The sequence below is a fragment of the Melospiza melodia genome, unplaced genomic scaffold (genome assembly GCF_035770615.1).
Source record: "Melospiza melodia melodia isolate bMelMel2 unplaced genomic scaffold, bMelMel2.pri scaffold_28, whole genome shotgun sequence".
Classification (NCBI taxonomy): domain Eukaryota; kingdom Metazoa; phylum Chordata; class Aves; order Passeriformes; family Passerellidae; genus Melospiza; species Melospiza melodia.
Window position 1 is genome coordinate 11,851,252 of NW_026948600.1, and position 144,179 is coordinate 11,995,430.

The following is a 144,179-nucleotide window of genomic DNA, read 5'->3' on the forward strand; positions in this document are numbered from 1 at the left end:
TTAATAACATCCCCAGGAATCTGACGCTGTCCATCTTGCCACTTCACCCCCAAGAACTGAATTTCTCGGGCAGGTCCCTTGACTTTGCTCTTCTTAATGGCAAATCCGGCTTCCAAGAGAATATGAATTATCTTCTCTCCTTTCTCGAACACTTCTATTGCCGTGTTCCCCCAAACAATGATACCATCAATATATTGTAAATGTTCTGGAGCCTCACCCTCTTCTAGTGCAGCCTGGATCAGTCCATGACAGATGGTAAGACTGTGTTTCCACCCCTGGGGCAGTCGGTTCCAGGTATACTGCACTCCCCTCCATGTAAAAGCAAACTGAGGCCTGCATTCTGCTGCCAGAGGGATGGAGAAAAACGCGTTAGTAATATCAATGGTCGCGTACCACTTTGCTGCCTTGGACTCCAGCTCGTACTGCAGTTCCGGTATGTCCAGTACAGCCGCACTCAGTGGTGGAGTCACTTCATTCAAGGCACGATAGTCCACAGTCAGTCTCCATTCTCCGTCAGATTTTCGCACAGGCCAGATAGGGCTGTTGAAGGGTGAGTGGGTTTTACTGACCACCCCTTGGCTCTCCAGCTCTCGGATCATTTTGTGGATGGGGATCACGGCATCTCGATTCGTCTGGTACTGCCTGCGGTGCACTGTTGAGGTGGCAATTGGCACTCGTTGTTCCTCTACCTTCAAGAGTCCTACTGCAAATGGGTTCTCTGATAGTCCAGACAAGGTATTCAATTGTTTAATACCCTCTATCTCCACTGCAGCTATTCCAAAAGCCCACCTGAATCCCTTAGGATCTTTGTAATAGCCATTCCGGAGGAAGTCTATGCCCAAAATACACGGAGCCTCTGGACCAGTCACAATCGGATGTTCCTGCCACTCCTTCCCAGTCAAGCTCACCTCAGCTTCCAACAAAGTCAACTGTTGTGATCCCCCCGTCACTCCAGCAATGGAAACAGGTTCTGTCCCCACGTGTTCCGATGGCATTAAGGTACACTGTGATCCAGTGTCAACCAATGCTTCATAGTCTTGTGGCTCTGATGTGCCAGGCCATCTGATCCACACCTTCCAGAAAACCCGGTTCTCCTGTGCCTCTTCCTGGCTGGAGGCAGGGCCCCTCTAAGCCAGGTTGTCCTTCTTTCCTTGGGCATATGCCTTAGAAGTTCCTTCAAGGGGATCGGACATGTCATCGTCATCAGCATACTTAACATCTCGGCTACGAGCGACCGGAGCTGCTATCCTTTTGGTGATACTTTCTCTTTTCTTCAAATCACGCACCCGTTGTGCCAAAGCAGCGGTGGGTTTTCTGTCCCATCTCCTCATGTCTTCTCCAGACTCACGCAGAAAAACCCATAATTCAGCCCGTGGGATGTACCTTCTCTCCCCATCAAAGGAGCGCCAGCGTTGGACACCAGGGCCTCTAATTTGTACAGCTGAGATTTGAATAAGGTCCTCCTTAATCTCTTCCCGGAGTTTCTTATGATTCTCCTCGATTTTGTCCTCTAGTTTCTGCAGTCGGGTTTCCACTGCTGCAATTCTGGCATGAGTTGGGCCATGCACAGCATCTGCATACGCTCAAAGCTTCTTTGCCATATCGAGCACAGTCTCATATGTATCATCCCGCTTCATTATTGCTAGGGCAGAAGTGTATTCAGGTGGCCCAAGTCGCACAAGTTTCCTCCACATTATAGGTGTGCATGGTACCAGGTCCGGATTCCTAGTTGTTGTATCATCTGAGAAAATGAGCTCTGCCACCGCCATCTCTCTCAGGCGTTGGATCCCCTGTTCTATGGTCTTCCACCGTGTCTGCTGCATATAGAGATCATCCGTACACAGGTATCGTTCTGCTACGCTTCTTAGGACCCGTTCCCAGAGGCTGTGAGGGTTAGCCCCCCTCATCATACCTTGATCAATGACAGGATCATGTGACAGGGATCCCAAATGCCTCGCTTCAGTACCATCCAAAATCGTAACCTCCCCTGCAGCATCCCAAAGGCGGACTAACCAACTAATTATAGATTCATCAGGTTGTCATCTGTAATCCTTTCTTAGGCCTCTGAGGTCCTTCAGAGAAAAGGAGTCAATATTAGCTCCAGATTCTGTGCCCCTTGATGTGGCCTCTGATTTTGGTGAGGGTCCTTCTCCTGCATCATCATCATCATCCTCCACCTTTCAATCAGTCTTGCCTTTACACTTTCCACCTCTTGTATTAGCTGCAACAGCCATGGTTTGGGGCCTATTGTCTGATTCAGCTGCTAGCCTGGAGCCTGGGATGTTAGCTGCAGCCTGGGTCACTGGGATAGTAACTAACTTATCTCCCTGTTCCCTTTCTGCTATCTGCTGCTCCACAGTATCTAGCAGAGTACGGTAAACAAACGCCAAGGCCCAGCTCACTGCAGTAACCCTTTCCTCCTTAGTATTACCATGGCACTTCTCCCTCAAATACTTTGCCACCTCGACTGGATCCTGAATTTGATCAGATGGAAAGTCCCAATCTATAGGATCGGAAAATTCCTTTAAAGTCTGGCCCATGTCCTCCCATTTCCCACTCCAGTCAAGATTTTTCCTGCTTTGTTTTACTCCTAAGTCAGGAGTGTCTCTAACCCCTCTAGAAATCTCAGTCTTCATTTTATACACACTCCAGACAGTATAGAAAAGGCTTAATAAATTAAATGCCAGAAAGATGGTTTCTTTCAAACTCAGGGGAAATTCAGTATTTTCTAATAGAGATGTCAACAATTTGGAGGACAAGAAGGAAGACAAAGGCTGAAAAGCCCCTTCCCCTTCTTCTCCCCAAACAAACTGAGTAAACAACCATAACAGCAATCCATACATTCCTGAAATAAAGTCCAGCATTTTTATCCGACACATCATCACACATAAGACCAGCACAATGACTATTCTGGTTAGTGCCCCCCGCTTACAAAAGCTACTTATTAGGGACAACATCAGAGCTATTTTTGGGTAAGGAAATAACCCCAGGGACCACAAAGGTATTAAAACTTCAAAAACCCCTAGGGACCAGAAATACCGGCAAGCTTCCACTCCAAATGACATTATGAATCACCAATATGCCCACAAAATAGCCAAAACCAAAATATTATTGTTATAGGTTTTTTTTCCACTGTTTTTTGGCCTCCGATTCCCGGCCAACGCACCAAAAAGTATATTGTCCTGGTTTAGGACAAATTAGGGGAAATCTCCAAAAGGGAGCCCCCCAAACAAAACAAACCTCCAACCACCCCTCCCCCAACACCAGGTTCGGGAAGGAATTTCTCGGAGGAGCAAAGTGGAAAACAAAACCTATTTATTACAAGTAACAAAAGAACACTCCCCAACACACTAAAAGGAAAGAAACAGACTGTGTGGTGAGGGCGCTGAGCTTCTCTTGCAAGCTCCAGGTGTCCTGGACGTCTCAGGTCAGGTCCGGAGCCGGTCCAGTATCTTCAGGGGAGGGTAAGAAAGAGGGAACAAAAGAAAAGAAAAAAAACAGCGCAAAAAGCAGAAAGCAAGCAAGCAAGCAAGCAAAGCGGTGATGCCGAATTTTGCCCCAAACAGGCAGAGTGACTGCCTAATCAGACTCAACTTAAGTCAATTAAGCAGGAGGTATTTTATTTGCGACGCGTCGGAGAAATCACAAAATGGATTTCTGAGTTCACATAGCAAAAGCAAGCCTTATATACAATTTTGGGTATAGGATTACATCAGATCAGGTACATAATCATGCATATTCATATGGGGCGTGGTGTAGGCGGAGCGTGGGCGGAGCGCAGGTGGAGACATCTCTTTTGGGGAATTTTCAGGTGGTCGTTCCTGTTGCCTTCATCATAGACGGGGTCTTTCCGATGAGTCTTCCTCTTTAAACTTTTGAACTCATTTCCTAATTTGGTCAATTCCCGGTGTGTTTGGCTTGGATCCCGTGGTTTGGCAAAACCCTTAGGATCGTTTCGACATTGCTGGCTCTAAACCTGCTTAGTCCATTAGTTTCTCCTATACCTATCTCTTCCCCTGTCATGATGCTCTACCCCTTATCTAATTTGTTGCTCTGTTTTCCTAGTGCTGTGCTTTCTCCGTGTGTTCTAGTGCTAGGCCCCGCTTTACAGGCCTCACATTCCATGTTTTAACCCATTACTTCTAGAAGGCTATCTGCTTTAGGGCTTCATTTCCCCCCTTTTTCTTGTAACTTACGAATTCTTTCGTCAAGTTCTGGTCCCACAGGACGTTGATAGGCTCGTACCATTGCCCAAATCATTTGGGTCCTTTTCATTATGCTCCTGAGTCTCCACCACAAACAAATGTTTATAAGAGTTAGTAACAGCAAAGCTCCAATTACTACTAGCATTGGGTGCACCAGGTAATGGAAGACCTGTGTAGCTGTTGGGGAATATCCTGTAAAGATGTCCCACCAGTGATGCTGGCCTACTTGTTCTACTTTGGTCAGGACATTTTTTATTCTCTCTGAATTGTCTTCGATCTGCCATACCATTCGTTTAGTTGTTTGATTCACCTTTTGCACCAATTTCTTTACTTCAGGGTGTGCAAGCATTGCTTTAAGAATCTTGACGTCCATCCCTATTTGTAATTTCGATATCTCTTGATATAGGTTGAAATTTGCGTTAATTAGCTGTTGGGTAGTTATTGGGACAGTGTAATGAAAATCACAACCTACGATCTTGGCAAAGTTGCATACACAAAAGTTAGTATTGTTAGTCTCTTCTTGGCAATTATCTATAGTGACGTTGTCACAAGCCGTCCTTACGCAAGCACACCCATTTCCTATATAGTAAACTTGTGATTGTGTTCTATCATGCGGAAGCATTTCTAAGGTACATACACTATTTTCAGCATCTAAACATAAATCTTCGGCTTCTACCACAGCATTTTCGCAAACATAGCCTAATTGTCCTCTAGGGATACATGCTTCTGTGCTAACCGATTGCCACCTATTTTTGGTGTAATCATAACTGGCCCAGACGTTATGGTCTATTGGCCTGACAATGGCATCTTGGTGTATTGTCCCTAGGGTGAGGATGGGAAAGATAGCTCTTTCCTCTGCCGCACTAATGGTGAGAACATAAGCTTCAATGTGTTCCTGTTGAGGCTCATAAGTGAAGTTCACTAATTGCCACCAAGCCTGATGGTCCCGCTCAAATTGTGTAGTATGATTGTCCTTTAATATTGTTTCCCTTATTTCTTGAGGTAATATACCTGACGTTCCTTCTCTCATTATTCCTGCCGCTACTGATTGTACCCATTGTTGCGTCTGAGAGCATTGGATAGCGAGTGCAATGTCTCTGCTAAGTTCCCCTGTGTAGTCAGCGAGCTTCACAAAATCCTCTGCAGTATGGTTTGCTACCATGGTTAGTAATTTCACCACTAGTGATTGTGTTTCAGCTAATGTAAGCATGGATGAACTGAGGGGCACCTTAAGCTTTCCTAAGCTTGATGTGACGGTACTTAACTTGTTTACTAATACCTCTTGATCTATTGTGTTTACTATGCCAAATCCGGTGCCAATCCACCCACTTAGATCTCTTTTTGTTCTTCTGTGATGAGACCTTGTCGCTAACCATGCATTCCATCCCTTAAGGCTTTGCTGTATAAATGGTCGGCAATCCTTTTGCAAATAAGTAATATCGGTCTGAATGTTCATTTGCACCTTTTTCAGGGAATAAGTGGGGTCTAACAACAATTTTAGTTCGTTAGATTTTCTTATCACCTGAGGCCCTATAAAGGTTAGGTTATGTACTGCTTTACATTCCACTGGTAGGATGGTTTCTTGGGTCGAGTTTACATCCGGATCTGATGGGATCACGCCCACCTCATATGCACCATTACGCTTAGGGAAGAAAGAACCCTGTCTCAGTGTCTTAGATTCTCTTTCACACGTGAACATCATTGCCTGATCTAATCTGAATGCCATCTCACACTGTGCTTTCCCTTCCTTTGGGCCACTAGATGCTACAATTTCTCCCGGAAGATGGAGAAGGGGGTGAGGGTTATAGGTTATGTTCTGGGGACGTAGTTCCCCAAGCGAATCCTCTCTATAAATTACCGAGGTCCGGGGTTGGGACCCGGGTGGATCTCCCCTGAAATCGGCCCACTGACATGAAATCGGGCCCTTATGCTGAGTCCAAATAGTGGGCTTGCCCATCTTCACTGGACTATAGGTGATTATGTCATTTTCAGAGTCTGGGTTCGAGGGTTGAATGGTTAATACTAGTCGCCTCGTTTTTCCTTCTACCGGTCCTTCTACCGGGTCAAGCTCTCGACACCCAACCTGAATCTGGTCTCCCTTGTTCGCTACCATGGAGAGCCGCTCCCATGTTTCACTTGGAAATGGCTGGTTGTTACGTAAGGCATAAACCTCGAAATAGAGTTTCCTCATTCCCAATTCTGGATGGATACACTGGTGTGCCTGAGACCATGGGTCTATTGGGGAAGGGTCTTGGGGAAGAGCTATACTTATCGAGAGTCCAATGATCAGAGTTGCAAAGGTTTGAGGTGGAGTCGGGGTCATGATGTGTGGAGTCGGGGTCATGATGTCTGGCTGTCAATTTTGTTTCTTTTGGCGCTCTCGTTGTTTGATGCGAATTTGTTCTACCCGTAAAATAACCTTTTCTAGTTCAGTGTCTAAATCTCTTTGTTTTTTAAAGGGTCCAATTTGGTCACTTGTTAGTGGATGTCGTGGGAGAGAAGAATAGCAGCGGGTCGATAAAACCTTGGAACGACTAAGTTTCAAACAATATTGTAACCAGCGGTGTACTTTCCAATGGCACCACCCTAATACAATTTGTTCGGGAGCTTCAAACAATTCCCTAGCCTCTAAAATGGGTCTGTTGGCGAATTTCTCTAAGGCCAAATAGTCGTCATTTTCCCTTGCTTCTTTGCAGCTACACTCATAACATTGGAGGTCCAGTAAACAACTTTGTACGTTCCAAAATTTTCTATCACAACCTCCACAAAGAAATCCAATTAGTCCCACACAATTTCTTTCCCCACACCCAAAACACGGCTGATCGTGAATAGGGTCCTGTGGGTCAGGTCCTTGTTGACTATATGTTTCAACCCACCCTATCCACTGTATTGGCGTGCTACGCAATGCAGCTCTAGCTTCGGCATTAAATTCTGCTATGATAGATAAAGGTTTTGGCAAAGTCAATGTTAGTTTATGTTGGATTCTCACGTGATCCTGCGGAGTCAGCTGACTCAGAAGTCTGTACATCTAGGGCAGGTTTAAGCTCTTCTTGTTTGTTTTCCGGAGCTCTCTTGACCCGTGAATAGTGGATCCACGTAGGTCGTTCCTTGATCCGAACCGCGGTGAAGGTAGTCAGCAGCACTTGGAAAGGTCCCTCCCACTTTTCTTGTAGGGGTTTTCCTAAAAGATTCTTAACATACACCCAATCACCGGGGTTAAACGGATGCAATTTACAATCAGGTTGCTTAGGTTGGTGCTCGATCATCACAGTAGCATTCTTATCAAACTGTTTCCCCACCGCAATTACATAATCGTAAATGTATTGATTACCGATCTGGTCTATGACATCCCCATTTACAACTTGCATAGCATAAGGTCTACCATACAGAATTTCAAAAGGACTTAATTTTTCCTTCGATCTTGGCTTGACTCTCAGTCTCAGCAGAGCAATAGGCAAAGCTTGATACCACTGCAAATTAGTCTCTTGGCATATTTTAGCAATTTGCTGTTTGATAAGATGATTCATCTTTTCCACTTGCCCACTGGCCTGTGGACGGTAGGGTGTGTGTAATTGCCATTTGATTTGTAATGCTTTGCTTATTGCTCTCACTACTTTTGCACAGAAATGTGTACCTCTATCCGAAGAAATGCTCTTCGGTACCCCAAACCGTGGAATAATTTCATTCAACAGTACTTTAGTTACCTCTCTTTCCTTATTTGTCCTACAGGGGAATGCTTCAGGCCACCCAGAAAATGTGTCAGTTAATACCAACAAGTACCGAAACCCCCCTTTTCTTGGGAGTTCAGAAAAATCAATTTGCCATACCTCTCCTGGGAATTTACCTCGGCTTATGGCTCCTTGGTGTACTTTGGTTCCTGTATTCGGGTTGTTCTTCAGACACCGTTCACACTGGGACGTAACGTGTTTTATAGTAGTAAATAATTTTGGTCCTGCTATTCTGGTCTGCAAATATTGGTAAAGCGAATCTAGGCCCCAATGGGCCTTCTCATGTTCTGCCTTCACAAACTGCCACATCACGTTTCCTGGTATCACTAACTGTCCTGTTTCTAATTGACCCCAACCATTTTCTAGTATTTTGCCCTTATTCCTTTGAATCCATCTATGATCTGATTCTTGGTAATCTGGCTGGATATTGATATCCAGCTCCCCTGGTATTAGGGCCGCTATTTCCGCTTCCCTATTTCTTGCGGCCGCCAATTTAGCTTCTGTATCTGCCTTCCTGTTCCCTATTTCTGAAATAGTATTGCCTTTCAAATGCCCCTTGCAATGCATTATGGCCACCTGTGTTGGGAGTTGGACCGCCTCCAGCAGTCGCAGAACCTCTTCTGCATGTTTGACTGTTTTTCCTTGTGTAGTCAGCAGTCCTCTTTCTTTCCAGATGGCTCCATGAGCATGTACGACAGAAAAGGCATATTTAGAGTCTGTCCATATATTAATTTGCATGTTCTCTGCTAATTCCAGGGCTCGGGTCAGAGCTATCAGCTCTGCCTTTTGAGCTGAAGTCCCTGCAGGCAGGGGGTTTGACTCAATTACCCTTTCTGTAGTGGTGACTGCATAGCCAGCCATTCTTACCCCTTGCTTCACGAAGCTGCTGCCATCCGAAAACCAGTTGTCCGTGCCTTCGAACGGCTCCTCTTTGAGATCTGGGCGACTGGAGTAGACGGCTTCAATTGTTTCCAGGCAGTCATGCTCGATGGGTTCTGCTGGGGCTCTTCCTTCTAAGAATGAAGCTGGGTTCACAATATTAGTTACCTGAATGGTTACATCATCTGATTCAGCCAGGATGGCCTGGTACTTTAAGAATCTGGAAGGCGACAACCAATGGTTGCCTTTCTGTTCCAGCACGGCTGACACAGTGTGGGATACTAACACAGTCACCTTTTGGCCCAGCGTGAGCTTCCTGGCCTCTTCTATGTTAATTATCACTGCGGCCACTGCCCTCAGACAGCCTGGCCATCCTTTACTTACTTCATCCAATCGCTTGGAGAAGTAGGCCACAGCTCTCTTGTGTGGTCCCAACTGCTGGGCTAGGACTCCCAGGGCCATCCCTTGCCGCTCATGGGAAAATAGCCAGAATGGTTTTGACACATCTGGGAGACCTAAGGCTGGTGCTCTCATCAGCTCCCGCTTCAGTCTCTTGAAGGCCCCTTCCGCCTCAGGAGTCCAAACTAGGACATTCTTGGTTTCCTTCAGCAAATCATATAGTGGTTTAGCGAGTATCCCATACTGATAGATCCACAGCCGACACCAACCTGTCATCCCCAGAAAGGCACGCAGGTCTCTCACCGTCTCTGGTTTGGGCATCTGGCAGATGGCCTCTTTCCTGGCTGCTCCCAGGGATCGCTGCCCTCTGGAGATTTCGTATCCCAGGTACACCACTTCCTTTTGCACCAGTTGTGCTTTCTGTTGAGAGACTCGATATCCACTTAAGCCCAGGAAATTCAAAAAGGAAATAGTCCATTCAATGCATTCTTCCTCCGTCACTGTCGCTATTAGGAGGTCGTCTACGTACTGCAGGAGGGCGCCATCTCCCGGTGGCCCTTCCCATTGTTCTAATTCTTTGGCTAACTGATTCCCAAAGATTGTGGGCGAGTTAGACCAGCCTTGGGGCAACCGTGTCCAGGTAAGTTGGGTCTTTCTCCCCCTATCTACTGATTCCCACTCAAAGGCAAAAATCTTTTGACTCTCGGGGGCTAAGGGAAGGCAGAAGAATGCGTCTTTCAAATCTAATACGGTGAACCAAGCCAGGCTATCCTTTAGCCTGGTTAAAAGTGTATATGGATTAGCAACCACCGGGTGTAATGTCTTGGTTATTTCGTTTACTGCCCTCAGATCCTGAACAAGCCTATACGTTCCATTAGGTTTCTTTACTGGCAAGATCGGTGTATTAAAATCCGATTCACATTCTACCAATAACCCCAGTTCTAAAAACCTTTTGATTATGGGCTCAATTCCCTTTCTGTCTTCTATTCTCAGAGGGTATTGTTTTCTTACCACTGGTCTTGCCCCGACCTTAAGTTCGACAACAATCGGTGTCGCTCGTTTTGATTTTCCAGGTATATCCGTGGCCCATACTAACGGATAAGTCTTGCTCAGGATTCGCTCGAAGTTGTGGTTTTCAGGCTTGGGTTCCACACAACTGATTGTTAGGCTTAGGGCTGTAATCAGTTGTTCATCGTTTACTTGAAATTCCAATCTGTCTTTATTGAATTTTATTGTGGCTCCCAAGTTCTCCAATAAATCTCTCCCTAATAGAGGCTTTGGTGAATTTGGCAAATACAGGAACTGGTGAATTCCCATTTGTTTCCCAATTTTGTATTTGATAGGTTTCAAAAAGTAAGCTTTTTCTGGTTGGCCTGTTGCTCCCATAACTTGTACAAATTCATCACTTTTAGGTACCAGTTGTTGATTTAAAACCGAAAAAGTCGCTCCCGTATCAATCAAAAAGTCCAATTCCTGTTTACCTTCCCCTAGCTCCATTTTAACCAGTGGGTCTGCTAGGGTATGGCCCACCGGTCCCCCTCATTCACTTTCTTGCCGTGTGGTGGTAGTAGTGGCCATTAGCCTTTTCTTTAACTGGGGGCATTCTTGTTTCCAGTGCCCAGTCTGTAGGCAGTATGCACATTGATCTGGCCCCACTCTAGCTGGGTGGGGTTGGAACCTCCCTCCCCCTCTCACTGGGTAGCCTCTACCCCTACCCCTGGCTCCAGGTTCCGGGTAACCTGTCTTCTGAGCTGCTACTGCCACAGCCACTACTCGGGCTATCCTCTTGTCCTCTTTTTTCTTCTCCTCAACTTCTCTATTATTATATACCTTCCATGCCTCATTCAGCAAGGCCTCCAGGTTTTTATTTTCTGGATGCTCAAGTTTTTGCAGTTTCCTCCTAATGTCTGGGTTACTCTGTCCCATCATTAATCCCAACAGGTGTCGTTTCCCTTCTTCCGTTGCTGGGTCCAGGGGTGTGTATTGTCTCATGGCTGCCCTAAGTCTATCCAAAAACTCTGACGGGGTCTCATCCTTTCCCTGCCTAATGTCATATAGCATCGACCAATTGATAGCCTTAGGGATCGCATTACGCAGGCCCATCGCGATCAGCTTTCTATACTGCACCAGTCGTCGATAGTGCTCTTCGTTGCCCGGGTCCCATTCTGGTTTACTGCTGGGGAAATTATCCTCTAGTCTCCCTGACAATACTTGGGCATGTCGTTTTCCTGTTTCCAATACGAGTTCCCTTTCTGTATCTGTCAGTTCTGACAGCATCACCTCTATATCTTCCCAGTCAATATCTAAATTCTTTGCCATTAGCTCAAACCTCTTTGCTACTCCCTCTGGATTCCTCCTGAAGTTTCTTGCTTCATCTCTCCAATTGTTCAAATCACTTGTTGAGAACGGCACCTTTACTCTAGTCTTTTCCCCTACCATTGGCATAATTTGTCGGAGAGGAGCTATCGTATGGTTCCCCTCCTCTCTTCGCTTTACCTCCCCTCGTGCCACAGATCTGGTATAATACGAGTGACTGGTTCTTGCCCCGGGGTCCTCTTCCTGTGCCTCTATGTCCAGTTCCTCATTTTCACCTCCTATCTCTATTACACAGTCCGTCCGACTCCCGTCCTGGGTCTGTCGTCCCCCTAATATCTGTCGGCTCCTATCCTGCCCCGGGCTACTACCCCTCTCGTCCTCTGCTGCTTTCCCATCTCTTTTATCCTCTATCTGTATTATTATACTCAGTCTCTGCGAGTTGTTCTCTGTCTCCTTTTCGCATGTCACATTACCACTCCCCTTACTATATTTTAATTCAGAGACGTCGCCCCCCAATGAGCCGCTCTTGTCCCCAGCCTTTGGCGTGCTGGTTTCCATCCTGCAAACTCCAGTCCTTGGTGTGCTAGTTTCTATTCTACAGTCACCCCCATTTCTGGATGTGTTACTATCCCCATATGGACTAAGCTCGGGCGGGCTGCGTGTCTCCCCCCGGCTCTCTACTCCCGACGGACTGCCTTCTTCCCTTTGAAGTTCCAGTCTGGGTGGGCTGTCAGCATAGCTCCCCGACCCCTGTGGGCTACCTGGTTCCTGAGGGCTGCCCTTTCCCTCACTAATCCCCGATTTTGATGGGCTACCCTCCTCCCAGCCGTTGTCTAGCTTCTGAGGGCTGCATCCAAACTTAGATTTCCACCACTGCTCCAATTCCTTTAATGGGCTAGGATCCCCTTGTTCCTCTTTTGGTCTGGGAAGGGGCCCTTCCCGCCCGGGAGCGAATGGATGGTATTCCCACAAGCTTATTTCGCTCTCCTTTCCACTATCTCTCCTTGTTAACTTGAGACACTGCTGTCCAATACTGCATGCATCACAGCAACGGTCCTTTGACTTCGGACCCTTCTTATCTCTTTCCAAAGCCAATACTAGGGGGTCCTGAGGGGCTACATTAATTCCACATTCCTTTTGCCACTCAGGTTTATTCCTTAAGGTGAAAAACATGTCTGCATATATTACCTCATCCCATTTATTGAGCCGCCGAAGGAAGAGCATAAGTTGTAAAATGGTATTATAGTTAGTTGTCCCCTCCGGGGGCCATTTTTCTCCGTCATCAAGACGGTACAGGGGCCACCATTGTGTGCAATACTTAAGAAGTGTCTTCTTACTTATGTTTCCCCCTGGAATCCCTCCCAGGTCCTTCCAGTGTTTTAGGATACATCCTAAAGGGGTTTTCATATTTATATCTTTACTCTGTTGGCTTCCCATGGCTATTATCTGTATTCGTGCTCTTTTCCACAAGTACTATATGCCAATATCCCTTAACACTTCACTCACACAATTTCCATTCGCTTCGTCCAGAAAATGCGGATCGAGACTCCGCTCTCGTTTCGCAGCAATGCTGCGTCTCACTCACTCCACACACACACCCGTACAGTGAAAGGCTCCTACCTTATGGTCTCATGTCAGAACAGACTGTTTTACCAGGTTTGGTCACGAGAGGTCGCCTACTGACCGCGAGATACCGGTTTGCCAGACTCATGCAATCACAACTGTAGACAGTATAACAACTGCAGGGGGTGACAAATTCCTTGCCGGACGTCTATCAACTTAGTCTTTTCTAAAAGATTACAGAGAGAGCGACAAGATATTTCCTGCAGGATTCTGCAACAGGCACATAGAACAGACACAAAAGGATCCCTGGCTGACAGACCTCTCAGAAAGCGATTCACAGTGTTATAACACAGTTCCCACACAGTAAAAACAGATCGAAGATACCAAGATAAACAAATACTCCCTCCGGCAGGACTGTAACCTGTTTTTTTTTTGTGGTTTTTTTTTTTTTTTTTTTTTTTTTTTTTTTTTTTTTTTCTCTTCAATTAATTTTAACCGAAGCTGGGATTTTTAACCCCAGCAAAACCAATGCTAGCAAAACCAATGCTAGCAAAACCAATGCTAGCAAAACCAATGCTAGCAAACCCAATGCTAGCAAACCCAATGCTAGCAAAACCAATGCTAGCAAAACCAATGCTAGCAAAACCAATGCTAGCAAAACCAATGCTAGCAAAACCTGGGATTCTTTACTGGGGCGTCCCCCAGCTTTCCCTTCGGGCGGTCACGTCTGACCCCCGTTTCCCAATAAAAGCGCTTTATTCTAAAACCAATAAAGAATTTAAATACCTCTTAATTGGAGCAGGAGATGCAGGGTACTCTTCGTCCACCGAGAGCACTGGTCCGGGGGGGGAGTCTCTTCTGACAAACGTTAGTCAGGGGCGCCCGAGGGTCCCGACCCCGGACCCGGCTCGGGGAGGACCCCTCAAGTCCTGGATCTCCTGTCTGGTGCCATACCTCCTGCCTGGCTCGCCAGAAATGATGCCGAATTTTGCCCCAAACAGGCAGAGTGACTGCCTAATCAGACTCAACTTAAGTCAATTAAGCAGGAGGTATTTTATTTGCGACGCGTCGGAGAAATCACAAAATGGATTTCTGAGTTCACATAGCAAAAGCAAGCCTTATATACAATTTTGGGTATAGGATTACATCAGATCAGGTACATAATCATGCATATTCATATGGGGCGTGGTGTAGGCGGAGCGTGGGCGGAGCGCAGGTGGAGACATCTCTTTTGGGGAATTTTCAGGTGGTCGTTCCTGTTGCCTTCATCATAGACGGGGTCTTTCCGATGAGTCTTCCTCTTTAAACTTTTGAACTCATTTCCTAATTTGGTCAATTCCCGGTGTGTTTGGCTTGGATCCCGTGGTTTGGCAAAACCCTTAGGATCGTTTCGACATTGCTGGCTCTAAACCTGCTTAGTCCATTAGTTTCTCCTATACCTATCTCTTCCCCTGTCATGATGCTCTACCCCTTATCTAATTTGTTGCTCTGTTTTCCTAGTGCTGTGCTTTCTCCGTGTGTTCTAGTGCTAGGCCCCGCTTTACAGGCCTCACATTCCATGTTTTAACCCATTACTTCTAGAAGGCTATCTGCTTTAGGGCTTCAGCGGCTAGCCAAGCCAAGCAGCAAAAAGCCAAAAGCAAAAAGGCCTGGTCAAACACTCCCCCCCTCTCTTCCCCGCCCCGCCGCAGCAAGACGGCCGGGGGTGGGGGGAAGAGAGAAAAGGCACAGCTGCCAGACACAACACACGATATTGGGATAAAGGCTGTCAACCCACAACAGAGAGCTGTTAACAGACCTGGATCATGACTGATTAGAAATTATTGAAATGCAGACTAAAGTGAGAGAAGATGTAGAAGATGGGCCCCTCCCATATGGGAGAATTTTATTTACAGATGGATCATCATGAATGGTAGCCAGTAAACAGGTCTCAGGGTATGCAACCATAGATGGGCAGAACATGCAAGTTGAGGAAATGGGAAAGCTACCCTCAAATTGGTCTGCCCAGTGCTGTGAAATCTATGCCCTGAAGAGAGGACTAGATTTACTAGAAAAAGATAAACAATCTATATTGACTCCTGGTATGCATTTGGGATTGCCCATACATTTGAAAAATATGGGAAGAACAGGGGTACCTTAATTCTTAAGGCAAAAATTTAGTACAAGAAGAGCTAAGAAAACGAGTACTAGAGTGCCTGAAAAAACCAATAGAGATAGCCAAAGTTCACATAAAAGGACATCAAAAAGGGGACACCCTGGAAATAAAGGGAAGCCAATTAGCTGATCAAGTAGTGAAAGAAGAAGCTTTGGAACAGGAAAGTCCAGTTAAAATTCTTCAGATAGAGGGAACACCTAGTAGAGAAAGAAAAGAGGAAAGACCCATCTTTGATGAGAAAGAATTAAGAGAGTTAGAAAAGATGAGAGGACAGCAAAAGAAAATGGAGAATGGTGGACCCCTGATGGACGGCAAATTTTAAATAAAGCTCATGCCCAAAAGGTGATGACAGAGTTATATGAGTTGACCCATTGGGGAATACAAGGATTATGTGACCACTTTCCAAGGGATCAAATGTGCATGGGAGTATGTACCATAGCAAAGGCAGTTACCAAGGGACATTTAACTTGCCAACAAATTAATCAGAAAATAATGAGAAGAGTAATTTCTGATCTGGGGGAAGAGAGTTGGCCTTGCGGCCGTTCCAAAGCGTGCGGGTAGACAGCACAGAAATGTCCCCTGTCCAGGGACACAGACACTTATTAGTGACCGTGGATCACCTCACCCATTGGGTAGAGGCGTTCCTGACCAAAACAGAGACAGCCCAAGCAGCCACAAAAGCAATCCTTGAAAACATCATTCCCCAATATGGGTTGATAAATAATGTTGATTCTGACCGAGGTCCACATTTTGCTGCCAAAGTCTTACAACAAATTGTTGAAGCCCTAGGAATGAAATGGAGGTTGCACAGCCCATTGGCATCCCTGGAGCTCCAGAGGAGCAGAAAGAATGAATAAAACCATCAAAAACATGTTAACTAAATTAGTTACAGAAACCCAGATGAATTGGCTTAAATGTCTACCCTTAGCACTGTTACAAATAAGAACAAGGCCTCGAACAGGTATAAGAGTCTCACCTTATGAAATGATGTTTGGACTCCCCTTCTTGACAACCCCGTATAGCACAGCAATTTATCCAGAAGGAGAGACAGCCACCCAAAAATAGGTAAAGGCCATAGGAAGGAGTTCAAAGATCTGAGGAAAAAGGTCCATCAAACCTCTCCCTTAGACACTAAGGGACATAACACCAATCCAGGGGACTGGGTGTTAGTTAAATCATGGAACTCTGCACCTTTAACCTCTAAGTTTGAAGGCCCTTTTCAGGTCCTACTCACCACCAATACAGCCATACAACCCAAGAGAGGGGGTGGACACATATAACCCAGATTAAAGGACCTGTACCACCTTCCACTGAAGAGTCAAAACCAACCACATCCCCGACTAAGTCTTCTAATGAATGGATTTGACTAATCACTCAGACAATCTAAAGCTAACCCTCCAGAGGAGACCTAAAGACTATTGGAGACTGTCTATAGTCAAAAACTTGTTAAGAACTGTTTAAATAATCAAAACTTGTTAAGAACTGTTAAAAATTGCAGTTAATGTTATTTATATTTTACTTTTGATTTTTAAAGGAGATACTTTCCTGTTGCATGTATTATTTGTTAGTGTTTATTAAATAATGAAGAATTTTTAGTTTGCGTTGGAGCCTTTGTTTGTTTTGGCGTATATTATGATTTTGTAGGATTAGCCACAAGGTGTATTATGATTTTGTAGGATTAGCATAAAATCATACTATTATTTTGTAGGGTTAGGCATAAGAGTAAATACCTTGTTATTTGTTTGGTGTGAGTATTTTATCTATCATTTTGGATACCAAAAATTCTTAAAGTCATCTGACCATTGAGTTCAAGGTTTTTAGATGAACGTTTTTGTGTTAAAAAGTTAAAATACCCCAGTTAACTCCAATCTTAGTGTATAAAGTAATCTCCTATAGAACATCCCTCAGGGCAAAAATAAATTAGTAAAGAAAAGTCAAATGTGTTGACACTGAGAGAATAAAAAACTCTGTACTAAAACCAACGAGCTCTTCTGTAGGAGAAAAGCATAACCAGGAGGCAAGGCTGGGTGAGTCTACATTCCGCCTAAACCCAGCCACTCCAATCACTGGGTGCAGCTCAGTAGTTGTAGAGTTTAGGGGAATGCCTCATACCAGACTCCTGGGAATGCTCTTACTGATCTTACTGGTTAACATCATGCTGGGAAGTCAGAAAAGCCCATGTGCTAAATGTTACTACCTCCTTTACAGAGGGGAAGAAACCGGATCTTTAATACGAGTACATACAAATTTAAACTTAAACTGTGCCAACCTCTCTCTGTTAGCAACCTGTCAAGGGCACGGGAAGACTTATTGGATTTCACAAAACATAGAATGACTGCAATGACTGCTTGGGAAGCGTCATATAGGAGATGCTTGGCTTTGCTTTGAACCTAAGTCCAATCAAAAAGGCACAGCAGACTTAATAAAAGAGAAAGAAGTAACAACATCAGTAAATGAGAAAGAAGACCTAGAAACATCTCGTGGGAAAAACTTGTTCATAGATTTAGTGGAAAAGATCAGGAAAGAGTTAAAAGTTACTAATTGCTGGATCTGTGGAAATACACAAATGGCCAAAGTCTGGCCCTGGGAAGGGATCAGCTTAAGACCAATAGAAATCTCAAAATGGACACAAACAAGACAAAAGGTATCAGCTATTGGACAAAGAGGAAAAGAATGGTGGGAATTGAAGTCTAAAATAATTGGAGAAGAGTAATGTACATCTACGAAAGGGAAAAGGCATAGAATGTATAAATTTATAAAACCCCAGTAGGAGAAATATCCTGTAAGAGATATTTAGAAATACAACATCCAGTAGCTGGGTAGGTCCCTAGAGAAGTCAATAAATACTGGAAGTATTATTTATTATTTATATATTGGATAAATAAATAATATTTATTAAATGATAAACAATACCATTTTAATCTATTAATTTTAATTTTTATCAAATAATGAATAATATTAATTATCTATTAAAATGTTGTTTATTAAATAATAAGTAATATTATTTTATAAAATACTATTTTAATATTATTATAATAATACTAAAATAATATTATTATAAATTAATGATATATATAATATTAAAATTATATATATTATAATATATATTACATTATATTATATTAGATTGTATTATATTGTATTATTATATATCATATATATCATATATATTATTATATATATATAATATATATTATATTATATATATGATAATATATAATATATATCAATATATATATTATAATTGTAAAATATATATTATGTATTATATAATATATATATTATTATATAAAAATATTAATTATATATAATATAGATAATTATTTATATATATTATATATAATATATATAATATATATTAATTAATATTATCACTATTAATTATATATTAGTTATATATAAGTTATATATAATAATATTAATTAATCAATATAGAATCTATTATATATAATATAATATAATATAATATAATATAATATAATATAATATAATATAATATAATATAATATAATATAATATAATATAATATAATATAATATAATATAATATAATATAATATAATATAATATAATATAATATATCTTATATATTTATATAATATAATAATAGTAATAGTAATAGTAATATAATAATAATAATAATAATAATAATAATAATAATAATAATAATAATAATAATAATAATAATTTAAAATAATAAATTTAACGCTGAAAATCCGTTGGAAAGAAAGAAACAATGTGTATCTACCGAGATGGATTTAAACTCCATGAGTTTACTGGAAAAGGAATAAATAAAGGATTAAATAAAGGAATAAATAAAGTAATAAATAAAGAAAGAAATAACGGAATAAAAGGAATAGACCCATTCTGGGGAGTGAGAGAAATATCCAAGTACTGGGAATTTCCAATGACTATAAGTGATGCTTCCTGGAAAGCTCCAGAAAACCTGGTTTGGATATGTGGGAATGTGGCTTACACTGAATTACCCGGGGAGTGGAGCAGCACTTGCACTATTGGAATTATTAAAGGGTCATTTTTCTTACTCCCAAAAGAGTGGATCGAACCTAGGGGTCCCAGTATGTGATTATTTCAGCTAATCTAGCTGACCAAAAAGAAACTTAATTGAAATTGGAGGAACACAGACACGGAAAAAGACAGTATGGACCCCCCAGGAAATAATTTGCACTCATGGATCGGCGACCCGGGTTCAAGATGGGTCTTGGGGACACCGGAGTCCAATTTATACGGGGTTAAATCGGATTCTGAGATTACAGGCAGTACTCGAGATGGTATCGAACCGAACCTCTCTAGCTTTAGACCACATAAATGACCAACTATCCCAGACTAGAACTGTAGTGTATCAAATCACACTAGCAGTAGATTATTTATTAGCTGATGATGGAAACATATGTGGAAAATTTAACTCCTCTGAGTGCTGCTTAGAAATAGATGACCGCAGTGAAGTCATTAGAAATATCTCAAAGGAAATCCGGAAGTTAGCTTATGTTGGAACACAAGAGTGGACCCCTACATTTGATACCAGCTGGTGGGACAATTTCTGGTCATTAAAAAACCTGGTAGGGAACAAAAACCTTTTTCATCTTATGTGAAATTGCTGGTTTGATCCTCCTACCTTGCATGCTCCCCTGTATAATTCGAGTTGTAACATCTGCTGTACAAGCAAGTGTAATGATAGCAAAAGAGCTTAACAAAAAAGAAGTAAAAGTAATCATGATAATGAATGATCAAGAACGTGAAGATGTCAAGCAAATTTACAACCAATATTAAAAATTGTACTTTCAAGAAGAAGTAATTGCTAAATGATGCAGGCTTGAGCCCAATCGAACAATTAGAGGGGGAAATTGTAGAGAATACATTGTTAAGGGAGTTGATATAAAGTTCATTGTTAAAGGAGTTAATATACAGTTCCTATGTTAATTATAGATTGTTTGTTGAATGTTGAATAGTTATGTCAAGTTCCAATGTCAGTTAAAGGATTTATAATTATGTAAATCCCCTCACTGTCAGGTGTTCCCCCCACTGCTCCTGTCAGCGTTCAGAAGCGCATAATCACGAGAATGATTCTATGCAGGTGCTTTTATTGAAGAGCTCTGGGTGTCAGGGGTACAAACCCAAATCTGTCTCCAACATGCATTCAGGAAAAACATGTTTTTATATTCAATCCTCATATAACTTTCATGTTTATTATTAAACTTATATTGTTCTATTGTATACATAGATTTCATCCAAGCATGGGCTCATCGTGACCCCCCCCTCAAACATCTAACATAGTTTCTCAGGATTCTTCTTATGATTAAACAATAATTGTATTTAATTACTAAACAATCATCACATCTAACAATTATATCTTTTATCATATACTGCTTATGCAGGTGCAATTTCACATGATCTGGCAAACACAAATTCTAACATTTTCAGAGTCTATTTTAAACATTTTCCAGGGCCCCACTAAGTCTAGCTTCTTTCTAATTCCCCAAATTTCATTATTTCAAAACCTTTTACTGTCACTCCCACTCATCTAAGATGGTGAACCACCCGACACCATAAAGAAGAGGATTATGTCATAATAACCAAATATGAAAATGCCATTAGACCTAGCAGAAAAGAATGACCTAACAAAAACCCCTAGAACAACAAGCCGCCATGCAAATGAAGAATTAAAATAACACCTCTAACCAAAGAAAACATAACCATGGTCAGAGCTTTTTGCCTTCATCACCCTAACCAGAACGGGCCAAGAGCAGTGGAGGGACCATGGACCTGAAACCAGCAGTGCCTACCCACAGACTCTTGAAAGGAGAGAAAACCCAGCCAAGCCAGGCCTTGCTCAGCATTGCAGTTCCCTGCTCAGGGCCTTGGGCTCCCTGCAATCCTGGCCTCAAGGATCTGCTCTCACCAGGCCCTGGGCAGCCCTTGGCACTCCCTGCCCTCCCTTGGGCCCAGCCATGCTCCAAGGCACTTGGAGTTTTGCTGCTGACTCCTTGAGCAGCTTCTCCATCCTTCTCTGCGTGCCTGAGGCTCCTGGAGCCAGCCCCAAATCCAGCGTGGGGCTGATTAAAATACAGAAAGTGCTCAGGAGCTCTTTGTCTCCCTTCCATTGTCATCCAGTCTCCAGGGCTTGTGCAGGGATTGCAGTCAGTTTGGAGTTCTCTTCAGGAGGGAGATTCCAAAGTGCACATCAGGATTTTTGGTTTTAGTCAAGGAAATATTTTTTTTATTTTTATTTCAGAGAAGAGGGGACAGAAGCATTCCTCAGGTGATCTTGATGCTGAATGTCTCCTTAGGAGGTCTGGGCAGGGAGAAGAATGAGCCCCTTGCAGGCTGAGCCTGTTTGGACAAGCTGTTTGTCACCCCAAACCTCACCATATCTCACATCACAAAACATAAAAAAAATTTAAGCATTTTTCCTTCTAAATAAAATGTAATTAATTAACAAAATTATATTTATATTATTCTAATTGTGATAGTATTATTCAATATTTTACTACCTAATTTTTATGTTTATATTTAAAAATCAATACTATTTTAGCAAGCAAAAAATTATTTCTCTTTAGTTCAAAGTAAACACAATACGGTTCATTAATTAATTAAGCTTTATTGGCTATTTATTTCTTCCTCTTTATGAAAACTAATAATATTTGTAGCCCTTTTGGAACCATTTTTATAAACTTTTTCTCTAAAAGGGTCAAGGGGCAGCACTTTGGGGTCCCTGGAGACATTTCTGGGGCACATTTAGCGCAGTTTTGGGTCTGGGGAGGGAATTAAGAGAGAACTTGAGGGTCTGGAGGACACTTGGGGGAGCCGGGTAGGCACATGGAGGGGCACTCAGGGATTCTGAGGGACAGTTCGGGGTCCGGGGCAGCACTTGGGGGTGCAGGGGGGCCCTTGGAGGTCAGGGAGGGGAATTTGGGGCCCTTCGGGGTCTGAGCGGGCCCTTGGGGGCCTCTGACGGGGCTCTCTGGGGCGCGGGGGGGAATGGGAGTTGTATGCGCAGGTACCATACGATTTAATAGGGTCGCGGGGCATGATGGGAGATGAAGTCCCGGCTGGAATAGCACCAGATTTTCGCCGCGGAGCATGATGGGAGCTGTAGTCCCGGAAGTGGCTCGATCACGATGTTTGGGGGTCCGGGACGGCTTTTAAGGGACACTTTTGCCTCCGAGCCGCGACTTGAAACCCTCACGGGAACTTAAAATATTCGGGAGTCCTTGTGGGGAGCTCGGGGACCTCTAACCGTGCTCTTTAGGCCGCGGGTCACGGCAGGAGTTTTAGGCGCGGGACTGTTCTGAGGGGCTCTGGGGCTGCAGGGGATGAGAGGAGATGAATTTCCACAAGTGGCTGTACCGAGCATCTGAGGGGCTGGGAGCACTCAGGGGGTCCTGGGCGCTTTCGGGGGCTCCCGAATGGGCGGTGAGGGGGCACTGAGGGATCGTGGAGGGTCTGGGAAACACTGATGGGACAGATGGGGGCGAATCCTGGGGGGAACGGGGGGGGGGGGGGGGGTGTACTGTGGAGCGCGCGGCATGACGGGCGTTGTAGTCCCGGCTCCAATGGGGCTTAAAAGGGCCGCGGGGTGTGATGGGAGTTGTATGCAAGGAGAAAATATGGCGCCTTCTAGGGCAACGCCCCTAGGCCCGGATTCCTAGTGATGATTGCTGCGAACGGTGATGGGTGGGAGCCTCGGCAAATGGGATGTGGTGGAGGCGGGACCAGCCATATCACCCTCCTACAGTCCTTCCAGGGACAGTCCAGTCCATTCCCAGTACAGACCAGTATAACCCCACTAAAGCCCATTTAATTCCAAGTAGAACCCAGTTCAACCCCAGTGCCCCTCCAATCCCTCCCAGTGCAGCCCTGTCCGTCCCAATACACCTGAGTTCATTCCCCGTCCTTCCCAGTTCCTCCCAATGTGATCCATATGATGCCCCAGTGTCCCCAGTTTTCTCCGCAATGCCCCCAGTGTCCTCAGGTTGTCCCAGTCCTTCCCAGTGTCACTCCCAGTATGTCTCAGTGTCTCCCACAGCGTTCCCAGTGTTCCCAGTATGTCCCAGTCCTCCCCAGTGTTTCCAAGGACAGTTTCATTTCTCTCGGTGGCCGTGGCAGCCCAACCCAGCAGTGGGGTCAGTGCAGTGCCCATGGCCACAGCCCCTTGCAGGGCCCAGTGCAGCTTGGACTGATGATCCACCCTCACAGCTGGCCCCGGGCAGCTCTGCAGTGCCTTTGGTGGCACCTGGGGCTGGCACACACCTGAGCAGTGTGTCTGTTTGCACGGGGAAACTCAGGAGTTTCAGATTGCTTCAAAAAACCCCAAAAATGTGAAAACCCCTCTTAGGCTGAGTGCAGCCAAATCTCCAAGCACAGCAGGGCCCAGGGCAGTGAGGACAGACAGGATGGGGCTGGGCAATGTGGAGCAAGGTTGTCCACACTGGGTCAGAGCTCCAGGCACAGCCTCTGTGAGCAGGCCAGAGCTGCTGAGGAGAGACCCTGGGCCAATATCAATCACAGAATGCTGCAATCACCTCTGCTCTAAAGAGAAATTTAATCAAAGACACCCTTTAAAATAGGAATGTATATTTTATTACTGCTCTTTGAAATCTTTCTCCATAACTGGACTAGGAAAACTTTAATGACCCTCTCAGGGCTTTGCTGTTGTTTACATCAGACTCAGTCTTTGAGAGTCAATAACACAAAGTTAAATTTAAACTCCAAATTTTCTTGAAGTTTTAATGGCTCCCACTGAGGGACACCACTGGGAAAGTGTCCCCATGTTCCAGTTAGAGCAGGACATTGCAGGCAGTGATGGCAGCTGGGGACAAGCAAGGCAAAGGTGTCTGTGGTGCGGAGCACACCTGGATGTGTGTCAGGAATGCCAAGGGCCAAGGCCTGAGCCCCAGCCCCTGGCCAGGCAGATCCTGTCCCTCCCTCCTTGCTCAGGGCTCTTCCCGGGATGGGCACTGGCATGTGGGGATGTGCAATGCCAAGGGCAGGAGCATGGGGCGGCCCCTGCCAGGCTGCTGAGCAGGGACAAGGAGGCAATGAGGCCCCAGCCCTGCAAGGGTCACTTGTCTCCTGCTCCTGCCTCAGGCCCAGGCCCAGCCGCCATGGCCAAAGTGCTGCCCAAGTTGGCTCTGGCAGGGCTGTCTGGCAGCTGCTGCCCATCCCTGTGCCCTGTGCAGCCCAGGCTGTCCCACGGTGTCCCTGCCCTGCGCCTCTGTCCCTGCAGGCTGTCGGCATCCCCCGGCTGCCCCACCTGGCTGGGCCCTTCCTTTGCTGACAGCTCTGCCTCCTGCCTGCCTCTGCCTGCCCACACAAAGCCTTGGGGCTGATACCAAAAGGGTTCATTCCATGTTTACCCTGCCTGTGAACTTTCAGCACAGGAACAAGGCATGCAGGGGCTGCTTTCCCAGCAGGAATGGGTGGAAGAGAAGATGAAGACATCTGGCTCAAGGGTGCAGGGATAGAGAAAACAAGGAATGAAACTGGGAACTTGGGTTGGGTTTTACGGAAATGGGTAAATTGTAATTCATATTTAGTGACTGTATATAAACAACACACTGGTAGAATTACATGTCCATGTGAGGTTGGGAGTTATCCCTCACCAGAGCTCTGGCTTGAATAAATGACACCCTCTGAAATGGCAAATTTATGTACAGGCACAAAGCAGCTCTGTGCTCAGTGGAGTGGAGACTGAGGACAGCAGAGGAGACCTGGGAGGGATTGAAGGGAGGTTTCAGAGATGGTGGATCCTTTTGGCACAATGCAGAACAGCCGGAGAAAGAAAGAATTAATGCAAAGGGCAGATAGGGAAAACAGACAGGACCCAAAGAGAAAGGAATTTCCTTGCCAGGGCAGGGCTGTAGTGCAGCATGTCCCCCAGCAGGAGCCTTTGTGTGGGCAGGCAGAGGCAGGCAGTCGTGTCCCTCAGTGGGAGCCATAAAATTTCAAGAAAATTTGGAGTTTAAATTTAACTTTGAGTTCTTGAGAAGTTTTTTCAAGACACTCTCAAGGACTGAGTCTGATGTAAACAACACCAAAGCCTGAGAGGGTCATTAAAGTTTTCCTAGTCCAATCATGGAGAAAGATTTCAAAGAGCAGTAATAAAATATACATTCCTGTTTTAAAGGGAGTCTTTTGTTAAATTTCTCTTTAGAGCAGAGGTGATTGCAGCATTCTGTGATTGATATTGGCCCAGGGTCTCTCCTCAGCAGCTCTGGCCTGCTCACAGAGGCTGTGCCTGGAGCTCTGACCCAGTGTGGACAACCTTGCTCCACATTGCCCAGCCCCATCCTGTCTGTCCTCACTGCCCTGGGCCCTGCTGTGCTTGGAGATTTGGCTGCACTCAGCCTAAGAGGGGTTTTCCCTTTTTGTACTTTTTGCAGCAGTCTGAAACTCCTGAGTTTCCCCGTGCAAACAGACACACTGCTCAGGTGTGTGCCAGCCCCAGGTGCCACCAAAGGCACTGCAGAGGTACCCTGGGCCAGCTGTGAGGGTGGATCATCAGCCCAAGCTGCACTGGGCCCTGCAAGGGGCTGTGGCCATGGGCACTGCACTGACCCCACTGCTGAGTTTGGCTGCCACGGCCACCGTGAGAAATGAAACTGTCCTTGGAAATACTGGGGAGGACTGGGACATACTGGGACACTGGGAATGCTGAGGGAGATACAGGGACATACTGAGAGTGACACTGGGGAGGAGGACTGGGACATACTGGGGATACTGGGACCTACTGGGAGTGACCCTCGGGGATACTGGGACATACAGTATCGGGGACAGTGGGGCCGTTGCGGAGAAGACTGGAGACACTGGGGCATCCTGTGGATGACATTGGGATGAACTGGGAACGACTGGGAATAAACTCAGCTGTATTGGGAGGGACTGGGCTGTACTGGGAGGGATTGGAGGGGCACTGGGCTCGTACGGGGTTCTACTTGGGATAAACAGGGCTGTACTGGGATTGTACTGGTCTGTACTGGGGATGAACTGGGCTGTACTGGGAGCGAATGGATAAGTTGAATGGGCTGTTCCCGCCTCCACCCGATCCCATTTGCCGAGACTCGCGCCCATCACCGCGAGCAGCCAATCAGCGCCAGAGATCAGAGACTCGGGGACGGTGCCTACGGTAGCCACAACTCCCGTCATGCCCCGCCGCCCGATTGAGCCCCATTGCAGCCGGGACTACAACGCCCGTCATGCCCCGCGCTCGAAAGAACCCCGGGATCGGCCACCCCTTTGTCCCTTAAGTGTCCCCGAGACCCTCCAGGATCCCTCAGTGCCCCCTCAGCGCCCATTCGGGACCCCCCAAAAGCGTCCCCGGACATCCTGAGTGCTCCCAACCCCACAGATGCCCGGTACAGCCGCTTCTGGAAATTCATCTCCTCTCTTCCACCGTTGCCCCAGAGCCCCTCAGAACACAGTCCCGCGCCTAAAACTCCTGCCGTGCCCCTGCCCTAAAGAGCCCGGTTTGAGCTCCCCGAGCTCCCCCCAAGCGCTCCCGAACCGTTTACGTTCCCCCGAGGATCTCAAGTCGCGGCTCGGATGCAGAGGGGTCCGCCAAGTGCCTTCCCGGACCCCCAAACAAAGCATTGGAGCCACTTCCGGGACTACGGCTCCCATCACGCTCCGCGGCGCATGTCCAGTGCTGTTCCAGGCGGAACTTTATCTCCCGTCACACCCCGCGCCCCACTGAGAGCCATTGCAGCTGCGCCTCGAACTCCTGTGATGCTCCACGGCCCCGTTAAACTGCTTTAGCCCTCTGCACCTACAACTCCCATCAGCCCCCGCGCCCCAGCGAGCCCCGTCAGAGGCCCCCAAGGGACCGCCCGGACCCCGAAAGGCCCCAAATTCCCCTCCCTGACCTCCAAGGGCCCCCTGGACCCCCAAGTGCTGCCCCGGACCCCGAACTGTCCCTCGGAATCCCTGAGTGCCCCTCCAAGTGCCCACCTGGCTCCCCCAAGTGTCCTCCAGACCCTCAAGTTCTCTCTGAATTCCCTCTCCAGACCCAAAACTGCCCCAAATATGCCCCAGAAATGTCTCCACCTACCCCAAAGTGGCCCCTTTTATCCTGTCTCTGAAAATGATAAAAAAGATAACAAAAGGATTTAAAATACGTCTGATTAGCATAAAGAAGGAAAAATCAATAGCCACACTTCTCAATGAATTAATGTTGGGGATTGTGTTACTTAGAACTAAGACCAATGAATTTTTTGCTTGCTAAAATGCTGTGGATTTTTAAATATAAATATTAAAATTTTGTATTACAAATATAGAAGAATACTATTTTAAATTAGAAAAATAGTTATAATTTTCCTAATTCCATAAATTATATTTTTAAGGGGAAATGCATAATTACTACTATGTTTTGGGATGTCAGTCTGTAAGAGACGGTCCAAGATCCCTCATCTGCCTCACAGCCGCCATCAAGGACGGAGATTGAAGGCCCCTCTAGGACTGAGACTGAGACCCTTCAAATTCTAACCCAGGGGTGCTGGCCTGACTGGAGCGGGATGTCTGCCATAGGAAGCGAGAGGTTTCCTATAGGAACCAGTCCTGAAACAATGGGCCCTGCTCACTGCTGGCACCGGTTTGTGCTGTTCCAAACTGGACTGTCTGTACCTGTTCCCAATGGATTTATTCTCCACTGTTCCCTCCATGTGCCGTCCTGTTCCCTCCCAGCGGTAGATTATAAAAGAGCCCTGAGTTAACCAAAGGCTTTGAGACTCTCCCTGACGTGACCAGATGGATCTATTGGTCAGACCATGGGGATTTCATCTCTCTGTTGGCAGCCATTCCCCCCCTCCTTTTCTCTGTCTCTCTGTCCTTTATCTCCTTTCTAATCCTTCTTTTGCATTTAGTGGGCAATCACTAAAAGGTGCATTTGTTTTGGTTAATACTGAAAGTCCCCTGCTGTGTGTCTTTGCACCCTGAGATCAGTGAAACGAACCATCGTGACCCCCCTTGTACCAGGGGATGGTGGCACGGCCTGATGGGGTTGCTGCCCACAGCATGTGAACGTGATCTTCTCGGTGGAGACTGCACTGGTTCATCTGCTCTTGCTTTCTGGTCTCCCTATCCCAGAATTACCTGTGCCACCTGCCTTTCTTATATTGTGGTTCTCTGTAGTTCCTTCAATAGTCAGCCCTTCTTAAGTTCACTCTTGGAATAGGGGATCATCACCTCCCCATCGTATCGAGTGCATTCGAATGCACTTGAATGCATTTTGCCTGCATTCCAAATATGGTCCCTGTTTTTGATTTACTGTGGAATCCCTGCTTGTATTTTCTACCTCTGTCGAGGCTGGGATTGAAGGTACTTGAGATGATATTTGGCGTTCAGATTCAGGTGGTTTTTGTTTCGTATCAGTGACACAGCCTCACAACCATGAGTTCTGCAGCCTTTCATCTAAGGCCCAAAATGGCTCCCTGTCTCTTGTTACAAGGCCTGGATGGTGCCAAGGAGACCATGGTGATACTGGGGGTCCAAGGAGACCATGGTGACACCATGGACACTCATGGAACCATGGGCATTGTGACACAGCACGGATTCATGGAACCAAGGAGTCAATTGGGACTCTACCAAACCTCATGGAACCAAGGGCCCATTGTGACACTGGAGAACTTCAGGGAACCAAGAGTCTCTTGTGACACAGGGGGTACTCATGAAACCATGGAGACCATTTTGAAACTTCAAGGTTTGGTGGAACCAAAGGGTCATTGTGGCACTTCTGAGCCTTGGAACCAAAGGCACCACAGTGACACAGTGGGGCTCTATGGAACCATGGGGCCGTGGTGACATTGTGGAGTGTCACTGAACCAACTGCCCATGGTGACACTGCAGGGCCTGATGGAATCATGGGCACCATTGTGACACTACAGGGCGACATGGAAGCAAGGGGCCATTGTCACACTCTAGGGCCTCTTGGGATCCACGGGCAGTTGTGATACCATGGAAATTATGGCAACTGTGGCGCCATGAAACCAAGGAGACCATTGTGACACTACAGGACCCCATGGACCTAAGGATTCATGGAACAGTGCAGGACACATGGAACCCTGGGGCCATTGTGAAGCTGTGGAACCAAAAGAGCCCATTGTGACACTCTGGGCCCCCATGGATCTAAAGGTCCATTTTGCCATTTCAGGGCCCCATGGAATCCTGGAGACCACTGTGAAACTTTGGGGCCTTGTTGAATTAAGTGTCCCTGCAGGGCCTGATGGAACCAATGAGATCCCATAGAACCAAGGGTCCATTGTGACCCTGTGTTACCAAGGTGTCGTGGGTTGACCCAGGCCAAATGCCAGGCATCCATGTGGGCTGCTCACTCACTCCCCTCTGCAGCTGGACAAAGAAAATTTACTAAAGAGTTTGTGGGTTGAGATAAGGACTGGGCGAGATCACTCATCAAATACTGTCCTGGAAAAACAGGCCTAGCTTAGAGATGTGAAATTCATTTAATACTAACAAAGTCAGAGCAGGAAAAGGGGAATTAAAATAAGCCCCTCACCTCCCTCCCTCCAGCTCTACCTCCAACCGCAGCAGTAGAGGGAGTCAGGGAATGGGGGTTATGGTCAGTTCATCACCCATGGCTTCTGCCCTTGCTCAGGGAGAGGAGTGGTTCCCCTGCTGCACCGTGGGTCCCTCCCAAGGGAGACAGTTCTGCAGGAGCTTCTCCCATGTGAGTCCATTTCAGGGGCAGCAGCCCTCTGCAAACTGCTGCAGTGTGAGTCCATGCCAGGGACAACAGTCCTTCCCAAACTGCTGCAGCATGGGTCACTCTTCCAGGGGGTGCGTTCCTCCAGGGACAGGCTGCTCCAGCCTGGGAGCAGGGCCCCTCTCTCCATGACTCTCCTGCAGGGTGCCTGGGTTTCCAGGGCCTGGAGCACCTCCTGCCCCTCCTTCTGCACTGACCTGGATGCCTGCAGAGTTGTTCTTCTCACATGTTCTCCCTCTGCTCTCGTCTGACTGGAGTTAAAACTGTGCCACAATCTCCATTTTGATTTCTTTTCCAATCTGTTATCACAGAGGCATTGCCACCATTTGTAACTGGCCCATCCTTTGCCAGCAGCAGATCCATCTTTGAAGCCAACAGGAATTGGCTGTGCCAGACACGGTGGAAGCTTCCAACAGCTTCTCACAGGAGCTATCCCTGTGCCCCCCTGTGAAATACAAAGCTGTGTTTCGTGTCAGGTACATACAGGCAACATGGTATTTGTGATTGTAATATGGGTGTAAACCGACCATGGGACAGTTATAAAGACAAATTCTAATAATTACTGAGGAAAGTAAAGCATGGAAGAAGGCCTTTGAGCCTATCTTTTGTTCGTAATTAACCTTTATAAGTCTTAAGTTGATTTAGGAGCCTTTGAATCAAAGCTTTAAGAATGTTGCTTTTTGACAGGAACTTTCTGCTTGTAGTTAAGCCTTAAAGAGTTTTGCAATAATAACCTTTTGAAGTATAATTTTAGAATATTGCTTGTAGTAAGGATCTTTGAAACTATAGCTTTAGAATATATAAAAGGAAACATGCTTATCTCACACTTTAACAAAACTGTGAAAAGCAGCTTGAGAAAGGAAGATGGACATTAACTCAAGGATTAATAGTTTCAACCAAGGGAAGCTGGACATCACTGCTATGAGGTTTATAGTCCCTGCAATTAAAAGGTGGACCCACATCTGGAATCTGGACCACACAATCTGGGAGATTTCTTCCTTCTTTTAGAAAGCAAACCACCACCATCTGTGGATATTCCTTTCTGGGATACATCCTGAGAAAAACTAAATCACAATAGGTATAGAATTGTCACATAAAAATTGGGAATAGAAACTGCTGAGAAAGCTGATGAGTACCCCTATAAATACCTGTTTGCCTCAACTATCGGTGTGCAGTTGGAGGGAAAACATCCCCCACTGTACCAGCGCTGTATTGCTCTTACTTTACCCTATTAATTAATTAATTATTAATTAATTAATTATTTGCTGCTTGAATATTGGCCTAATCAAGCTTCTCATAACACTCCTGTGGTGGGAGCTGGGAGAGAAGGGGACGCTGGCCTGTCCCTCAGGGGAGGCGCGGCTCATTTTCTAACTGCCCGTGCCTCCCAGCTGAAAACTTTCAAACTCAGTGTTTTTCTGGGACACAACATTTTTCACAGGCTGATTCACGTTTGGTCAGGGGCCTCTCGCTGGGATTTGGGGTGCCTGACTCCCTTCACGTGCACCAGCGGCGTGGGGGATGTGGCTCTCAGAGGTGCTGCCTCTGGCCACAAGCCCCGAGGGGATGGGGATGATGTTGAGGAGCAGAAAACAGGAACACGGGAATGTGAATCGTGGGGTTCAGTGGTGGGGTGGACAGCGAGCATCGTTGACTTTTTCTAGGGTAAGAAGACCTGCAGATCCGGGATGGAGATTCCAGGGAAAACTTCTCCTTCCCAGCCACCAGTGTGCACTGGTGGTTCTGTGGGGAAGGAACAAAGCGTTCGGTCACTCCTGCTGCCGAGGCACTGGCAGCACGGTGGGGGTGGGCTGTGAGAACAAAGACCCTGCCCTGCAGGCCAGGTCTGGGCTGTTTGGCCTGCCCACTGCCGGGTTTTGAGGCTGTGATCCCACTACCCGGGCCCAGGGCACTGTTCTGTGGGCCAGGTCTGGGGTCCTTGGTCCACCCACACAGACTGGGGCCAGGGATTCTGTCCCACCCAGTGGTGCAGGTCCAAAAAATCCTCTGCTGCTGCTGCTGCTGCTGTTGCTGATCTTTCTGGGAAAAAAAAAAAAAAAAGGTGAACAGAGCTACCAGCTCAAAGTACGGGAAAGCCACAAGTCAGACTCAGCCCAAGTGATTCAATTAAGGACAGTGGCCAGAGCATTCCAGAAATTTTCTCAATATTGTTTGATAACTATCAATGGATTTTTAAAAATAGTTATTAGTGATTTTTCTTTAGCAGTTCTTTGATTCAGGATTCTGCAAGACTGTTTCAGGACCAAAAGGGATCATTCAAGGATGTCAAAGATCAACATCTGCAATGACTGGGATTGTACTGGGATACTATGGGGATCATACTGGGAGCAGCTGGGCCCATGCTGGGGCAGACTGCGATCACACTGAGGGAGACTGGATCATACTGGGATCACACTGGTATGGAGTAGGAGCCTGCAGGGTGCAATTGAGACCATATTGGGGACAGATGGGATATACTGGGAGTGACTGGGATCATTCTGAGGGTGACCAGGAGCAGCTCTGAGCAACTGGGATCATGCAAGGAGCAACTGGGAGGAACTGGGAGTCACTGGGTGCATGTTGAGGGTGATTGAAAGCAACTGGACTTACACTGGGATGAACTGGGGTCATGCTAGAGGTGACTGGGATCATACTGGCAGTGAGTGCCACTACACTGAGGCTTACTGGGAGTGGTTGTGAGCAAATGGGATCATGCTGGAAGGAACTGGGAGTGACTGGGAACCTGCTGGGAGTAACTGGAATATGCTGGGAGAGATTGAAACCACAGTGGGGGGAAATGGGAGCCACTGGAACCACATTGGATGATAATGGGAGCAGCTGTGCCCGTGCTGGGGTCATACTGGAACTGACTGCGATCATACTTGGAGTGACTTGAAAAGTATTAGGGATATCTGAGAATGACTGGGATCCTACTGGAATCTGCCTGGGAGTATCTAGAAAGGTGCTGGCTGTGACTGGAACCATGGTGGAGGTGACTGGCAGCAACTGGGCGCATACTGGGAATGACAGAGGGTCACTGGGCAGGACTGGAATCATACTGGGAGGATCTGGGAGTGACTGGAGTCATACTGGGGGGGACTGGGTGCAACTGGGATCATCCTGAGAGCCACTGGGATCCTGACTGGAGGGTAGTGGGAGCTACTGGGCCCATGTTAAGAGGAAAATGTGGACATATTTTCAAAAGTGGGAGCAACTGGGATCAACTGGAAGGTACTGGAACCATGTTAAGGGGACTAAGGACACAACTGGGGCAACTGGGTTCGTACTGGGAGCAACTGGGACTACACTTTGGGCAACTGCCAGAAACTGGGATCATGCTGGAGGCAACTGGGAGGAACTGGGAGTAACTGGGATCATTCTGAGCTAACCAAAACCTCACTTGGCCATCTGGGATATACTGGGAGAGTCTGTGACCATACTGGGAGCGCTGGAGCCACAGTGGGAACAGCTGGGACCATGCTGGGGTCATCTGGGAGTGAGTGGGACCATGCTGAGAGGGACTAGGACTATTCTGGGGACAACTGGGATCATACTGGCAGGAACTGGGAACAACTGGAACTATTCTGGCAGCAGCTGGGGTCATACTGGGATCACAGTGGGAGCAGCTGGGTCCATGCTGGCTGAGACTGGGATCACAATGAGGGCAACTGGAATCGTACTGGGATTTACTGGTAGTGGCTGTGGGCAACTGGAATCAGGTTGAAAGCAACTGGGGGGAAGTGGGAGTGACTGGGAGCATGCTGGGGGTGACTGGGATATACAGGGAGAGACTGGGAGGCATGAGGATCATACTGGACACTACTGGGGTCCTGCTGGCATTGACAGGGAGCAACTGGGATCCCACTGGGGGCCACTGGCATCATTCTGGGAGTGACTGGGATCATACTGGGATTGTAGTGGGTGTCAATGGACCCTGACTGGGGTTACTGGGACCTACCAGGCCCATGTTGGGAGCTGACTGTGCACACACTGGGAGGAACTGGGAAAAACTGGGAATGACAGAATGCATGCTGGTGACAACTGGGATGTCCTGGTAGTGACTGGGATAAAACTGGGGCCAGCTGAACCCCGCTGAGGTAACTGGGAGTGCCTGGCAATGACTGAGAATGTTCAGGCAACTGGGATACACTGGGAGTGCCTGAGACCATGCAGGTGGTGACTGGGACCACACTGGGAGCCACTGGGAATGTGCTGGGGGAAACTGGGACCATGCTGGGGGCAACTAGGGGCAAGTGTGAGTGACTGGGGCCCTGCTGGGAGAGACGGATCATACCAGGATCTTACCGGGATCATACTGGGAGTGAATGGGAGCAGCGTGATGGCTCCATTGCTGGGGCTGGAGGCGCTCCTGGGAGGCCAGGGGGCAGTGCGACCCCCAGCACGGGGACCCTGAACCACCATTGCCGGCACTGGGAACACCCTGCTCCCCTTATCCTGCACAGATACCCCCCTGAATCCCCCATTCCTGGACATCAGGACCCCCTGCTCCCCTTTTCCCAGCCATCCCATGGCTCCCAGCCTCCAGACTGGCCATGGGCTTGACCCTGGGATGCCTGGAATGCCTTGGATCCCCATTCCTGCCTTTCCCAGCCCCCAGCCCCAGCTTTGTGCAAAACCAGAGACCCCCTGAACTGCCTGGGTGTCCCCACCCTGGCACCCCTTTTTGGGAAACCCTGGACTCCCCTTTCCTGGGCTCAAGGATCCCCTGGAACTCGATTTTATCTCTCCACATCCCTATCCCCCATTTCCATGACCCAGAGACTCCCCTGCACCCCCATTCCTGAGAACCCAGACACCCTTTCACCCCTTTGGCCAGTACTGAGACACCCCCGTCCCTCGGCTGCGCCCTGTCCCTCGGCTGTGCCCTGTCCCTCAGTTGTCCCCTGTCCCTCAACTGTCCTCTATCCCTTGGCTGTCACCCCCAGGATGGTCCCAGTCACTTCCAGTTACACTCAGTATGATCCAGTATCATCCTGGTCACTCCCAGTATGATCCCAGGTGTTCCCATTCAACCCTACTATACTTCCAGGCACTCCCAGTATGGTTCCAGTCCTTCCCAGTATGATTCCAGTATGACCCCAGTCACTCTCAGTATGGTGCCATTTGCCCCCAGGATGGTCCCAGTCACTCCAAGTCAACCCAGTACGATTCCAGTCACTCCCAGTATGATTCCAGTCATTCCCTGATACTCCCAGTATTATTCTAGTAACTTCCTTTATGGTTCCTCTGTGGTGCAAGTCACTTCTGGTGTCTCCCAGTATATCCCAGTTGTCCCTAATATGTTTCCACTCACTCCCAGTTGCTCCCAGTAGCTTCCAGCATGATTCCAGTTGCTCATAGCCACTCCAGCATGATTCCAGTCGCTTCCTGTATATCCCAGTTGCCTCAACATGGTCCCAATTGCCCTTAGCCTGCCCCCCGTCACATCCAGCGTGATCCCAGAATGATCCCAGTCACCCTCAGAGTGGTGCCAGTTGCTCCCAGTCTGATCCCATTTTTCCCCAGCATGGTCCCATTTCCTCCCAGTTGCCTCTAGCACAGACCCAGTCCCTCCCAGTATGATCCTACTCTGATGCCATGATGATCCCAGCCTGGTCCCAGCATGGTTCCAATTGCTCCCAGTCTGATCCCAGTTGCTCTCAGTGGCCTCTGCCATAGACCCAGTCACTCCAAGTATGATCCCAGTATGAATGCACTCTGATACCAGTCCCCCCCAGCATGGTCCCAGTCAATCCCAGTTGCCCCCAGTGTAGACTCAGTCACTGCCAGTTGCTTCAGGCACCCATGGCTGAGACTGGATTCCACCTGCAAAATTCCCTATATCCAAAGAGTGCTCCTAGACAAAATCTGCCATTCCTGACAAGTCTGGCTGGCCTTGGCCCAGTGAGGCTCTCACCTGCCTTCCAAACACTGGGGCTCTGTGCTTTCCTTCCTATGGAAAACAACTGTTCTCTTCAGCCAGGTGTCCATGCCCAGAATTGGGAGTTCCGCATCCAACGCTGCCTGTTGTGACAAACGGGAGGAGATTGTTGGCTGGAAACATTTCATGTGTGGCGAGAGGAAGGGGCAGGTCCAGCCTTGCCCTGCCCTGGAACTCCAGCCCTGTCCTGCCCTGGAACTCCACTCCTGCCCTGCCCTGTAGCCCAAATCCCCCCAGAGCCTCTATCCCAGCCCAGCAGTGGCTGCCAGTCCCTGGCACAGCACAGGCAATGCTCCACAGCCACCTCTGCAGCCCCCAGCCCAGCTCCTGAGGGACAAAATGAGCCCAAGGCCCACCTGGGGGAAGGGCCCAGGGAGACCAAGGGGAATTTGAGGCTGACCACAAGGCAAGCACACATCTTGACCCTACCTCCTCTTGGAATTTCCATCTGAACACTGCTGGAATCCAGGAGTTGGTAGCTGTGTGTGTGCTCCTCTGTATTTTCTTTTATTACTTTCTCTCTTTCTGTGCTTTCTTTTCCTTCTTCTAATTCCCTCTTCTTGCAAATTTTGAGTAACTTAAAATTGAACACGCTTACAGTTTGTGAAGGTGAAGGGGCCAAGTTAATGCTTTGAGAAGTGTTTTGTGTTGATTGAATGCCATATTAAACCTTTTGCCAAAGTTTCTGTGATTTTCTAAAGTTTCCAGTAAAAGCTGTTTTGTTGTTTTGAGCTCGTAAGAATCTTTTGTTGATATTTCTCCAGTGAGTCCAACTCAGAGTACGCAAAGAATTGTAATTAATTTTAAATTACTCCTTGAGAGAGTTGTTTAGTGGATGGGGGTCAGGGCTTGTGTGTCCTGCTTGGCCCAGCCCAGGCAGGGCTTTCCCAGCCACATTCCACACTCCATTTCCCAGCTGGAGCCGCTGGTGCCTCTGAGTTGTGCTGCCCCAGCCCCAGGGACACTCTCCTTGTCTGCCCATTCCCCCACGGTCTCTGGGCAGGGATGGCCTCAGTGGGGGCTGCTGACATGCTCAGCAACTTGGAGGCTGCTGCTGAATTTCACTGCTCCAGAGGCTTGTTCAGCCTTCAGTGTGGTAGATAGGGAAAAGGCGCTGCGGAAGATCATGCGATGTCACGGAAAGCCAGGACCTTTTGTTCCTCTAAGATAAGAAATTACCCTAGGAATGTGGCCCCACTAACAGTAATGCCAGTAACTTTCCATTCCTTACCCAGTACTTTTCCATTCCCTACTAACCATAGATAAGAAGGACAAACCCCCTTTTGACGTAGAGACCCCTTAGACTATAGGACCCCACGAGAAGAAGTAATAAATGCCTTTTGACCGTCCATCATATTGATGTCTGAGTGTGTCATTGGCCCGAGTGGCCCTGGAGAGTGGGCCGCCGTGCTGATCCTCAGAACCAGGTCACCTGCCTTGCACCAGAAGGCAACATTTGGTGCCGGGAACCCAGAAAGCGATCTGCGCCCGGGGAACGGGGATACTCCTGGAAAGAGGACAGCGGCTGTAGCAGCAGGTCTGACCACAGTGGGAGGGACACCTCCCGACCAGCGTGGACCATGGAATCCACAGCGAAGGTCGTAAGTCAGGCTCATGAGCAATGGGGAATTAAAGGTGAGCTCAGGAACTCTAATCTTGCTATTGCAAGGCTCCTAGAGCTGGGGACGATCGAACGTCCGGTAAATATATTATATTCGGAAGCGTGGGAGATGTGCACTGCCACCTCAGCAGAGGACTCAAAGTCCGCAGGCAGTGGTAAAAACCTCAAAGCGTGGGGGAAAGTAGAAGAGGCCCTACGCAAGACGTTAGAAGAACAGGAGACGCGGGAAGCCACGCATGTACGTTTATTAGCTACACCAAAGCCGGGGGTGGAGGCCGCAATGCAGACCGCCTCTGAGAGCGATCGGATTGAAATAGGGAATATGCGGGGGCCAGGTGCGTTCCACCCTTTTCTGAGCCCAGACCCCCCCGGAGCCCCCAGGAGACCCCCCGGATCACCCAGGGGACCCCCCGACCTTCCCGCGGAGACTGCCGGGTCCTAGCCCCCCCGCAGAACCGTCCAAAAAATCCGCGGTTTCTCTATCCGTCTCTTCCCCGCCGGTCGGCGATCCGGCGCAGGAGGCAGAGCAGCGCGCGCGATGCTTCTGGCAGGGACTCGTGGAGGAGGCGCGGAACGCGGCCGGATTGTTGGACCCCGCCGGGATCGGTAAAAACTCGCCCCCGCCATGTGCGTTTAAAAATGGCGCCAAACCACATGGCAAGGGCGGAAGGGAGGAGGCGGGGGGCGGAAACGCAGTCAGCCTGCTTAACATCGCATGCGCGGGCGAGCGGGGAGACGGGGCGGTCCCTGCAGTAGAGTGCAAAATCAATCAGAGCGCTCTATCCAAATTAGGTCCTTATAGGGTAAGGACCTCCCCCGGCAGGAGGCGGGGAGACCCCAGGGGGAGGGAGCGGCACCACCCCCAAAGGGAGGAGCGAGGTCGAAGCCCAACAAAACGCACGGAGCGCTAGAAGTGTACCGGCAGTCAGCTTCCGGCTCAGAGTCAAGTAACAGCTGCTCAGACACCTCGGAAGAGCCGACCGAGTCCGGCTGGGACTCGGAAACCGAGAGAGCAGAATTAATGCGGTTTCGAGCGAAACCGAATAAAGATTTAAACAATATTGGGAAACAATTGCAACACAAACTCACCGATTGGGGAAAAATAAAAGCAGCCTGTGGGGACCGGGCATCGGCAGCCTCCATGCACGCTTTCCTGGGGGGGGTTGCCGGAGCGCGGGGGAACCAACAAAGGGCATATACCCCAGTTAACCCAAAAGAAGCCAAAGCGATTTCAGAAATAGGGATTAACTCAGCTGTAGTACCCACTCTTCAGGATGACCTTTCTAGCAATGACGATCTGCTCACTTTTGATATTACGCAAATAAGCCGCATGCTTTTTGATGGGGCGGGGCGGATTGTATTTAAGCAGGAATGGCAGGATGACCGCGTTAGCCCAGGCTTCTGGGGAAGGGCAGCAACTCAGCAAACTGTCTCCCGCCGGCACAGCTTTCCCTGGCAGCACCCTCACTCCAAGCATCCCGGCCTCGGGGAAACGGGACGTCCTTTCCATGCTCGGATTTCGGATTACAAATCTATCCTGAGGGCCACTGCCGTACACCCCCCGCTGCCAAACAAATTGACTTGGAAATCATCAGACCCTGTGTGGGTTGAGCAGTGGCCCCTGACAGAGCCTCGAGCGGCAGCTTTGCTGGAACTGGTCGACCGCGAACTGCAAAAGGGTCACGTAGACCCCTCCACCAGCCCATGGAACACCCCTGTATTCATGATCCCCAAGAGGTCCGGAGAAGGCTATTGCCTCGTCCACGACCTGAGAGAAGTGAACAGGACGATCTGACCCATGGGTCCGGTCCAGACACTGCTACCCGCGAACTCAGCCATCCCCGCAGGGCAGCTGTACGCAGTACTGGATATCAAGGACTGTTTCTTTTCGATACCCCTGCACCCTGAGGACAGAGAACGATTCGCCTTTTCCGTGGTGTTTCGGAACGGCAAGCGGCCCAACCTTCGCTTCCAATGGAGAGTGCTTCCACAAGGCCTTGTCGACAGCCCGACCATATGCCAGATCACCGTGGACAAAGCACTGATGCCAGTCTGACACTCCAATCCCACCGCAACCATCATCCAGTACATGGACAACATCCTGGTCGCAGCACCATCGACAAGCCAAGTAGATGACCTGGTGTCCACAATCACGGAGACCCTTCAGGCCAACGGCTTCGAGATCGCGAGCGCAAAGATCAAGAGAGGACCCTGCGTGACCTTCCTGGGAGTAGGAATTACAAGCTCCTACGTGACACCCCCCAAGGTGAAGGTCAACCGAGACGTCAAGACGCTCCACAACGTGCAGCGCCTGGTGGGATCGCTGCAGTGGCTTCGCAACATTGTCCTGATTCCTCCCGAGGTCATAGACCCTCTGTACGACCTCCTGAAAGGAAAGAACCCCTGGGATCCCAAGGAGCTGACGCCGCAAGCAACGAGCTCCCTCGACTTCATTGAAAGCCAGATGTCCACTGGCACGCTTGCCAGGTGGAACCCAGCCGTGCCACTGGACCTGTACGTCCACTTTACACCGAAGGGGGGAGTGGGAGCACTGGCCCAAGGACCTTCTGAAAAGGCCCGACCGATCCAATGGGTGGTCCTCGGAAGACTCGCTTGTGCATTTTCCCCAGGAATCGAATGCATCGCCAGCCTCATCATGAAAGACAGGAGACTCGCCTTGAAACACCTAGGGACAGAACCGACAACCATCCACCTTCCCTTTCGCAAGCAGCCGACCACGGAGTCAGCCACAATATCGGAGTACCTGGCCCTTGCTCTCTCCGGCTTCGGAGGAGAAATCTCCTACTCCTCCAAGCCACCCTGGACTCAGCTGCTGACCGTAGTCGACATGGACATGACGCCAAAGGTCAAGGACAGACCGCAGCCAGGACCAACAGTCTTCACAGATGCTTCCTCCACGACTTCATCCGCAGCAGCAGTGTGGCAGGCAGGAGAGCAATGGCACTGCGTCAAAGCGTGTGACCCCACACTGTCAGTGCAACAACTGGAGGCAGCAGCAGTGGTTTTGGCGTGCGGACTCTTCCAAGATGAACACCTCAACATTGTAACAGACTATATTCGTGGCAAGGCTCTGCCTAGCCATGGCAGGACCAGGTGTGTCAACATCAGCAGCAGCCCTAATGCTGGAAGAAGCACTCTCCTCGCGACAGGGCACCGTGTCAGTCATCCACATCAACAGCCATGACCCAGTCAAAGGCTACTTCCAGACCGGCAACGACAAAGCAGACGCCGCAGTGAGAGGCGTTTGGACCTTGCAAAGAGCTCGTCAACTGCACGAGTCGCTCCACATCGGAGTCAAAGCACTGGCGAAGAGATGCGAAATCTCGACGGCGGACGCAAAACATGTGGTAGCCACCTGCCCTCATTGCCAGAAGTCGCCCCTTTGGACCTACGGGGTCAACCCGAGAGGTCTCAAGCCCTCAGAGATCTGGCAGTCGGACTTCACCTTATGTCAACTGATGAAGCCCTGAGCATGGCTTGCAGTGACAGTGGACACTTATAGCAGAACGATCATAGCCACACAGCACCCCAAAGCAAACTCCAAGGCCACAGTTCAGCACTGGCTGACAGCCATGGCCTGGCTTGGTATCCCCAAACAGATCAAAACTGACAACGGTTCCAGGTTCACTTCTAAACCAGTGCAAGAGTTCGCTTCAAAATGGGGTATCACATTAGTGTGAGGTATCCCATATAACAGTACCGGGCAGGCCATAGTCGAGAGAGCAAATCAGACCCTAAAAACCAAGATAGAAGTGTTGGTGAAAGCGGAGGGCTTTGCCAACGCCATTCCCCCAGAAGACCAGGCACGTATGCTGGCAACCGCTTTGCTGGCACTGAATCAATTCCCTAGAGGAGATGAAACAAACAGTCCCGTCCAAAAGCACTGGGCCACTCGAACGCTAGAGGAGGGCCCGCAGGTTGTAATTAGAAACGAGCTAGGCGAATGGGAACGGGGCTGGAGGTTGATGCTCACGGGGCGAGGGTACGCAGCTGTCAAAAAGGACGGCAAAATCAGGTGGTGTCCACTTAAGTCAATTAAGCCGGACCTCCATAGCGAGCAGAATGAGACTGATGAGAGTTGCGAGTTTCTGTTTACAGGACATGCTCGTGGGACGTCCTCGTGACGTGCACATCCCCATTCCAGAGGTAAGCGACAGACCACCAAGCCGCCAGGCAGCGCCCGAGAGACTTGCACGGGTGAGACCCAAGCGTCAACGGTGTTTCTGTGTGATTTTGCTGTTGGGGCTTGTTGCCAGAGGGCAAGCCAGCCCAGATCACTATCCCCATCGGCCATTCAGGTGGGTCATGCAACACCTTAGTAGTGACAAGGTGCTCCGAGAAGTCACCACACTGAACACCCCATCGTTCCACATCACCAACCTGTTTCCAGGACAACCAAAGGTAGACCCCAATTCCCCACATGCCACACACATGTACCTATCCTACTGGTGCCCAGCTTCAAACCCTGGGAAAAGCTACTGCAATCACCCAGCGAGGAGACATTGTGGGCACTGGGGCTGTGAAACCATTGTCACAGATGCCAGACCGTCAGGGCCTGAGTGGGAGCCACAAGAGCCAGACAAATTCTTACAGTTCACCTGGGCACCCACCGGCTGCAAAACAGCCCCTTCCTCCACGGAAACTTTTATCGAAACCGTCATAAAATCCCCAAATTTTGGAAATGTGCAGACTACAACATGACAGTCTTGCAGCCACATCACCCTAGCTGGGCAATAGGCAGAACGTGGACAGTAGTCCTTCAAGGGTCAAAAGAGAGGGTGAATGTGCGAATTATCAGGCTCCGACCGTCGGCGCCCCGAGCGGTCGGACCCAACAAAGTGATTAAAAGCGTGCCAAAATGGAGAAACGCGACCCACCCCAAAGCCTTCACCACAAGGGTCGCTGATATCCCAACTGGCCATGTGGAAGCCTTTCAGATAGGCCGTTCAGCCGGGTTGGACTCAGACCCAATCCTTCGTATGTTAGAAGCTACCTTCCTATCCCTGAACGAATCCAACCCTAACCTAACCGAATCCTGTTGGCTTTGTTACGATGTCGAACCTCCCTTTTACGAAGGAGTCGCTTTAAACACTCCCTTCAGTTACTCCACAGCAGATGGACCCAACCAATGTAGGTGGGACACCCCTCGCAAAGGAATCACCCTGAGTCAAGTGACAGGCCAGGGCAGATGCTTTGGCAATGCAACCCTAGCTAGGCGGAAAGGCAACGTCTGCACCGATGTTGTCAAACCCAACGGGAAAAACAGTAAGTGGGTAGTCCCATCCGCATCTGGGATGTGGGTTTGCCAGCGATCTGGAGTGAGTCCGTGTTTGTTCCTTGCCAAATTCGATAACTCTACTGACTTTTGTGTCCGAGTTCTGATTGTTCCTATGGTCCTGTACCACGCAGATGAAGAAGTGTATCGCCATTTCGAGGAACTCAGTCGGCTCCACAAAATAGAAATAGTAACAGGTATAACTATCTCAATGCTGCTGGGCCTAGGAGCAGCTGGAATGGCCACAGGAGTCTCAGCCTTGGCAACCCAGCACCAAGGACTGTCACAGCTGCAGGCAACAATTGACGAGGACCTGCAGAGGATCGAGAAATCTCCTTTCTAGAGAAGTCAGTCTCCTCGCTCTCAGAAGTGGTCTTGCAGAACAGGCGAGGACTAGACCTCCTGTTCATGCAGCAAGGAGGCCTGTGTGCCGCCTTGAAGGAGGAGTGCTGCTTCTATGCAGACCACATGGGAGTCGTGAGAGACTCCGTGGCAGAACTCCGAAACAGACTGGCTCAGAGACAGAAAGACAGGGAAGCCCAACAGGGTTGGTTCGAGTCCTGGTTCAATCGATCACCATGGCTAACCACCCTAATTTCTACCCTAATAGGTCCATTGGCAATGCTACTTTCAGCTGTCACCTTCGGACCATGCCTGCTGAACAAGCTGGTCTCATTCATTCAGACCCACCTAGAACGGGCTAACATCCTGTTCATAGGCCGGCAGCAGCTGCTGTGAATTCGACCAGGGAACACTGCCAGTCACAAGATTTTCTACCCAGGTTTACCAAACCCCTTTCTTTGTGAACAACCCCATGCCTCATCTCAGTACCTATGTATATGACTACTTCGTTCATTTGTGAAAAAGGTAGGGGGAGATGTAGTAGATAGGGTCAGGCGCTCGGAAAATCTCGCGATGTCACGGAAAGCAGCAGGATTCCTCTCCCCCTAACACCTAGTGATAAAGCATCACCCAAGAATGTTGTCCCCCCTAACATAGTAACTTTCGACTCCTTACTAACCAATTACAGTAAGGTAAGACCCCCTGACGTAGAGAAAAAACTTTCCCAGTATAAAACCCGACGAGGCGGGACAATAAAGGTCTTGAACCGTCCACCATACTGGTGTCTGCGTGTGTTCTTGGCCCGAGTGACCCTGGAGAGTTTGGGTCGCCGTGCCGTTTCCACAGAACCAGGTCGCCTTGCCTTGCATCAGAAGGCAACAGGATCCACACCAGGGAATGCCCTACAAGTATGGGGAATGTGAGAAGAGCTTCAGTCGTAGGTCCCAGCTCATCATCAACCAAATAATCCGCACTGGGGAGAGGCCCTATGAGTGTCCCAAGTGTCAGAAGAGGTTTCAGACCAGCTCTAATCTCCTCGGCCACCAGTGGATTCACACTAAGGAGAGGCCCTTCTGCTGCCTTGAATGTGGGAAGGGCTTCAAGGACAACTCCATCCCCGTCACCCACCGGCGCATCCACACTGGGGAGAGGCCCTACGAGTGTCCCCAATGTGGAAAGAGTTTCTTTGGCAGCTCTGTCTTGACCAGACACCACTGGAGGCACCGGTAAGGGAAGTCCTGCAAGTGCTCCAACTGCTGAAGAGCTTCGTGCACCGCTCTAGCTTCATCCCCCATGGGAGGATCCATATTGGTCAGAGCCCTGGTGACCCACATTTCCTGTGATCCATGTTGGGACGACACCTGGCTGGTTATCCTTTTGGTTTGGCCCTAATTTTCTTCTGATTTTTCTTTATCACTTAAAAACACCTGAAATATGACAAAAAAGAAAGTAATTGATGAAGGATATCTAAAATCCTACTATTTAACAGGTGTTTGAGGTGGAATTTATGGTTTGGTAACATATTCTGGAAGATTTATGTGTTCTTGGGGGATTTCAGGAAGTATTCTCCATATCCTTGCACTCCAGAATTCAAGATAAATTGGTCTGTCACCTCAGAATTATTCAATCCCACTGAAAACACCTCAATTTTACCCCAAAATGGCTCAATTCATGTCAAATTGCCTTGTTCCCACCTCAGAAAATCTCAGTCCCATGCCATATCTAGTTGATTCCACAATCTCCAGGGTGAGATGGTGTTGGAAGGAGATTGGGAGAAGTGAGATCGAAATTTGAGGGTGTGGGATTGGGATTGTGTAGGTCTGGGTGTGTGTGATCTATTTTGATAGTAAATAAAACTTTCAGAACTATCGATTTCTGTCCCATTCATTTTCCATCAGTTCATGTTCTGTTTTCAGAGTGCCATCTTCTCAGCCGATTGTATTGGTGTCCTCCTTTCTCTCCTGCCTCTCTTTGCCTGCTCTGTTTCTCTCTCAGTGTCTCCCTTAACCCAGGGCAGCTCCCACCAAAGATCCTGCCCTGATTTACTTACCAATCCATGAGCTACAACAACCATGGGTGAAGTTATGAAGGCTGGCAGTGAAATGTCATTGTAGGATCTTGCTGCACTTGGCTTTTGGCTCCTTCTTAAGAGCTTTGCCTTTGAGGGCAGGAACATCTTTTCCTGGCTGTGAACTGGAATTCCAGCCCCTGGGAGTGTGTGCCATGGATCCCAGAGGGGCATTCCCGAGGCTCCCAGGGTGCTGCTCCTGCCATGCCTCCCAAGGAGCTGTGCAGGGCCAGGGGACAAGGTCCAGCAGCTCTGTTGGTTCTGCAGTGCCACAACAGCCCCTGGTTCCATGAGTGTCCATACTGCAAACAGAGGTTCCTTGGTTCCCATGATGCCCTGCTGTGTCACCATGGATATTTGGTGCCATGAAGTTCTTCACTGGCACAATGGCCTCCCTCTCTCCATGAGCTTCCGCAGTGCCACAATGGCTTCCTTGGATGGGCAGTGTCACCATGGACCATTGGCTCCATGCAGCCCCACTGGGTCACCATGGACTCAGTGGTTCCATGAGGTTCCGGGAGTGTCTCCATGGTCTCCTTGGATCCACAGTGTCACAATGGTCCACTGAATCCACATGGCCCTGATGTGTCACCATCGCCCCTTGGTTCCCTGGCACCCCAGGGTCACAATTGACTCCTTGCTTCCATGTCACCCTCGTAGGGTCAAAATGGTCCCTTCATTCCATGAGGAATACAGAAGTTTTGTAGAAACATTGGGCAAATCCTGCTTAATAAAACTGGGAACATCTGTTTGCATTCAAGAGAGATGTTAATGGTGACGGTGGCACCAGCAGCCTCCATCTGCAACAGAGATCCAGGGAAAGGACAGGGACAGAGAATTCAGCTGCAAAACTCGGAGAATTCTGCTCCCAGAGATCATTTCTGCTCACACTGTCCCTTGGAGAAAGGTGACACCAATCCTGGCAGCCTGGACTGAGCAGGTGCCTCCCGAGTTGGGTTTGTTGTTCAGGAAATCTGCTCAGGCTTTTCCATTTTTTCTGGTTTGAAAGCAAAACCAGTGAGAGACTCCAAGTCAGAATTACAATTTATTAGGAAAAGAAAAAAAAAAAAAACAAAATGCATTCAATAATACAAAAGAAAAAACATTGACAAAGTCAGAATACAACTTGACACCCTGTTGGTCAGCGTGTTGTTAGCAGTCCAGTTGGAATGGTGGCTGCAGTCCTCCTGGAGTGGCAGATGTGGTTATGTTGAAGCAGTGATCCTGTAGTAGGGTGTAGTCTTCCTCTGAAGATCCAATGGAAATGGCAGCTGTTCCCTGGGAAATCCAGTGGAAAGGCAGCTTGTTCGGTCCCAAACCCCAGATTATATCCTGGTGGGGATGCTGAACTCCTCCCCACTGGGCGGAGCATCTCACAATGAGCTAAAATCATTCTATAAGTCATGGGGTGGGTCAAGAAATGGCTCCCAGAGGGAGTTATCTTTGAGTCACATGGCAAGGCATTGATTGGCCCATTTACAGGAGATAAGGAAAAAACAATGCCCTTCCTGCTTTCAACAGCTCTTGAGGATTGGAATAGAATACATCTTTACATTGTAACCTAGGACATCTATCACTGATGGAAGGGTGGGATGCAATAACTTCATATTTGAGGTCATTTTGAGCTCTGCTGGGGGTTTCCCGAGGTCTGGTAGTGCTGTTGGCTTCAGGAACAGTTTGGGCAATGGCTCTGGGACTGAGGGCTGGGTGAAAAATTAGAACGGTTGTTAGTCTTGTATTTACAGTCTTTTGCTATATGTCCAGTTTTCTCGCAGTTATAACGGTTTCCACTGCCTTTATTACATTCTGTATTGTGGGGAAGCACATTTAATGCAACCAGCGCTTCCACTGCACCCTGGCTTGTGGCCTTAGCTAGGCTGGAGTCACGGTCTGAGACCGCTTGGCAAATGCAAGCATCAACCATCTGAGTGATGGTCGGCTCATGGACAAGGCGGAGGGTGTCCAGAACCTTTCTGCACTCAATAATGGCATTACAGAAAGCTAATTTGCTAATAAGATAATCCCAGACCTTTTGATCATCTACCTGTTTTTCCAGCACTTTATTAAGGTGATCGACAAACTTGATGTAGCTCTCATCCGGGCCCTGGCAAATGTCAGTGAAGTCAATGTGGGATGTAGAAGTGTCAGGTGGAGGAGGGTACACCATGCAGCACCTTTGAGATCTTCCAGTATTGACCGGGGGAGGACTTCAGCCTGATATTGCAGTCTAGTATAGTCTCCTTCCCTGGTAACGCGGTCCGTTGTGAGGTGTTGTCACCGTTCTTCCTCAACATAATCTTTTGGCAATTCATTAAATTTATTTATCCAAAGTTGTTTACACAAAATAAACTCAGCAGGTGACAATATAATTTTTATACACTCTATTAAATTTTATGGTACCATCGTGTGGGCAGTAAATGGTGCATCCAGCAAATTCTTAAAATAGGGAGAACTCCTCCCATAGTCCTTTGCAGCATTAACTAAGTCCTTAATTTCCCTATGGAGGTAGAGAATCCAAGATTCAGATGGCACCTGTGCAGTATAAGCAGGGGCCAAAACCTAAATGGGAATCCATAGGGAATAGATTTAGGTTTTGGCCCCCGCTTATACTGCCCAGGTGCCACCTGAATCTTGGATACCACCTCCCAGTCCCCCTCCTTTGCAGCTTTGCTCCGCATCCTCTTCCAAGAATCCTTGGGCTCATCCTCACTCTCAGATAAGCTATTGCTCTCTTCCTCTGCAGAGGAAGCAGGTCTGCTGGGAGGGGCGTAGGGCATTTAGCCAACTGGCAACACACTGTGTTGAAGGCCTTTGGTAGCCAAAATGGCTTCCTTCCAGTTGGCCCCATGTCCAGTTCCAGGGTCGGAACTCAACATCAAGGTGGGGCCTATCACAGGGGAGGTACGTGGAGCAAAGGCAGGAAATGGGGATGAAGGCCAAAGGGAATCTAAAATGGTGGTCTCTCTAATAGGAGCATTGCCATCTTGTGATTTATAGGAAGGGGGATTAGGATCAGGGGATGAAGGAATGTGGGTGAGGGAATATCTCAAGGCAGCATGGCCACTACCACCCTGAGGAGAGAACAGAAAAGGAGGGGAGATGACAGGTAGCAGATGGCTTGTCTATGCCAAAGGGTGGGCTCCATCTCCCATCCTGTTCTCAGGGAACATGGGTTCGGTAATGTGGGGGGAGGATTGAATAAACCAGGACAAAGGGTTGGAACCATGAACTTGTAAAATGATCCTATAAATTAAATGAAACAAAAGATAAAATTTCCCATATTTTAAAACCCTATGTGTTTGTAAAATATAAAGCTTTTTCCCAACAGCATCCACAAATGGTAACTGATCGATAGAATCAACAGAGATATAAGGAAGCTCCTCAAATAACCATGAACAATGCCTTTTAAACTCCCCTCAAAAAATGAACTCCCCTCTAAATTTAAAACTCTCCAAAACTTAACAAAAACATCCTTTTCAGCTTGGGACTGATTATTTCCCAGAGTTGCCCCCAATGGAAGAGGGAATTCCCACCCACTGGAACAGAAAATCAAAAGCCCAAACCCCTGGGAGCTCTCTGCCACTCAGTCACTCACTCTCAGTCTCACAGGCACAATCTTCAGCCAAAGTGGTCCTGTGGGGCTGTCAGTGAAGTTGGTCCCACAGATGTTGAAGGGATCGTGAACTTCTTCTTCAGTGAGATTTGATAAAACTCGAGTCTCATTTCAGTGTTGCGGCTGACCCACAGGGGTACAGCTTCCAGTGATGTCTGACTGGCAGGATCACCACTGGAGAAACTCACAGGGACCTCAATGAATCAGGGCCCTGTTTGGGTGCCAGATCTAGCGTTGTGGCACTACTGAGGCCCTTGGAGCGTCCAGCACTCATGAGCCCAAAGCTCACTGCTACCTTAGAAAGCCGAGAGAATAGGCAGGATGGGTCTTCATATGATCTCCTGCAAAGTGGGTTTATTGGTACAGGAACAGGCTACACAGCTGAACAGGCTCCAGGGATGAAGACAGGGTGTAGGCTGAGGGAACAGGGCCTTATATGGGGTAGTGAGGGTGGAGCTGAGGGTCAGGGCACAATGGATATGGGGGAAAATGGTGCAGAGGAGGGGTCAGAGGTCAGGTCAACCAATAGGGAAACAAGGGTGAAGGAACACAGTGAACTAGGGCCAATGGAGGGACAGAGAAAGAAGAGCATTCTAGGGCTAAACAAATGTAGGCAATAGGAGTTGAACTAGGGTAATTAGGCCAATGGGCCAATGGAGTAACATAACATGACATAAATCATATGTCTGCAAAGATCAATGGGAGAAGAAAGCATCTCACCCTAACCTGAAAGCCTACTCCTCTTATCTGGAACCAGTCCTCCATGTCTGGGGGATTGAGACTCTGATGGTGGGCCCCTGGGCCTCCACACATCCTCACAGCTGGCCCAGGGCAGGTCTGGAGTGGTCTTGATGGCAGCTTGGACTTGGCACACACTTGAGGAGGGTGTCTGTTTTCATCAGGGAGCTTAGGATTTCAGATTACTAAAATAAATAAAGAAAACCCCCTCTTTGCCTGACTGCAGCCAGTTCTCCAAGCTAAGCTGACCCCAGGTGAGTGAGGAGAGACAGGATGGGGTTTGGAAATGTGGAGCAAGGCTCTCCACACTGGGTCAGATCTCAAGACACAGCTTCTCAGAGCAGGCCAGACCTCCCTAGGAAAGCCCCTGGGTCTATTAGTCACAGAGTGCTGCTATCATTTCTTCTCTAAAGAGAACCATACACCCTTAAAACAGGAATGTGGATTTATTAGAAGCTATGTGAAGTATTTCTCTATAACAGTAGAGAAAGAACTTCCTAGTGAACTGCACTACAGTGGAGGGAAATCAAAGCAAAACCATGTTTTGCCAGGAGTGCTTGATAATTATGTGCCCCATGGTGCATTTGGAGCTGAGCCCTGGAACCTCAGGGCCTGAGAGGAGATTGCACAAACCTTTCCAGGAGTCAAAGATGGATAAAAACCCCTAAGTTTCTTGAGGCATGAATGGGTCCCTCTGAGGTCCATCTCCAACACAGGCTCCTCATGGACTCCTTGGAGGAGAGAATTGGAGGCCAGGATGGCATGAAATCCTCTCAGTGACTCAATGTAGAAAGGAAAATCCAAGTACTTTAAAAACCTTGAGTATCTCAAAGTATTAATGAGCACTACTGGGTGTCAGTACAAAGCTCTCAAGGGACTCATTAAAGCAGATAATTGGGGCCAGGATTGCACAAACCTCTCACAGAGTCTGCATCAAAGGGGAAACACCAAGTACCTTAAAAAATCTGAAGTACCTGAAGTATTAATGAGCCCCATTGAGTGTAGTTACTGACAAAGCCTCTCCAGGGACTAATTACAGCAGATAATTGGAGGCCATGATTGCAGAAACCTTTCAGAGACTCCAAGGCAAAAGCAAAGCCCAAAATCCTTTGAAAAACCTGCACAGAGGCTCCCGGCACAGAGGCAGCTCTTGGCAAGGGCAGCACTGCAGAGAGACAGCTCTGGCCAGGAGCAGCTCCTGTGCACAGCCCAGCAGGGCTGGGGCACTGCCTGCAGCCACCCTGGGCACAGCACAGGGGCACAGAGGGGTTAAACTCAGCCTGGGCTGGGAGCACAAAGCAGAGCTCACCCGGGGCTCACTAGAGCAGAAATAAGCCCAGGTTTGAAACAGTCATTCCCTGGCTGTGGGAAGAGAAGCTGCCGTTCCTGCAGGGATCTCCTGGAGCTGGCACATCCCACAGCTATGTGGACCTTTCAGGAGGACTCTCAGAGCTGCTCCAGGGCAGGGCTGTGGCCCCAGGGCAGGGCTGCTTTTCCTGCTGCCCCAGCCCTGGCACAGCCCAAGGCAGCTCCTGTTGCCAGGCTCTGCTGCAGGGCTGAGCAGCCGGGGCTGCAGCCAGGGGTGCCCAGGGCTGTCGTGCAGAGCAGGGTCCTGCAGCCCAGGGCGCTGTGCTGGGGCAGGGACTCTGCTGCCTGCCAGGGACAGCTCTCAGCCATCCCTGGCAGCTGCTCCCAGTGCTGGAGAGAAGCTGTGGGGGGAAGGAGCCACCCTGAGCAGGGCAGGGGCTGCTGCTGAGAGGGGCTGGGTGGGGCAGGGCTGCTCCCAGCTCCAGACCAGCCTGGGCACAGCTCCAGAGGACACTTCCCAAAGAAGGTAAGCCTGGGATTGCTGGAAAGATCAGGAGCTTTCCTGAGAGTGTTTTCAATTTCCTGCTTGGAGAAGGATGGGAAAGTTGGGGTAGTGACAAAAAGATTTTTCCATTTTATAATTTTTTATATATTCATAATTCTGTAAATTACTATTATATAGTTACAATACTATAATCCTTACTTAACTCTATTAAACTCTTAATTAACTATATTAAACTACAATTATATACTTATATAACTTTAATCCTTCTTTAACTCTAGTTTGTTTTCTTATCTTTCTCTTAGATTTTAGAACACTAAGCTGATTGTCTTAATACATTCTTGGAATACTATATAGTCTTATTATCAGGAAGAGGACCTACAAGAACAGTTTGTTTTTTCACCAGAATGTGAGCAGTCATAAGCAAAAAGTTAAGACAAAGAAACCCTTGGACCTACTCCAATGGGTTGAGCCAGGGGTGTGTAACTGGGGCGCCTGAATCTCCTATTGGATGCTCCTGTTAAATATCCTAATTAATCAACCTTAATAAATCATTGAAATCAGGTCCCGGGTGTGCCCTATCCCCACTGGGACACCTGGAAGCTTCCAATTAATGTCTGGTTTTTATTTTACTGTTCTAACACTGTTGCAAGGGTTTTGTTTTTTTCTGTTTTGATTATAGTCAACAGGGGGATGAGAGAAGCAGAACAGGAATTGTAATCCCAGAATCACAGAACATTCTGAGTTGAAAGGGACACACAGGATCATCAAAGGAATGTTTGAGCATTTACAGGGACTCCAGAATTGTAACTTTGGGTGGTCAGTCTCTCTGCTGGGAGCCTCCCAAAGGCCCTCAGCCACTCCTCAGCCCTGGACAGCAGCAGCATCACCTCTGCAGGGCCCAGCAGGGCTCTCCTGAGCTGCCCTTGCCCAGCTGCACACAGAGCCTGCCCCAGCCAGGGCCCTGCACACAGGCAGGTTTCTGTAGGGCCCCGGCCAGGGCACACAGGCTGGGATGGGCTCTGTGAGTGCTGGCAGGGACAAGGCTCCTCTCAGAAGGGAATGTCCAGGCCCAGGGAGATGCTCAGGGAAGGAGAGGGGGCTGAAGAGAGCAGTGCTGGGGGCAGGATGAGGGCACTGTTGGTGTGTGGGAGGTGCCAGGCTCAGCTGGGCACGGGAACACTGTCCTGAGTGCCCGGCTGTCTCTGCCCTGCCCTCTCAGGCACAGCACCACAACATCTTCTCTTGGTTCTGCCCTGCCCTGATATTGACCCTGTTATCTGCTGCTCTCAGGGAGGCTCTGGCATTTGCAGCAGCTGAGTCAGGTACTGCCCTTGGCATTCCTGCCAGGCAGGGGTGTGTCCATGGGAATGGGGTGTCCAAGCTTCCCTGACACATGTGGGGCTGTAGGCAAAGCAGTCCATGGGAAAGGGGAATGAGCTGAGCCCCCTCCCTGAGATCTCATCATGGGCACAGACAGGGATCTCCTTGCTGTGCCCTTCCAAGCTCTGAGCTGCCCTCCTGGGTGCAAATCTGTGCCAGAGCCTCTGGGAGCTCCCTGAATGTCCCATGGGGAAGGGTAGAGCTACCAGAGCTGAGGAAATGCTGTTGGGTTTGCCAAGGGAGCCGTGAGTGTCCTTGGCACAAGAGGGTGCTGAGACCTTGCCCAGAGACCTTTAGAGAAGGTGAGACATTCAGGGATCCCTCTGCTCTGGGCAGGGTCTGGTTTATCCCAGGCTGACCCAGGAGTGTGATTGTGCTCTGATTGCAGCCAAAGGTGCAAAGCCAGGGCAGCTGGGAACAAGCCCATCCAGCCCCTCACCTTCCCTCAGCCACAGGGAATCCTTTGCCTCTCTCATCTCTCAGTGGCAAACTCTGAGTGCAGCAGGAATGCTGGGGATTTCTGACCTCAGAGTGCCAGGAATGATCTGTGGGTAGGAAAAAAGTCCTTAAAACAGCTCCTGTAATCCATGTCCTAAAAACCTAGGAGTGCAGATGCTGCCAAGCCTATCTCCATTCTGAGTGATTCCACTGAAAAATCCTGACTATCCAGGCTTGTCCCTCCGCCACATAGCCAGAAACCCAGGGCAGTAGGGCAGGGATTGCTCCTTGAGGGCCCCCATGCACAGACATGGCTGCTCCTGGAACACTCAGCCAGCACAACTGGAGCTCAGGCAGGGACCTGGGTGAAGGATTTCCCAGAGCAGGAACAAGAGTAGGTGAGTCCCAGTGGGAAAGGCTACAGGGAATGGCCCAGGTTTGGCTCTCCTGACTTCTCCTGACTTGTCACTGTCCTTTCTCCATGAACAGGTCCCCAGGTGCAGCCCCAGCAAATGTCCAACAGCAGCTCCATCAGGCACTTCCTCCTGCTGGCATTGGCAGACACGCGGCAGCTGCAGCTCCTGCACTTCTGCCTCTTGCTGGGCATCTCCCTGGCTGCCCTCCTGGGCAACGGCCTCATCATCAGCGCCATAGCCTGCGGCCACCACCTGCACATGCCCATGTTCTTCTTCCTGCTCAACCTGGCCCTCAGCGACCTGGGCTCCATCTGCATCACTGTCCCCAAAGCCATGCACAATTCCCTCTGGGACACCAGAACCATCTCCTACACTGGATGTGCTGCACAGCTCTTTTTCATTCTTTTCTTCATCTCAGCAGAGTATTTCTTCCTGACCATCATGTGCTATGACCGCTACGTGTCCATCTGCAAACCCCTGCACTACTGGACCCTCCTGGGCAGCAGAGCTTGTGCCCACATGGCAGCAGCTGCCTGGGCCAGTGCCTTTCTCAATGCTCTGCTGCACACAGCCAATACATTTTCCCTGCCCCTGTGCCATGGCAATGTCCTGGGTCAGTTCTTCTGTGAAATCCCACACATCCTCAAGCTCTCCTGCTCACACTCCAACTTCAGAAAAATTTGGATTTCATTGCTTGGGGTCTGTTTAGGTTTTGGTTGTTTCATGTTCATTGTTTTCTCCTACGTGCAGATCTTCAGGGCTGTGCTGAGGATCCCCTCTGAGCAGGGACGGCACAAAGCCTTTTCCACCTGCCTCCCTCACCTGGCAGTGGTCTCCCTGTTCCTCAGCACTGCAGCATTTGCCTACCTGAAGCCCCCCTCCATCCCCTCCCTATTGCTGGATCTGGCCCTGTCAGTTCTGTACTCGGTGGTGCCTCCAGCCCTGCACCCCCTCATCTACAGCCTGAGGAACCACGAGCTCAAGGCTGCGGTGTGGACACTGATGAGTGGACCATTTAGGAAACATTAAATTGGTTGCCAATTTCTACATATCTCTTGAAATAAAAGTGATCTTTGATACGACTTGTTGGATTGGTTATGTTTTTTATTCTGTTTTCATTTTTTACTTTTCTCCCTAAACCAAGGCCATTTTTTCTGCAATTTCTTATTTTGTTTCTCTAATGTTCACTTTGCCCTCAGACTGTGTCAATGAGGAGCTGGTCTCTTGGTGGCTTTAGAGGAGCTAAAGGATCTCCCAGCAGAGTTTTCACAGGAGATACCCCTTTTGTTGCCTTCTCTGGAGCTGCAGCAGCAATGTCTGTGTGCAGAGCTGGGGGCAGATCAGTGCTGGCCCAGCAGCTGTGCCCAGCAGCAGCACCACTTGGTGTTGCCAGTGCTGCTGCCGTGGCCCTGCCCCGCTGCCCTGGTGGCCCTGGTGTTGCTGCAGGGCCTGAGTGCTCTCAGGGCCGGACACAGCCCTGGGGGTGGCAGTGCCGGGGCTGCAGCAGGGACAGGCCATGGGCACTGCTGGGCAGCGCTGACGCCTCAGCCCAGGGCCTGGGGGCTCCAGGCTCCTTGCCCAGGCTCTCTCTAGAACACACCTAGGCCAATGCTCAGCACAGAAAAGCCCGGTGAGCAGCCCCAGGCTGGCCGTGGACAGGCTGAGGGCAAACAGCATGGCTGGGGCTCTGCAAGGGCCCTGGGCGAGACGGGAAGGAGCAGTAGAGCAGGGGCTGATCCATCTCCAGTGCTCTGCACAGCCCAGGGCAGCGTCCCAGAGCGTCCTCATGGAGCTGCCAACAACATCCCCCCTCTGCAGCCCTGGCCTCTCCCCCAGCTCACACAGGTGCCCCATCCTTGCAGGCACACACACGGCAGCACTGGCTCAGCAGCCCCTGTTTGCATTGCACACAGCAGGGGGAGCACCCCCATGCTGTTGCTGTGGGGACATGAACCTGAGGGAGCACAAATGCCATCAGCCGCTGGGGCCAGCAAGGGCTGGGGGACACCAGGGAAACCACTCAGCTTTGTCCTGGCATCTGCAGTCAGACAGATGATTTGTTCCCATCAGCTGGTAATTTCCTGTGCCACTGCAGACACTGTTGCTCAGAGCCAGGGCTGCCTGGCACCCACCCCCAAACTGCCCTGAGCATTTCCCTGGCTTCACCTTTGCTTTCTTTATTTGTCCCTGATCTGGATTCCCTCCTATTGCCCATTGCTGTCCTCTCGCCTGCAAACAGCCCATCTCTGTTTGCCCTTTCCTCTCTGGCCCCACTCCCCATTGCAGTTCCCGACTTGGCACCATGGGAACGTCCCTTGGGCAGCAGGATCATCCTACAAGTGCTGCAGGAATTGTCTGCAGGCTCCTGCAGTGCCTGGTGCTGCTCCCTTGCCAGAGGCACCCCAGGCCAGGGGGGCACATCTGGGCTGCTGTGTCTGGCTCTGGGGCTCCCTGCTCTGGGCAGTGAGGAGGGGCTGCAGAGGCTCTGCAGGACTGACAGGATGGGCTTTGGGGCTGGCAGGAGAAGCTGAGGGACCTGGGCTGCTGGAGCTTCTGAAAAGGAGGCCCAGGGCTCATTGTGCAACTGCTCCAAGGGTGGTTCCAGAGAGTCACAGAATCAGCGATGTTGGATAAGACCTTGGAGATCATCAAGTCCAACCTGTGCCCTGACACTGCCTTGTCTCCCCTGAGCCTCCTCTTCTCCAGAATAAACAACTGCAGGTCCCTCAGCTGCTCTTCACAGGAGTTGGTAGCTTGTGTTCCAGACCCCTTCCCAGCCTTGTTGCCTGTGGAGAGTTTAGTTCAAGCATGGCTTAAAGAAAAAGGCCATGAAGGCATACAGTTGAGAGAGCAATAAAAGGTAGTTGCGAAGCAGTTCCAAAAGCAGTTCCCAGGCTGATTTCTATAAACAATTAGGCTCTCTCATGCATCACGTTATAAACAATAAGGTTCTCAGACAGTCTTCCCATAACAAGCAAAACACCCTCTCTGGGAAAAGATGGCGCCCTGGGAACAGATACGAAAGTTTTGGGAACCTTTCATATCACAGTGGGAACACTGGTTTTGTTTTTACTAAACAATTATAGGCATTGTAAAACAAAGGGAGTGGTTAGAGTTTTCTCTGTTAGCCTATTGTGAACCTGGATTTTGGAATATGCATGAAGTTAATTAGCACTGTTATTTAAAGTGACTGATCGATCAATAAATTGGAGTTCGATGCATTAAAGGATGGTCGTCTCCCCTTCACTTCAATAAATGGTGACACCCGGATGTGATAGCGAACACCACGAGGCTCGTGAACACCACGGGGCTTGCGAACACCACGGGAAGTGAAGACTGGTTCAGGTTCTGAAGCAGCCGGAACGGCAAATAAGCGCGAAGAAAAAAGAGGAGGAAAACCCGCCGTGATGCGCCGTGCCCTGGGTGACCGTATAGACGAGCCTGGCTGGTACGTGCGGCCGACACCTTGAGAAGCTGCAAAGTGCGCACTTATATAGGTATGGAAAGGCAAGCCGCATATGAACTTTTTATTACTTTCTTGCAAAAAAGGCAAATTAAGGGAATAGACTTACACAAAGAATTACCGCGTCTTTTGGCTTATGGTCTGGAAAGGGGAATCTTTTAAATCCCCACACGGTTCACGAATTGTCGGAATGGCGTAAATTTGGTGATATATTATGGCAGGCTACGTTAGACGATGATAAAACTGCTAGGAAGTGGGGTAAATTATGGCGGGACGTTAATACCAAACTGTTGCAGTTTCAGGCTGAAAAAAGGGCTGCCCACCAGGCTACTGCCGCTCATGATCGTAACAAAGAGTACGATCAAGACAGGGAGTTTGACAAGGAGTCGGGAACTCCTCTCGGCCCCGCTACGAGGACGGTTTTATTACCAGCCTCACCAACTCCCTCGGCGAGCCAGGCTGTGAGCCAGGCTGTGAGCCAGGCTACAAGCCAGGCTCCACAGAGCGCTGTATTACCCGCTTCGCCGCCTCCTTTAACGAGCTCGCCCCCCCTAACGAGCCAAGCTCCGCAGGGTGCTTTATTGCCTGTTTTGCCACAGGCTACACGGAGCACCTCTGAGTCTCCCGTATCTGCTGTATCGCAGCAGCCGGGGCCACAAATGCATACTCCGTTCCTGAAAAGCAATCAGTCGATCCCTGGGGTGGAAAACGATCTAGTGGCGACGATTGCGAGGGATAGACGAGATGCGTGGGCTGCCCTGGCCAAAGATTCCATGGAAAAGGGAGATCAAGAGCTGATAACCACGGCTAGGGAACTGGCTTGTCTGGTTGTTTTCACTCCTCAGGCCAGGGGGGGCATACAGGCGACAATCACTGCTCTTGACTGGAAGATGTTATCTCAATTGCGAGCTACTGTTAGTCAGTTTGGCTTTAAAAGCGAACCAGTCAAACAAATGCTCGACTATATTTTTGACACCAGCATCCTTCTCGTTAATGATTGTCGCGGCATAGTTAAATTAATCTTTACCCAACATCAACAATTGCTGTTTATTGCTCATTGGCAAGCGCTTGTTAACGAGTGAATGGCAGTACAAAGGCAGCAGGGTGACCTCCTCCATGGCGTCACTGTTAATGAGCTTATGGGTCTGGGACCTTTCCTTCGTACTGAGGCACAAGCCTTAATAGGTCAGGATAAATGCCGGGAGGCAATGAGGTTAGTCAGACTTGCAAAAGAAAGGGTAAAGGAACCAGGAGGGATACCAGTAGATATGGGAATTAAGCAAGGCAGAGAGGAATCATTTGGCGCTTTTATTGATAGAGCTGCGGCTGCAATTGAGAGAGCTGGAGTAGCGGAACTTATGCGCGGGGCCCTCCTCAAACAGTATGCACTTCAAAATTGTAATTCTGCTACTAGGAACATACTTAATACCTTAGGCATGAATTGGACTATAGAGGAGGCATTAGAAAGGATGCTTCTCGTACCGACCGGGCAGCAGGCTTTGGTGGTAGACGCGATCAAACAGTTAGGAATAGGCTTGCAAGAACAGGCAAAGTCCTCTCAGAGTCAGGTGTTAGCCGCTCTTGCACCTCTTCAAGCATCAGCCACATTTGCAGCATCAAATAAAGGGGGCCGCCTGAAATGCTACCGATGCGGAGGCACGGGCCACGTACACCGGGAATGCCAGGCTGTCGGAATCTGGTGCCAGAAATGCCGTATGGATAATCATAACACGGGCGCTTGTAAACGGCGGTCGGGAAACTTCCCCAGGAGCGCGTATTCCCGCAGCGGCCGCGCCCAGACACAAGTTGCCGCTGCCACAACAACACCCCCCCGTGCCTCCAACCCTCCCCTGCAGGGAGCCTTCAACCCTCCGCAGCAGGGAGCCTCCAACCCGCCACAGCAGGGAGCCTCCAACCCGCCGCAGACGGGAGCCTCCAGCCCCCCACAGCAGGAAGCCTCGGCATGGACCTGGCAGCAGCAGTAGACATGACATTGATGACTCCGCACCCACAAAAAATCCCAACGGGGGTCCAAGGACCTATTATTATACAGAACAAAGCAGTGGGTGCTCTGCTATTTGGAAGATCTTCTGCGTCTATGTTGGGACTGTTTGTTTTACCTGGCATTATTGACGCGGATTACACGGGAGAGATTATGGTAATGGCTTACACCCCTTTTCCTCCTCTTCAAATAAATAAGGGACAAAGGATTGCTCAGCTGGTACCGCTTGAGCAAATGACAAAATGGATACAACCCATAAAAAGTCAAGAGAGGAAAGAAAGTGCTTTTGGTTCCACAGGACGACTTACTTTGTTAACTTTAAATCTTGCCGAGAGACCCAAGAAAAAGGTAGAAGTAGAATTCAAAGGACAAAAAAGGTCATTTTCATGTCTGCTGGATACTGGAGCAGATTCCAGCATTATTAGTCCTAATTGCTGGCCTCAAAATTGGCCCTTACAGCCTGCAGCCACTGCAGCATCCGGGGTCGGATACCCTGGCTAGCCACTCGCCCCCCTCCAAGTTTACATTGACGGGAAACAGCTTACAGCAATCTTTTCAGTGGTACAGTTACCACCTACTGTTCAATGTCTTATAGGTCGGGATATTATGGCTCAGCTAGGGGTGGTTTTGACAAATGAACACCCTTTGGAGTAAAAGCCATTGCTTGGACTTTCCCAATTCCCATCACCTGGATTGTTGACACCCCGGTATGGGTTAAGCAATGGCCTTTGAAAGGGGAAAGTCTTACAACATGCACATCAGCTCGTCTCAGAACAGCTTCAACAGGGACACTTGCATTTATCTACCAGCCCCTGGAATACTCCAATTTTTGTAATTAAAAAGAAGTCAGGGAAATACAGGCTGCTCCATGATTTGCGTGCTGTTAACAAACAAATGGAACCTATGGGCTCATTACAACCTGGATTACCTAACCCAGCCATGATCCCGATGGATTGGCCTTTGCTGATTATTGACCTAAAGAATTGCTTTTTTACTATCGCCCTCCACCCACAGGATATGTGACAGTTTGCCTTCACATTACCTGCGATTAATAAAGAAGCACCTGATCAGAGGTTTGAATGGACGGTTCTTCCACAGAGCATGCGCAACAGCCCCACCTTGTGTCAGCTTTATGTCAGTGCAGCTTTGCAACCTCTTAGAAAGCAATGGCCTAATACAGTAATATATCATTATATGGATGATGTATTGTTTGCTCAGCCGATGCCTTTCACACAACAACAAGTCCAGGAAATAAGAACCACACTGGCACAATATTCTCTAGTAGTAGCTCCTGAGAAGATCCAAACAACTGCTCCCTGGAAATACCTGGGATGGTCTATGACAGAACAAATTATCAAACCTCAAAAGCTGCAATTAAAAACAAAAATAACCACCCTAAATGACGCTCAGAAATTCTTGGGTGATTTACAGTGGTTAAAACCAATGGTGGGAATACCCAATGAACTGCTCGATGAGTTGCGTCCACTGTTGAAAGGGACTGACCCAACTCATCCGGCGTGTATTACTGACAAACAACAGCGGGTCATTCAGCAAATTATGGACTGTGTTATGCATGGACATGTTCATTGAAGGGATCCAGACTTACCCATAGATCTGACCATCTGGAAGGGCCCACAGTATCTTTTGGGAGCACTTACGCAAAGCAAACAAGAAACGGGGGAAACACGGATATTAGAATGGATCTCCCCCCCACTGCAGCAAAGTAAGACTCTTTTTCAAAAAATTGAAATGTTAGCGGATCTGATAAAGAAGGGCAGAGAAAGGATGTTGCAGGTGGCTGGGGCAGAACCAGCTGCCATCAAGATACCAATGAAAAAGGATACCTTGGACTGGTATTTGAGGAAATACTGGTATTCAGAGGAAATGCAGGAAGCTCTCTTGGGTGCATGTTGCCCTATTGAAACACACCAGCTTTGACCAGATTTGATTCAATGGATAGGGGACTGGGACTGGATAACTCATCCAAAGTGAGAAAATTCTCCTATCTCAGGTGCCATTACTGCATTTACAGATGCTGGCAGGAAATCAAGAACTGCTGCAATAACCTGGCAGGAAAAGTGAGTATTGAAGCATCATATTCTGCAAACGGAAGCAGTGGACAGCTTACAAACCATGGAACTGTTAGCAGTGGTATGGGCAATGGCACAATTTAAGGAACCTTTGAATGTTGTTACAGACTCTCTGTATGTAGCAGGAGTTGTAGCAAGAATTGAAGACACTTCCATAAAAGAGGTGCAAAATCAAAGACTATATGAGCTATTACTGCAGTTAAAGAGAGCTACAAGATCCAGGGAACATGCTTATGCTGTAATTCATATTAGAAGTCACAAATGGGATGTTGGTTTAGGTGAAAGGGAATGATAGGGCAGATAGATTGGTCACCATTACCCAAAGTACACCTCTGTCAAGTCACCAATTGGCTCGAGAGGCCCACTCAATGTTTCACCAAAATGCAAAAGGCTTAAGCAGAGAATTTAAGATAACACTCTCAGAAGCAAAAGCTATTGTGAGGGCTTGCCCGATTTGTAGTCACCATAATGGGGGAAGTGGTTTAAGCCTAGGAGTAAACCCACGAGGCCTGCAAACAAATGAATTATGGCAAATGGACATTACACACGTCCCTAGCTTTGGCAGACTAAAGTATGTACGTGTCCGTTGATACTTATAGCAAATATATATGGGCAACAGCTCAGACAGGAGAAAGAGCTATACATGTGGAAAGACATTTGTACAGTTGCTTTGCAGTGATGGGTACACCAAAAAGAATTAAAACAGATAATGGTTCTGCCTATATCAGTCAAAGGATAGAGAAATTCTTAAGGAATTGGGGAATTGAACATGTTACAGGTATCCCAAATTCCCCAACGGGGCAGGCCATCATCGAAAGGGCACATGGTACCTTAAAGAAGTATTTAGCCCAGCATGAGGAAGTAACTGACCCCCAGGAAAGATTATTGAAAAGTTTATTTGTGATTAATCATTTGTGTGTATTTGGAGATGTAGGGTAACTCCCAGCAGAACTACAGTATAAGCCACAAGAGATTGGTGAACAGAAAAAAGAAGTATGGGTAAAATACTGAGATCCCAAGATAGGGTTATGCAAGGATCCTGCTAAGGTCCTGTTCTGGGGAAGGGGATATCTTTGTATTTCCACCCCTACAGGAGCATTGTGGGTACCTGCCAAGTGGACTAAACCTGTTCTTGATGCAGCGATTGGTGGAACAACTCACAGAAGAGGACAAGGACCGTCTGGAGAAGAAGCTGCTCCTGATCCTGAGATCACTACTGCTTCCACTGAAGGGACACTCGAAGGCGATTGACAGGGCCATAACACGCCGTTGCCGGACGACCAGGGAACTGATCGACATTATTGAATCATTATCATCCTTCCATATAAAAGGACCGGCAAAAGAGAACTGCCTTGAATGTCACAGCCCAAATTGTGCTGCTTGGGTTGCACTGTGTTGTGGGGGTTGTGATAAGACCTTTTGGGTGGATCAGTTGTCGCTTTTTCATTTATGGTGTAACACCTGTAATTATAGACATACCTGGGAACATAATTGGGAGTGGGCACTACGGAATGAAACAGGGCTAAACACTGCCTCAGCTTTAGACCTTTATGAATCTCATGAGCAGAAAATCTTGGCCTATTATCGGTGGGAGATACAGTATATTTTGAAAAGGGTTAAAGCTCAAAGTGCATCATATATAGCCTCTGTAAGGTGTAGAAAACTGGTACCTTTAACACAACATTCTGTTGTAGGGCCTATAAGAGGAGATCCCAATCAGGCATTACATAACTGCATTAGAAGGTTACAAAGGTGTGGTCTTCAGGTATCGGGAACAGCAAGGTTAAAAACTGATAAGAAAAAGAAGGTCAAAGTAAAAACAGAAAAATGAGGTTTACTTTTATTATATGGCTTGGTGTAGTGGTAGCTGAAGAATTAAGGGTAACACATTTTAGTCAACCTAGAGATAATGTATGGATAACACTTGCTAGACAGATTAATCAGTCATCGCTTTGTCTCAGCCTTGGAGGAGTTACTAATCCATTTCGAACGTGTTTGGTAGGGCTTCCAGTATGGTCGCCTCAAGAATTCTGTAGTCTTATTAATAACCGGGCCTTATGTATGCGCAATATGGTAAATATTAAATTGCTCACACAAAAAGGGTATACTGCCAGTCAGAGTGATGGCTACCGCCAATGCCTGCTAATTCAATCACTTAATACTCCTTTGCATTCCCCACCTGAGGAGTTAGTTCTTTTTGGAAGTGCAAATGCTAGCATGACCAGCACTTCCAACGGTGGGTGGTTCAGCTTTGATTACTCTAATTCTCAAAAGATGAATCAGCATAAACAGACATGGGCTACTCTGGATTCATCTCTAAGCCCAGACATAGTGTCCAAACAGCTTTATAACCAATGTAAAGGCTCTAGTATCATGATACCTAAGAAATTACCTACAGGGATATTTCTAATTTGCGGAGATAGAGCCTGGAATGGAATACCAGCCCAGCCGCAGGGTGGACCTTGTTATTTAGGCAAGTTATCATTATTCCACGCTAATATATCTGTATTAATGCAACTAAGTCATAAGACTAGCAGGCAAAGGCGCAGCTTACATAACTTAGACTGTAGTCAAATAGGAGATCCATGGTTCTGGAGTAAATTTAAACAAGTGATGGTTTCAGCTCTCCTACCATGGGGTACTTCAAGCAAAGCAATGACTTTAGCAAAACAAATAGGGTGCTGGGCTAAGGGTGAATTGAATAAGACATCACAGATATTAGATATGTTAACTGCAGATGTACAGAGTGTTAATCACACTGTTTTACAAAATAGAGCTGCCATAGATTTCTTACTGTTAGCACAAGGCCATGGGTGTGAAGAGTTTGAAGTGCTGTGTTGCATGAATTTATCTGATCATTCTGTATCTATTCATGCTAAGATAAAAGAGCTACGGCTAGGGCTTAACAGCCTTAAGGAAGAAGAAGGATTGGGAATTAATGAGTGGCTTAAAAGTTTAGGACTGGGACCATGGCTAAGAAACCTTGAAATATATGCTATAGGGATATTAGGTGTACTCTTCTTGCTTTTACTTATTTTACCTTGTTTCTGTAGTTGTATCCAAAATATGGTAAGTAGGATGATAGAGAAAACTGGCAAACTAACCTCCTTTCTCAAAAAGAAAAAGACGGGGGAGATGTAGAGAGTTTAGTTCAAGCATGGCCTAAAGAAAAAGGCCATAAAGGCATACAGTTGAGAGAGCAATAAAAGGTAGTTGCGAAGCAGTTCCAAAAGCAGTTCCCAGGCTGATTTCTATAAACAATTAGGCTCTCTCATGCATCACGTTATAAACAATAAGGTTCTCAGACAGTCTTCCCATAACAAGCAAAACACCCTCTCTGGGAAAAGATGGCGCCCTGGGAACAGATACGAAAGTTTTGGGAACCTTTCATATCACAGTGGGAACACTGGTTTTGTTTTTACTAAACAATTATAGGCATTGTAAAACAAAGGGAGTGGTTAGAGTTTTCTCTGTTAGCCTATTGTGAACCTGGATTTTGGAATATGCATGAAGTTAATTAGCACTGTTATTTAAAGTGACTGATCGATCAATAAATCGGAGTTCGATGCACTAAAGGATGGTCGTCTCCCCTTCACTTCAATAGTTGCCCTTCTCTGGACATGCTCCAGCCCCTCCATGGCCTTCCTAAATTGGGGGGCCCACGACTGGACACAGCATTTAAGGGGCTGCCCAATCAGTCCTGAGCACAGGGGAAGAATCACTGCCCTGCTCCTGCTGGCCACACCATTCCTGATCCAGGCCAGGAGCCATTGGCCTTCTTGCCCACCTGGGCACACTGCTGGCTCATGTCCAGCCTGCTGTCCATCAGTCCCTGCAGGTCCCTTTCTGCCTGGCTGCTCTCCAGCCACTCTGTCCCCAGCCTGTAGCACTGCAGGGGTTGTTGTGGCCAACATGCAGGGCCCAGCACTTGGACTTGTTAAACCTCACCGTGTTGGATTTGGGTCCTGGATCCAGCCTGTCCAGGTCCCTCTGCAGAGCCCTCCTACCCTCCAGCAGATCCACACTCACACCCAGCTTGGTCTCATCTGCAAATTTGCTGATGCTGGACTCAGTCCCCTCATCCAGTTCATCAATGCAGATACTGAAATCCATGCTGGCTGGCTCTGACTCCTCGGCCATCCTGTGGGCACACTGTGATGGTACTCAAGGTGATCTGTTCCATAACCTTGCCGGGCACCCAGGTCAGGCTGACAGGCCTGGAGTTCCCCAGATCCTCCTTCCAGCCCTTCTTGGCGATGGGCTCACACTGGCACCTCCAGCCCTCTGGGACCTCCCTGCTGAGCCAGGACTGATGGTAAATGATGGAGAGCAGCTTGGGGAGCTCATCCACCAGCTCCCTCATGCCCCTAGGATGGATTCCATCTTGTCCCATACACGTGTGAGCATCTTAGTGGCTCAGCAGGTCACCAACTGCTCCCTCCTAGATGAGAAAGGCTGTTCCGTTCCCTTTGCCCATCCACCAGCTCTGGAGAACACTTGTCCTGAGGGCAACCTGTCCAAATACTGAAAATTGACAAACAAGATATTAAGTAGCTTTGTCATTTTCTTATTTTCAGTTACTTTATTCTCTCTCCTTCTCCCTCCTGTTGCTATAAATTTTTATATAAAAACATATTTCATTCTTTTTAGACAAGCCTCCAGGTTAAATTCTAATTCAGCTTTCAACTCTCAACATCACTTTCTTAATAACCTAATGACATCCTGCAATTCTGGTCTTTTCTTCTCCTGAGTTCCCAGAAAAGCTGCATGGGAAGCCAGGACAGTCCTTTTCCTCACTAGATCATGTTTTGGCACACTGGGACAGGCTGCTCCTTCCCCCTTAAGATTACTTTTTTAAAATGTGTCCATTCTTCCTGACTCCTTTGTTTTTAAGGGCTGTTTCCCTTCAAAAAATCAGTACCTGATTTGGTACTCCCAAAATCAGCATCCTAAACAGGCCGAAGTCTGCCCTTCCTAATTCCAGTGCAGAAGTTTGTTTGCTGCCCCTCCTTCTTTCACAGAACATTGAAAACCTGATTATTTCATGGTCACTGTGCCCCAGGCAGCCTCTGAGCCCCACATCTGCCACCAGCCTTTCTGTGTTTGTGAACAGCAGCAGAGAGAGCTTTCCTTGGCAGTGGGTGTGTTACCAAAAATTTGGTAAAACAGAAAACTCCTTAACACCAATGTCGCATTAAGAAGTAGTATTCTTTATTCAGCTGGATGCGCAGGGGAGAGCTCCTCCCAAAGCCGTGCATGCTGAGTACAGGGAAGTTTCAGTTTATATTCTGTATATTGCACACATATTCATTGATTTTCCCAGACTAAACATAAATATGATAATCATTTCCACAAAATCATTCACATATTTCCCCTCCCATTAACCCATGCATTCTTCTGTCCTGGAGGTCTCTCTGGTGGTCCCTGGTGGTCGTGGATCCCAATGTTCCAGTGGCACTGGCTGTGACATTGGTCACAAGGGTTGCAGACGAAGAGAGAGGCGAGAACGTTGATCCATGATCAGAAGGCTTGATTTATTATTTTATGATATATATACTACATTATAATTATACTAAAAGAAATAGAAGAGAAAGGTTCTCAGAAGGCTAGCTAAGCTAAGAATAGAAAAAAAAGAATGAATAACAAAGATCTGTGTCTCAGAGAGTGAGCGGGAGCCAGCTCTGCCGTGACTGGTCAGTAAATCCAAACATCCACAGGAGACCAATCACGGATCCACCTGTTGCACTGCACAGCAGAAGATAACCATTGTTTACATTTGCTGCTGAAACTTCTCAGCTTCAGCAGGAAAAATCTTAATGAAAGGATTTCAATGAAAAGATGTCTGTGACACCTGGCTGAGCTGGCAGGACACTGAGGCTGCTGAACTTCCAGTTCCCCTTCTCACACAATGGGATTGTGTGGTTTCCATAGGCCTGGGGTTGTGGAGAACAAGCTCCAGGTGTCAGCTCACCTGGTGGAGACAATTTATCATCTCATAACATGAGGTCACAGAGTGGTCTATGACATCACAGAGTGGGTTATGTGAGGTGTTTGGGCAATATGACATCATATACTGCCTCTGTGACATCACAGAGCCGGCTGTGACATCACAGGGCAGATATCGGACATCACAGAGCAGGCTGCGACATCCCAGAGGGGCTGTGTGACATCCCAGCAGGGCTGTGTCAGGTCACTGGGCTGGTCACTCTGCCCCAGCTTCCCCTCACAGTTTCTCCCAACAAGTCGAATGCTGTTCATGCCCAGCAGGGTCCCTGTCCCTTTAGATCCCCCCGGCCCACCTGGAGCCACAGCCTCCACCAAAGGATGTTCCACAGGATCCACCCCAGAGCTTGACATGGGGACAAGGGGCCAGGGCTGTGTTACCAGGACATCAAGGATGGGGATTATCCAGGTCACTGAGACCTGGTTTGGGTTGGCCAGGGCACGAAAGATGTCTGGCAGCTGAAGCAGGGTCTGGGAAAGGCCTCCAAGGTGGGGCTGGAGCCCTTGGGCTGTGAGCAGAGGCTGAGGGAGCTGGGCTTGTCCAGCCCAGAGCAGGAAAGGCTGAGGGGCTCCTCATGCCAGCCTGGCAGTGCCAGCGAGGAGGGGATGGAGAACACAGAGCCAGGCTCTTGACAGGGGGGCTGGGGGGAGACAAAAGCCAATGGGTGGAAGGGGAAAGAGGGGAGATCAGCCAGGACAGGAGGAGATGAGTCAGGCTGCTTTCAGCTTTTCCTCACCACCAAGAGCAGCCTGACTTCCCTTCTCCATCCAGCTTTGCAAATCAGGAATTGTTTGAGCTGTTTTGTCCCCACTACAGAATGAGCATCCTGATACAAGAACTTAATTGTGCTTATATCTATCACAGAACCACGTTTCTATAAAATTAATTTTAGTATGGAAATAACGTGTGTATGGTGGACTCATCAGATGCTGCTGGGGTTTTGCACATAGCTCAGGGAAGAGCATGATTGTTATTAAATTGTGTCCTGTTCAACTGTGGTCCGTTGGCCATGAAGAGAATCTTTCTGTGCCTCTGAGTCTCATCAGTTCCTGACCCCCAAAGGACAGAAACCTGATGAGCTGTGCTTCCCACTCCAGTGGTGGCACTTCCACCTTCCTCCATAGCCAGAGCAGAGCTCCCTTGTACCAGAAAGTCCCTGGCAAAGGAGAAATGAAGGAAAGAGGAGATGCTGTGGGGATCAGGTGCAGGGTAGATTCAGGGACAAGACTGACTTGTGCATTTGATGGAGCTGTGCCTTCCCCTTGCTTTATTGGCTGACAAGAAATGAACATCCCTCTGTGTCTCGGGCAGCTCCTTCTCCAAGGAAAGCAGGTGGGAGTTGGAGCCAAGGAGCTGAAAGCTGCAGGTGCAGCCTGGGCTGGAGGGAGCTCAGATTTGCACAAGGCTGCTCTGAGTGCCAGGGCTTGGATGGGGGAAATGGTGGGGTGGGGGTAGGGACAGAGTCACATTGATTGTCAGCCGAGAAGGGTCTTGACTTTCATGTCTATTCAAACTGCATGAGGAGGTACTTGGATTCTGTGTCAGCTGGAGATTGCACGTATCAATAAATTAACAGGGAGAAGAAACCTAAATCGGACCCAGGAAATCTTTTCTCACTGTCTCTTTAAATAGAATCTATTCAACTTGAATACACTACTGGAATTCGTCTAATTAACCACAAAAGATTTGAAAATTAAATCAAATTACCCCCAGAGGCTTGGCTTGTTAAGGTGTTCTGAATGTTAATGAGCCCTGGGACACTGAATTCCTGCACTCAAGAGCTGAAGGCTGAACAAGCCTTTGGAGCAGGAAAATTCAGCAGCAGCCTCCAAGGTGCTGAGAATGTCAGCAGCCCCCACTGAGGCCATCCCTGCCCAAAGACCGTGGGGAAATGGGCAGACAAGGAGAGTGTCCCTGGGGCTGGGGCAGCACAACTCAGAGGCACCAGCGGCTCCAGCTGGGAAATGGAGTGTGGAATGTGGCTGGGAAAGCCCTGCCTGGGCTGTGCCTAGCAGGACAGTTGCCTTCTGATGCAAGGCGAGGCGACCTGGTTCTGAGGAAATGGCACGGCGACCCAAACTCTCCAGGGTCACTCGGGCCAAGAACACATGCAGACACCAGTATGGTGGACGGCTCAAGACCTTTATTGTCCCATCTCGTCGGGTTTTATACTGGGAAAGTTTTTTCTCTACGTCAGGGGGTCTTACCTTACTGTAATTGGTTAGTAAGGAGTAGAAAGTTACTAATATTAGGGGAGACTACATTCTTGGGTGATCCCTTATCACTAGGAGTAAGGAGGAGAGGAGTCCTGCTGCTTTCCGTGACATCGCGAGATTTTCCGAGCGCCTGACCCTATCTACTACACAGGACACACAAGCCCTGACTCCCATTCCCCAGACAATTCTCTCAAGGAAACATTTAAAAGGAATTACAATTGTTTGTGTACTCTGAGTTGGACTCCTTGAAGAAATACCAATAAGAGATTGCCAGGAGCCCAAACCAACCAAACAGCCTTTACTGGCAGCTTTAGAAAATCAGAGAAACTTTGGCAAAGGGTTAATGATAACATTGTAGTGGTTTTGGTTTGTTAATTTAAGATTTTTACCATCTTGAGATTTCTTAATTAATGGATTGATGAGTGTGGTCGGTTTTAGTGTCGGTTAATTATTTATGTGTTTATTTTGTTGTGAGTTAGGTTTATGAGAAAGGTAAAGTAGACTTAAAATTTTAAAAGGGTATAAAGAAAATTTTATTAAAAGCAAATAAAAGAAAAAACGTAGTAAGAATTAAAATAAATTCTTTAGAACACTTTTTTTCCTTTACAATTTTCTTTAACCTGACAATATAAAGAAACTAAACTTAAAATTTCTAGTGCTTTACTATTTCTAGAATTGTCTTTTTTTTAGTTTTAGGGTGATAAGTTTTTCTTGTTAAGATTATGGAGGTTTTTTACAGGAGGAAATTCTTTTTTTGTGGTACTTAATTTTGTCATGGATAACCGTTGTCTGGGGAACTTCGTTATTGTGAAGTTGTCTTTATAGCTACAAGCTTTTTTACAGCTTGTTGATGGGCCATGTTGACTTGTGGGGTATTGTTTTAAAGATGAGTTATAATAAAGTTTTTATTATTTACTTTATAAATTATTTTTATCTCTGGGAATAGAGATCTTCTCTTGGGGATACTGAATTACTTTTTTTTTTTTTCCTGTTTAAACTTCTCATGAAATTGCAGGGTTTTTGAAATTTGTTTATTTCAGCATGGAGATTTTTGTTTGATACAAATTTGAATTTTTAAAATAGTTTTGTGAAGAAAAAGAGTTTTTCCTTTTTAGTTTATAGGAGGATTTTAGTTTTAAGATTAAGGTATTTTTTTCTTTCTTTTAAATTAGGATTTCATTTCTTCTTTACTGACTTTGATTTTTTTTTTTTTATATGCTTGCATTTTGTTTTTTCTTTAACTCGAGGGAGGATTGAAGTATTGAAAGGACTAACATCTGACCTGCCTGTAACTTGTGGTGGAAGTCGCAGTTGTGTTGTGCTACAATTGGTTTTATGGTTGGTTTTTGTCTTTTTTTATGTTTAATTTTTTAGTTGTAAGGTCATTTTGTATGTGTTGTAGGTTGTAGGGGTTTTTTGTTTTAGTTGTGTTGGGGGGAGGGGATTTGGTAAGATTTCAATAGCTGTGTCTTGCTTTGTTTTGGTTGGGGTTTTGTAGTCTCTTTTTTTACTGTTTGGTAGTTTTGGGGTTTGGTTTGGTTAGAATGGGGCCAATGTTGAGAGGGGGGCAGCCTGGGGAGGGGAGCAGGGGCTCAGCCCAGGGCAGGGTTGCTTGGTTTGGTTTGGTTTGGTTTGGTTTGGTTTGGTTTGGTTTGGTTTGGTTTGGTTTGGTTTGGTTTGGTTTGGTTTGGTTTGGTTGAGATGGGGGCCAGAGCCACGGCCCACTGCTTCTTTGTTGACTGGAAAAGACAGAGGAGGTTCCTGGACTTTTTCATCTTTAACATTTGTGCTTCACAGAGACGTGTTCACTATCTTAGTGGTGTAACAGATTGTCACTTACACGAAAAAGTTTTACTTTTTAAAATTCTTCTCATCTCAAATCACAACAGACATTAAGTCAACATAAAACACTTCTCAAAGCATTGACTTGAGCCATTCAACTTCACTAATTGTAAGCCTGTTCCATTTAATATTAATCAAAATTTGCAGTAGCACAGAAACAGAAGAAGACACAGAAAGAGAGCAAGGCAAAAAGATGCAGAGAAGCACACACACAGTTACCAACTCCTGGATTCCAGCACTGTTCAGGTGGAAATTCCAAGAGGAGGTAGGGTCAAGATGTGTGCTTGCCTTGTCGTCAGCCTTCAATACCCCTTGGTCTTCCTGGGCCCTTCCCCTAGGTGGGACTTGGGCTCATTTGGTCCTCAGGAGCTGGGCTGGGGGCTGCAGAGGTGGCTGTGGAGCATTGCCTGTGCTGTGCCAGGGACTGGCAGCCACTGCTGGGCTGGGATAGAGGCTCTGGGGGGATTGGGGTTCCAGGGCAGGTCAAGGCTGGACCTGCCCCTTCCTCCCTCACACATGAAATGTTTTGAGCCAAAAATCTCCTCCAGTCTGTTACAACAGGCAATGTTGGAAGTGGAGCCCCAGTTCTGGCCATGGGTGCCTGAAAGAGAACGGCAGTTTTTTTCCATAGGAAGGAAAGCACAGAGCCCCAGTGTTTGGAAGGCAGGTGAGAGCCTCACAAGGCCAAGGCCAGCCAGACTTGTCAGCAATGGTAGATTTTGTCTGGGAGCAGTCTTTGGATTTAGGGAATTTTGGAGGTGAAAACACAATCTCGGCCATGGACACCTGGAGAAGCAGGACAGTCCTTTCCCATAGAAGGAAAGCGCAGAGATTTCCCCAATGTTTTGGGGACAGATGGGAAGTGACCCTTGTGAAACCACTGCAGCCAGATTTGTACTGGCAATATTCCTATGGGAACAATCCCTGGATATAAGGAAATTCGGAGGAGTAATCCCAAATCTGACCATGGCTTCCTGGAGAAGGAGAGTTCTTTTCCATAGGAAGGAAAGCATGGAGTCCCCGTGCTTCAGCAGCAGATGAGAAGAGATCCTCAACATGCCAGGGTCAGCTGGACCAGTCAGGTGGCCCCTGGGAGGCCAAACCAACCAGACCTGTTCTTTGTTCCTTTGGTTTTATGGAGCCCCACACTGCCACAATGGTTCCTTGGATCTATGAGGCCCCACAGTGCCATAATGGTGACCTGTTTCTATGGGGTCCAGCAGTGTCACAATGGTCCCTTGATTACAAGAAGACCTGCAGTGTCACAATAGACCCTTGGTTCAATGGAGTCCCACAGAGTCACAATGGCCCCTACGTTCCAGAAGGCCCCACCGTGTCACAATGGTCCCACTGATTCAATCAGCCCTTGCAGTGTCACAATGGTCTCCGTGGTTCCCCAGGTCCCACAATGTCATGTGACTCCTCTTTTCCATGAGCCTTGCAATGTCACAATGGACCTCTGGACCCTGGGGGTTTGCAGTATCACAATGATCTCCTTTGGCTCCACTGTGTCACAATGGACCATTGATGACAGGAGGCCACTCTGTGTCACCCTGGAGCTTTGGTTCCATGCAGGCCTGCAGTGTCACAATGAACTCTTGGTTCAATGGAGTTCCACAATGTCACCATGGCCTCGAGGTTCCATGAGGCCCTGCAGTGTAACAATGCTTTGCTTATTCCATGGGGTCTCCTAGTGTCACAATGATCTCCTTGATTTCATGAGTCCCCTCAGTGTCACAATGGCCCCTTGGTTCCATGAGGCTGTCAAGTGTCTAAGTGAAGTTAAATGCTGCTAAGGGTTGTTTTTTTCCTAAGTTTTGAAGTTTAATATAAGTTATAAGCTAAGTTAAATATTGTTAAGTGTTAGACCTCTTTTAAATTGCTAAGTCATAGGTTATAATTTCACTTAAATGCTGTTTAGCAGCATTTAGCTTAGCTTAGACTTCATGATTTAACCTCACTTACAGGCCTGACTGATTCAGCTATCCAAGGCACTCAAGCCCCTCAGGGAGCAGCATTTCTGCCACATTTCCCCAGCACAGGCACTCCTGTGTGCACACAGACACAAAGAGTCAGTGCAAGGCACCTGTGAGAAATTCCCCTGAGGACAGGGAATGCTCCCTGTGGATCCTTTGGCATGTCCCCAGTGGGTGAAGGGCTGAGCCTGGAGGGGGGGAGGGCGGATCAACCCAGGCTCCATCATTGTTCAGGATCCCCGAGTGCAGCAAACGAGAGAGTTCCCAGCTGGGAGAGGCCCCACTCAGAGGGAGTTGCTGGCCCAGGAGAGCTCCAAGGGCTCCTTTTGGAGCGCTGTGTGCAGGGCCCCAAGAGAGGGGCTTCAGTCCCAGCAATGGCTCATCCTGGCCGCACTTGGCATCAACAGCTTTCTTTGGCAGTGTGAGAACAGGGATGTTGTGCCACGGAGGGAACAAAAACAGCTCCCAGGACTGCTCCTACAGAACCCAGGAGCTGGTTGGGCAGCAGAAGTGCCTGGAGCAGACAGTGTTTGTGATGAGCTGCAGAGGAGCTGAGCCCAGGGCCTCCAAGGCCAAGGCCCAAGGAGCATTTCTCAACTGGCAGGGCAGCCTGAGAAGGGGACGGGGGGAATGCAGCAGCACAGGGCCCATGGAACCAAGGGACCATTGTGACACTGTGGGGCCCTGTGAGACCAAGGGACCATTGTGACACTGTGGGGCCTCATGGAATCATGGAGAGCACTGTGACATTGCTGAGACTCATGGAACCAAGGGGACTGTACTGACACTGTGTGGCTCCATGGAATGTAGGGATCATTGTGACACTGAGAGGCCCCATCAAACCAAGGGTCCGTTGTGACACCGTGGGGCCTCATGGAACTTTGGAGAACATTATGACACTTAGGGGTATCATGGAACCAAGGGACCATTGTGATACTGTGAGACTCCATGGAGCCAAAAGTCCATTGTGACATTGCAAGGCCTCATGGAACCTGGAGAAACCATTAGGACACTTCACAGCCTCATGGAAACAAGGGGACGTAGTGACACTGAGGAGACTCATGGGATCATGGAGAACATTGTGACACCGTTAGGCCCCATGGAATTGGCAAAGCATTGTGACTCTGTGAGTCCTCATGGAACCAGTGATAACATTGTGACCCTGGGGGTCCCCATAGAATCAAGAGCACCATTGTGATACTGTGGGGCCTTATGAAACCAAGAGGCCTTTGTGACACTGCAGGGCTGCATGGAACCAAAGGTCCATTGTGACACTGCAGGGCCCCGTGTCATCAGTGCTCCATTGTGACGCTGTGCAACCAAAGGAGACCATTGTGACACTGCAGGGATGCATGGAACCTTGGGGCCATGGTGACATTGTTGAACCCCATTGAAACTAGGGTTCATTGTGATGCTGCAGGGCTGCATGGAACCAAAGCTCCAGGGTGACACAGAAGGGCCTCCTGTCATCAATTGTCCGTTGTGACACTCTTGAGTCAAAGGAGACCATTGTGACTCCGCAAACCCCCAAGGTCCAAAGGTCCATTGTGACATTCAGGGCTCATGGAACAGAAGACTCACATGTTACTGTGGGGCCTGGGGAACCACAGAGACCATTGTGACACTGCGAGGCCTCATGGAATCATTTGGACCATTCTGACACTTGGGGCCTTCTGGAATCTGGGGGCCACTTTGACATTGTGCGACTCCACTGAACCAAGGGTCCATTATGACACTGCTGGACCCCATGAAACCAAGGCACCATTGTGACTTTATGGGGTCTCTTTAAAACAAGGAGACACAGAGCATGTCTGACTGGTTTGGCCTCCCATGGACTGCCTGACTGGTCCAACTGACCTTGGCATGTTGAGGGTTGCTTCTCATCTGCTGCTGAATCACTGGGATTCCATGCTTTCCTTCCCAATGGAAAAGAACTGTCCTTCTCATCCAGGCACCCATGGCCAGAATTGAGATTTCACCTCCAGATTTCCTTATATCCAGGGATTGTTCCCATAGGAATATGGCCAGGACAAGTCTGGCTGGCAATGGTTTCACAAGGATCACCTCTCATTGGTCCTTGAAACACTGGGGAAGGCAGCGTGCTTTCCTTCCCATGGGAAAGAATTGTCCCGCTTCTCCAGGCACTCATGGCCAAGACTGGGCTTCCACATCTAAAATTCCCTATGTCCAAAGAATGCTTCCAGACAAAATCTGCCATTCATGACAAGTCTGGCTGGCATAGGCCTAGTGAGGCTCTCACCTGCCTTCCAAACACTGGGGCTTGATGCTATGGAATAGAACTGTCCTTCTCATCCACGTGCCCATGCCCAGAATTGGGATTTTACCTCCAACAGTGCCTGTTGTGACAGACTGGAGGAGATTGTTGGCTCAAGACATTTCATGTGTGGGGGAGGAAGGGGCAGGTCCAGCCTTGCCTTGCCCTGGAACCCCAATCCCCCCAGAGCCTCTATCCCAGCCCAGCAGTGGCTGCCAGTCCCTGGCACAGCACAGGCAATGCTCCACAGCCACCTCTGCAGCCCCAGCCCAGCTCCTGAGGGACCAAATGAGCCCAAGTCCCACCTGGGGGAAGGGCCCAGGAAAACCAAGGGGTATTTAAGGCTGACCACAAGGCAAGCACACCTCTGAATCCTAACTCCTCTTGGAATTTGCATCTGAACAGTGCTGGAATCCAGGAGTTGGTAGCTATGTGTGTGCTCCTCTAAATCTTTTATGTTTTTCTCTCTTTCTGTGTCTTCATCTTCTGTTTCTGTGCTCCTGCAAATTTTGATTAACATTCAATTAAACACGCTTAGAGTTTGTGAAGTTGAATGGGCCAAGTCAATGCCTTGAGAAGTGTTTTATGTTGATTGAAAGTCTGTCATAATTTGACATGAGAAGAATTTTAAAAAGTAATACAAAACTTTTTGTGTAACTGACAACCTGTTAAACCACTAAGATACTGAACACACCTCTGTGAAACACAAATGTTAAAGATGAAAAAACCCAGGAACCTCCTCTTTCTTTTCCAGTCAACAAAGAAGTAGTGAGCCCCGGCCCCAGCCCCCATCTCAACTAAAGCAAAGCAAAGCAAACCAAACCAAACCAAACCAAACCAAGCAACCCTGCCCTGGGCTGAGCCCCTTCCCCCCTCCCCAGGCTGTCCCCTCCCCATCAGCCCCACTCTAACCAAACCAAACCCCAACAACTACCAAACAAGAAAACAAAAGAGGCTACAAAACCCCAACCAGAACAAAGCTAGCCACAGCTATTAGAATCTCACCATCAAGTCCCCTGTCCCCAAGACAATTAAAATCAAAAACCCCTACAACCTACAACCCATACAAAATAACCCTGCAACTAAAATTAAACACAAAACCTCACAAAAATGGACCATAAAACCAATCCTAACCCAACCACAACTTCTACCACAAGATACTGACAGGTCAGATGTTAACCCTTTCAATACTTCAATCCTCCCTTGAGTAAAAGAAAAACAAAATGCAAGCATATAAAAAACCAACATAAAGCCATCAAAGTCAGTAAAGAAGAAATTAAATCTCAAAAAATCTATTTTTCATTAAAACACATAAAACTATTGAAAAAATTCAAATTAATATCAAAGAAAAACCTCCATGCTAAAAGACAAGAACTGTTAAAAAAACTGTAATTATATGAAAAGCTTAAACAGGGGAAAAAAGAAGTAATCCAGAATTCCCAAGAGAAGATACATATTCCCAGAGATAAAAATAATTTTAAAAGTAAGTTAAGAAAACTTTTACCTTTAAAGAACTATTTTTAAAACAATACCCCGTAAGTCAACATGGCCCATCAACAAGCTGTACAAAAGCTTGTAGCAATAAAAACAACTTCACAATAACAATTTCCCAGACAACTCTTATCCATGACAAAATTAGGTACGACAAAAAATTTTTTCCTCCTGTAAAAAAAAGTCTCCATAAATTTACCAAGAAAAACATCCCTCCCAAAGTAATCTAAAACAAAAGACTAGTCTAGAAAGAGTAAAGCAACGAGAAATTTTAAGTTTAGTTTCTTTACATTGTCAGTAAAAAGAAAAAGTTGTAAACAAAAATAAGTGTTCTAAAGTGTTTAATTCTTACTACCTTTTTTTTAGTTACTTTTAATAAAATTTTCTTCCTACCCTTTTAAAATTTTAAGGCTACTTTACCTTTCTCCTAATCATATCTCACAAAAAAAGAAATACATAAATAATTAATTGACACTAAAACCCACCACACTCATCTATACATTACTTCAAAAATCCCAGGAAATCAAACATCTTTGCAAACCAGAATCACTACAATGCCATGAAAAATTTTTGCCAAAGTTTGTCTGATTTTATAAAGTTCTTCTGAGCTCCTGAGAAATTCTTGTTGGTATTTCTCCAGTGAGTCAAAGTCAGAGTACTCAAATAATTGTAATTCTTTTTAAATGTCTCATTGAGAGAGTTGTCTGGGAGATGGGGTTTCAGGGCTTGTGTGTTCTGCTTGGCACAGCCCAGGCAGGGCTTTCCCAGCCACATTCCACACTCCATTTCCCAGCTGGAGCTGCTGCTGCCTCTGAGTTGTGCTGCCCCAGCGCCAGGGACGCTCTCCTTGTCTGCCCATTCCCCCACGGTCTATGGGCAGGGATGGCCTCAGTGGGGGCTGCTGACATCCTCAGCACCTTGGAGGCTGCTGCTGAATTTTCCTGCTCCAAAGGCTTGTTCAGCCTTCAGCTCTTCAGTGCAGGGATTCAGTGTCCCAGGGCTCATTAACATTCAGAACACTTTAACAAGCCAAGCACCTGGGAATCATTTGATTTCAGTTTCCAAATCTTGTGTGTTTAAAAAGGGAGATTTCAGAAGTGCGTTCAACTGAATATATTCTTTTTAAAAATACTGTGAGAAAACATTTCTTAGGATCTGTTTAGTTTTTTTATTTTTTTTCCCTGTTAATAGCAATCTCCACTTGACATTGAATCCAAGTACCTCCTCATGCAGTTTGAAGATATAAAAATCAAGACTCTGCATGGCTGACAATCAATCAGACTCTGTCCTTGCCCCCACCCCACCATTTCCCCATCCAAGCTCTGGCACTCAGAGCAGCCTTGTGCAAATCTGAGCTCCCTCCAGCCCAGGCTGCACCTGCAGCTTTCAGCTCCTTGGCTCCAACTCCCACCTGCTTTCCTTGGAGATGGAGCCGCCCGAGACACAGAGGGATGTTCATTTGTTGTCAGCCAACAAAGCCAGGGGAAGGCACAGCTCCATCAAATGCTAAAGTCATTCTTCTCTCTGGCTCTATACCACACCTGATCCCCACAGCCTGTCCTGTTTCCGTCATTCCTCCTTTGCCAGGGACTTTCTGGTACAAGGGAGCTCTGCTCTGGGGATGGAGGAAGGTGGAAGTGCCACCACTGGATTGGGAAGCACAGCTCATCAGGTTTCTGTCCTTTGGGGGTCAGGAACTGATGAGACTCAGAGGCACAGAAAGATTCTCTTCATGGCCAACGGACCACAGTTGAACAGGACACAATTTAATAACAATCATGCTCTTCCCTGAGCTATGTGCAACACCCCAGCAGCGTCTGATGAGTCCACCATTCACACGTTATTTCCATACTAAAATTAATTTTATAGAAACGTGGTTCTGTGATAGATATAAGCACAATTAAGTTCTTGTATCAGGATGCTCATTCTGTAGTGGGGACAAAACAGCTCAAACAATTCCTGATTTGCAAAGCTGTCAGTGGTGGATGGAGAAGGGAAGTCAGGCTGCTTTTGGTGGTGAGGAAATGCTGAAACCAGCCTGACTCATTTCACCTCCTCATGTCCTGGCTGATCTCCCCTCTTTCCCATTCCACCCATTGGCTTTTGTCTCCCACCAGGCTCCCTGGTGAAGAGCCTGGCTCTGTGTTCTCCATCCCCTCCTCGCTGGCACTGCCAGGCTGGCATGAGGAGCCCGTCAGCCTTCCCTGCTCCGGGCTGGACAAGCCCAGCTCCCTCAGCCTCTGCTCACAGCCCAAGGGCTCCAGCCCCAACTTGGAGGCCCTTCCCAGACCCTGCTCCAGCTGCCAGACATCTTTCCTGCCCTGGGCAAACCAACCCAGGCCACAGTGACCTGGATAATCCCCATCCTTGATGTCCTGGTCACACAGCCTTGGCCCCTTGTCCCATGTCAGGCTCTGGGCTGGATCCTGTGGAACATCCTTTGGTGGAGGCTGTGGCTCCAGGATGGCCGGGGGGATCCCAGGGAACAGGGACCCTGCTGGGCATGGACAGCATTGGACTTGTTGGGAGAAACTGTGAGGGGGAGCTGGGGCAGAGTGACCAACCCCGTGACCTGACACAGCCCTGCTGGGATGTCACACAGCCCCTCGGGGATGTCACAGCTTGCACTGTGATGTCATAGTCTGCTCTCTAATGTCACACAGCTGGTGTCTGATGTCACAGCCAACTCTGTGATGTCCTAGTTGCTCTGTGATGTCAGACTGCTGCCCTGTGCTGTCACAGCTTGCTCTGTGATGTCATAAATGCAATCTATGATGCTGTAGCTTCTCCATGACCTCCCATTCTGCACTCTGTGATATCATAGCCCACTCTATGACTTCATGTTACCAGATGATCAATTTTCTCCACCAGGTGAACTGACACCTGGAGCTTGTTCTCCACAACCCCAGGCCTCTGGAAACCACACAATGCCCATTGTGTGAGAAGGGGGAACTGGATGTCCACCAGCCTCAGTGTCCTCCCAGCTCAGCCAGACCCACTGGAACACTGGGGTCCACGACCACCAGAGAGACCCCCAGAAGAGAAGAAGAACACATGGGTATAGGGGATGGTAAATATGTTAATGATTTGGGGGAAATGATTATCATATGTATGTTTGGTCCAGGAAAATCAATGAATGTGTGTGCAAAATAGAGAAAATAAAGGGAAACTTTCCTGCACTCAGCCTGCATGGCTTTGGGAGGAGCCATTCCCCATGCATCCAGCTGAATAAAGAATGATTCTTAATGCTACACTGGTGTGAAGGAGTTTTCTGTTTTACTGAATTTTTGGTAACACTCCACTGCCAAGGAAAGCTCTGTCTGCTGCTGTTCACAAACAGAGAAGGGCTGCTGGCAGATGTTGGGCTCAGAGGTTGCCTGGGGCACAGTGACCATGAAATAATCAAGTTTTAAATGTTCAGTGAAAGAAGGAGGGGCAGCAACAAAACTTCTACACTGGAAGTAGGAAGGGCATACTTTGGCCTATTTAGGATGCAGATTTGGGGAGTACTGAATCAGGCATTGATTCTTTTTAAGGAAAACATCCTTTAAAAACAAAGGGGTCCAGGAAGGATGGACACATTTCAAGGAAGTAATCTTAAGGGGGAAGGAGCAGCCTGTCCTAGTGTGGCAAAAGATGAGCTAGTGAGGTAAATGGCTGGCCTGGCTGGCCGTGGAGATTTTGTAGGAACTCAAGGGTAACAAGAGGTGCATCAACTTTGGACAGAAGGTCAAGCAGCTTAGGAAATGTTTAAGGATGTTGTGAAGTCGTGCAGAGAAAAAGTCAAGAGGTGAAAGCTCAATTAGAGTTTAACCTGACCACTTCTGTGAAAAAAAAAATAGACAATGTTTCCACAATTAAATTAATAGCAAATAATGGGATAAGGAGAACCTCTACTCTTTATTGGATGCTAAAGATAAGGAGAAGGCAGAGCTACTTAACATCTTGTTTCTCTCAATTTTCGATATTAGGACAGGCTGTCCTTTGGACAAGTGCTCTGCTGAGCTGGTAGATGGGCACAGGGCCCAGAACAGCCCCCTGTAATCCAGGAGGAAACAGTTGGTGACCTGCTGAGCCACTCAGATGCTCACAGGTGTGTGGGATCAGATGGGATCCATCCCAGGGAGATGAGGGAGCTGTGGATGAGCTCCCCAAGCTGCTCTCAATCATTCACCATCAGTGCTGGCTCAGCAGGGAGGTCCCAGAGGACTGGAGGTGCCAGTGTGAGCCCATTGCCAAGAAGGGCTGGAAGGAGGAGCTGGGGAACTCCAGGCCTGTCAGCCTGACCTGGGTGCTCGGCAAGGTTATGGAACAGATCACCTTGAGTGCAATCACAGGGCACTCACAGGATGGCCGAGGGGTCAGAGCCAGCCAGCATGGATTCCAATGTCTGCATGGAATGGTCTGGATGAGGGGATTGTGATCAACATCAGCAAATCTGCAGATGACACCAAACTGAGTGTGAGTTTGGATCTGATGGAGGATGGAGGTAGGAGGGCTCTGCACAGGGCCCTGGACAGGCTGGATCCAGGTGTGGTTGAACAAGGATGTGTGATCCAACAAGGTCAGGTTTAACAAGTCCAAGTGCCGGGTCCTGCACTTTGGCCACAACAATCCCTGCAGTGCTACAGGCTGGTGACAGAGTGGCTGGACAGCAGCCAGGCAGAAAGGGACCTGCAGCGACTGATGGACAGCAGGCTGGACATGAGCCAGCAGTGTGCCCAGGTGGCCAAGAAGGCCAATGGCTCCTGGCCTGGATTAGGAATGGCGTGGCTAGCAGGAGCAGGGCAGTGATTCTTCCCCTGTGCTGGGCACTGGTTGGGCAGCACCTCGAGTGCTATGTCTAGTTCTGCGTCCCCTGGGGTGGGGAATTAGAAGAAATTTGTATCAGGAAGAGTAAAGAAAGCAAAGGTGAAGCAAAGGAAATGCTCAGGGCAGTATGGGGGTGGCTGCCAGGCAGCCCTGGCTCTGAGCAACAATGTCTGCAGTGGCACAGGAAACTCCCGGATGATGGGAACAAACTTTCTGGCTTACTGCAGAGGCCAGGACAAAGCTGAGCGGTTTCCCTGGTGTCCCCCAGCCCTTGCTGGCCCCAGGGGCCGATGTCATTTGTGCTCCCTCAGGTTCATGTCCCCACAGCAACAGCATGGGGGTGCTCCCCCTGCTGTGTGCAATGCAAACAGGGGCTGCTGAGCCAGTGCTGCAGTGTCTGTCCCTGTAAGGATGGGGCACCTTTGTGAGCTGGGGGAGAGGCCAGGGCTGCAGAGGGGGGATGTTGTTGGCAGCTCCATGAGGACGCTCTGGGACGCTGCCCTGGGCTGTCCAGCACACTGGGGATGGATCAGCCCCTGCTCTGCTGCTCCTTCCCATCTGCCCCTGGGCCCTTGCAGAGCCCCAGCCATGCTGTTTGCCCCCAGCCTGCCTTTGGCCAGCCTGGGGCTGCTCACGGAGGTTTCTGTGCTGAGCATTGGCCTAGGTGTGTTCTAGAGAGAGCCTGGGCAAGGAGCCTGGAGCCCCCAGGCCCTGGGCTGAGGCGTCAGCGCTGCCCAGCAGTGCCCATGGCCTGTCCCTGCTGCAGCCCCGGCACTGCCACCCCCAGGGCTGTGCCCAGCCCCGAGAGCACTCAGGCCCTGCAGCAACACCAGGGCCACCAGGGCAGCGGGGCAGGGCCACGGCAGCAGCACTGGCAACACCAAGTGCTGCTGCTGCTGGGCACAGCTGCTGGGCCAGCCCTGATCTGCCCCCAGCTCTGCACACAGACATTGCTGCTGCAGCTCCAGAGAAGGCAACAAAAGGGCATCTCTGCAGAAAACTCTGCTCGCAGATCCTTTACTTCATTTAAAGGCACTGAGAGCACAGCCCCTCATTGACAGAGTCTGTGGTCACAGGGAGGGTGCAAAGAAACAAAAGGAGAAATGGCACAAAAAATGACGTTTATTTGTGGACAATACTTAAAAAGTAAAACTAAAAAAAATAACCCTCAAAATGATACCACGAAGAACTATCAAAGATAAATTGTATTACACATGGTTTACAAAAATTTGTTAGCAGTTTAATGTTCCTGAAGCCATCCAGTTATCAGTCTCCAAACTGCAGCTTTGAGCTCCTGGTTCCTCAGGCTGTAGATGAGAGGGTTCAGGGCTGGAGGCACCACCGAGTACAGAAATGACAGGGCCACATCCAGGGATGGCGACGAGACGGATGAGGACTTTAGGTTGACAAATATGCCAGTGCTGATGAACAGGGAGAGCACAGCCAGGTGAGGGAGGCAGGTGGAAAAGGCTTTGTGCCGTCCCTGCTCAGAGGGGATCCTCAGCACTGCCCTGAAGATCTGCACATAGGAGAAAACAATGAACACAAAACAGCCAAATACCAAACAGGAACTTAGAGCAATGAGCCCAAGTTCTCTGAGATAGGATTTGGAGCAGGAGAGCTTGAGGATATGTGGGATTTCACAGAAGAACTGGCCCAGGGCATTGCCGTGGCACAGAGGCAGGGAAAATGTATTGGCCATGAGTAGCAGAGCATTGAGAAAGGCACTGGCCCAGGCAGCTGCTGCCATGTGGGCACAAGCTCTGCTGCCCAGGAGGGTCCCGTAGTGCAGGGGTTTGCAGATGGACACGTAGCGGTCGTAGCACATGACGGTCAGCAGATAAAACTCTGCTCCAATGAAGAACACAAAGAAAAAGAGCTGTGCAGCACATCCAGTGTAGGAGATGTCCCTGGTGTCCCAGAGGGAATTGTGCATGGCTTTGGGGACAGTGGTGCAGATGGAGCCCAGGTCAGTGAGGGCCAGGTTGAGCAGGAAGAAGAACATGGGCGTGTGCAGGGGGTGGCTGCAGGCTACGGCGCTGATGATGAGGCCGTTGCCCAGGAGGGCAGCCAGGGAGATGCCCAGCAAGAGGCAGAAGTGCAGGAGCTGCAGCTGCCGCGTGTCTGCCAATGCCAGCAGGAGGAAGTGGGTGATGGAGCTGCTGTTGGACATTTTCTGTGTCTTTGCATGGGGATCTGTAAAAAAAGTACTCATAGAATACTTGGGTTTGGAGAGGACTTGAAATATCCCAGCACAGCGTGGGGGCACTTTCCCCCCACTGCCTGCCCAGGGCTCTGCTGCGTTGAGCTGTCCCTGCCAGCAGCTGCTTCCCTGTGCCCAGGGCTGCGCCCTGCCAGTGCTGCCAGAGCCCAGCCGAGCCCTTGCGGCTCATCCGTGCCCTGCAGAACCCTCCCAGCTCAGGCACTTCCTAGGGACAGCTCTGCTCTGCAGGCTCAGATGGCAACATCACATCAACCCTGAGGAGGCTGGAAAAGTGACACTGCTGCTGCCTCTAAGGGCTCCTGTGATTATTTCTGCATTGCCTGGTTTATTAAGATCTGAGTGAAAATATTTTGATTTTTCTCCGCATGAAATGAGAGATGAATACCTATGGGCAATTTCCTATAATGGCCACCCAGAGTAGTAGAATATAAAAGCAGGATTTTCCCTTTTATGCAGCCCCTGCCTTGCTCTGCTCCCTGTATAATCTACGTGGAAATGTTATGGAGTTAAATGTCAGGCTGGGAGCAGTCCTGAACAATGCATCAACCTCACCACACAAGGAGAACACTTCCAAGCTGCACCAGCTGTCTCCTTCCACCTAGATCTTGTCCCCCAGTGCTGGGAGCCGCTGCCAGGGCTTACTGAGAACTGTCCCTGGCAGGCAGCAGAGTCCCTGCCCCAGCACCACACCCTGGGCTGCAGGACCCTGCTCTGCACGACAGCCCTGGCCACCCCTGGCTGCTCTGCACAAGAGACAATCAGACAATGTACTCACAGGTCTGTAGGCATTGGGATGTTCCAGCTTTAGGAGATGGCCCCAGGAGCTGCATCTGCATTGTCCTGCAGCCAGAGGTTCCTGTGCCAAGGACTGGCAGTGATTCTGCCCCAGGCACTTCTCAGCACCTTCCCAGCCCTGACTGATTGAAGCTCTCTGTGCCTCTGTGCTGTGCCCAGGTGGCTGCAGGAAGTGTCCCAGCCCTGCTGGGCTGGCAGGAGAGCTGCTCATAAGAGAAATGTGCTTTTGAAGCTCTTCTTGGTTACCAGGAGCTGCCTCTGTGCCAGGAGCCCAGCCCAGCTCAGCAGCACAGACACAGCACAAGGACTTGAATGAGCCTCTGGGGCTTTGTGCTCAGGCCCTGAACATCAGTCCCTGAGAGGGAGCTGAAGAAACTTCTCCAGAACTCCAAGTCAGAATCAAACTCCAAAGTTTCTTGGACTTTTAATGGGTCCCACTGAGGAACACAAATGAGAAAGTGTCCCCAAGCAGGGCAGAGGACTGCAGGCAGTGATGGCAGGGGAGGACAAAGAGAAGCCAAGTCTTGGTGCCCTGGGGCACAGCAGGGTCTGTGCCAATAAGGGCTGGGAGGAGACACCTTGTCCTGAGGCCCTGGGGTCTCCTGGCACAGCCCCAGCCAGGCTGGGCACTGTCAGCCCCTTGTCCTGCCCTCAGCATACCCCCCCAGCCCACATCCAAGTGGCCTCAAGGATCTGCTGGAAGGAGTCCCTGGGGAGCTTTGCTCAGGAATGGCCCTGGGGGCTCCCGAATGATCCCTGAAGGGACTGCAGGTTTTTCAAAGAACTTTAGGTTTGGCTTTTGCCTTGGAGTCTCTGAGAGGTTTGTGCAATCATGGCCTCCAATTATCTGTGGTAATTATTCCCTGAAGAGGCTTTCTAAGTAACAACACTCAGTGGGGCTCATTAATACTACAGTTATTTTAAGGTACTTGGCTTTTCCCTTTTGATACACACTGTGTGAGAGGTTTTGCAATCATGGCCCCAGTTATCTGCTTTAATGAGTCCCTTGAGAGCTTTGTACTGACACTCAGTGGGACTCATTAATGTCTTGAGATACTCAAGATTTTTAATGTACTTTATGGATTTAAGAATACTTTTAGGTATGTTAATGTGTTTCCTTCCCAAACTGAGTCTCTGAGAGGTTTTTGTGCCATCCTGACCTCCAGTTCTCTCCTCCAAGGAGTCCATGAGGAGCCTGTGTTGGGTATCTTCCCTCTTTCTGTTTTACTACCAAGATGGAACTGAAAGAATTTTGTAAGGCTTTCTAAAATCATCCAAACAAACATGAGACAATTAACAATACAACAACAGCTAAGAAAATAAATGTCCTGTTTTAGATGGACATCATCCAACCCTTTAGTACCTTGGATTGGAAGAGCCCATTGACCCAGTCTTTGTTTTCCACTTGAAGCTTTCTGAACCCTTCATTCAGTACCTTAATGCTCTTGTGGATGGACTCGCTTTGGCTGGAAAGTTTCTTACAACACAGCTCTCGGAGTCTACACAGTCATGCCCATGTGCGCAGAGTATAAACTCTATCACTGTTCTGCGAGATGGCAGGTCTGATGGTCTCTATTTCTGAGAGCAGGCCACTCAGTGTGAGGGAGGTAGCATTGGTTTGCTCTCTTAACAGGCACCCAAGGTGTTCTAATTGTCCTAAAGCTTTAGCTGCAGCCACCCAAGGTAGTCCAAATTGGCGGTGCTACCATCTGATATCTGGATTAAAGCTTGCAAAACCATCTCTTTGATATCATCCAATAGTTCTCTGAGGATACCTGCTGCTTGATCATCTGGTAGGCTGTGTTGTCCTTCTCCAGCTAAATGGTTGATTGTCAATTCTGCCCTTGCCTCATTATTAGCATAGTCTGCTACTAATCGATTTAGTAAACACTTCCATCCCCCTTCCCACAGGGTGTATTCTGTATGTGACAACAACATGGTCATAATATATTTTAAATCATAGGGGTTTAAGACATGCTGTAAACATGGGCCTCATTAAGTCATTAAAACAAGATTAGTCCTTCCCATGGTCTTTATCTGCCCTGCACAGATCCTTGATTTCCCCGTAAATCAATGGCTGATACCTGGGATTCTGCCCCCTTCTTTCATAACATACGGGGGCAAAGGGAGTTTTGAGACTATTGGCCAGTCTCCTTCCTTAACTGCTTCTTGCTGGATTCTTTCCTAGGGGTCTTCTGGGGTTGAGGGGAAAGGTGGCTCTGGGGAATCTAAACTGTCTTCTGGAGAGGAAGAATAACTTGGAGCAGAAACTTTTGGATTAGAAATAGTGTGACAGTTGGGCTTCGTATCTTTGACCATGGGGTTATATTGTTGCTGGACGGTGAGGCAAGGGGCACTGCCATTTTGTCAGGTATTCCAGGCCTTGATTTAGGATGGCGGACTTCTGGGGTGGAGTTCTGGAGGCATGTCCCAGGGTGAAGATGGAATGATTGACAGTGGGGGAATGACCAGCAGTTGTGGAGGTGGAGTCTGGAGATTTGTTCAGGGCGGAAGAGAAGGTTGTGGTAGCAGGAAGTGGAGGAGCCAAGATGGAGGGAGAATGGTCGGGCTCCCAAGTCACATTCAGGCTCCTTCCATCTTGACTCTCCAGGGCATGATGCTCCAAGACTGCCATCTTGGACCATCATAAAAGATCTGAGAAGGGCAGGTTTGAGGGGAGGTCCCACTTTAGGAGTGACCAACGGATTGAGTTTTCAACATGTTTCTTGCTGGTAAAGGGTCTCAAATTTGGTGTGGAAAATGGGGAGCATGTGGGGTGCAATGGGGTCCTTCTTGATTGAAAGATTGTACAGTTAAACTCCCACTGAGTCCCAAAATTCAGTGGTATGGATTTCGTCAGCAGAGGCCGCCGGAAAACTTTTAAACATCCACCTCATGATTGATTTTACTTCATTCTTTGAAAATATGATGTCATGATCAGTGAGAATGAAAGGATCCATATATGCTCCTTTCTACTTTGGACATCTGGCTTCCCATTTTTCCTTTTCTTTCCCTTATGGGGAAGAGCCACCAGAACACCCCAAATCAATAATGGGATGTGGGTGCATCTTGTAAAAACAAAGTGGCAAAATGGGCAATAAATGTCTTGCATTTCCCCAAACCCACCTGCAATCCTATGCAAGTGAAACCATCATTGTCCCTGCTGATCCTGGTCTAGGTCCCTTGAAGAAACGATGAATCCGCCCGGCCAAGCACAATCCAAAATCCCGGGAAGCACTGGCCTATCCATCAGCTAACCCCAGCTGACATGACTGACACAGGGAGCCCTGAATGTCATGGTCCCTGTTCGGATTCCAATTGTCACAATGAAGGTGGCTGCAACAAATCTCTCTGGTTCTCCTGACTTCAGGGCAAGGGTGGCAAAAAGGAAAAGGAGCAGGATCAATGGAGTTGTTTAAAAGGAACTTTATTAACAGGGTGAAAAACAATAAAAATAGAGAACTTGAGAACAGTATGAGAGGCAGGATCCAAAGATCCAAGACTAAGAGGAAGTAAAAACATGTACGCTTGGAGGTATAACAGTCAAGAACAATAACTCTATAAGGGAAACAAGTAACCAATAGGGGAATAGAATTTGGACAACTTAGCATAACAACACTAAAGGCTTATGGGGGAACTCTCAAGCTCACCTTAAGTTAAACAAATGATTCCTAGGGCTTGAAACTCACCCAATTCTTTTGGGGTAAAATCTGGCTGACTCTGAGTTACAGCTGGCCTAACTACCGTACCGCTTGTTTGCACTGGCTCCTTGTGACCATGCAGCCCAGCAGAGCCACAATGATGTCCTTGGCTCCATGAGGCTCCACAGTGTCACATTGGTCCCTTGTATCCATAGTGCTCTGTGGTGCCACAATGGCCCCTTCATTTCACAAGGCTCCCAAAAGTCACATTGGTCTCCATAGGAAGGAAACCACGGAGGAAACCTCCATGTTTCAGGAGCTGATGAATGGCAGCCACCAGAGGCCAAGGCAAGCCTGACCTTCCTGTCTTGGCAGGTTTGCTTGCAGCAACCCTTGGATATTTGAAATTATTAATGCGGAGTCTAATTTAAAACATTTGTGCCTGGAGAAGAGGTTTTTTTTTTTTTTTTTTTTCACAAAAAGAAAAGCACAGATTCCTTTCAAGTGTTTGGAAAACAGGTGAATGCTGCCCCTCAGGAGTGAAAGACAAGCCAGACTAATCTGTCCTGCAGCTTTCGTCTGGGAGCAATCCTTGGATAGACAAACATTGGGAGGTGGAATCCTGATTTTGGCCATAGATGCCTGGAAAAAATGGAGAGTTCTTTTCCAGAAAAAGAAAAGCCAAAAACCCCGGTGTTTCATTGGCAGATGGGAGTGACCTTCCACATTCCAAGGTCAAACAGACCAGTCAGATGACCCCTGGGAGGCCAAGGCTGCCACATGTATTTCATGTTCTCTTGTTTCCACAGGGCCCTGCAGTGTCACAATGGTTCTCTTGCTTCCATGATGCTCTCTGGTGTCATAATGGCCTCTTGGTTACACAAGTCCTTAAGGATCTTAATGGTCTCCATGGTTCCACAAGGCCCATAGTGTCATAATGGCCTATTGGTTCCATGAAGACTTGCTGTGTCCAATGGCCCCTTGGTTCCATTGGAGCCCAGTAGTGCAACAATGATCCCCTTGTTTCCACAAGTTCCCATAGTGTCACAATGGCCCCCTTGCTTCCATGAGGCCCTGCAGGGTCACAATGGCCTTTTGGTTCCGTGGGGCCTCACAGTGTCACAATGGTCTCCATGATTCCATGGGGCCTTGCAATGCCACAATGGTCTCCATGGATCCATGGTGCCTCACAGGATCACAACGGCCCTTTGGCTCCATGAGGTCCTGAAATGCGGCACTGCCCTCTTGGTTCCACAAAGCCCTGCTGCTTCACACTGGCCCCTTGGGACCATGCGGCCCAACAGACCCACAAAGATGTCCTTGGTTCCACAAGGCCCCACAGTTTCACAGTGGCCCCTTGGATCCATGGTACCCTGCAGTGTCACAATGTTTCCCTGGTTCCACAAGTTCCTACAGTGTAACAGGTTCCACAAGGCCCTTCAGTATCACTATGGCCCATTGGTTCCACAATGCTCCGCAGTGTCACAATGGTCTCCATAGGAAGGAAACAAGCGAGCCCCAGTGGTGCAGGGGCAGATGAGAGGCAGCCACCAGAGGCCAAGTCAAGCCAGACTTGACTGCATGGGCAGATTTTGTCTGGGAGTAACCCTTGGATATAGAGAATTTTAGGCGCAGAATCCCAATTTTGGCCATGGGTGCCTGGACAAGAAAGACAGTTCTTTTCCATAGGAATAAAAGTACAGAGCCCCAGTGCTTCACAGTCAGATGGGAAGTGGATCTTGACACGTCAAATTCAGTGGGCCCTGATAGCCCCTAGGAGGCCAAACCAGACAGACCTGTTCCATGTTCCTTTGATTTCATGGATCCCCACATTGTCACAATGGTCTCGATTCCATGAAGTCTTGCAATGTCACAATGGCTTCTTGGTTTCATGAGTCCCAACAGAGCCACAGGAGTCTCTTGGCTCCATGCCGCCCCACTGTGTTACAAGGGCTCCATGATTATATGGACATCACAGGTCGATCACTGACCCTTGCTTCCATAGGGCCTCTGAGTTGCAAAATGGTCTCCTTGATTCCATGATTCCCGGATTCCACAGTCTCACCATAGTTTCTTTGGATCTCCATTGTCACAATGACCCATGGTTCCATGAGGTTCTGTAGTGCCACCGTGGTCGCTGTCAGAGGCTGGATGAGATCGATGTCCCGAGACACCTTGGGATGCTTGTAATGCCCGTGTGGGGCCAGGGCTGGGTCAGGCCTTGGTTTGTGGTGGGACAGAGCCCTGCCCCAGCCCTGGCCTGGCAGAGCTGTCAATCACACAGTAGGGGCTGTGCTAACCCAGCTGTGATTGGCCCAGCTGTCAATCAATCACACACTAGAAGCTGGTGCTACCCTGACTCTGATTGGGTAAACAACTAGCAGTCCTACCCCAGTAATGGGCCCATGAAGGCCCAGGGGGTTAAAACCAGGAGCACGAGGCCAGCCCAATGAGACAGAGTAAAAATCCGTTTTGAATTAGGTGAAGTGTCTAGGAGAGGTAAAAAGTCTTTAAGGCCAAAGCTGAAGGGAAAAACTGCAGGACAGAGATAGTGACGAGACAGAGAAATATAACCAGAAATGGCCACAAGGTCGATCTGCCCTGACCTAGAAATTCTTTTGATAAAGAGGAACTGGCAATAAATGTCACACGGAATGAATCTGTATGAACCTATTGTGAAACTGTATGCATATGTATTTGGAAGGGGAGATAAAAGGAAATCTGAAGTTCTCAGAGGTACACATGCCTTTTTTTAGGAGAGCAATCTCCGCATGCGTCCAGCGCTGTAAGAAACATACCAAGCTTTACAACTTTTACACAAAGTTGTGATGTTTCTTCTTTTCTCTGCAAAACATTATGGCGAGCCAGCCAGGGAGTTCTCTGTCCCCGCAGGGGCAGGGAGGATAGATGGACCTCCAAGGCACGCCCTAGGATTTTTTTTCCTGGTGGGTGTCCACTTGTCTCAACTTGCCTCCTGTGAGGACAGACAAGGACCTGCTGGCTGCAGAGGAAGTTATGGTATGTACTGAGGGTCCCCTGGGGGAAAAGAGACCTAGGGAGTAAATCACTCAGAGATGTCTGGGTCCAGCTGATGGAGCAGCTGGAGTAGAGATGGGGGTTCATTGTTCTGACAGGGCAGACCGCTAGTGACCCTAGGGGTGGGTCGAATGAATCTCTATGTGTGTGTGTATGTATAGTGTCAGGACACTGTATGGGGGTTCATTGTCTGATAGAGCAGCTGCTAGCGACCCTGGGGGTGGGTCGAGTGAATCTCTCTGTGCTTGTGTGTGTCAAACACCGTGTCGCTGTATGGTTAATTCATTGTATGGTCAGTGCACTGTTTGTAATCGTGCAAGTGCATAAGTGTATGGTGTATAAAAGAGAGTAGATCTACAGTGCCCTACAGTGTGTGGGGGTGAGTACTTCCCGTGTTTGAAGCAGCTGAGTTAGGCCTGAGGTGCCGGCTGCAGCAGGCTGTAGGGGCAGGGAGAGAAGTGCCCTGCGGAGAAACGAGTGGAGGAATGTCAGTGATGGTATTTATTGTGTTTACATGTAGTGATTTGTGTAAATTTGGTACATTTTAAATGAGAGTATGAGCTCAGAGAGTTCCTTTGCCCTGGATGTTTGGACTTGATCTCTGGACTGTGTGCTGTTATTTTGATTGTGTCCAGGAAAAACTGATGAGAGTAAATGCTGAATTATGGTATGCCGTGTTGTGTTGAGAAAAGTGGGCACTTTGAGAGATATGCCCTTTCCCAGTGATTTTGTGTGGTGACTTTCTTCCACTGCATTGTGGTAATTTGATTCTCAGATTGTATAGTGGTGTTTGTGGAGATTTTAAGATTTTGTTTGCAACAAGAGTAACATTTTACACAGAAGAACTATGGTATGGTGATTTATGCTTAACTATGATAAAGCGAATTAAAGGAATTCCAAGAATTCTCCCCCCCTCAGCAATTCAAGCCTTGGCTCTAGTGAATTTGAGATAAAGGGGGGGGTATGTGTGTCTGTGTCTGTGGGCATATCAGAGTTCCGGCTGTGACATGCACAGCCTTTCTGCAAGGCAGTAAAACAAGTGTAAGTAGACACAGTCCTTAATTAGATTGTGCAAGAAGAGAACTAGAAAAGATTGATATTTTGGAAAACAGAGTTTAGATAGAAGAGATGAATGAGTTTATGAGACTTCAGCTGGTACTATAGTAAGTCTGGACTGGGAACGGCCTGCGGTAGGGATTTAGAGTTCTCTGTAATAAACGGAATAGCCTGCCTTTGCGGGCAATTCTGGGGAGCCTTTGGTGCATCAAGAGGCTGGCAGGCTGCTTGGGTATTACTGCAGTGCGGTGTTTGTGAGAAACGCTAGTATTGCTGTTCTAATGAGCATCAGGGAACATGCCCCGAGTGTAAATTAAAGGTTTCTGATCAAGCTGATTCAGAACCTAAGATCTTAAGGCTCGTGTGTGGGAAATCACATCTGATACCTGCCACCTGGATCTGTGTGGGGGTGTGGGAGGAAGACTGAGAAACTACTGTGAAGCTTTGTAAAGAGAAGTTTGGGGGGAAGCGAGACAGGGCAAGGAAAAAGAGATAATGAGAACTGACCAGAGCAAAGAGGTTCCTAAATTAGCCCCTTTTAAGAGGGGCTCACTGGGAGAAGGCTGCCAGTAAGAGCAGCTCAGAAAATAAAAAGATTTATAATATTTCATTGCAGTTAAAACTGTTTTAAAATAGGAAGGTAAATGGGATGGGGTTTTGTATGCTGATATGTCTTTTTGTTTTAAGAAATCACCAAGAATGGCAAAGAGACTGTAAGATCAGACCGCCCTCTGGTCTTGGTCCTTGAAAAAGGAAAACAAGGCAAAGAGAAAGCAAATCAAACATGTTGTTCAGCATGCAGCATAAGATAGCAACGTATAAAATCAGGCAAGGATTATCATGCTGAAATGCAAAGCAGTCACAGTTCGCAAAATGAGTACATATGATTTGCTAAAAGCTCCTCCCAAGGTAAGGGAGGAAGGGTAAAGGTGACCTCCCCAAAAGGGAAGAATTTTTGTCGACACAAGGGTTATATATTCAGTTTTAATAAAGCTTTAGTACCTGTGGAGAATGTTTATGTTGTAGTGAGGAGAATGAACAACTGGCCAGTCTGAGAAGGCTTACTTGTGCAAACCTTTAAAGTAACATGTGTACTATGTGTACCTAAAAGCTTTTGTACAGTTCGCTCAATTTGCTAAACATTCTCAAATGAGAAAGGTTACTCTGGAGGCAAATGATATAAAGAGGTTAGGCTTAACATTAACAGACACTGAAATTAAAGACATTAGTAAGGAGATATTAGAATAAGGAAATAAGTGTTTTCAAGGGTATGGGCCTCTGCTGTACCAGGGAGACTGAAAGATGCTCCCCCATGAGCATCAAGCTTAAGGAAAGAACACAACTAGTGAGAACTGAGTAGTACCCTCAAAAGGAAGATAAGGAAGGAATCAGCCAAATAACTGATAGTACTGGATTAAGGGCTGTCAATAAGATAACACAGAATTTATACCCTGTGGTAGCAAATCCATATACCTTACTGACTTGTTTAACACCTGAGCTAACCTGGTTCACTGTTTTAGGCCTAAGAGATGCCTTCCTTTGCCTCCCTATCCACAAAGCCAGCCAGAAATTTTTTGCATTCAAACTCAAGCTCACATAGTCCGTGTGCCTGAAGGCTTCAAGATTCCCAACTCCGATTGGAGAACAGCTTGCAAAAACCCAGAGTCCCGGGAAGCTCCACAAGAGGAAAGGAGGCTGTTGCAGTACATGGATGGTCTTCTAGTAGCCACTCGGACGAGGGAAGCAAGAGAAGTCTGGACGGTAAGCCTTTTGAATTTCCTAGGACTCCAAGGACACAGAGTCTCAAAGAAAAAGGCACAGGTAGTGAAACAGAAGGTAATCTACCTGGGGTAAGAAGTGAGTGCTGAGCAGCAGACTTTAAGGCAGGGAAGCCCTATGCCAAACCCTGAAACCCCAGACAACGAAAGAACTCCGAACCTTCTTAGGCATTGCAGGGTAGTGCCAGCTGTGGGTTTATAATTATGGACTGCTCGCCAGACCCCTCTATGCTCTTATTGCCAATGGAAACTGAGATCTGCAGTGGACAAAAGACACCACATGGGCCTTTCGCCAGCTAGAGAGTGCCCTCATGTCGGCTCCAGCTTTGAAACTTCCAGATGTAAGTAAACCATTCTTTCTATTTTTCCACGCAAGGAATTGCCCTGGGAATATTGGCTCAGGACTTGGGCCCATACTGAAGGGCAGTTGCTTACTTCTCTAAGCAGATAGATGCAACAGCCAAAGGATGGCCAGGTTGCCTCAGAGCTGTAGCAGCAGTTGTGCTGAATATTCAAGAGGCACGCAAGTTTACCCAGGGACAAAAATGACTGTGCTAGTGTCCCACACAGTGTCGCAGTACTGGAAGTAAAGGGTGGCCACTGGCTTTCACCACAGAGGTTTCTGAAATACCAGGCCATCAGGGTAGAGCAAGATGATGTAGAGATAGTGGTGACTAATATTGTCAACCCAGCTTTTTTTTCTGTGGAATCAAGGAGAAGCAGTACACCATAGTTGCCTAGAGACCATTGAAGCTGCCTACTCCAGCCACGCAGACTTAAAGGACACTCCTCCAGACGATGCAGAGACCTGGTTCACTGACAGGAGAGCGACGTTGCAAAGTTCACAGTGACTACCTGCAGAGAGGTAATCGAGTCTGGACCCTTACCAACAGGTACCTCTGCGCAGAAGGCTGAGATAATTGCCCTGACCCGTGCCCTGGAAAGGGCAAAAGGGAGGAGAATAACCATCTACACAGACCCAAGGAATGCATTTGGAGTCATACATGCACATGGAGCCATCTGGAAAGAGAGGGGACTGCTGACCTCACAGGGAAAGAAGAGACAATCCAGCTGCTGGAAGCAGTTCAGCTACCTGAAAAGGCATATTAAGGCACACCAGAGAGTGAGCTTAAAATTGGAGGAAAGAAATGAGATGGTGGATGGAGAGGCAAAGAAAGCAGCAAAGGGTGAGGTACAGATTTTCCTCGAAGGTAAGCCATAATACAATAATACTAACCAAAAGAGACGTACAACTGCAAGGGGTGGGCTACCAATGAAAGAGAGCTAGGAATCCCTTCCCATTTTCGTGGTTACTAGTGAAGGAAGGGCACTAGAAAACACACTAGGGCCTAAATACTTAGAAGCCTTTTAAAGAGTGTAGCTCCTTTTTCGAAATGACCAAGGCTGCGAGTGATACAGAGTGCATTACACACATCTGATTGAAACAATCGTTGTATCATTGTCAGGAATTTATATGCCACTATCACTCAGGTAAGCCAACAATGTGATCCTTGCCTCCAGACTAACCCCAAAATATGCCCCCGGCCAAAACTCGGTCAGACTGGGAGAGGCCATGGGCCTGTACAGCAGTGGCAAATTAACTTTTCAGAACTCCCAAGGAAAGGGGGGTATCAGTATTTACTGGTATTGATAGATACATTTTCAGGGTGGCCAGAAACATTCCCCACCAGAACTGTCAAAGCTCAAGAGGTGACCAGATTATTTTTATAAGGAATAATACCACGCTTCAGAGTTCCAGCCACAATATCCTCAGATAAAGAATCACATTTCATTTCCAAAATAGTGCAACAGATTAGTAGCCATCTGGGCATAGATCAGGAACTTCACACCCCATACCACTCCCAATCAAGCGGCCAGGTGGAGAGAATGAATCATTTGATTAAGCAGCAAATCATAAGACTGGGGCAAGAAGTTAATCTACCCTGGCCCCAAGCTCTTCCACTAGCACTATTGCAAATTCAAACTAAACCTTGAGCTAATGGAATGCTGAGTCCTTTTGGAATGCCTTATAGAAGACCATATAGAATACAAAGGGAATGTCCAGAATGTCCACCTACATGGTGGCATTAAGCAAACAGCTCAGAGTAATTGAGAAACATGTGGCTGGAACTCGGAGCAGGGAGTTAAATAGCCTGGAGATGATGTATATGTTAAGTCTCTTACAGAGAAGACTTCGGAACCACAGTGGGACAGACCACTGCGAGTACTTCTCACCACCTTCACTGCAATCAAAATCAAGGAGCAGAATGCCTGGATCCATCACTCTCGGGTGAAGAAGGCCCAGAAACCCCTTAAGGAGTGACGCCAGGAGACAATGAACTGAGATTAAAACTTACTCAGGAAAAATGAGTATATTGCAGTTGGGAGTAGCTCATATTTTAGTTTGTAAAATTGTATTGTGTGTAATCATAACTGAAGTTTCAGAACTTGAGAGTACCTCTGTTCAAAGTAATGCTAAATGGCCTTGGTCCCTGGCATTTAATCAGTATACTAGATCCATAAAAAACCTTCTGAGATAAAAGATTTAAACATATCTACTGTAGTAATCCACGAGAATCAAGTATGTGAGGAGCAAGAGTGGCAAGAACAGGAACTGTGGACTTTTCAAGGAATCAGAGGAGAAGAAATCAAAGTAGGGTACCTAAACCTCTGTCAGATACACTTGTGAAGTGTGTCTGAATTTGCAGTGTGAGCCCAGCACATCCCTCTGGCAGGGAGGGATGGTCATAAACAGAAAGCAGTTCCTGTTCCCCATAACAAACATCTAACTGGCATATTAGGGACAAGATTAGGAGTTTTAAATGAAATTGATTCAGAAATACTGATGAATAGACTGGCCACTGCAGCAGGTAGCCTAACAAAATTGAAGCAGCCTTTGTAGTCATCTCTATTAGCATTAAGAACTAGCCAGTGACAGATTTCAAAAGTACTGCCAAAGTAAGGAAGTATGAAAAGGCCGGGGACCAAGACCACAAGTTGATAGTAGAAGCACTTAGTATAGTTCAAGATAATGTGTCTTTAGCTTTCAGTTGTATACAAGCACAGTTATAGATACAAGCAACAGCAGCTCTAATCATATGAGAAAGGGGTGAAGGTAATTTTCCAGCTGAAATTCAAGAAATTGTGTTGGATAATGCAATTGATTTTGAAACGAACTTTCAATCCTGGCAGACTATGGTGAATTTCACCTATGATCCTGTTTCTAATGTGGCCACTTCCTTTGTGCTTACTATACATAATGCCACTGTTTATGTTATCCAACCCATCATTGCCCTAGGATCAAACCATGAAAAAACAATACTCTATCCTTCAGAACAAAGAGTGTGGGCACGAAAGATGAATGGAAAGTGGCAGACAGTAAACTTGGAATCCTGCATTACTAGAGAACAGATGAGATTCATTTGTGAAAGCAATACTATTAATGCTCAGGATGTGTGTTTGGACACTGAACAGAGTATTTGTCACTTTGAAATTCATCCAGTCACTGACCAGAAAACTGTGCTCGTATATACTAGAAAAGGGTGTATGCTTGAGAACTGCTTGTGCTGCTGTACAAATTGATAGCAATGAATTTAGAACTGTAGAATGCTACAACGAATAGCTGTACTAACATCTTTGTCAAACGTACATGGTGAAGCACTAAATGACACATACTGTCATGAAAGTTTTCATTAAGTAAAAGAATTTACTTATTTCCTAGGAAAGGGGGGAATGAGACAGAGTAAAGATCCATTCTGGATTAGGTGAAGTGTCTAAGAAAGGTGAAAAGTCTGTGAGGCCAAAGCTGAAGGAAAAACTCGCATGCCGAGACAGCAAGGAGACAGAGAAAGAAAAACAGAAAAGACCACAAGGTCGATTTGCCCCCGACTTAGAAATTCCTTTGATAAAGAAGAACTAATGCTAAATGTCACACGGAATGAATATGTATGAACTTATTGTGAAACTGTATGCATATGCATTTAGAAGGGAGATAAAAGAAGACCCGAGGTCTTCAGAGGCACGCATGTCTTGTTGGGGGACTTGCGTTCGGCATGTGTCGTAAATAAACATACGGGGCTTTACAACTTTTACAAAGTTGTGAGGTTTCTTCTTTTCTCCGCAAAATAATCACAATGGCCCCTAGGTTCCCGAAGGCCCCACAGTGTCACAATAGTGACACAGATTCCAGCAGGCCTTGCAGTGTCACAATGGTCTCCGTGGTTCCCCAGGTCCCACAGTGTCATGTGACTCTTCTTTTCCATGAGCCTTGCAATGTCACAATGGACCTTCGGACCCTGGGGGTTTGCAGTATCACAATGGTCTCTTTGGTTCCACCCTGTCACAATGGACCATTGATGACAGGAGGCCACTCTGTGTCACCCTGGAGCTTTGGTTCCATGCAGGCCTGCAGTGTCACAATGAACCCTTGGTTCAATGGAGTTCCACAATGTCACCATGGCCTCGAGGTTCCGTGAAGCCCTGCAGTGTCACAATGGTCTCCTTTGGTGGTCCAGTGTCACGATGGACCACTGATGACACGAGGCCCCTGGAATGTCACAGTGGACCTTTGGTTCCATGCAGCCCTGCAGTGTCACAAAGGACGTTTGGTTTCACAAGGCCCCACAGTATCACAATGGTGCTCTTGGTTTATGGGGACCCCCAGGGTCACAATGGTCTCAGTGGTTCCATGAGGCTTCAGAGTGTCACAATGCTTTGCTTATTCCATGGGGCCTCAGAGTGTCACAATGATCTCCATGATTTCATGAGTCCCCTCAGTGTCACAATGGCCCCTTGGTTCCATGTGGCTGTCAAGTGTCTAAGTGAAGTTAAATGCTGCTAAGAGTTGTTTTTTTGCTAAGTTTTTAAGTTTAATATAAGTTATAAGCTAAGTTAAATATTGTTAAGTGTTAGTCCTCTTTTAAATTGCTAAGTCATAGGTTGTAATTTAAGTTAAATACTGTTTAGCAGCATTTAACTTCACTTAGACCTTGTGACTTAACCTTACCTACATGCCTGACTGACTCAGCTATCCAAGGCTCTCAAACCCCTCAGAGAGCAGCATTTCTGCCACATTTCCCCAGCACAGGCACTCCTGTGTGCACACAGACACCAAGAGTCAGTGCAAGGCACCTGTGAGCAATTCCCCTGAGGGCAGGGAATGCTCCCTGTGGATCCTTTGCCATCTCCCCAGCGGGCAAAGGTTTGAGCCTGGAGGAGTAGGGGAATTGGCCCAGACTCCGTCGTTGTTCAGGATCCCCGAGTGCAGCAAACGAGAGAGTTCCCAGCTGGGACAGGCCCCACTCAGAGGGAGTCGCTGGCCCAGGAGTGTCATTATAGGACACAAAAGAACACAAGCTCACATCGTTGTTCTCAAGGTGAAGAAGAAAGGGCAAGTTTATTTTCTGACTCCAACATTTACAGTTTTCCAAAAGTGACAGTGGATTGGAGGGTGACTGTCGGGAGTTTAGTTCAAGCATGGCTTAAAGAAAAAGGCCATGAAGGCATACAATTGAGAGAAAAGTAAAAGGTAGTTGCAAAGCAGTTCCAAAGCAGTTCCCAGCCTGACTTCTATAAACAATTAAAACAATTAGACTCTTTCAGGCATCATTGTATAAACAATAAAGTTCTCAGGCAGTCTTCTCATAACAAGTGTAACACTCTCTCTGGGAAAAGAAGGCACCCTGAGAACAGATGTGGAAGTTTTGGGAACCGTTCATATCACAGTGAGAACACTGGTTTTGTTTTGTGTAAACAATCAACGGTGTAGTAAAACAAAAGGTGTGGTTAGAGTTTTCTCTGTTAGCCTATCATAAACCTGTATTTCGGAATATGCATGAAGTTCGTTAACACTATTATTTAAGCTGACTGATCGATCAATAAATCGAGTTCGATGCATCACAGGATGGTCGTTCTCCCCTCACTTCAACAAATGGTGACCACCCGGACGTGATAGCGGACACAACGATCGCGACCACCACGGGGATTGCGAACACCATGAGAAGTGAGGACTGGTTCAGGCTCCGAAGCAGCGGGAGCGGCAAATAAGCGCGAAACCAAAGCGGAGGAAAAAAGCCGCCGATACGCGCCGTGCCCTGGCGACCATATTAGATGGGTCCAGCTGATACGTGTGGCCGATGCCTGGAAAACGCTGCTAGGTAAAAGTGCGCACTTAAAAGAGGTATGGAAAGGCAAGCCACATATGAACTTTTTATTATGTTTTTGCAAAAAAGGCAAATTAAGGGAATAGACTTACGGAAGGAATTGCAAGGTCTTTTGGCTTATGGTCTGGAATGGGGAGTCTTCGTGAATCCCCACACAGTTTACGAGTTAACGGAATTGCGTGAATTTGGTGATTTATTGTCAGAGGCTGCTTTAGAGAGTGGTAAAACTGCCAAGAAGCTAAGCAGGCCATGGCGAGTGATATATGGTGGACTGTTTCACTATCTCTCTGAGTGCAAGACAGAGGCCGCAGCTCGTGGAGCTTGCGGGGCTGTGCTACTCCGAACTCGGCACGGGCGCTCCGCCATGGCGAGCGGCCGCGGCGAGCGACCGCCTGAAATGCTGCGCTGGAGCGACGCGGGAGCGGAGGCAGCGGCGGGGAGAGACGAGCCGCCGCCGCGGGAGCCGAGCCGCGCCGCCCCGGGAGAGAGTGAAGCCGCCGCGGGGGAAGCCATGGGTACAGCAGAGCCTGCAGCGGAGTCAGCCTGCCGGCGAGTAAACATGAGCCCAGCGCAGCGGGGGATTTCGCCCGCTCCGACACACGCGCCGCGGGACTGGAGCGCTTTTTGCAGCGGGAGCGTTTCTCCCTCCCCCCACAGCTGACAAAAGCTTCAGTTTAAGACCTAACAGCCTAATGGATGCCTCGGTCTAGGACCTAACAGCCTAATGGATGTAACTTTTGTCAACAAAAGGAAAAGATCCCTGTTGAAATTAAGAAACAAGTGATGGTAAACAAGGAAAGTTAAAGGCACTTTTGTTCTTCCTGGCAGAGACTATGAAACAGGAATCAGCGTACTGTATGCATGGGTCAAATTTCGGCCGATTTGGCTCGGCATTGGTTATGCTGTCTTGAAATCACCTGCATTAACATAGACTTTAACATCAGAAGCCCGGATGGTTCAGTCAGTGGAACATCAGACTCTAAAATTATATTTTGAAAAGTTTAAAAATGTTAAGATGTGTTGGATTGATTGTATGAGTGAGATTGTATGAATGTGCTTTTTGGTATAAATGCTGCAGCAGAAACGTGAGAAAGGTTGTTTTGATTTAGTGTTTTGGAGTCAGGCCTGTGGGTGAGTGATAGTGAATGCTATATTTTATGTTTATAGTAAGTTATCTGTTATTAAGTAGTTTAAGTTATTTATTAAGTGCCGTTCTATTAAGGTTAAGTTTGTTAAGTTTATTTTCTGTTAAGTTTGATCTTACATTATTTACAAATAAGTCTGTTATTTAAAGTCAGTTAAGTTTTGTTATAGTTAAGTTTTATTAGAATTAAGAGATTTTACATGTAAGTTCTGTTGATTTAAAAATCTATTAAGTTTAAGTAAAGATAAGTTTAAGTAATGTTAAGATCTATTAAGTTTAAATATTTTAAGTTTAAGTATTTTAAGTATAAGTGCTATTAAGTTTAAGTGATGTTAGATAGATTTATGCTTTTACGATAGGCGTTTATTTTATGGCTTGTGTGCAAAGTGTTGTTGTGAACTTCAGAGAAACCTTGCTTGCTGAAAATACTATTTAATTATTAGAATTGCCTATTCTTATGTTGCAAAGAGTGTAACAAAGCTAGCCCATAGAATTTTGAAGCCAGTTAAGTTCTGTTAATTTACAAATAAGTCTGCTAAGTTAAATATTTTAAGTGCTTTAAGTGTATACTATTTTCTCACCACTCCAAGTCAACAAAGGACTGAGAATCGCCCAGCTGATGCCATTTCAGCCAAATGACTAAAGGATTACAGACTGTAAAACTGATTTTGAACTTTTCTGAGAGGCCCGGGGAAGGGGTGGATGTGAAAATCTCAAGGACAAAAAGGATTGTTTTCAGACTTGCCGTTCGCCTCCTCTCCAGGTTCGCATGAATGAAAACAGCTAACAGCTTTCTTTTCTTAGTCCAATTACCATCTACCTTGCAATGCCTGATAAGGCCGGACATTGTGGCTCAGCTGGGGGTGCGTTTAACCCTTTGGGATAAAACGCCGTTGCCGGAGGACCAGAGAACTGATTGACATTACTGAATCATTATCATCTTTCCATATAAAAGGACCGGCAAAAGAGAACTGCCTTGAATGTCACAGCCCACATTGTGCTGCTTGGGTTGCACTGTGTTGTGGGGGTTGTGACAGGACTTTTTGGGTGGACCAGTGGTCACTTTTTCATTTATGGTGTAATACCTGTAATTATAGACATAACTGGGAACATAATTGGGAGTGGGCACTACGGAATGAAACAGGACTAAACACTGCCTCAGCTTTAGCTCTTTATGAGTCACATGAGCAGAAAATCTTGGCTTATTATCGGTGGGAGGTACAGTGTATTTTGAAAAGGGTTAAAGCTCAAAGTGCATCATATATTACCTCTGTAAGGTGTAGAAAACTGGTGCCTTTAACACAACATTCCGTTGTAGGGCCTATAAAAGGAGATCCCAATCAGGCATTAGACAACTGCATTAGAAGGTTACAAAGGTGTGGTCTTCGGGTCTCGGGAACAGTAAGGTTAAAAACTGATAAGAAGAAAGTCAAAGTAAAACCAGAAAAATGAGGTTTCCTTTTATTATATTATTTGGTGTAGTGGTAGCTGAAGAATTAAAGGTAACACATTTTAGTCAATCTAGAGATAATGTATGATTAACACTTGCTAGGCAGATTAATCAGACATCGCTTTGTCTCAGCATTGGAGGAGTTACTAACCCCTTTCGAACATGTTTGGTAGGACTTCCAGTATGGTCTCCTCAAGAATTCTGCAGTTTTATTAATAATCGTGCCTTATGTATGCGCAGTATGGTAAATATTAAATTGCCTAAAGGGTATACTGCCAGTCAGAGTGACGGCTACTGCCAATGCCTGTTAATGCAATCACTTAATACTCCTTTGCATTCTCCACCTGAGGAGTTAGTTCTTTTTGGAAGTGCAAATGCTAGCATGACCAGCACTTCCAACGGTGGGTGGTTCAGCTTTGATTACTCTAATTCTCAAAAGATGAATCAACATAAACAAACATGGGCTACTCTGGATTCAGCTCTAAAGCCAAACATAGTGTCTAAACAACACTACAACCATTGTAAAGGCTCTAGCATCATAACACCTAAGAAATTACCTACGGGTATATTTCTAATTTGCGGAGATAGAGCCTGGAATGGTATACCTGCTCAGCCTCAGGGTGGACCTTGTTATTTAGGCAAGTTATCACTATTCCACCCTAATATATCTGTGCTAATGCAATTAAGCCATAAGATAAGCAGGCAAAAGCGTAGCTTACATAATTTAGACTGTAGTCAAATAGGAGATCTGTGGTTCTGGAGTAAATTTAAGCAAGTGATGGTTTCAGCTTTCCTACCATGGGGTGCTGCCAGCAAAGCATTGACTCTAGCAAAACAAATAGGGTGTTGGGCTAAGGGTGAACTGAATAAAACTTCACAGATATTAGATATGTTAACTTCAGATGTACAAAGTGTTAATCACGCTGTTCTACAAAATAGAGCTGCTATAGATTTCTTATTATTAGCACAAGGCCATGGGTGTGAAGAGTTTGAAGGAATGTGTTGCATGAACTTATCTAATCATTCTGTATCTATTCATGCTAAGTTAAAAGAGCTACGGCTAGGTTTTAACAAACTTAAGGAAGAAGAAGGATTGGGTATTGATGAATGGCTGAAAAGTTTCAGATTGGGACCCTGGCTAAGAAACCTTATAACATATGCTATAGGGATATTAGGAGTACTCTTATTGCTTTTACTTATATTACCTTGTTTCTGTAGCTGTATTCAAAAGATGGTTAATAGGATGATAGAGAAAACCTGGCAAACTAAACTCCTTTCTCTCAAAGAAAAAAACGGGGGAAATGTCGGGAGTTTAGTTCAAGCATGGCTTAAAGAAAAAGGCCATGAAGGCATACAATTGAGAGAAAAGTAAAAGGTAGTTGCAAAGCAGTTCCAAAGCAGTTCCCAGCCTGACTTCTATAAACAATTAAAACAATTAGACTCTTTCAGGCATCATTGTATAAACAATAAAGTTCTCAGGCAGTCTTCTCATAACAAGTGTAACACTCTCTCTGGGAAAAGAAGGCACCCTGAGAACAGATGTGGAAGTTTTGGGAACCGTTCATATCACAGTGAGAACACTGGTTTTGTTTTGTGTAAACAATCAACGGTGTAGTAAAACAAAAGGTGTGGTTAGAGTTTTCTCTGTTAGCCTATCATAAACCTGTATTTCGGAATATGCATGAAGTTCGTTAACACTATTATTTAAGCTGACTGATCGATCAATAAATCGAGTTCGATGCATCACAGGATGGTCGTTCTCCCCTCACTTCAACAGGTGACAGTGACACCTCTCCAATGACACTGGACAAACCAGCAGTCCTTCAACTGTCTCCTCCTCCATAAAGGAATGCAAAACAATGAGTTATTTATAGAAAGTGTGTGAGAAAGTTCGCTATAAGAATGTCAAGATCAGAAGGCTTAGAAAATCTTAAAAACCAGGGCAACATCTCCTTGTTTTCCTTTAAAAAAGAAAAAAAAGAAAATGAACAATATGATAAAGAAAACATGAACACTGTTCAGTGTCCACTTGCAGAGGAATCATCAGAGTGATCACTCTCATCATCTGCATCCGAATCATCACTCAATGATTCCCCTGCTTGATGCGTTTCAGGTTGTTCACGATTTCCATCTTGCTCATCAGCTGGATTCTGTCCCTGCGGTTGCAGGTCAGGGTGAACACACTTCAAAGGTACCCAGCGTACCCCAGTATGTGTGGATACACAAGCATACCCGCGCCCTGAAGCGATAAGGTCATAGGGACCTTCCCCCTATTTGGTGACTAAATTCTGCACCTGTACCTTCACTGAAGGCTGATGTGCCTCGTCCGCAGCCTGCAACGAGAGATGGTGATTCAAAATGACAGGATTATTTGAGTTCTGCGGAGCAGTGAGATGATTGATTGTGCACAAAGCTTTTGCCAACCGACTGTGCGTGGTTTCACCCTGCATTCCCCGTTTTTGTTTTTGAAGAACCTGCTCCAGAGTACCATGAGCGCGTTCTACAATAGCTTGACCAGTCGGAGAATGAGGGATACCAAACTTGTGCGAGACATCCCACAACTGCAGGAACTGCCGCACCTTTTGCAATGCGTAAGCAGGACCATTGTTGGTTTTCACAGCAGAAGGTATGCCCAGAACGGCAAAGGCCTGCCTCCAGTGGGCAAGGATGTCACGGGCCTTCTCCCCAGTGTGAGCCGAAGCCCACATCGCAGAGGAGAACGTGTCCACCGTGACATGCACATACTTGAGCCAGCCAAACTCAGCAATCTGGGTGACATCGGTCTGCCAAAGCTCCAAGGCCCTAAGGTCTCTGGGATTTACCCCTGCCGGCAAAGACGGAGCAAGTGCATGGCAGTCATCACACGACCCAGCAATGTCACGAGCCTTAGCTGGCATCAGCTGAAACTGCTTCTGCAGGGTATGTGCGTTTTGGTGGAAAAACCCATGCAATGCCTCGGCCTGCGCGAGTGTATCAGGCTGAGGCGCTACCCACGCTGGGTTAGCCAACTTGTCAGCCCTTGCGTTACCTTCCACTATAAAGCCTGGCAAATTGGTGTGACTCCTCACATGCAGAACATAGAATGGATGAACCCGGGCCTGAATGGCACACCACAAGGTCTTCAGCAAATGAAACAAGGCAGGATTACTGAACTCCTTCAAAACGGAATGACCCAAACTCTGTGTGGTATTGGCCACATAGGCGGAATCCATGACCAAGTTGAAAGATTCCTGGGAAAATTTCCCAAATGCCATGACAGCAGCCCTCAGTTACAACCAATTGGGCTGACCCATCCTCATGAGCTTCCAGAACCTGCCACTCAGATCCATCCCTCCAGGTAATAATGGCCTTTCCTGTTTTCCCTGAACCGTCAGTGAAGACGGTGGGTCCTTGCACAGGTTCCTGGGTAGTTTTGGGTTGCAAAGGGATTTGTGTGAATTTTGCCATATGCAGTAACCTATGACTTGGCAGATGATAAATGATCTGCCCTGAAAAATTTTCCAGAGCACTCTGCAGGGACACACTGTTTGCAAAGCGCCAGTCAAAATCCCCCGTTGCACCGGGAGTATGATCTTTGCGGGATCCACACCCATCAATTGCAAACACCATTGCCGGCATTTGATTATCCAGCGAGCAATCAGCTCAAACAATGCAGTTGCCGTCTTCTGCGGCTGATGGGGCAGGAAAACCCATTCCAACACATGCAAGGAATCGAACAATTTGTCACTCCATTGGCCAATGATGCCTGTGGGATACAAATCTGGAGTGCTGATGAACACAGTGACATCAACGGAGGGATCAATGCGATAAACTTGGCAAGACGAAACAGCTTGCTGAACCACCTGCAACGCCTTACATGCCTCAGGGGTCAGTGCGTGAGGTGACTTTAGATCAGAGTCTCGTTTCAACAGATCATACAGAAGAGATGGCTGTGCATCGGTTAGCCCCAAGTACGGACGTAACCAAGTGATGACACCTACCAATTTCTGAGCATTATTCAGTGTCTTCACAGAATGCACAAATTGCACCTCCTGGTGACGGATCATCCCTTCCAGAATTTTAATCCCCAAGTACTTCCAAAGTGGTTGTTGTTGAACCTATTCTGGAGCCACCTGCAGTCCATGAGCATGCAAAGCATTGAGGCTGAATCCTCAGCAGCTCATCCTGGGTGGGCATAGCCACCAGAATGTTGTCCATATAATGATACAGACATGCATCAGGAAACTGCTTGCCAACTCCAGACAAGGCAGGAGAATTCTGCATGCCTCAGGCAACGTCCTCCATTGATATCTCTGTGCAGGCTCAGCCTCGATAATCGCTGGCACTGAGAAGGCAAACTTCAGTCTGTCATCGAGATGCAAAGGAATCGTAAAGAAACAATCCTTCAGATCCACAATGAGGACCGGCCAGTCTGCGGGAAGCATGGTAAGCAATGGCATGCCCACCTGCAATGTCCCCATGCTTCGATCACGGCATTAACCTTTCGAAGGTCTTGCAACAGCCTCCACTTCCCAGATTTCTTTTTGATGCAGAAGACAGGAGTGTTCCAGAGACTAGTAGAAGGCTCCAGATGACCCTGTGTAGGAATCCACAAAATCAGAGGATTTTGGGAAAGCTTCAAGATGAAGGCCTCAGACACAGCAGAACTGTGAGCAGAGCTATGCAGCAGCCATGAGATAGGTCAGCAGAAAAATTATTTAAACCGTAGAAAAGCAAGGGCAAATAGAACAATGGTCTGTGTATTAACACTTGTCTAGAATAGCTCTGTAAGCTACAGAAAGTTTATCTAGCAAGATATTAGGAAAATTAAAGCTTAATAATGGAGCTCTGTGCATTGTGTTTTAAGGCTTACAAGCAGGTATTGTATTCAAAATAAGAAAGCATTGTTTTAACCAAAGGTACGTGTAGTTATGGTAATTGGCTAGAACTACTGTAAATGTGCTTTTGCTTTGTATGATTGTTCAAGAAAATTATAAAGTATGTTGTAACATTAAGTTCCTGGTCTGCTGCCTGGAATGTGAGCTGCTGGCATCTTCCCATTGTCATAACCATGTAATGAGACTGATGCTGAAAATTAAAGCAGCTCGAGGCACGTTCTACAGCAGCCCTGTCTGGTTCGTGGTTTGTACAAAGTCCCCCTGCTGGCTTCACCCTGGTCCAACTGCTCCTACACCAGGCTCTGAAGGGCGACCAATTTATCTTGAGGGAGGCGCCACTGCTTCTCCCAGACAGATTTGTCCACCAGACACAAATAGGAGGCGTAGGACACTCTGCGCCCTTCATCACAGCAGCCCCCATCAAAAATCCGTCCCGATGCACAACCCTCAGACAGACTGAACATCCCTCCCCCAGAGGTTGGGAGGAGTTGAAGTAACATGAGGCCTAACCCAGGCTGTCTGTGCCTCTGGGTTCGCAACCAGCATGGGCCACAGGCCCAAGTAGCATTGCGCTGTCCCTCTCAGGCCCGTGACAGATGTCCCCACCGGATCCAGGGGCCACTCTGGGGGCCAGGATGAAAGGGAGAGAACCACTATGTCAGCACCGCTGTCGAGAAACCCGCGGAGGTGGATTTCCGATGGCGTCGCACCAGGAACAGACAGGGTACACAGCATCTCAGGATGGTCCTTGGTCAGGACAGCAGTCCAGCAAACTTGAGGCGGCCCAGTGGATCCAAAGCCACCAGCTACTCGCAACCAGTCAGCTGTCCTGCGAACAGAAGACTTAAAAGGCACAAGTTGAGCAAGTTGCGTCCCTTTCGGGATCGTGACGGGAGGGGGTGGGTGTGGAGACCATGGCACAAATCTGCCCTGTGAAATCTGCATCAATGAGCCCCAGGTGCACAATGATGCCCTGAAGGGTGGCACTAGATCTCCCCATCAGGAGAGCACTCATGCCCCCACCCAAGGGATCAAAGGAATCCAGGGGAACCTTGTGTATTTTACAAGATTCTAAGACAACTGTTGCTGTGGTGCAGACATCCACATCTGCTGATCTGTGGGTGCTGGATGCAAGCCAGCAAAGGAGACCTCCATCGGTTCCTGGGTTAAGGAGAGCAGCTTGTGTCTGGGTGCGTCCCTTCTGCGCACTCCGCTTCACATTTCCCGAGCCCGGTAAAGCCTGGCCATTAACATGAACAGTCCCCTTGCAGATATTGGACATGTGATTCAGCCTACCACACTGACCACATAAGAACATGGGAAATCTGAACTTCTGTGCTTTCTTCCTCTGCTTCTTTCCAGCCTGCGCAGTCCCCTGCTGTGGCCGCTTGCCCTGCGGTGCTGCCCAGACTGGCTGCACAGCGGCAGCCACGGCAACCAACTTCCAACCGAGGGGATGAATTCCGCACAGGCCTCCACCATCTGAGAGACAGTAGAAAAATCAGGCATAGCCACTATGACCCTCCTACAAGCATCATTCCAATTACACCTCACATGGTTAGCAATCACAATCCTCCTTGCCACAGGATCAGGCACCTGCCTCTCCACAGATGCAGTCAGCCTTGCTGCAAATGCCATGAAAGACTCATGAAATCAACCCCCTGGACAATAGTCACAAGCGGTTGCCTCAGAGCAGCCATTTTCAGGGTCTGAATAATCGCTGCCATGCCCAATGTGTGGCACTGGTCAAGCACAAGGGGATCGAAGCCCTGAGCAACGTGCCCCTGAGCATTTTCATAAAGCCCAGTGCCCAGCAGCATGTAAGTGACATCCACATGCCTGGGGTCCTGCAGCGCCAGCGCAGCATTCTGCACCACCGCTTGGGCCGCCAAACGAGCCCACTTGGTCTCAAAAACATCAAACTGCACAAAGTCAAAAAGCGAATGTGCTACACGACAGAGGTCATGAGGTGTCAGCACATCCATAACGACCCTCCAGAGAGTCTGCATAACCTCAGCAGTCCCCAAACCATGCTGAGCAACCACATCATGGACTTCCCTCTCCAGCTTATGCAAAAGCGGTTCATGGGTGTTATGAGTAACACCCCTGAGCATAGGGAAAGCCTGGGGACCTTCCGACAAAGCCACATCACCTGCTGTGTCCCAGTCCTTGAGCCCCACAGGGACAGGAGGAGATGATTGACTGGAAGCCAACTCAACACCACTCGCCCCTGCACCCCTTGCAGCCAGAGAAGCCCCCTCCATGACCCTGCAGATGCCATGAGGAGGCAGGCTCAGACATCTCATCGGACTTGGTTTTGGCTGCTTGCCAGAAACGTTCGGGGTTCCTCGGACGCACGGTCGCCTGGCACGAGGAAAGTGTTCACAAATTCGGTAAGGAAGCGCCACGGCCCCGGGCACCCACCGGCCTCCCGCCGGCCGTGTCGGCATTCAGACTAAAGGTAAATACCTCAGCGCCCTGTGGTGCCACAGCCCTGGCAGGGGGCGCCTTGGTGGGCACAGGTGCCAGCACGGCCTGCAAACCCAGTGTGGACTGGGACGATGTGATGGTGGTCACAAGGGTTTTCGGGATGAGAGAGAGACAAGAATGTTGACTCTATGATCAGAAGGTTTGATTTATTATTTTATTATATATATACTACATTATAACTGTACTAAAAAGTAATAGAAAGGAAAAGGTTTCTCAGAAGGCTAAGCTAAAAATAGAATCGAAAAGAATGAATAACAAAGATCTGTGTCTCGTCAGAGAGCAAGAGCAGCTCTGCCGTGAGTGGTCAGTAAATCCAAACATCCACATGAGACCAATCAGGGATCCACCTGTTGCATTGCACAGTGGCAGAAAACCATTGTTTACACTTTGTTGTTGAAAGGTCTCAGCTTCATCAGGAAAAATCCTAATGAAAGGATTTTAATGAAAAGATGTCTGCAACAGGATGAGACCGGCGCGGGGCCCTGTCCCCGACATGGAGGAGGGGAGGGGTGCTGAGAGAGGTGCAGCCCGTGGAGCCACATCAGTGCGGGGCAGCACAAGGGAGCCTGGCACAGCCAAAACCAGCCCGGAGGAACTATCGCCATCCCCCGTGTTGGACTCGTACCTCAGCACACCCTCCCAGGGTGGGGAGAGAGCTCCACATTGCACAGAAACTCAAACTTCCCCTCTTCCATGTCCAAGACAGAAGGGCTCCGCTGGGAACTCCGAGGGCTACAAGAACCAGAACCCTGCCAAAGATCCTCACCCTTTTTCCACTGCACCAGCAGCGATCCCGCATCTACGGTGCAATCATCAAAGAGGGCCTCCATGAGGCGGACCCACACAATGGACCACTCCTCCTTGGAGAACGGCTTTGCAGAGTCCGAAAAGAGCCCTCGCTCTCGGGCCCAAAGAAACAATCGCTCAAAATCATTCCAGGAAATAGAAACCTGTTTCCACTCCAGGACCCTCCCTCCAGAGATCCAAAATGAGAGAATCCTCCTTGAAACACACAGCGGTTGCCATTACCCCAAGAACAGCAGGCAAAGCACCAAAGAGGGGAGACAATAAAACCTCACCGGCAATCCGGACTCTGTCTCAGCCTAGGCTGAAGTACACTTTGGCAGTCACCTGATGTCACTAGAGGACAGGAAAGAACAGAAGCACACATCGCTGTTCTCAAGGTGAAGAAAAAATGTGAAGTTTATATTCTGACTCCAACATTTATAGTTTTCCAAAAGTAAAAGCGGATTGGAGGGTGACAGTGCCACCTCTCCAATGATACTGGTCAAACCAACAGCCCTTCAACTCTCTCCTCCTCCATAAAAGGAATGCGAAACAATGAGTTACTTACAGAAAGTATGTGAGAAAGTTCACTACAAGAATGTCAACATGAGAAGGCTTAGAAAATGTTAAAAAACCAGGATGACACAAGTTGGGCTAAACTTGACCTCTGGTGACTGCTTCTCTGGTGACTGCCCCTGCACAACTGGGGCTCACTTGTGTCCTTCCTATGGAGACGATTGTGACACTGCGGAGCATTGTGGAACCAATGGGCCATGGTGACACTTAGGGACTTGTGGAACCAAGAGGAACATTGTGACCCCGCAGGGTACCATGGATCCCAGGGGCCACTGTGACACTCTGGGGCCTCGTGGAACCAAGAACATCTTTCTGTTCTCTTCAAACCAAGAATATGAGGCCCAGTTGGGCGTCACAGTCCCAAGAGGTCAGTGTGAAGCAGCAGGACTTTGTGGAACCAAGAGGCCATTGCTGCATTTTAGGGCCTTGTGGAGCCAAAGGGCACTTTGGATTCATGGAGAACATTGTGGCATTGCAAGGCCCCATGGAATCATGGAGACCATTGTGACCCTGCAGGGCCTTATGGAAGGAAGGGGCCATTGTGACACTATGGGAAGTTGTGGAACCAAAGGAATCATTGTTGCACTACTGGGCCCCAATGAAACCAAGGGGCCATTGGACACAGCGGGTCTTCATGGAACCAATAGACCATTATGGCACTGTGGGGCTTTGTGGAACCATGGAGACCATTAAGATCCTTAAGGACTTGTGTAATCAAGTGACCGTTATGACACCTGCGGGCCTCATGGAAGCCAGGAGCCATTGTGACACTGCAGGGCCCTGTGGAACCAAGGGAACAGGAAATAGGTGTGGCTGCCTTGGCTTCCCAGGGGTCACCTGACAGGTCTGTCTGACCTTGGAATGCTGAAGGCCATTCCCATCTGCCCCTGAAACATTGGGGCTCTGGGCTTTTCTTTTTATGGAAAAGAACTGTCCATTTTTTCCAGGCATCCATGGCCAAAATTCCGATTCCACCTCCAAATATCTGTGTATTCAAGGATTGCTGCCAGACTAAAGTTGCCAGGACAGACAAGTCTGACTGGTCATTGACTCCTGAGTGGCAGCACTCATCTATTTTCCAAACACTGGAAAGGGCTCTGTGCTTTTCTTTGTATGGAAAAAAAAAAATCCCTCTTTTCCAGGCACAAATGTTCTAAATTAGGACTCTGCATTCGTAATTTCAAATATCCAAGGATTGCTCCAAGCAAACTTGCCAGGACAGACAGGTCAGGCTTGACTTGGTTGCTGATGGCTGCCGTTCATCAGCTCCTGAAACACTGGGGCTTTGTGGTTTCCTTCCTATGGAGACCAATGTGACATTTGAGAGCCTTGTGAAATGAAGGGGCCATTGTGACACTGCAGAGCCTTGTGGAACCAAGGACAGCATTGTGGCTCTGTTTGGCCGCATGGTCCCAAGGGGCCAGCGCAAAGCAGCGGTGTGGGAGTTAGCCGAGCTGTAACTCAGAGTCAGACAGATTTTACCCTGGAAGAACTGGGTGTGAGTTTCAAGTTCTAGGAATCATTCGATTTACTTAGGGTGAGCTTGAGACTTTTCCCATAAGCCTTTAGTGTTGTTATGCTAAGTTGTCCAAGTTCTACTCCTGTATTGGTTTATTGGTTACTTGTTTCTTCTATTGTTCTAGTTTTCTAGCCCCAAGTGTCTATGTTGTGACTTCCTCTTTGTCTCAGGTTTTAGGATACTGCCCCTTGTACCATGCTCGACTTCTCCATGTTTATTGTTTTTCACCCTGTAATTAAAGTTCTTTTTGGGAAACTCCATTAAACCCACTACTTTTCATTTTTGCCACCCTCACCCTGCTGAAGTCAGGGACACAGGGAGGTTTGTTTCAGCCACCCCCATTGTGACATTTGGCACCTGAACAGGCACCATGACATTCAGGGCTCCCTGTTTCAGTCACGTCAGCTGGGGTTAGCTGATGGATAGGCCAGTGCTCCCTGGGATTTTGAATTGTGCAGGCCTGGCGGATTCATTGTTGCTTCGAGGGACCTCGGCCTGGGATCGGCAGGGGCAAAAATGGTTTCACCTGCATAGGATTTCAGGTGGGTTTGGGGAAATGCAAGACATTTATTGCCCATTTTGCCACTGTGTTTTTACAATATGCACCCAAGTCCCATTATTGATTTGGTTTGCTCTGGTGGCTGTTGCCCCTAAGGTGGAGAAGGAGAAAAATGTGCAGCCAGATGTCCAAAGTAGAAAGGAGCTTATATGGATGCTTTAAGCTAATTCTAACAGATTGTGACAAAATATTTTCAAAGAACAAATTAAAATCAATCATGAGGTGGATCATTAAAAATTTTACAGATGCCTTTGCTGATGAAATCCATACCACTGAATTTTAGGGCTCAGTGGGACTTAAACTGTACAATCTTTCGATCCAAAGGGAGCCTATTGCAGCCCACATGCTCCCCATCGTCCATACCATCCTTGAGACCCTTCACCAGCACGCAGTGTCTCAAAAACTCAATCCGTTGGTCACTCCTAACTCAGGACCTCCCCTCAAACATGCCTTTCTCAGACCTTCCATAATGGTCCAAAATGGCAATGGCCTCGTGGTCTTGGAATATCATGCCCTGGAGACTCAAGATGGAAGGAGCCTGAACGTGGCTTGGGAGCCGGATCATCCTCCCTCCATCTTGGCTCCTCCACTTCCTACTACCACAACCTTCTCTTCCGCCCTGAACAAACCTCCAGACTCCATCCCCACAACTGTGGGTCATGTCCCTACTGTAAATCATTCCACTTTCACCCTGGGCAATGCCTCCAGAACTCTACCCCGGAAGTCTGCCATTGTAAATCAAGGCCCTTCCTCCCCAACACTTGACAAAATGGCAGTGCCCTTTGCCTCAACCTCCGGCAATAATATAACCCCATGGTCATAGATACTAAGCCCAACTGTCACACTATTTCTAATCCAAATGTTTCTCCTCCAAGTTATTCTTCCTCCCCGGAAGACAGTTTGGATTCCCCAGAGCCACCTTTCCCCTCAACCCCAGAAAGTCCCTAGGAAAGGATTCGGAAGGGAGCAGTTAAGGAAGGAGACTGGCAAAGAGTCTCAAAACTCCTCCTTGCCCCCTCTATGAAAGAAGGGGGCAGAATCCCAGGTATCAGCCATTGGTTTGAGGGGAAATCAAGGATCTGTGTAGGGCAGCTAAAGACCATAGGAAGGACTTACTTTGTTTTAATGGCCTAATGAGGGCCATGTTTACAGCACATCGTAACTCCCTATGATTTAAAATATATTATGACCATGTTGTTGTGTCCTACAGAATACAACCTGTGGGAAGGGGGATGGAAGTGTTTACTAAATCAATTAATAGCAGACTATGCTAATAATGAGGCAAGGGTGGAATTGGCAATCAACCATCTAGCTTGAGAAGGACAGCAAAGCCGACCAGATGATCAAGCAGCAGGTGTACCCAGAGAAGTATTGGATGATATCAAAGAGATGGTTTTGCAAGCTTTAATCCAGGTATCACATCGTAGTACCCCAAATTTGGACTACCTTGGGTGGCTGCAGCTAAAACTTTAGGACAAGCAGACCATCTTGGGTGCCTGTTAAGTAAGCAAATCAATGCTACTCCCTCACATTGAGTGGCCTGCTCTCAGACATAGAGACCATCAGACATGCCACCTGGCAGAACAGTGATTGAGTTTTTACGCTGGGCACATGGGCATGGCAGTGTAGACTCTGAGGGCGTGTGTTGCATGAACCTCTCCAGCCACAGCAAGTCAATCCACAAGAGCATTAAGGTACTGAATGAAGAGTTCAAGAAGCTTCAAGTGGAAAAAAAAGACCGGGTCAATGAACTCTTCCAATCCAAGGGACTAAAGGGTTGCATGATGTCTATCTAAAACAGGACATTTAATTTTCTTAGCTGTTGTTGTATTGTTAATTGTCTCATGTTTGTTTGGATGCTTTCAGAAAGCCTTACAAAATTCTTTCAGTCTTGTCTTTGTTGTAAAACAGAAAGAGTTAAGATACCCAACACAGGCTCCTCATGGACTCCTTGGAGGAGAGAACTGGAGGTCAGGATGGCACAAAATCCTCTCAGAGACTCAGTGTGGGCAAGGAACTCCTTAAAATTACCTAAAAGTATTCTTAAATCCATAAAGTACATTAAAAACCTCAAGTACCTAAAGCCATTAATGAGCCCCACTGAGTGTCAGTACAAAGCTCTCCAGGGACTTGTTAAAGCAAATAATTGGGGCCATGATTGCCCAAACCTCTCACAGAGTCTGTATCAAAAGGGAAACACCAAGTACCTTAAAATAACTGAAGTACCCTGAAGTACTAATGAGCCCCAATAAGTGTTGTTACTGACAAAGCCTCTCCAGCGATTAATTAAAGCAGATAATTGGAGGCCATGATTGCACAAACCTCTCAGAGACTCCAAGGCAAAAGCCAAACCCAAAGTCCTTTCAAAAACCTGAAGTCCCTACAGGGAGCATTAAGGAGCCCCCAGGGCCATTTCTGAGTAAGGCTCCCCAGGGACTCCTTCCAGCAGATCCTTGAGGCCACTGGGATTTGGGCTGGGTGGATGCTGAGGGCAGGACAAGGGGCTGACAGCGCCCAGCTTGGCTGGGGTTGTGCCAGGAGGCCCCAGGGCCTGAGGAAAAGGTGTCTCCTCCCAGCCCTTGGTGGCACAGACACTGCTGTGCCCCAGGGCACCAAGACTTGGCTTCTCTTTGTCCCCACCTGCCATCACTGCCTCCAGTTCTCTGCTCTGCCTGGGGCCTGGGGACACTTTCTCAGTTGTGTCCCTCAGTGGGACCCATTAAAAGTCCAAGGAACTTTGGAGTTGGATTCTGACTTGGATTTCTGGAGAAGTTTCTTCAGCTCCCTCTCAGGGACTGATGTTCAGGGCCTGAGCACAAAGCTCCAGAGGCTCATTAATGTCCTTGTGCTGTGTCTGTGCTGCTGAGCTGGGCTGGGCTCATGGCACAGAGGCAGCTCCTGGTAACCAAGAAGAGCTTCAAAAGCACATTTCTCTCGATGAGCAGCTTTTCTGCCAGCCCAGCAGGGCTGGGGCACTGCCTGCAGCCACCCCAGGCCCAGCACAGAGGCACAGAGAGCTTCAATCAGTCAGGGCTTGGAAGGTGCTGAGAAGTGCCTGGGGCAGAATCACTGCCAGCCCTTGGCACAGGAACCTCTGGCTGCAGGACAATGCAGCTGCAGCTCCTGGAGCCATCTCCTAAAGCTGGAACATCCCAATGCCTACAGACCCTGTGAGTACATTCTGTGATTGTCTCTTGTGCAGAGCAGCCAGGGGTGCCCAGGGCTGTCCTGCAGAGCAGGGTCCTGCAGCCCAGGGCACTGTGCTGGGGCAGGGACTCTGCTGCCTGCCAGGGACAGCTCTCAGCCAGCCCTGGCAGCTGCTCCCAGCATGGGGGGACAAGGTCTGGGTGGGAGGAGACAGCTGGTCAGGCTTGGAAGTGTTTTCTTTTTGTGATGAGGATGATGCATTGTTCAGGACTGCTCCCAGCATGACATTTAGCTGTAGAATATTTCCAAGTAGGTTATACAGGGAGCACAGCAAGGCTGGGGCTGCATAAATTGGAAAATCTTGCTTTTTTAATCTACTGCTTTCTGTTGCCAGGATGAAAAATTGCACATTGATTTTAATCTCTCAGTTAAGATTCAGAAAAAGAAAATAGCTTTATCTCAGATCTTACTACGCCAGGCAGTGACAGAAATCTGCACAGGGCCCCCTAGAAGCTGCATCAGTTTTGCTTTTTCAGCCTCCTCAGTGTTGCTCTGACAGAGCCATCAGAGCCTGGAGAGCCAGAGCTGCCCCTGGGCAGTACCAGAGCTGGGAGGTGTCTGCAGGGCAGAGCTGAGCCCCCAGGGCTGGGCTGGGCTCTGGCAGCACTGGCAGGGCCCAGCCCTGGGCACAGGGAAGCAGCTGCTGGCAGGGACAGCTCCAGGCATCAGAGCCCTGAGCAGGCAGTGGGGGAAAAATGCCCCCAGGCTGTGCTGGGATATTTAAAGTAATCTCCAAACCCAAGTATTCCATGAATACTTTTCTTACAGATCCCCATGCCAAGACAAAGAAAATGTCCAACAGCAGCTCCATCAGGCACTTCCTCCTGCTGGCATTGGCAGACACGCGGCAGCTGCAGCTCCTGCACTTCTGCCTCTTGCTGGGCATCTCCCTGGCTGCCCTCCTGGGCAACAGCCTCATCATCAGCGCCGTAGCCTGCAGCCACCACCTGCACACGCCCATGTTCTTCTTCCTGCTCAACCTGGCCCTCAGTGACCTGGGCTCCATCTGCACCACTGTCCCCAAAGCCATGCACAATTCCCTCTGGGACACCAGGGACATCTCCTACACTGGATGTGCTGCACAGCTCTTTTTCTTTGTGTTCTTCATCTCAGCAGAGCTTTCCCTTCTGACCATCATGTGCTATGACCGCTACGTGTCCATCTGCAAACCCCTGCACTACGGGACCCTCCTGGGCAGCAGAGCTTGTGCCCACATGGCAGCAGCTGCCTGGGCCAGTGCCTTTCTCTATTCACTGCTGCATACAGCCATTACATTTTCCCTGCCCTTGTGCCAGGGCAATGCCCTGGACCAGTTCTTCTGTGAAATCCCACAGATCCTCAAGCTCTCCTGCTCCAAATCCTATCTCAGGGAACTTGGGCTCATTGCTGTAAGTTCCTGTTTGGTATTTGGCTGTTTTGTGTTCATTGTTTTCTCCTATGTGCAGATCTTCAGGGCTGTGCTGAGGATCCCCTCTGAGCAGGGACGGTACAAAGCTTTTTCCACCTGCCTCCCTCACCTGGCCATGCTCTCCCTGTTTGTTAGCACTGCAGCCTTTGCCTACCTGAAGCCCCACTCCATCTCCTCCAAATCCCTGGATCTGGCCCTGTCAATTCTGTACTCAGTGGTGCCTACAGCCCTGAACCCGCTCATCTACAGCCTGAGGAACCAGGAGCTCAATGCTGAAGTGTGGAGACTGATTGCTGGATGCTTTCAGGAACATTAATTTGATGGCCAATTGCTGCAAACCACTTGTAATAGAAGTCATCTTATTGTTGGTTTGACTGTAGGTTTTTTTTTTTTTTCCTTTATATTAGTTTTCTCATATTGTCCACAAATAAATGTCTTTGTTTGTGCCATTTCTCATTTTGTTTCTCTCCACCTTATATGTGGCCACAGACTTTGTCAATGAGGGGTTGTGCTCTGGGTGACTTTAAAGGAAATAAAGGATGTCCCAGCCAAGTTTTCTGCAGAGATGCCCTTTTGTTGCCTTCTCTGGAGCTGCAGCAGCAATGTCTGTGTGCAGAGCTGGGGCAGATCAGTGCTGGTAAAGCAGCAGTGCCCAGCAGCAGCAGCACTTGGTGTTGCCAGTGCTGCTGCCGTGGCCCTGCCCCGCTGCCCTGGTGGCCCTGGTGTTGCTGCAGGGCCTGAGTGCTCTCAGGGCCGGGCACAGCCCTGGGGGTGGCAGTGCTGGGGCTGCATCAGGGACAGGGCAAGTAATATAAATAATTTGTAATATAAATCATCTTGGATAGTTCTTCTGGATTTTTCCTTTTTTTCCCTGTGTTTTAATTTTTTATTGTTGTCAACAAAGTAAAACCATTGTTTGTGCCATTTCTCATTCTGTTTCTCTGCACCTTCCCTGTGTCCACAGACTGTGTCAATGAGGGGCTGTGCTCTTGGTGTCTTCAAAGGAGCTAAATGATCTCCCAGCAAAGTTTTCTGCAGTGATCCCCTTGTGTTCCCTTCTCTGGAGCTGCAACAGCACTGTCTGAGTGCAGAGCTGGGGGCCAGATCAGTGCTGAGTCCATCAGCTCTGATCCTGCTGGCCACACCATTCCTGATCCAGGCCAGGAGCCCTTGGCCTGCTTGGCCACCTGGGCACACTGCTGCCTCATGCCCAGCCTGCTGTCCAACAGTGCCCCAGGTCCCTTTCTGTCTGGCTGCTCTCCAGCCACTCTGTCCCCAGCCTGTAGCACTGCAGGGGTGGTTCTGGCCAAAGTGCAGGACCTGGCACTTGGACTTGTTAAACCTCACCTTGTGGGATTTGGCCCCTGGATCAAGCCTGTCCAGGTCCCTGTGCAGAGCCCTCCTACCCTCCAGCAGATCCACACTCACACCCAGCTTGGTGTCATCTGCAAATTTGCTGATGCTGGAGTCAGTCTCCTCATGCAAATCATCAGTGCAGATATTGAAGTTCACGCTGGCTGTCTCTGATCCCTCGGCCATCCTGTGGGTGTCCTGGGATGGCACTCAGGGTGATCTGTTCCATAACCTTGCCGGGCACCCAGGTCAGGCTGACAGGCCTGGAGTTCCCCAGATCCTCCTTGCAGCCCTTCTTGGCGATGGGCTCACATTGGCACCTCCAGTCCTCTGGGACCTCCCTGCTGAGCCAGCACTGATGGTAAATGATGGAGAGCAGCTTGGGGAGCTCATCCACAGCTTCCCCACCCCCGTAGGATGGATCCCATCTAGTCCCAGAGACACCTGTGAGCATCTGAGATGACCAGCAGGTCACCAACTTCTTCCTTGTGGATTCCAGGGGCTGTTCTGCTCCCTGTGCCCATCCACATGCTCAAAAGAACACTTTTCTTGAGGTAAACCTGTCCTAAAATTGAAAATTGAGACAAAGAAGGTGTTAAGTAGGTCAGCCTTTTCCTTATCTTTAATTATTATATTCTCCACTGCATCCAATAGAGAGTAGAGGTTCTCCTCATCCCTCTCTTTGGTTTATTTTTTTTATAAAAATATTTTGCATTTATTTACAGCAGCTGCCAGGTTAAGTTCTCATTGAGTTTTCATGTCTCAGCTTTTCTTTCTGCTCAACCTAGCAAGCTCCTTAAACATTTCTTATGTTGCCTGACCTTCTGTCCAAAGTTGATGCTCTCTCCTTTTTCCCCTGAGTTTCCGCAAAAGCTCCATGGCCAGCCAGGCCAGTCATTTCTCCTAATCGCTCATCTTTTGCCACACTGGGACAGGCTGCTCCTTCCCCCTTAAAATTACTGTCTTGAAATGTGTCCATCCTTCCTGGACCCCTTTGTTTTTAAGGGATGTTTCTCTTTTAAAAATCAATACCTGATTTGGAACTCCCAAAATCAGCATCCTAAAGAGGCAAAAGTCTGCCCTTCCAAATTCCAGTGTGGAAGTTTGGTAGCTGCCCCTCCTTCTTTTAGAGAACATTGAAAACTTGATTATTTCATGGTCACTGTGCCCCAGGCAGCCTCCAAGCCCCACATCTGCCACCAGCCCTTCTCTGTTTGTGAACAGCAGCAGACAGAGCTTTCCTTGGCAGTTAGAGTGTTACCAAAAATTCGGTAAAACAGAAAATTCCTTAACCCCAATGCAGCATTAAGGAGCAGCATTACTTATTCAGCTGGATGCAGGGGGGATAGCTCCTTCCAAAGCCGTGCATGCTGAGCACAGGAAAGTTTCTGTTTATATTCTGTATATTGCACACATATTCATTGATTGTCCTGGACTAAACACAAATATGATAATGGTTTCCCCAAAATCATTAACACATTTCCTCTCCTCATTACCCATGTGTTCTTCTGTCCTGGGGCTCTCTCTGGTGGTCCCTGGTGGTCATGGACCCCAATGTTCCAGTGCGCCTAGGTGGCAGGACACTGAGGCTGGTGAACTTGCTGTTCCCCTTCTCACACAATGGGCATTGTGTGGTTTTCACAGGTCTGGGGTTTAGGAGAACAAGCTCCAGGTGTCAGCTCACCTGGTGTAGACAATTTATCATCTGGTAACATGAGGTCACAGACTGGGCTATGACATCACAGAGCGGGTTATGTTTGGTCATGGAAAAGCTATGTCATCATAGAGTGCCTCTGTGACATCACAGGGCAGAGATCTGACATCACAGAGCAAAATATGACATCACAGAGTTGGCCCTGACATCAGAGACCAGCTGTGTGACATTAGCAAATGAGCTGTGACATCACAGAGCAGATATCTGACATCACAGAGCAGGCTGTGACATCCCAGAGGGGCTGTGTGACATCCCAGCAGGGCTGTGTCAGGTCACTGTGTTGGTCACTCTGCCCCAGCTTCCCCTCACAGTTTCTCCCAACAACTCCAACGCTGTTCATGCCCAGCAGGGTCCCTGTCCCCCGGGATCCCCCCGGCCCACCTGGAGCCACAGCCTCCACCAATGGATGTTCCACAGGATCCACCCCAGAGCCTGACAGGTGACAAGGGGCCAGGGCTGTGCGACCAGGGCATCAAGGACAGGGATTATCCAGGTCACTGTGGCCTAGATTTGGTTCCCTAGGGCAGGAAAGATGTCTGGCAGCTGGAGCAGGGTCTGGGAAGGGCCTCCAAGGTGGGGCTGGAACCCTTGGGCTGTGAGCAGAGGCTGAGGGAGCTGGGCTTGTCCAGCCTGGAGCAGGGAAGGCTGATGGGCTCCTCATGCCAGCCTGGCAGTGCCAGCGAGGAGGGGATGGAGAACACAGAGCCAGGCTCTTGACAGGGGGGCTGGTGGGAGACAAAAGCCAATGGGTGGAAGGGGAAGGAGGGGAGATCAGCCAGGACAGGAGGAGATGAAATGAGTCAGGCTGGTTTCAGCATTTCCCCAACACCAAGAGCAGCCTGACTTCCCTTCTCCATCCACCACTGACAGCTTGGCAAATCAGGAATTGTTCGAGCTGCTCTGCACCCACTCCAGGACAAGCATCCTGATACAAGAATTTAATTGTGTTTATATCTACCACAGAACCATGTTTGTCAGAAATTAATTTTAGTATGGAAATAATTTGTGGATGGTGGACTCAGCAGACGCTGCTGGGATATTGCACATAGCTCAGGGAAGAGCGTGATTGTTATTAAATTGTGTCCTGTTCAACTGTGGTCTGTTGGCCAAGAAGAGAAACTTTCTGTGCCTCTGAGTCTCACCAGTTCCTGACCCCTAAAGGACAGAAACCCTGATGAGCTGTGCTTCCCACTCCAGTGGTGGCACTTCCACCTTCCTCCATAGCCAGAGCAGAGCTCCCTTGTACCAGAAAGTCCCTGGCAAAGGAGGGATGAAGGAAACAGGAGAGGCTGTGGGGATCAGGTGCGGGGTAGATCCAGGGACAAGACTGACTTTTGCATTTGATGGAGCTGTGCCTTCCCCTGGCTTTGTTGGCTGGCAAGAAATCAACATCCCTCTGTGTCTCGGGCAGCTCCTTCTCCAAGGAAAGCAGGTGGGAGTTGGAGCCAAGGAGCTGAAAGCTGCAGGTGCAGCCTGGGCTGGAGGGAGCTCAGATTTGCACAAGGCTGCTCTGAGTGCCAGGGCTTGGATGGGGGAAATGGTGGGGTGGGGGCAGGGACAGAGTCTGATTGATTGTCAGCCATGCAGGGTCTTGATTTTCATATCTATTCAAACTGCATGAAGAGGTACTTGGATTCAGTGTCAGCTGGAGATTACACGTATCAATCAATTAACAGGGAGAAGAAACCTAAATTGGACCTAGGAAAACTTTTCTCACTGTCTCTTTAAATAGAATCTATTCAACTTGAATACACTACTGGAATTCATCTAATTAACCACAAAAGATTTGAAAATTAAATCAAATTACCCCCAGAGGCTTGGCTTGTTAAGGTGTTCTGAATGTAATGAGCCCCGGGACACTGAATTCCCGCACTCAAGAGCTGAAGCCTGAACAAGCCTCTGGAGCAGGAAAATTCAGCAGCAGCCTCCAAGTTGCTGAGGATGTCAGCAGCCCCCACTGAGGCCATCCCTGCCCAAAGACCATGGGGGAATGGGCAGACAAGGAGAGCGTCCCTGGGGCTGGGGCAGCACAACTCAGAGGCAGCAGCAGCTCCAGCTGGGAAATGGAGTGTGGAATGTGGCTGGGAAAGCCCTGCCTGTGCTGTGCCAAGCAGGACACACAAGCCCTGACTCCCATCCCCCAGATTACTCTCTCAATGAGACGTTTAAAAGGAATTACAATTGTTTGTTTCCTCTGATTGAACTCACTGGAGAAATAACAAGAGATTCTCAGGAGCTCAAAACAACCTAACAGCTTTTACTGGCAAACTGGAAATCCAAGAAAATTTTTGCAAAAGTTTTAATATCAACACAAAACACTTCTCAATGCATTATCTTGGCCCATTCATTTCCAGAAATTTTAAACCTCTTCTATTTTAAGTTAAATAAAATGTGCAAGAGAAGGTAATTAGAAAAAGATAAAGAAAGAGAGAATGACATAAAAGATACAGAGGAGCACACACACAGCTCCAGCTCCTGGATTCCAGTGGTGTTCAAAAAAATTCCAAGAAGAGGTAGGGCCAAGATGTGTGCATGCCTTGTGGTCAGTCTTCAATACCCCTTGGTTTTGCTGGGCCCTTCCCCCAGGTGGGCCTTGGGCTCATTTGGTCCCTCAGGAGCTGGGCTGGGGCTGCAGAGGTGGCTGTGGAGCATTGCCTGTACTGTGCCAGGGACTGGCAGCCACTGCTGGGCTGGGATAGAGGCTCTGGGGGGATTGGGGTTCCAGGGCAGGGCAGTGCTGGGGTCATAGGGCAGGGCAAGGCTGGATCTGCCCCCTTCCTTCCCCCCAACACAGGAAATGTTTCCAGCCAACAATCTCCTCCAGTCTGTCATAACAGGGAATGTTGGAGGTGGAACCCCAATTCCGGCCATGGGCACCTGGATGAGAAGGACAGTTCTTTTCCATAGGAAGGAAAGCATGGAGCCCCAGTTTGGAAGGCAGGTAAGAGCCTCACTGGGCCAAGGCCAGCCAGATTTGTCAGTAATTGCAGATTTTTTCTGGGAGCAGTGTTTGAATATAGGGAATTTTGGAGGTGGATGCCCAATCTCAGCCATTGGCACCTGGAGAAGCAGGACAGTTCCTTCCTAAAGGAAGGGGAGCACAGAGCCTTCCCCAATGTTTTGTGGATAGAAGAGATGTGACCCTTGCGAAACCACTGCCAGCCAGACTTTCACCTGGCAATATTGCTATGGGAACAATCCTTGGATATAAGGAAATTTGGAGGTGATATCCCAATTCTGGCCATGGGTGCCTGGAGGAGAAGGACAGTTCTTTTCCATTGGGAAGGAAAGCACGGAGCCCCAGTGTTTCATTAGCAGATGAGAAGCGACCCTCAACATGCCAAGGTCAGTTGGACCAGTCAGGCAGTCCATGGGAGGCCAAACCAGTCAGACATGCTCTGTGTCTCCTTGTTTTTAAGAGGCCCCATAATGTCACAATGGTGCCTTGATTCCATGGGGTCCAGCAGTGTCATAATGGACCCTTGGTTCAGTGGAGTTGCACAATGTCAAAGTGGCCCCCAGGTTCCAGAAGGCCCCAAGTGTCAGAATGGTCCAAATGATTCCATGAGGCCTCGCAGTGTCACAATGGTCTCTGTGGTTCCCCAGGCCCCACAATAACATGTGACTCTTCTGTTCCATGAGCCCTGAATGTCACAATGGACCTTTGGACCTTGGGGGTTTGCGGAGTCACAATGGTCTCCTTTGACTCATGAATGTCACAATGGATGATTGATGACAGGAGGCCCCTCTGTGTCACCCTGGAGCTCTGGTTCCATGCAGCCCTGCAGTGTCCCAATGAACCCTTGGTTCAATGGGGTACCATAATGTCACCATGGCCCCGAGGTTCCATGCATCCCTGCAGTGCCACAATGGCCTCCTTTGGTTGAGCAGTGTCACAATGGAGCACTGATGACACGAGGCCCTGCAATGTGGACAAGAGACCTTTGGTTCCATGCAGCCCTGCAGTGTCACAAAGGCCTCTTGGTTTCATGAGGCCGCACAGTATCATAATGGTGCTCTTGGTTCTGTGGGGACCCCCAAGGTCACAATGGTCTCACTGGTTCCATGAGGCCTCACAGTGTCACCATGCTTTGCTTATTCCATGAGGCCTCATAGTGTCACAAAGGTGCCCATGATTCCATGTGTACCCACAGTGTCACAATGGTCCCTTGGTCTCACAGGGCCCCACAGTGTCACAATGGTCCCTTGGTCTCACAGGGCCCCACAGTGTCACAATGGTCCCTTGGTTCCATGGGCCCTGTGCTGCTGTATTCCCCCCTCCCCTTCTCAGGCCACCCTGCCAGCTGAGAAATGCTCCTTGGGCCTTGGCCTTGTTCAACAGCCCCTGGGCTCAGCTCCTCTGCAGCTCATCACAAACACTGTCTGCTCCAGGCACTTCTGCTGCCCAACCAGCTCCTGGTTCCTTTAGCAGCAGCCCTGGGTCCTGTTTGTGTTCCCTCAGTAACACAACATTCCTGTTCTCACACTGCCAAAGAAAGCTGTTGGTGCCAAGTGTGGTCAGGTTGAACCATTGCTGGGACTGAAGCCCCTCTCTTGCGGCCCTGCACACAGTGCTCCAAAAGGAGCCCTTGGAGCTCTCCTGGGCCAGCGACTCCCTCTGAGTGGGGCCTCTCCCAGCCGGGAACTCTCCTGTTTGCTGCACTCGGGGATCCCGAACAATGATGGAGCCTGGGTCGATCCACCCCCCCTCCTCCAGGCTCAGCCCTTTGCCTGTTGGGGAGATGCCAGAGGATCCACAGGGAGCATTGCCTGCCCTCAGGGGAATTGCTCACAGGTGCCTGGCACTGACTCTTGGTGTCTGTGTGCACACAGGAGTGCCTGTGCTGGGGAAATGTGGCAGAAATGCTGCTCCCTGAGGGGCTTGAGTGCCTTGGATAGCTGAGTCAGTCAGGCCTGTAAGTGAGGTTAAGTCACGAAGTCTAAGCTAAGCTAAATGTGACTCAGAGTTTTTCTTTTGCTAAGTTTTATGTTGAATATAAGTTAAGTTGAATATTGTTAAGTGTTATTCCTCTGTTAGATTGCTAAGTCATAGGTTGTAAGTAAGGTTAAATACTGTTAAGCTCTGTTCTTTTGCTAAATTGTGAAGTTGAAGGTATCAGTTAAGGTTAAGTCCTGTTAAGTTTGAGCTCTTTTAACCTTTTGGGCCGTATTCCTTTCATCCTTGCCCTCACTGCCCTTGTGTCACACACACATAGGGACAGTTCTCAGTTCATTTCTGGTTTGATTGCCTGGATTTGGTTTGGTTTTGTTGTTCCTTTGTTTCCTTGGTGTGCCTGAAGTGCCCAGTCAGGAGCAGAGTGACTCTTGCCAAGGAATTTTGTGCTGCTGTCCCTTAATATTAAATCTGGTTTTTGCTGCTCCCTTGCTGGGGATTTTTTTCAGCACTCTCAGCCCTCGTTTATAACAGGGTGAAGGAGCCCTGGCCCAGGCTCTGGCCCTGGGGGACACGGGGACAACTGCCGGGGGGTCCCTGTCCCCCTGTGCCACCCCCAGGGCCCCATCCCCCTGTCCCTGTGTCAGGCTCTGGGGTCAATCTCATGGAACATCCTCTGGGGGAGGCTGCGGGGCTGGGGGCGGGGGGACCTGGGGTGACAGGGGACCCCGCTGTGCACGAGCAGGGTTGGACTGCTCTGGGGGGAGCTGTGAGGGGGGCCGGGGCAGAGTGACCTCCCCAGGGACCTCACACAGCCCCTGTGATGTCAGACAGTCCCATGTGCTGTCACACAGCCATCTCTAATGGAACACACCCCCTGTGATGTCATACAACAGCCTGTGATGTCACACAGCCTTCCTGTGATGTCACACAGTCATCTGAGACGTCAACCTGTGATGTGATACAGCCATCTCTGTGATGTCACAGATGACACTGTGATGTCATAAAGTCACCATGTGATGTCACTGTCTGTTCTGTGAGGTCACAGCCTGATCTCTGATGTTGCACACCCATCTGGTGATGTCACAAACCAATATTTGATGCCACAGATTAACACTTTATGATGGCAGAGTCGGCTCTATTGCCTCACATCCTACTCTATGATGTCACAGCCAGCTCTGTGATGTCACAGCTCCCTCAGTGATGTCACAAAACACTCAAGAACTCAGTTACATTGAAATGCTGAAGTTTCTTGCACTTTGAAGAGATTCCTGTCAGGGACACGACAGGGAAAGTGTCCCCAGGTTCCAGGCAGAGCAGAACACTGAAGGCAGTGATGGCAGCTGGGGACAAACAAGGCCAAGGTGTCTCTGGTGCTGAGCAAAGCTGGATGTGTTTGAGGAATGCCAAGGGCCAAGGCCTGAGCCCCAGCCCCTGGCCAGGCTGATCCTGTCCCTCCCTCCTTGCTCAGGGCTCTTGCCGGGATGGGCACTGGCATGTGGGGATGTGCAATGGCAAGGGCAGGAGCATGGGGCGGCCCCTGCCAGGCTGCTGAGCAGGGACAAGGAGGCAATGAGGCCCCAGGCCTGCAAGGGTCACTTGTCTCCTGCTCCTGCCTCAGGCCCAGGCCCAGCCGCCATGGCCAAAGTGCTGCCCAAGTTGGCTCTGGCAGGGCTGTCTGGCAGCTGCTGCCCATGCCTGTGCCCTGTGCAGCCCAGGCTGTCCCACGGTGTCCCTGCCCTGCGTTTCTGTCCCTGCAGGCTGTCGTCCCTGGCACAGTACAGGCAATGCTCCACGGCCACCTCTACAGCCCCCAGCCCAGCTCCTGAGGGACCAAATGAGCCCAAGGCCCACCTGGGGGAAGGGCTCATGAAGACCAAGGGATATTGAAGGCTGACCACAAGACAAGCACACATCTTGACCCTACCTCTTCTTGGAATTTCCATCTGAACACCACTGGAATCCAGGAGTTGGTAGCTCTGTGTGTGCCTCTCTGTATCTTTTTTGTCTTTCTCTCTTTCTGAGTCTTCTTTTTCTGTGCTCCTGCAAATTTTGAACTACATTAAATTGAAGAGGCTTAGAGTTTGTGAAGTTGAATGGGCCAAGTCAATGCTTTGAGAAGTGTTTTTTTTTGATGGAAAGTCTGTCATAGTTTGACATGAGAAGAATTTTTAAAAGCAATTCAAAACTTTTTGTGCAACTGACAATCTGTTAAAGATACTGAACATGCTCTGGGAAACACATTTGTTAAAGATGAAAAAACCCAGGAACCTCCTCTTTCTTTTCCAGTCAATAAAATGCAGCGGGGCCTGGCCCTGGCTCTCATCTCAACCAAACCAAACCAAACCAAACCAAACCAAACCAAACCAAACCAAACCAAACCAAACCAAACCAAACCAAATTAACCCTGCCATGGCCTGAGCCCCTTCCCCCCAACCCCCCAGGCTGCCCCCCCATTGGCCCCATTCTAACCAAACTAAACCCCAACAACTACCAAACAGGACAAAGAAAGGTTCTACAAAACCGTAACCACAACAAAGGTAGCCACACCTATTAAAATCTTACCATCAAGTCCCCTTCCCCCAACACCTTTCAAATCATAAACCTCTACAACCTGCAACCCATACAAAATACCCCTACAACTAAAATTAAACACAAAAACACCCAAAAACAAACCATAAAACCAATCCTAACAGAGTCCAACCACAACTTCCACCATAAGTTACTGGCAGGTGAGGTATTAGTCCTTTCAATACTTCAATCCTCCGTCAAGTATAAGAAAACCCCAAAATACAAGCATATAAAAACAAATATTAAATTATGAAAATCAGTAAAGAAGAAATTAACACTCAAATAAAAAAGAAGAAAAAAAAAACCTTAATCTTAAAACTAAAACCCTCTTGTAAACTCTAAAGAAAAAACTCTTTTCTTTTATTACACATAAAACTAAAAACAAGAATTCAAATTAATATCAAACAAAAACTTCCATACTAAAGTAAACAAATGTTAAAATAACGGTAGTTTCATCAGATGATTAAGCAAGGGAAAAAAGTAATCCAGTATCCCCAAGAAGACCTATATTCCTAGAGATAAAAAAAAAATTTAGAAGTAAATAATAAAAACTGTTACCTTTAAACAACTCATCTTTACAACATTTTAGAATTAAACTAAAAAAATGAGTATTCTACAAACAGTAAATTAAGTAGAAATTTTAAGTTTACATTCTTTACATTGTCAGTAAAAAGAAAAAGTTCTAGAGAATAAAAAAGTGCTCTAAAGAGTTTATTTTAATTCTTACTACCTTTTGCTGTTAAATTTATTTTTAATAAAATTTTCCTTTAAACCCTTTTAAATTTTTCAGCATACTTTACCTTTCTTGTAATCCAATCTCACAACAAAATAAATACATAAAGAATTAAATGACACTAAAACCCACCACACTCATCAATACAATAATTAGGAAATCTCACAATTAGAAAAAAATTAACAAACCAAAACCACTACAATGTCAAAATCAACCTTCTGCCAAAGTTTCTCTGATTTTCTAAAGTTCCCAGTAAAGGCTGTTTGGTTGTTTGGAGTGCCTGAGAACCTCTTGTTGGTATTTTCCAAGGAGTCCAACTCAGAGGAAACAAACAATTGTAATTCCTTTTAAATGTCTCACTGAGAGAGTAATCTGGGGGATGGGAGTCAGGGCTTGTGTGTCCTGCTTGGCCCAGCCCAGGCAGGGCTTTCCCAGCCACATTCCACACTCCATTGCCCAGCTGGAGCCGCTGCTGCCTCTGAGTTGTGCTGCCTCAGCCCCAGGGACGCTCTCCTTGTCTGCCCATTCCCCCACGGTCTCTGGGCAGGGATGGCCTCAGTGGGGGCTGCTGACATGCTCAGCACCTTGGAGGCTGCTGCTGAATTTTCCTGCTCCAGAGGCTTGTTCAGGCTTCAGCTCTTGAGTGCAGGAATTCAGTGTCCCAGGGCTCATTAACATTCAGAACATCTTAAAAAGCCAAGCCTCTGGGAATCATTTGATTTCAGTTTCCTAATAATTTGTAGTTAAGCAGATCTCAGAAGTGTATTCAAAGACATGATATTTAAAAAGACAATGAGAAAATATTTTTTTAGGTCCAGTTTAGTTTTGTTTTCCTGTTAATTCATTGACATGTGCAATCTCCAATCGACACTGAATCCAAGTACCTCCTCATGCAGTTTGAATAGAGATGAAAATCAAGACCCTCCATGGCTGACAATCAATCAGACTCTGTCCCTGCCCCCACCCCACCATTTCCCCCATCCCAGCCCTGGCACTCAGAGCAGCCTTGTGCAAATCTGAGCTCCCTCCAGCCCAGGCTGCACCTGCAGCTTTCAGCTCCTTGGCTCCAACTCTCACCAGCTGTCCTTGGAGAAGGAGCTGCCCGAGACACAGAGGGATGTGGAGAGTTTTGTCAAAGAGTGGCTTGAGGAGAGAGGACACAGCCAAATTAATTTGGTAAAGATGTCCTCACTAGGGCAGAGGCCTTTTTGCAGGCAGGGTGTCTGTTGGGAATGTAGCTGACTAGAGAATGGAAAAGTACAAGACGGTGGTTAATTCCAAATCTTGCACCAGCAAGATAAGGTGTCCTTGGGCCTAGCGGAGTATGATAAAGAAATGGACAGCGAGGTGTGAGAAGTAGAGAACGTAGGCCCAAAGGAATGTGGATGAGTTAATGGTATAGTTTAACCAATAGATTGCTTGGCTTACAGAATATTCATCAGCTTATTATTTGCTGTATAAGTGTTTGATGCTTTCTTCTATAAACTGGACCTTTGATGAACCATCTGATGTATGGGTCTCCTTCTCTCAACAGAGGGATGTTCATTTATTGTCAGCCAAAAAAGCCAAGGGAAGGCACAGGTCCATCAGATGCAAAAGCCATTCTTCTGCCTGGCTCTGCCTTGCACCTGATCCTCACAGCCTGTCCTGTTTCCTTCATCCCTCCTTTGCCAGGGACTTTCTGGGACAAGGGAGCTCTGCTCTGGGGATGGAGGGAGATGCAAGTGCTACCGCTGGGATGGGAGCCAAAACTCATCAGGTTTGTGTCCTTTGGGGGTCAGGAACTGATGAGACTCAGAGGCACAGAAAGTTTCAATTCATGGCCAACAGACCATAGTTGAACAGGACACAATTTAATAACAATCACGCTCTTCCCTGAGCTGTGGGAAACATCAGAGCAGCGTCTGATGATTCTGCCATCCACAGGTGATTTCCATACTAAAATTACTTTCAGACAAACATGGTTTTATGATAGATAAAAACACAATTCAGTTCTTGCATCAGGATGCTCATCCTGGTGTGGTGCATAACAGCTCCAACAATTCCTGATTTGCAAAGTTGTCAGTGGTGGATGGAGAAGAGAGGTCAGGCTGCTCTTGGTGTTGAGGAATTGCTGAAACCAGCCTGACTCAGTTCATCTCCTCCTGTCCTGGCTGATGTCTCCTCTTTCTCCTTCCACCCATTGGCTTTTGTCTCCCCCCAGCCCCCTGGGAAGAGCCTGGCTCTGTGTTCTCCATCCCCTCCTCGCTGGCACTGCCAGGCTGGCATGAGGAGCCCATCAGCCTTCCCTGCTCCGGGCTGGACAAGCCCAGCTCCCTCAGCCTCTGCTCAAAGCCCAAGGGCTCCAGCCCCACCTTGGAGGCCCTTCCCAGACCCTGCTCCAGCTGCCAGACCTCTTTCCTGCCCTGGGGAACCAAATCTAGGCCACAGTGACCTGGATAATCCCTGTCCTTGATGTCCTGGTCACACAGCCCTGGCCTCTTGTCACCTGTCAGGCTCTGGGGTGGATCCTGTGGAACATCCTTTGGTGGAGGCTGTGGCTCCAGGTGGGCCAGGAGGATCCCGGGGGACAGGGACCCTGCTGGGCATGAACAGCATTGGACTTGTTGGGAGAAACTGTGAGGGGGAGCTGGGGCAGAATGACCAACCCAGAGACGTGACACAGCCCTGCTGGGATGTCACACAGCCCCTCTGGGATGTCACAGCCTGCTCTGTGATGTCAGACCTCTGCTCTGTGATGTCATGGCCCATTTTCTAATGTCACACAGCTGTTCTGTGATGTCACAGCCAATTTTGTGATGTCATAATTGAACATATGATGTCAGACCTCTGCCCTCTGATGTCACAGTTGGCTGTGTGAAGTCACAGAAGCAGTCTATGATGACATAGATTTTCCATGACCTCACATAACCCACTCTGGGTTGTCATAGCCCACTCTGTGACAACATGTATCCAGATGATCAGTTGTCTCCACCAGGTGAGCTGACACCTGGAGCTTGTTCTCCACAACCACAGGCCTGTGAAAACCACACAATGCCCATTGTGTGAGAAGGGGAACAGCAAGTTCACCAGCCTCAGTGTCCTGCCAGCTCAGCCAGGCCCACTGGAACATTGGGGTCCACGACCACCAAGGACCACCAGAGAGAGCCCCAGGACAGAAGAACACATGGGTAATGGGGAGAGGAAATGTGTTAATGATTTTGGGGAAACCATTATCATATTTGTGTTTAGTCCAGGACAATCAATGAATATGTGTGCAATATAGAGAATATAAACAGAAACTTTCCTGCGCTCAGCCTGCACGGCTTTGGGAGGAGCTGTCCCCCATGCATCCGGCTGAATAAAGAATGCTGCTTCTTAATACTACATTGGGGTTAAGGAATTTTCTGTTTTACCGAATTTTTGGTAACACTCCCACTGCCAAGGAAAGCTCTGTCTGCTGCTGTTCACAAACAGAGATGGGCTGGTGGCAGATGTGGGGCTTGGAGGCTGCCTGGGGCACAGTGACCATGAAATAATCAAGTTTTCAATGTTCTCTGAAAGAAGGAGGGGCAGCTACCAAACTTCCACACTGGAATTTGGAAGGGCAGACTTTTGCCTCTTTAGGATGCTGATTTTGGGAGTAACAAATCAGGTCCTGATTCTTTGAAGGAAAACATCCCTTAAAAACAAAGGGGTCCAGGAAGGATGGACATATTTCAAGGAAGTAATCTTAAGGGGAAGGAGCAGCCTGTCCCAATGTGGCAAAAGATGAGCTAGTGAGGAAAATGACTGATCTGGCTGGCCATGGAGATTTTGTGGGAACTCAAGGGTAACAAGAGGTGCATCAACTTTGGACAGAAGGTCAAGCAGCTTAGAAAATGTTTAAGGATGTTGTGAAGTCGTGCAGAAAAAAAGTCAAGAGGTGAATGCTCAATTAGATTTTAACCTGACCACTTCTGTGAAAAAAAAATAGACAATGTTTCCCCAATTAAATTAATAGCAAAACATGGGTTAAGGAAACCTCTACTCTTTATTGGATGCAGTGGGGAATATAGTAACTAAAGATAGGAGAAGGCAGAGCTTCTTAACATCTTGTTTCTCTCAATTTTCGATATTAGGACAGGCTGTCCTCAGGACAAGTACTCTGCTGAGCTGGTAGATGGGCACAGGGAGCAGAACAGCCCCTGGAATCCAGGAGGAAGCTGTTGGTGACCTGCTGAGCCACTCAGAGGCTCACAGGTGTGTGGGGTCAGATGGGATCCATCCCAGGGGTATGAGGGAGCTGTGGATGAGCCCCCCAAGCTGCTCTCCATCATTTACCATCAGTGCTGGCTCAGCAGGGAGGGCCCAGAGGACTGGAGGTGCCAGTGTGAGCCCATCGCCAAGAAGGGCTGGAAGGAGGAGCTGGGGAACTCCAGGCCTGTCAGCCTGACCTGGGTGCCCAGCAAGGTTATGGAACAGATCACCTTGAGTGCCATCCCAGGGCACCCACAGGATGGCCGAGGGGTCAGAGCCAGCCAGCGTGGATTCCAATGTCTGCATGGAATGGTCTGGATGAGGGGATTGTGTCCAACACCAGCAAATCTGCAGATGACACCAAACTGGGTGTGAGTTTGGATCTGATGGAGGATGGAGGTAGGAGGGCTCTGCACAGGGCCCTGGAAAGGCTGGATCGAGGTGTGGTTTAAAAAGGATGTGTGATCCAACAAGGTCAGGTTTAATAAGTCCAAGTGCTGGGTCCTGCACTTTGGCCACAACAACCCCTGCAGTGCTACAGGCTGGGGACAGAGTGGCTGGAGAGCAGCCAGGCAGAAAGGGACCTGCAGGGACTGATGGACAGCAGGTTGGACATGAGGCAGCAGAGTGCCCAGGTGGCCAAGCAGGCCAATGGCTCCTGGCCTGGATCAGGAATGGTGTGGCCAGCAGGAGCAGGGCAGGGATTCTTCCCCTGTGCTGGGCACTGCTTGGGCAGCATCTCGAGTGCTGTTTGTAGTTCTGGGTCCCCTGGGGTGGGGAATTAGAAGAAATTTGTATCAGGACGAGTAAAGAAAGCCAAGGTGAAGCAAGGGAAATGCTCAGGGCAGTTTGGGGGTGGCTGCCAGGCAGCCCTGGCTCTGAGCAACAGCGTCTGCAGTGGGACAGGAAACTCCCAGCTGATGGGAACAAACTTTCTGGCTGACTGCAGAAGCCAGGACAAAGCTGAGTGGTTTCCCTGGTGTCCCCCTGTGGGATCTCAGCACCTCAGGATGGAGGTGCAGAGTGGCCGAGAACACCCTTGTGGGGGCTCAGGAGTCCTGGAATGTTGCCAGAAGTGTCTGGTGGCTGGACTTTGATCCTACACAGGAGACGACACCTGTATGAGGACTGGGAGGATTTCACTGGGGTGAATAGTGAAGGGATAAGTTAATTAGAGTGTAAAACACAGGGTTTAGGATTTCTGTACAGGGGGGTCTAAAGAAGTAAGATGGAGGAATTGGGCGTGTCTTCTTCTTCTTCTTCTTCTTCTTGGCCTCCATCTTCTGTGGTGATGGTGGCACTTTGGGATTGGTTATTACTAGAAGTGCACTGGTTAATAAGGGTAGAAGGTATTGGGGAAAAATTATAAATATTGTACACGTAACTTCGGGTATAAAGATAAGTGACCGCCCCGGGGGCTCGCAGTGTGCCCATGGCTGGCTTGCCGTGCAGACCTCTGTCGGGCTGAAAGAAAATCTTTTAGATAAACAATTAATAAACACCGAGACCGAGACAAGATCAGAAGTCTCTCCTCGTCCTTTGAAGCGCCAGGCTGTCCAAGGCCACCCTGGGCCTTTCCAGGCCACCTAAACAGCCGAGAAACCGACAAGTGGCATCCCTGAGCTATCTCTGGTCATAAATCAGCCGGGAGAAGAAACAGAAAACAGAAATTCAACATCCCCCAGCCCTTGCTGGCCCAGGGGCTGATGGCATTTGTGCTCCCTCAGGTTCATGTCCCCACACCAACAGCATGGGGGTGCTCCCCCTGCTCTGTGCAATGCAAACAGGGGCTGCTGAGCCAGTGCTGCTGTGTCTGTGCCTGCAAGGATGGGGCACCTGTGTGAGCTGGGAGAGAGGCCAGGGCTGCAGAGGGGGGATGTTGTTGGCAGCTCCATGAGGACGCTCTGGGACGCTGCCCTGGGCTGTGCAGCGCACTGGGGATGGATCAGCCCCTGCTCTGCTGCTCCTTCCCATCTGCCCCAGGGCCCTTGCAGAGCACCAGCTGTGTCTGTCCTCAGCGGCCACGGCAACCCTCAGGACAAAGCGGTGCCAGGGCTGCTCCAGGTACAATTGCAGTGACACTCGTTGGTGCCACCAGGTGCCATGGCAACGGCCACGGGGACCGGTCCTTGGTTTGGTGCCATAGCAACCAATGCCTGGACCCGTTGTGATGGTTGGTGGCCATGGAAAGCTGCCCTGGGCCCTTGCTCAGAGCTGGTGTCAGTGCCCAGAGCCAGAGGGGATCCCTTGCTGGGGGCTGTGCCATGGCCACCTGCCCTGTGCCGCGCTGGCCGCTCTGGCACCAGGAACCAGCAGCCACCGGCACTGCCAGGGCCAAAGGCCAGGTCAGCCAGACAGAAAGGGGCAGGGCTGGGCACTGTTTCCATGGCAACCGGCACTGGGGGGACACCTGGGTCACCTGGCCTGGCAGCTGCCATGGAAACCCTGGCAGGGACTGAGGGCACAGCCCCTGGCACTGAGACACTGCTGGGCCGGGTGCTGAGCACAGGGCTGGGCACGCAGAGATGGTTTTGTTCTTGCTGAGCTGCAGCACAGCCAAGGCCTGTCCTGCCCCTCGTCCAGCCACGCTGGGGAGGGGCTGGGGCTGTGGGGGAGCTGGGCAGGGGACACAGCCAGGACAGGGGACCCCAACTGACCCCGGCCATAGCCCAGACCACAGCACATCATGCTCAGGGTGTGAAGGGGGGAACAGGGAGGAAGGGGGGAATTTTGGAGGGAGGGCTTTTGCCTTCCCAGGGAACACTTAGGCAAGAGGGGGCCCTGTGTCTCCAGTGGGCAGGGTCACTACCAAGACACAGACACCAACTGAAGGAATTGTGTCATTTATATCATGCACAGCTGCAAAGATTTAAAAAAGGATAAGCTCAGCAAAGCACATCATCATTAGCAAAGAATTACAAAAGAAGCTCAGCAATCCATCATAACCCATCATTACATTTTGATGACCAATTCCTTGGTGAAACACTAGAGGTGTTTGTGGCAGGCAAAGATTCTGGCTGACTATCAAGGTACACCTTACAGACATCAGTAGTACTTTAGTGACACCGTTCATCATTCTTTTTTCTCAATCTCATTCCAATTAGGAACAAGAATTCTGTTGTCCATGGAGCTGGCACATTTTTAATTCCAGAAAAATGCCCCGAGGCCCTTTGCTGTTCAGCTTTCCCATGCTGTCTGTGGCTAACAAGGCCTGGGGGGCCCTTTCCCCTGTGGCTGGAAGGGGCTGGGTCCCAGGCCCTGAGGGGCACCCAGGCTCCTGGATGGAATTCCTGTGCAAGTCCCTCAGTGTCACAGCAGCCTTCCCATGGAGCCCCGTGGATCAGAGCATGTTCCAAAGGGGACCTTGGAGCAAACAGGGAGATCTGGTCTGGCAGGATGTGTAAAACAATATCCTGTCAGATCTACTTGTTCTCACACAGAATCCTTGGCTGCAGGGACACATTCCCATTGTTCCATCCCAGGGTTCAGGACTCAGAGTTGTCTTTCCCAGGAGCTGCTCCTTCAGCTGCCTCGGGAGGGCCTTTTGGCCTCCAGACCCACATTCTGGCTCCATTATTAGAGCTGCTGGATCCAAAAACTTTTTCTCGAACAAAGGTGGTGACTGGAGCTGGATCTCCTTTTTTTATCAATTGCTCTTAAAGTTGCAATATCAATAAATATGCTACCCTGTCATGGGGTTGAATAATCCAATCCTGGTCACTATTGTTTAACAGAATAACTGTAATTTCTCCTTAACGTTCTACATCAATTCCTCCTGCCATGACATGAACACTTTGCAAGGCCAAGCTCCAAGGGAGCAGTTACCAAATCAAAGTGTCCTGGAGGAATCTGAATTCCTGTTTCAGTACTGATAGCTCTCATTTGCTTTGAATTTCTCCTCATTAATTCCAATGCATGAAGGCCCAGCCCTGCAGCCTCTGGGCTGGCCCTGCCAGGGGCCATCACAGCCAGAACAATTTCCCAGGCAGCCCAAGTCTCACTGCCCATGGCTGGATTTGCAAACTGGGGGCAGCCGTGCACAGCCAGGGGGTTTCATTTTCCCAGTGGGCCATTGTAAGGGTATGGAGCACATCTGGGAGATGGGTTCTCCATGGACAAAGGTTCCCATCTCCTCATTTTCCCAACTGCTCTTTTAACAACCCCTTCACCCTTTCAACCATTCTTGCAGCTCGTGCATAGTCTGGTACATGAAGAACCCTGCAGGCAAAATCACCGTATTTTTCACAGGAACAGACAAAGCACTCTGCATCACAGTATCAGCAAATCCTGCAAAAATACCCAATTTCCTCCCTTCCTCCTTTTTCATTGTATATAATCTCATAAAGTTGGCCACTGACATTAGGGTCCTGGCCAATCCTGTTCTGTAGGGTATTTAGTATTACATCCCTGAGCAGCCAAAGCTACAAAATTAGTATTGTCAGCACTATTTCATATTATTATTATTTTAAATATAGATATACATATTGATATACATATAGACAGATAGATACATATATATAGAAATATATATATAAAGACATATATATTAATGCCTTCTTATTCTATAAATACATATATTGTTATTTATTATATTGATATTTCACTTGTACAAATGCATCTGAGCTCAAGATTAAAGCCTTTTTCTGTTGCTCCATGTGGGAGCATTCCAACAATAATTGCTCCTTCTGAAGGTGCTGTTTCCTATGTACTCACAACAAATTCATCTTTGTCTGCCCAAACCCACAAGGTCTTTTCCTTTTCCATATGCAATTTTTGGATGCATTTGAAGCCATCCAGGGGTGCAGCTTCTTTTACGCGACTGCCCCACTGCTCCCATGGGGCTGCGACCTCAGCCCAATCCAGAGCCAGGGAACTCCAGGGAAGGGCTTCCCATCTGGGAATTTCTGAGGGGACAGATTCCTCACACTGACACTGAACAAGTGACATTTTGTTGGCATCTGGCCAGACTGTGCCAATTTTGTTTCACCAGTGGGCAGGGTCAGCACCAAAGACACAGACTCCAATTGAAGGAATCAGTGTCATTTCCTGCAGTTCAGGGAAGCAAAGAATCACAAAAGGAGCAGCTCAGCAATGCACCCAACCATCCCCACCACAGATTGCCTGCAGTGATTAAGAAAGATCCAGCAGCATTTACCCTCAGCCTTTACCATCCCCCAGACCCACACAGCAGCTGGGGAAGCTGTCACAGCCAAGGGCTGCAGAGCCACTCCTGGGCACTGGGAATTCCTGCAGGTGCCTCCAGCCCCAGGTGAGGCTCCAACCCCGCTGGGAGAGGGCCCAGCTCTGACAGTGCTGAATGAACAAACTGACAGCACTGCTAGTGTGGCAGCATCTGCTTTCATCCTCCTCTTGGGTCCCTCCCAAAGCCTGGCCAGGGCTCAAGGAGGAACCAAGGGAGCTGACTTTGATCCTTCGGCCCCAAACAAGGCCAGATGTCAGATTTCATGGCCTTGACTGGCTTCTAAATACACAAAGGTCAAGACATGTTTCACTAATGAGTGGCTACATCTATCTCAGTGCTAAAATCCATGCCCATTTCATTAGGGAGCAGATACAAAGATAACCTTTGCTTGGAAGGTTCATCCAGAGGCCACCTTTGGCTCAGGGCCTGCTGTCCAGGCCTCACTCAGGGCTGGTGTCCAGGCCTTGGCACTTCAGGGACGTGCTTTAGTGCTGGGCTTGGCACTGCTGGGTGACCGGCTGCGCTGGGTGAGCTCAGAGTGCTTTTCCAACAGAGAGGATTCCGTGATTCCATGATTCTATCCACTGCATTCAGTAGGGGCTATTTTAGCAGCATTCCTTTGCTCCAAAAGTTCCCTCTTGCCCAGCTCCTGGGGCCTGAGGCTTCAGCTCCTTCAGCTCCTGGTGCTGAGCTGCTCATGGTGAACGAGACGGCTTGGAGAGAAGAACACAGTCCATGCAATTCCTTCTGGGACACGGAGAGGGGAGGCTGTGCAAACAGGAGCATTGTTTGCTGTGGCCTCCTCTCTGCCCTTCACGCCTTTCACTGCTTTGAACCAGCCAAGAGCTTTCTCCAAGAGTGCAATGGAGCAGCTGTTCCTGCTCCCAGGCCTGGCTCTCTCCAGTCTCTGCCCTTGCCTGCCTCTGTCCCTCTTGCTGTGCCCTCTGTTCCCCAGGGCTCGCTGGCTGCTGCCCAGGACTGTGGCACTGGCACAGATCCAGTGCTCCACAGCCTCCTTTCTGTGCCCTTGCAGCTGCCTGGGCACAGCAGCCTTTTCCATCTGGAAGCTCCCCATGCACAGGGAGTGCCCAGCTCCGTTCCTTGCACAGCCTCCAGGAGCCCAGGGCTGCCATCTCCAGTCCCTGCTGGCACTGGGGGCTCCCAGGTGCCTCAGGCTGCTGTGACACCGCTGCACACGGGAGGGAAGAGGGGCAGGGGCTGTGCTGACAGTCAGCTCCATGTGCTGCTGCTGCTGCTGCTGTGGGGTCATTTGTGCAGCCCTGTCTGCCCAGATCAGGGATCAGATCCTGCCAGTCTCTTCCAGCCCTGGCTGCTCAGAGTTTTGGCCTTGGAGCCTCAGGTGGCCAAAGGCAGCTGCTGCTGGTCCCTCTGTGTGCCCGTGTTCAGCAGTGCTGCTCCATCAGTCTGTGCCCAGCAACGGGGAAAAGCCTCAGCCCTGCAGGGCCAGGAGCTGCCGGGCTCTGCCTGAGCAGCTCAGCCAGCAGAAAGGGAGCTGCTCCACACAGGAACCAGGAGCAAAGGACATTCCTTTTGTAGGACATGTTTTCTATTTAGAGGGAAAAAAAGGAAAAAGGAAGAAAATAGTTTATTTGTAAAAGATAAGAATAAAATCCAAGTGTTAGTGAAAAAACCAAAACATAAATGAAAATATACATTCTTTGCATTAAGAGGTAAATGATCTTTTTCAAAAGAGAACTCAATTCTTTACATTGTAAATGTGCTGATGGCCTGGATCCATCTTACTGACCTCAGCAGCCTCTTAAAAGATTTTGGGCTTTGCTCCCAACACTGGTATTTGAAATTGTGCTCGAAGCAAGAGGAAATTGCTTTGTGCCCTTCCAGCTCCAAGCAGGACTGCGAATGGAAACTCTGTCAAAGCCCAAATCCTTTAGAAGATGACCTTCCTTCTCACCCTGCGAATGAGCTGCACATTCCCTTTGAAACTGCCAAGAGTTTCTTAGAGTCACAAAGTCCCACTTACGGCTTTTTGCTCTGCCTTGGCACTGCAGAAGGGCAATTCTCCATCCACCAGCTCCAGACTGCACTGCCTCAGGAACACAGCCCACTTGCCAGCTTTGGCCCACTCGTGGCACTTCTAGAGGAGGAACAAAGTGCAATTGCACAATTCCAGCCAGTCAAGAAGGAAGAATGGTACAGACAAAACACCCTGTGCAGATCCAGGCGTTCAGCCGGGACTGTGGAGAGTTTGGGTCCTTGCCAGTTGGATGTGTGTCCCCAGCTGCAATCTCTGGCCCTGCAGCAGAGTCTCACTCACCGGCCAAAGCAGAAAGCTCAGGCGCTGTGCTCGCAAGGGGCTCGTCTGATGCAGAGCTGTCAGAGCAATGTGAGGGCAGTCAGCCCAGCTGGGCCCAGGGCTGAGCCCAGCAGAGCCCTGGCAGAGCCCAGAGCAGCCTCAGCACCCGCAGAGCCCGGCTGCAAGGAGAGAAAGCAGAAAGTGCCCATCAGCTGAGGGCTCCTGTGCCCTTGTGCCAAGGCCTGCGGTGCCCAGGCCATGCTGGCTGTGCCCAGAGCTGTGCCCAGAGCTGCCCATCCCTGCTGCCTTTGGCACAGAGCAGGAGGGCAGGACATGTGCCCAGCCTGCAGCCAGCCACGGCACATCCAGCCCTCAGCAGCTGTCCAGAGCAGGATGCTCCTGTGCTTGCTGCCAGCTCCCAAAAGCTCTGATCCCACCCTGCCAAGCACACAGGGACCCACCTCACACCACCCACGGCTGGAAGAAAAGCTGCTCCCAAACCATGGCCTCAGCCTTCTCCAAGGGCACGGCCCATCCACGCCACAGCTGCTCCCAAGCACTTCCCCATCCACACTGGACCACCTCGAATGCTTCCTCTGGAAAAACAAACAACACATTATTGAAAAGAGATTAGATGCAAAAAGGGAAAACAATAAAAATGCTATAAACTCTTATCTCTGTCAGTGCCTTGAGGAAGGCCCAACCCCTGCATGCCAAGGAAGAACCCACCCACTGGTGAGGGAAGCCTACACTTTCTCTCTTCCCCCCTGCACTGCCCCCCAAAATCACAGTGACCCTGAAGCAAACAAGGGCAGTGGAGCAGCCCAGCCCTTCCTTGCCTGCACAGCAAAGCAGCTGTGCACAGGTTCTGGAGCCCCACCTCTGCTCCCACCATGGGGCTTTGTTTGTGTCGGGCTGGCTGCCCCAGCCCCAGCCCCAGCCTGGGGCACGGTGGGTGCTGGGGGCTGTTGGCAGAGCCAGGAGCCCACTCCCATTTCGTACCCACCCCAGCCCATCCTCCCAGCCCTGCCAAAAGCAGCTGGGCAGCGACTGAAGAATGAGCTGCATCTGCCCCAGGAAAGGGGGAGCCTTTGGCTCCCAGCCAGGCTGGGCAATGCCCAAATCTGGCAGAATTTCCCCGGGTGGGGACTCACCTGCAAATTCCCTGTGGAGTTTGGCTTTGAAGAAGGTGCCAGAATCAAAGTGCATCACCTTCAGCCTCCCCTGGCCAGGCTGAGGAAGAGCTTGTCATCCCTGATGTCACCCTCGCTGTCTCCAGCAGCAGCAGCAGCAGCAGCAGCAGCAGCAGCAGCAGCAGCATCCCCACCCGGAACAGCTTCTGCAGAGGCTCCTTCTCCTTCCCTGGGGGCAGACCAGGCTCTCAGGGCTCTGCCCAGGGCCCCAGCTGTCAGGGAACCAGGACAAGCAAAACCAGCTGGGATGGCGGCCACCAGTGCTGGGCAGAGCAGCTCAGCTCCAGCACAAGGGCTGTGTGTTCCCATCCCATGACCCCGGTGCAGTGACACAGGCAGCACAAAAAGCTTTGGGTTCCTTTGCTTCTCATTGCCAAGGCATATGTGGAGCAGAACTTACCAGGGCTCTGGATCAAAGTGTGCCTGTGGCTCTCTCCCTTCTTCTATGGCAGAGGAATATCCCACATCCAAGGATCACAGAACAGGTCTTCCAGTGCGGGTCTGTCCAAGGAGTTCACGGATAAACACCACCTGATCAGATCTTTGCACTCTGGGGAGAGAAAGAAGAAAGTGGCGGTCAGCCAGAGAAGGCTCCTGTCTGCTTTACCCCAATATTCCTGTGCCCAGGCCGTGCTGGATGTGCTCAGAGCTGGGCCTAAACTTTGCCATCAATTCCCTGTTTTGGAGGAGAGCAGGACATGTGCCTCCTCCTCAGCAGCTGCCAGAGCGGGATGCCCACGACCCCGCTGCTGGCTCCCAGCACTGGGATTCCCCCCGTGCCCAGAGAAGAGGATCCACCTTGAGAGAGCCTTTGTGGCAGCGGGAGCTGGCCCCAGCTGAGGTTCTGGCCCCTCCTGAAAGGGTGCTCCCCACAGACCATCTGGTGCAGCAGGATGCCCAGGGACCAGATGGTAGCTGGCTCGCCATGGTACCACCCAAAGTCGTTCCATTCCGGGGGGCTGTAGGACAGTGTTCCTATGGAATACAGATGGAGTTCATCAGGGGGATGCTGCTGCTCCCAGAGCCTGGCCCCAGCATCCCTGGGTGTGCGGGGGCTGCATCAGGGGCACACAGGGTGACCACTGCCCTCTCGCCAGCACCTGGGACTTGTGCACAAAGTTAGGGTTGGAAAAGAAGCCTCTGGTGCTGGAAGAGGGCAGCCCTGGCTAGGCCCGACCATGACATGCAAAGGAAAAACCCACTCCATGCTGGGGAAAAAACCTGCCCTTATCCTCCCTGCCTGCATTGCCCCAAAAATATTATGAAGCCAGGGAAACAGGGCGAGTGGAGCAGCCCAAGCCCTTCCTCTTTTCTGCACACCAAAGTGGCTGGGGCACAGGTTCCGCCCTCCCTCTCTGCTACCCCACCCACGGGGATTTTGGTCGGGCTGGCTGCCCCAGCCCAGCCCTAGTCCTGGGCAGAGTGGCTGGCAGAGGCTGCCAGCAGGGCTGGAAGATGGCTGCCCACCCAGCCCCGCTCTAAAGCAACTCAGCTGAAGATTCAGTGCCC